General features: G+C 45.5%; 2 protein-coding genes across 14 annotated transcripts in view; one reads left to right on the forward strand and one right to left on the reverse strand.

Moving 5' to 3' along the window:
• The first annotated feature begins 6,598 nt into the window (after positions 1-6,598).
• SCAMP1 (secretory carrier membrane protein 1) lies at positions 6,599-78,823 on the forward strand. Of its 2 annotated transcripts, none has more exons than XM_068249095.1 (9): positions 6,599-6,793; positions 49,222-49,299; positions 54,138-54,239; positions 54,318-54,429; positions 56,062-56,190; positions 57,742-57,901; positions 63,501-63,602; positions 70,195-70,312; positions 75,678-78,823. In XM_068249095.1, exons 1-9 carry the CDS (start codon positions 6,737-6,739, stop codon positions 75,840-75,842), a joined length of 1,023 nt encoding a protein of 340 aa, XP_068105196.1. In that variant the 5' UTR covers positions 6,599-6,736; the 3' UTR covers positions 75,843-78,823. The 2 variants fall into 2 exon arrangements, with proteins under 2 accessions (XP_068105196.1, XP_068105205.1); XM_068249104.1 differs by lacking the exon at positions 6,599-6,793 and adding an exon at positions 41,901-42,014.
• A 39,792-nt stretch (positions 78,824-118,615) lies between these two features.
• Positions 118,616-144,179, reverse strand: part of LHFPL2 (LHFPL tetraspan subfamily member 2) — a 436,769-nt gene continuing 411,205 nt past the window's right edge. For all 12 annotated transcript variants that reach the window (XM_068249204.1, XM_068249195.1, XM_068249117.1 and 9 more), the window contains one exon: positions 118,616-123,050. In XM_068249204.1, the coding sequence (XP_068105305.1) occupies positions 122,794-123,050 (257 nt within the window). In that variant the 3' untranslated portion in view covers positions 118,616-122,793. The remainder of the gene's footprint in view (positions 123,051-144,179) is intronic.

A 144,179-nucleotide genomic window follows, 5' to 3' on the forward strand; every position in this document is an offset into this window, starting at 1 on the left:
CGCTAAGGGGCCCAACTTCCTATTCACAGGTCATTTTGAGGCATTTGTTTTCTAGACTACTCCTCACGGTTTAGGGCCCCTAAAATGCCAGGGCAGTATAGGAACCCCACAAGTGACCCCATTTTAGAAAGAAGACACCCCAAGGTATTCCGTTAGGGGTATGGTGAGTTCATAAAAGATTTAATTTTTTGTCACAGGTTAGTGAAAAATGACACTTTGTGAAAAAAAAATAAAAATCCAATTTCCGCTAACTTTTGACAAAAAATAAAATCTTCTATGAACTCATCATACACCTAACAGAATATTTTGGGGTGTCTTCTTTCTAAAATGGGGTCACTTGTGGGGTTCCTATACTGCCCTGGCATTTTACGGGCCCAAAACCGTGAGTAGTCTGGAAACCAAATTTCTCAAAATGACTGTTCAGGGGTATAAGCATCTGCAAATTTTGATGACAGGTGGTCTATGAGGGGGCAAATTTTGTAGAACCGGTCATAAGCAGGGTGGCCTCTTAGATGACAGGATGTATTGGGCCTGATCTGATGGATAGGAGTGCTAGGGGGGTGACAGGAGGTGATTGATGGGTGTCTCAGGGGGCGGTTAGAGGGGAAAATAGATGCAATCAATGCACTGGGGAGGTGATCGGAAGGGGGTCTGAGGGGGATCTGAGGGTTTGGCCGAGTGATCAGAAGCCCACACGGGGCAAATTAGGGCCTGATCTGATGGGTAGGTGTGCTAGGGGGTGACAGGAGGTGATTGATGGGTGTCTCAAGGTGTGATTAGAGGGGGGAAATAGATGCAAGCAATGCACTAGCGAGGTGATCAGGGCTGGGGTCTGAGAGCGTTCTGAGGTGTGGGCGGGTGATTGGGTGCCCGCAAGGGGCAGATTAGGGTCTAATCTGATGGGTAACAGTGACAGGTGGTGATAGGGGGTGATTGATGGGTAATTAGTGGGTGTTTAGAGGAGAGAAGAGATGTAAACACTGCACTTGGGAGGTGATCTGATGTCGGATCTGCGGGCGATCTATTGGTGTGGGTGGGTGATCAGATTGCCCGCAAGGGGCAGGTTAGGGGCTGATTGATGGGTGGCAGTGACAGGGGGTGATTGACAGGTGATCAGGGGGGATAGATGCATACAGTACACGGGGGGGGGGTGATCAGGAGGGAGTAGGGGGCAGATTAGGGACTAAAAAAAAAAAATAGCGTTGACAGATAGTGACAGGGAGTGATTAAAGGGTGATTAGGGGGGTGACTGGGTGCAAACAGTGGTCTGGGGGGTGGGCAGGGGGGGGGTCTGAGGGGTGCTGTGGGTGATCAGGGGGCAGGAAATCAGTGTGCTTGGGTACAGACTAGGGTGGCTGCAGCCTGCCCTGGTGGTCCCTCGGACACTGGGACCACCAGGGCAGGAGGCAGCCAGTATAATAGGCTTTGTATACATTACAAAGCCTATTATACCAAGTTCATGCGGCGATCTGGGTGCTAGTAACCCGCCGGCGCTTCCGAACGGCCGGCGGGTTACAGCGAACGGGAGGCGGAGCCAGTCCCCAGCGGCTGATCGCGTCACAAATGACGCGATCGCCGCATAGCAACACCCGCAGCCGCCCCCGCCGATGGGCGTATTGCGGTCGTTTGGGCCCGGACTTTGCCGCCGCCCATCGGCTGGGGGCGGTCGGGAAGTGGTTAAAGGACAACTACTGTATCATGAAAAAAAGTAGGCAGTTAAAAGCTGACAGAACAGACAGGTTTTGGGCCAGTCCATCTGCTCATGGGGGATTCTCAGGGTTTTCTTTGTTTTCAAAAGCATTTCCTGAACAGCAGTTTAAAGAGAACCCGAGGCGGGGTTCTTACATCGCGATCCCCATACAGAGGCTGGGTCTGCCTATAGAGCCCAGCCTCTGTTGCTATATAGCTTCCTCCACAGCCCCCCCTGCGTGCTGCGAGACCCCATTAATCACAGCCGTGGTGTCGACACGCAGCGTCTCAGCGCGCTGTGTTTACCTCACTAATGCCAGTCTCGCCGCTCCCCCGCCTCCTGAATCGCTCGGGTCCCCGCCCACGTCCCTTCCCTCGCCGCTGATTGGAGGGAAGGGACGTGGGTGGGACCGGAGCAATTCAGGAGGCGGGGGAGCAGCCGAGACTGACATTAATGAGGTAAACACAGCCGCATAGCGCGGCTGTGTTTTATGGGGTCTCGCAGCACGCAGAAAGGGCTTTGGGGGAAGCTATATAGCAACAGAGGCTGGGCTCTATAGGCAGACCCAGCCTCTGTATGGGGATATCGGTTTTAAGAACCCCGCCTCGGGTTCTCTTTAAAGAGAATCTGTATTGTTAAAATCGCACAAAAGTAAACATACCAGTGCGTTAGGGGACATCTCTTATTACCCTCTGTCACAATTTCGCCGCTCCTCGCCGCATTAAAAGTGGTTAAAAACAGTTTTAAAAAGTTTGTTTATAAACAAACAAAATGGCCACCAAAACAGGAAGTAGGTTGATGTACAGTATGTCCACACATAGAAAATACATCCATACACAAGCAGGCTGTATACACCCTTCCTTTTGAATCTCAAGAGATCATTTGTGTGTTTCTTTCCCCCTGCATCTCTCATGCACTGAAGTTTCACTGAAGTTTCAGGCTGCTTGTTTTTCTCCTGCAAACAGCTTTGCCCTTGTCTGTAATTCTTCAGTATGTGAAAGCCCAGCCAGCTCAGAGGACGATTTATCCAGCTTGTAAAAGATAAGAGAGAAGAGAGAAGCTGCTCTAATCTAAATAATACACAGGCAGTGTGCAGAGAGGGGCCAGGAAGAGGGAGTTCATAGCAGAACCACAACACTGAAGAACTTGGCAGCCTTCCAGACACAGGCCGACAAGTCTGACAGGGGAAAGATACATTGATTTATTACAGAGACTGTTATAGTAGAAAGTGCTGCAGTGAGCCAGAACACATTAGAATAGCTTTTGGAACTTGTAGGATGATAAAAAACAGGATGCAATTTTTGTTACGGAGTCTCTTTAAAGAGGATCTGTATTGTTAAAATCGCTCAAAAGAAAACATACCAGTGTGTTAGGGGACATCTCCTATTACCCTCTGTCACAATTTTGCCGCTCCTCGCCGCATTAAAAGTGGTTAAAAACAGTTTTAAAGTTTGTAAACAAACAAAATGGCCACCAAAACAGGAAGTAGGTTGATGTACAGTATGTCCACACATAGAAAAATACATCCATACACAAGCAGGCTGTATACAGCATTCCTTTTAAATCTCAAGAGATAATTTGTGTGTTTCTTTCCCCCATGCACTGAAGTTTCAGGCTGCTCTTTTCTTCCTGCAAACAGCTGTGCCCCTGTCTGTAATTCCTCAGTATGTGAAAGCCCAGCCAGCTCAGAGGACGATTTATCCAGCTTGTAAAAGATAAGAGAGAAGCTGCTCTAATCTAAATAACACACAGGCAGTGTGCAGAGAGGGGCCTGGAATTGTGAGTTCATAGCAGAACCACAACACTGAAGAACTTGGCAGCCTTCCAGACACAGGCTGACAAGTCTGACAGGGGAAAGATACATTGATTTATTACAGAGACAGTGATAGTATAAAGTGCTGCAGTTAGCCAGAACACATTAGAATAGCTTTTGGAACTTGTAGGATGATAAAAAACAGGATGCAATTTTTGTTACGGAGTCTCTTTAAGGCCTCCTTTCCACAGACTGTTGAGCTGTGTGCTCAGCAAGCAGTTACCAGGCAGAAGGAAGCAGTTGAGAGAGTTTGAGAGGCATTTCACTGCCTATCAGCAGTTCGTGGAAAGGAGGCCTAATGCTAGGTACACACCATACAATTTTGTGTTAGATTTTCTCTTAGATTTACCTGCCAGATAGCTTTTTTTCATGTTGTAGGTAAATCTAACAGAAAAATCTAACAGAAAATTGTATGGTGTGTACCTTGCATTACTGTCAAAATCGTAAGATACCTGCAGGCCTCCCTAATCACCTGCACACAATTTTGTCAGTTAGACTTTGCAATTGCTGTTCAGGAAATGCTGATGAAAACAAAGAAAACCCTGAGAATCCCCCATGAGGAGATGGACTAGCCCAAAACCTGTTGGCTCTGTTAGATTTTAACTACCTACTTTTTTGCGATTGTTGTCCTTTAACATATAAAAATGAGAATGATATAAATTTAAAGGATAGGAATGAAGTTTAGAGTCCATTAACATAGATCCCAACTGTCCTTCTTTTAGAGGGACAGTCCCTCTTTGGGAGCCGTCCCTGTTTCCTACTCATTTGTTCCTCTTTCAGGACTTTGTTCCTCTTTCTATGTAAATATATATATTTCTCTACTAAAAACGTGTTTGATTGACTCTAAATTTATTCCCATCCTTTAAAAAGAACCCGAGACAGGGTTCTGACAATGCAATCCACGTACAGAGGCTGGGGCTGCCTATACTGCCCAGCCTCTGTAGCTATTTCAATCCCCCCCCCCCCCCCCCCAAGTTCCCCCTGCGCTCTGCAATCCCCCATAAATCACAGCCACGCTGTGTACATCTGTACTGTCACTCTGCGTGCTCCCCCGCCTCCTGCATAGCTCCGGTCCCGCCCTCGTCCCTTCCCTCCAATCAGCAGGGAGGGAAGGGACGCGGGCGGGGACCGGAGCTATGCAGGAGGAGCGGCAGACTGACAGTACAGAGATAAACACAGCCCACTGTGACACACTGCGCGTCGGCAGCGCGGCTGTGATTTATTGGGGATAGCAGAGCACAGGGGGGCTTAAAATAGCAACAGGGGCTGGGCAGTATAGGCAGACCCAGCCTCTGTATGTGGATTGCATTGTCAGAACCCCACCTCAGGTTCTCTTTAAATTGATATATTACTAATTTTAAAATGTTACTATGAAGGAAATTAACCAGGATAGAAAGGACCAGTGTGGTTTGAATTATAAAACTACATATTTTTCTTTATACTATGCGTGACTAGGGGTGTGATCAGGGGTGTGGCTTAAGTGTCCCTTTTTCTCATCTCAAAAAGTTGGGAGTTATGCATTAAACACATTTTTCAGTAGAAAAATACATCTATTTGCATAGATCTGTACATCAGTCCTGAAAGAGGGGCACATGAGGAAGAGGGACAGTTGGGTGTGGTGAAATTTTTTGCAACTTTATCAGATTTTGCAACCGGTTGCACTTATTTATAGTTATAGCTATCAGAAAATGCAACCTAACCATTGACTTTAACCTATCTGTATCAGAAAATGCAACCCAACCAAACCCTATTCTCACACAGAACCCTCCCCTCTTGCTCAACTAATAACCCCCCCTGGAGGGAGCAATCCCCCCCTCTTGCTCAACTAATAACCCCCCTAGGGAAAAATCCCCCCTCTTCCTCAACTAACAACCCCCCCCCCAGGGAACAATCCCCCCTCTTCCTCAGCTAATAACCCCCCCCCTCCCCCGAGGGAACAATCCCCCCTCTTGCTCAACTAATAACCCCCCCTGGAGGGAACAATCCCACTTCTAGCTCAATGGGATCTAGTGTTGTCCGGATCATGAACGATTCGGATCTTTGATCCGAATCTATTTTGTGAGTCGAACATCCGAATCATCAAAATGAGTGATTCGGATCGCAAAAGGGGGCGGGGCCAGGAGCGACACGCCCCCTCTCAGCGGGCAGCAGGGTCCTGGAAGCAGAGCAGAGATGGATCGCTCTGTTGGAGGGGACTCAGGGGAGCCAGCCTTGCAGGGACAGGTAGAGGGGACATGGGTGCCACTGCCAGATATGTGTAGAGCACACATACTGGCTGAAATGTGCTGCTCATTATAGGCTGCCTGTTCCGTAGTTGTGCACAGTGATCACATTGGAAAGTTTTGGCTCAGCACAGCTCAGTAACTTTGCAGGCACTGTGATTGCAGGGCAATATGATCCTCCTGGCTCCTGCACTCGCTCTGAACAGCTGCACTTATCTTTGGGGAATGCTTTCTTTCACTGTGACGTTTCCATTCAAAGTATACAGATGAACATGTATGTAGGTGAAATATATGTAAAGCTGAGCATATGATTGCAGCATGTGGGTATTGTGTGCAAACAAACATTTCTGCTCTCTGCTCGTCCCTCCTCCCTTCTCTGTCCACTCCCTGCCCTCTGTCCATCTTCTCCCCTTCTCTGCGTGTCCACCCCCCTCTCCTTCTCCTGTCCTGCTAGTCATTTCACCCCCGAATGCTTCCATTGTAAAATGATCCGAGATTCGGATCAAAGATTCGGATCTTTTCAATGATCCGATTCGAATCATCCGGATCATTGAAAAGATCCGAACTTCCCATCTCTAATGGGATCTGTGGTTGCAAAAAATTACAGGCGTGTTAACAGAGAGGAGCCACGCCTACGCAGTCATACACTGTCCTCTATGGCAAGTTGCAAAATATGATGGGTAGCAAAATTTTTGGGAGCTATGCGGTTCTCCTACAGAAGACAGTCATGTGCGGTGTCCTATGAAGTGTTCTGCAGCTTCTACTAATGACCCCTCAGCATCTGCTGATACAACATCCCCCCTTCCAGCTCCTTGCACGCATCTCTCTCTCTCGGCCGCAGCACTACAGTGACGCCGCCGCCTGGCGGAACTTCTCACGGTGTCCACCTTGCTGGTTACGTTTGCAGCCAGGTTCGGCTAGTGACGTCACATCCGGAGCGGCCATTTGCTGCTAGGGCTAACGGTTCGTGCGGGTTGGTGCCCGGCGAGCTGCCCGTGATCTGTCGCCACCATGTCCGACTTCGACAGCAACCCGTTCGCGGACCCTGACCTGAACAACCCGTTTAAGGTGAGCTGCAAGAGTGGGGCGTGGCCGTGTGTTCTGTGGCTGAGCCCTGCCTCCTCCTCACCGGATCTCCTCCTGCCCAGCTGTCTGCAGTCCGTGCGGAACGTCATGCATGTGTGACTGCAGCCCTGGGATGTGGGGGAACAGTGCACCTTATATGCTGTCTGTGTACTTCCGCTGCCCTGCAGTGCAGGAGTGATGCTGCCAGCAGCAGGGAATACTCCCATAGCCAGGCAGTGCATTGTGTATGCAGCCCATACTGGGGAATACTTCCATAGCCAGGCAGTGCATTGTGTATAAGGAATACTCCCATAGCCAGGCTGTGCATTGTGTATAGGGAATTCTCCCATAGCCAGGCAGTGCATTGTGTATAGGGAATACTCTCATAGCCAGGCAGTGCATTGTATATGCAGCCCATACTGGGGAATACTTCCATAGCCAGGCAGTGCATTGTGTATAAGGAATACTCCCATAGCCAGGCAGTGCATTGTGTTTAGGGAATTCTCTCATAGCCAGGCAGTGCATTGTGTATAGGGAATACTCTCATAGCCAGGCAGTGCATTGTATATGCAGCCCATACTGGGGAATACTCCCATGTCCAGGCAGTGTATTTCATTTGCAGCTTGAAGTAAGGGATGGTTCTGTAGACATGCAGTCCAGGCTGAGCTCTGTACATTGATGTGTGCTTGTTCCAGCTGTCACTGTGTAGGAGGATTCCCTGTCTTCATCATCACAATATTGCTTTGCTCAGCCACCTTTCAATGCTCTTGGGAATTACATTGATTAGATTGGGATAAAGCCTCTCCCACACTGCTTGCACTAACAATGATATTCAAACTCAAGCTTCATATACACGCTAGATAAAAGTCACAGGAAATAAACAATCTACTTCCAGACGTTAAGGCTCGATTTCCAGTTGTGTAGAAAACATACCCGTTCCGTAAATTTTGTAAACCTCAATGCAGGAAGCAGATTTTAGGGTTAAAAACAGGATCCTCTTCCACTTGTTAAAAAAACCAAAAACAAACAAAGGATCAGTTTGCCACGCTGCAGCAAACGGAACTGAGAGTCCCAAGCTAGAGCATTTTTCCAGATGAGCGGATGAGTTGCCCATAGCCAACTATTTTGCATTGTGTTGTTCCCAATGGCTGCAATGATAAAACACAACTGACAGTGAACTGGTTCGCTCTGTGCCAAATTGACTTGCTGCAAATGGACACTGATCCTAAAGGCCGGTAACCACTACACGATTTTTCCGACGACCTGCGTTATTTGTTTTTGAGCATCAAGCGATCTTGTGACATGGGTACCGGTGCACGTCTTGGTGGATCCGATCTTTAAGACTCCAGACGACTCCTGCACAAAGTACTGTGATCACTTGAAGTCTCGTTCGCTACCGTCGTTTTACTTCACTTATGTCTACCAGCAGGAGGGTAGGTTGGGAGCGCTCGTTGTCATGAGATGTCGCTGGGATCCATCTTCCTGCCTCGTGAGGTGAGTATTCAGCATAAAGATAATATCCAGGCATGAAAAAAAAAGGCATTTACTTTCCCGGGGCTTCCTCCAGTCCTTTGCAGCCATCCTGTGCCCTTGCCGCAACTCCGCTTTTTCATGCCTGGATAGTCCTTTAAGGGCCAGTGCACACCAAAAAGCGATAGCGTAAAAGCGAATGCTTGCCGCTTTTTGAAGTGATTTTTTTTTTTAGGGCGATTCTAGGCATGTGCCTAGGGATTTTCTAAGCATGCCTAGCGATTTTTGGGGTAACATTTTTTATTATTTTGTTACAGTAGAGCTATAAACAGCTTCTGTAACAAACGCTTGGAAAATCGCTCTGATCTAGCACTTTTCAGAGTGAATTTCCACTTTCCTATACGCAACATTGAGGCTGAATTGCCTCAGAAATCAGCAAAAATGTTGCAGGACCCACGTTTGCATTTGGGAAAAAAGTACATTGCTCTGGTGTGCTCCATCCCATTTAAATACATTAGGCAAGCGCTATTTGTAACGCAAGCGGTTTAAAAAGGGCTCAGAAGCACTCTTGGTGTGCACCAGTCCTAATACTGGTAATACACCATACGTTTTTTTCAGCAGATAGATGATTCGATAGATGATTTCCAACATGTCCGATCGTTTTTTCGGATCGATTTCTCATAGAAGTGAATGGAAATTGATAAGAAAATCGATCGGAAATAAGATCGGACAGTAAATCGACTGAGAAATCTAATCGTGTATTCCCAGCATAAGACAGTCTTTCATTGAAGTATGGCCCAATGACGGGAAAGGATGGTGAACAAAGGTGCTTCTCAGGCACAACAAATGATTATCCTGCCAGATTTACTTGGGCAACTATCCTTCATGTGAGACCATGAGGCCAAATATTGTTCCATCACTGACCGCTGTTGCCACATGGCATGGCTTCTCCACATAAGCCATGTGTACTGCTTCCGCTACCAATGCTTTGTTTATTAGGATAATTTCACACTGTTGGACAGAAGTCCTGTCCAACAGAGTTTACTTGTAGCGCTGTTTCACACAGAAAAATCGCATTCCGATCACTATTTCATAGTCAAGCGATTTTGCTTTCCTGTACTTTTAACGCAGTTTTGCGATCTTAAAAAATAATGCTGGTGACCCAGAAAGCATTTATAAGCGCTTTCTGTGTAAAACAATCCTTAAAGCAATCCTGAAGTAAATTTAAAACCAAAATGTTGCTACTTCTATTGGTAGCGGGAAGCCTCTAGATCGTTCAGAGGCTCCCATGGTCTTTCTACATGCCACCGTTCCAACGCTGGGTGCCCCTTAATCTTCTGGCAGCGCGAATTGCCATTGATGAGCACAACTGCTCTGGGCATGTGCGAGTACGGTCTACACTCCCGGTCAGAAGAAACCAATTCATTCCTTATGTTTGGTAATTAGTATTGCAGGGCTGAAATCATACATCTAAATAGAATTTTGTTATGCACATAATTAATACTGTAGCCCCTCCTACCCATTATATCCATTACAGAATATTATGGCCGCTTAAAGAGAACCCGAGGTGGGTTTGAAGAATATTATCTGCATACAGAGGCTGGATCTGCCTATACAGCCCAGCCTCTGTTGCTATCCCAAACCCCCCTAAGGTCCCCCTGCACTCTGCAATCCCTCATAAATCGCAGCCACGCTGCTGACAAACAGCTTGTCAGAGCTGGCTGTGTTTATCTGTATAGTGTCACTCTGCTGCTCTCCCCGCCTCCTGCAGAACTCCAGTCCCCGTCTGCATCCCTTCCCTCCCTGCTGATTGGAGGGAAGGGACGGGGGCAGGGACCGTAACTATGCAGGAGGCAGGGGAGCAGCTGAGACTGACACTACAGATGTAAACACAGCCTCACAGCATGGCTGTGAGTTATGAGGGATTGCAGAGTGCAGGGGGACCTTAGTGGGGTTTGGGATAGCAACAGAGGCTGGGCTGTATAGGCAGATCCAGCCTCTGTATGCAGATAACATTCTTTAAACACACCTCGGGTTCTCTTTAAAGGGAACCATTTGCCATCATTCCTGTGCCATTCCCAGTCTAAGGTATTCGACCTGGTAGGTGCTGCTGATGAGCGTATCCATAATGTGTAAGTACAAGTCCGAGGTCGTGTATTTGCAGTACGGATGCGTTCCTCTTTGGGACTACTTGGAGTCGCAAGTAGTTCCAAAGACTGTCCAAGGAGTACCTAAGATCTAGCAGGTCTAATAACACCCGGGCGAGAAAAGGGAAAGCTCTATGCATCCTTCTCTTTACTTAGGTCAGTATTAATTAAATGTCAGTTTGTGTCTATTTAGTATACACAAAAGCAAGTGCAAGAATAGTTTATACAGGCCTATTTTTATTAGATGCGAATTGCGGCCATTTTCCACACGTAGTTTCGGATGTGGAAACGCAGCCTATTAAAATCAATAGGCTGCATCTGAATCGCATGCAGAGGAAAAATAAGATGCATGGTGCTGATTTCCGCAGCACACATCCGAATCCCCATAGCCACGCATGGCACAGCTATAGCGATACAGATGCGAATTCCCATCAGCTTGAATGCGGCACCCCAGTGGTAATGCAGCCTTGTATAACGTTTGACAAACCATACATATAATTATAGTTTGTAAGTATGTTATCTATATTTAACCATTGTATATGACAACAGCTTATTCAGTGAAGTGTCTCCCCTGTACAGCTGGGCTCTCCATAGTTTATGCTTGCCGTTAGCAGTGATGTCTCTGGTTACACTCAGGCTTGTCTTCTTCACACATTATTAATGGGGATGGGAGGAGGAGGTTCTGTCGTTAGCACTGCACAAGTGTTGGAAAGTGCTTTTTATCTCTTTTGTTTTACCCTCAGAATCCTGCTATCAGTGGTTGTCATTGTGTGCATGGTATTTTTGTGCTGAACAGAAGGGTTGTAGTGTGAGGCTCGGGTATGTGATGCCATGACTTCTGTTATCATATCCTGGATAGCCATAGCAGTCTCAATCAGCCTTTATATCTAGTTTGTTAGTTGTATGTTCTCTGCACCTCCATTCACATATCCAGACACCTGCTTAAGTCCATTACAAGGTTGTCATTTCTAGCCAGTGGATTCATTTATTTTTCATTATAGGGTACACAGGGAGGAGTACTGAATTTCCTGCTGCTTATTAAAGTGCCACTGTATTTAAAGTGGACCTAAACTCTTGCACAGGACAGAAGGAAAGCATAGAGAAATGCACTCTGCGTGTATTTAGAGAGTTTAGCCCTGAGCGTCTAATTACCCCTCATCTGTGACTAATCACAAGTTGTAATTTGATCTCAGCTGAGCCAGCTGGCTGCCATGGCAGAACAACTAATTGGTAAACACACAATGTTAAAGGGAATCTAAACTGAGAAGGATATGGATTTTTCCTATTAATATAATATCAGTTGCCTGACTCTCCTGCTTATCCTGTATCTCTAATGCTTTCAGCCACAGCCCCTGAACAAGCATGCAGATCAGGTGCTCTGACTGAAATCAGACTGGATTAGATGCATGCTTGTTTCAGGTGTGTGATTCAGCCACTACTGCAGCCAAAGATATCAGCAGGACTGCCAGGCAACTGGTATTGTTTAAAAGGAAACATCCACATCTCTCTGTTAAGGTTCCCTTTAAGAATCTGTCTGCTTCCATGAAACAGGAAGTAGACACTATGCAGATTTAGTGCAGGATTTGTATCAGCTGTAACAAAAAATGTTTTTCTTTAAAGGTTATAACGTTGTTGCTTATCTTTTAGAGCAGAGAGGAAGTACCGAGTTCAGGTCTGCTTTACAAACAACCTAATCAGTAATGCAGATATGCTGAATTAGACTTTGACCTTTCCTCACCAGCCCCCTTTAGGTCTTGCAAGGGGACTGCTGTTTTTTTGTGAAAAAAAACAAAACAAAAATTAACCAGTAGTGGCCGTATCCAGATGTGGCTTACTGCATCTGTGCGGGAACTTTCCATAGCCAGTGGTCCTGAAACAGCAGCAACACCATCACTCAACTTCCTAGCAATCCTGTGTTGACCTCTCTGCCTTTGGGCAGGTCACTGGGAAGAACTGTAGACTTGACTTAGTATTCTGTACATTGCACTAATCTCTGAATTCTGTTACAAATGCTTTGGGCTAGGTTCATAGCAGGGCTGTGGAGTTGGTACAAAAATCCACCGACACCGACTCCTCTAATTTGCATATTACAATCTTGTTGATTGAAAGTATGTAACATGAAATTCGTCTCTTAACTGCCAACGCTTAGGAATTTTAAAAGACAACTGAAGTGAGAGGGATATATGGGCTTCCATATTTATTCCCTTTTAAACATTACCAGTTACCTGGATATCTGGCGGATCTTCTGCCTTTAATACTTTGTCAGAGACTAAAACTAGTCCTTGTTAAGAGTACTTGTAGAAGATACACACAGGAACAAAGAACATCTATCAGGCCCTAGGCAATGTAACTGTGGGTACATGTAAGAGTGATGTGCAGGTACTCTGCAGGAGAATGAGGGGATCCTTTCTGCATTACACATTCTTCATGCACAATCTGAACCAGATTTATGGGCGATACACAACACCTCCGTGTTCAATGTGCACAACATTCTCAGTGGATTCCCTGCAGCTCTGTGGGGAGTGCATATGTAGAGTATAGTACTACTGTGTAACAAAGTAAACCTGAGACAGATAAAATTAAAGTTTTATACATACCTGGGGCTTCCTCCAGCCCCCTTCAGGCTTACCAGTCCCTCGCTGTCCTCCTCTACCACCTGGATCTTCTGCTATGAGTCCAGGTACTTGAGCCAGTCGGGCGTAGTGCACATGCACACACTCCGCCGCCGGGAGCGTACTACACCTGCGCAGCACTATTGCGCAGGTGCAGAGCGCTCCTGGCTGTAGGAGTGGCACGTGGCCGGACTGCGCTGACTGGCTGAATTACCGGGACTCATAGCAGCAGATCCTGGTGGTGGAGGTCGACAGCGAGGGACTGATTAGCCTGAAGAGGGCTGGAAGAAGCCCCAGGTATGTATAAAACTTTTTCTTTTCATCCATCTCAGGTACCCTTTAATTCGTAGTCACCAAACCAAATTTTAACAACATATCAAATTATTTGATTTTATGAGCAAAGGGAGTGCATAAATTTGCATAAATCAGCATCAACACAGAATTATTTCCATCTCATTGACCATCTCTATTAGTGACACAGCTACACATCTTTATTCTTACAGCATAGATGTTATCTAGTGTATATATGAGATTCCTGTGTACACATCATATATACTGTACAGTCACAATCCGATATGTATGGGGACTGTTTTATTGAAGCTGCACAAGTAACAATTTTTTTGATTGATTTATTTCATTTTTGTGGACTAAGAAGAGCTATTACTGTATATATAAATTATTTATTATGACTATTATCTGAGAAATAGAACATTTTATAATATTTTCTATTTTAATCACAGTTTAAATTCATTAGAAGTTTTTCCCTGACTCCAGGTACCCAAAAAATTGCTCCAACTCCGACTCCACAGCCCTGGTTCATGATGGTCAGTTGAAATACATGCATTATAATGATAGTGCACTGCATTGGAGACTGGCCATAGGCTTTAATACAAATACAAAGCCTGCATGCAGTGAGTTGGAATAATGCGATCAGTATTATAATTATTATTATTATTTATTTATTTATAAAGCGCCAACATATTCCGTGGCGTACAATGTAAGAAAACAAACAAGGGATACATAATGATACAGACAATGATATACATGAAATATGAACACTGATACAAAATACAGCACTGCTGATTACAACTTGATTTAACATGATGACTAAAATGTATAAATTTCTAACAGTGTGCAAGCAATTGAATTAATAACATTCCATGACACAAAAGGGTGAGAGCCCTGCCCTTGCGAGCTTACAATCTAACACAAAGATGTGAACCGCCTCATAGAATTGTATGGGCAGTGAGTTAGCATTAAAAATTACTTTGCAATGCAGCTGAGCACTGTAACTTAGCCCTTAAAGAGACTCCGTAACAAAAATTGCATCCTGTTTTTTATCATCCTACAAGTTCCAAAAGCTATTCTAATGTGTTCTGGCTTACTGCAGCACGTTCTACTATCACCATCTCTGTAATAAATTAACTTATCTCTCTCCTGTCAGACTTGTCAGGCCTGTGTCTGGAAGGCTGCCAAGTTCTTCAGTGTTGTGGTTCTGCTATGAACTCCCCCATCCAGGCCCCTCTCTGCACACTGCCTGTGTGATATTTAGATTAGTGCAGCTTCTCTCTGTTCTATTATCTTTTACAAGCTGGATAAATCCTCCTCTGAGCTGGCTGGGCTTTCACATACTGAGGAATTACATACAGGCACAGCTGTCTGCACTCTGCAGGAAGAAATAGCCTGACACTTCAGTGGAAGATAGCTGCAGGGGGAAAGAAACACACAAATGATCTCTTGAGAGTCAAAAGGAAGGGTGTATACAGGCTGCTTGTGTATGGATGTATTTTGTATGTGTGGACACATCAATCTACTTCCTGTTTTGGTGGCCATTTTGTTTGTTTATAAACAAACTTTTTAAAACAGTTTTTAACCACTTTTAATGCGGCGAGGAGCGGCGAAATTGTGACAGAGGGTAATAGGAGATGTCCCCTAACGCACTGGTATGTTTACTTTTGTGCGATTTTAACAATACAGATTCTCTTTAAAGCAAACCTGAACTGAAAATTAAAAGTCAAAATAAAAATACACAAGTCATACTTGCCTCCCGCAGAGTCTACTCATCAATCTCTTTTTACTCCTTCACATCTTGTTTGTCTACTGCGATCAATGGAATTCTCCATCCTTCATTTTAAAAATGGCCATTACCCCTTAAAGGGAACCTGAAGCGAGGAAAATTATTTAAAATAAACACATGATGTAGCTACAAATTAATATTACATACTAACCTCACCGCCAGTTCCTCTCAGAAGCTCACCATTTTCTTCTTACAGTGATCCCTTCAAGTTCTGACAATATTTTGTCAGAACTGAAATATACCAGTTGCTGTCAGTTATATATCAGCAGCTGTCAGTTACAACTGAATGTGCAAGGTAATGTCCATGTTTCCCTATGGATCAAGCGGGTAATATTACAGTTTAACAGTGTGCTGACCAGGAAGCTGTTAGGGGGTAATGGCCATTTTTAAAATGGAGGACGGAGAAATCCATTGATCACAGTGGCAAATGGGACACAGGAGAGGAAAAAGAGATTGAGTAGTAGATTACATAGGAGGTAAGTATGACCTGTGTATGGTTATTTTGACCCTTTATTTTCAGTTCAGGTTCTCTTTAACAGCTTCTGAGTCAGCACACTGTAATATTGCCCACTTGAGCCATAGGGAAACATGAAAATTACCTTGCTAATGAGTTGTCCTTTCAGTTATAACTGACAGCAATTGATATATAACTGACATTTTAGTTCTGACAAAATCTTGACAGAACTGGAAGGAATCATTATAAGAAGAAAATGCAGTAGAAAGGGAAGGTCCGCAACAATGTCTCTTCAAAGTGCTCGATATTTATTCAGGACATATTCTCAAATCAGTAAAAGTACAAAGCTGACATGTTTCAGGCCAGAATGCTATGATTAAGGGCAGTCTGGCCCGAAACATGTCAGGACTAGGCAACCAAGGGTCCAGCACTGTCTCCCATGGTTGGCAGTGTAGCGGTGAATTCTCCATCTTTACTGTGAAGAAGAAAATGGTGAGTTTCTGAGAGGAACTGACAGCAAGGTACATCATGTGTTTATTTTAAATACCATAAGTTTACTTACTGGCCAGTTTAACATATCTTGAGGGCTGGAAGAATCCCCAGGTAAGTTAAACTGAATCAGAATAAGTTTATTCGCCGAGTACAACAAACGCTGTTCCTGGAATTGGTTGCGGTTCACATGGCATTGGCAGTGATTACAAGGACAGACATTGCATTGACAGACATAGCATTGACATTTGACTGGACATTGCACAGATTAAAGCAAAGACATACAGACACAGGGTGTGGAGCAGTTTGAAATGACCGGTAGGTGTTCACAGTGGACAGCGAGGAGACTTGCTGTCCAGCGGATGGCGTTGCGCTGGCGCAGTACTGCTTGAGGAAAGGAGGTGCTTCTGTGTCTGTTGGTTCTGGAGGGGATGGTTCTATAGCGTCTGCCCGATAGGAGGAGTTCGAGGAAGTGCCTGCCCTGGTGTTGGAGGTCACGCGTGATCTTGGAAGCCCTTGGCGTTGTTCTCGCAGAGTGGAGCAGGTCCAGGGATGGCAGGGGCGATCCAATGATCTTTTTCTGCCTAACTGATTACTCTATGCAGCTTGTATTGTGCCTTGCAGTTGTCCGGCGTACAAAACAATGACAGAAAAGCAGAGGATAAATTCTATGGCAGAAAACCTAGCAGTTTCAGTTAAAGTGAACCTCCGGACTAAAAATCTACTCAGCAGAACTGAAAAGGCTTGGTGTTTCTTTAACAGTTTTACAGCATCAGAACTTTGTTTTTCTTACCAAAGCATCATTTTTAGCTGCATCTTTAGCTAAGCTCCACCCATCAAAGAAAAAAAGCCCGGGCTTTTTTTCCCTGATGCTGTGCAGAGCATGATGGGATTTCCTATGTTGTTGTTCACGTTGCCTAGAAACTGGGAGAGGTGCTCAGGACAGTTGGAACTGAGTCTCATGCTCCCTGTCACCTCCTTTCAACCAAAAAGATGGCTGCCATCATGAAACCAAACATTTGCCTGTTCTTTTAAAACAGTGTGGGTAAGAGATTATATTACCTATCTATTTTAATTAACATAACTAATGTAAATTAATGAAAGTATGTTTGTTTAGGCTGGAGTTCCTCTTTAACCACTTGCCGACCGCCCACAGCCCATGGGCGGCGGCAAAGTGGACGCCTAAAGGACCGCAATACGCCTTCAGGCGGCGCGTCCTTTAGGCATGCCGGGGGAGCGATCGCGTCATTGATGACGCGCGCTTCCCCCGGCAACTGGCTCCGCCCACCCGCCGTAACATCCCGCCGGCCATACGGAAGCGCCGGCGGGATGTTAACCCCGCGATCGCCGCTACAAAGTGTATAATACACTTTGTAATGTATACAAAGTGTATTATACAGGCTGCCTCCTGCCCTGGTGGTCCCAGTGTCCGAGGGACCACCAGGGCAGGCTGCAGCCACCCTAGTCTGCACCCAAACACACTGATCTGCCCGCCCACTGATCGCCCACAGCACCCCTCAGACCCCCCCCCCCCTGCCCACCCCCCAGACCCCTGTTTGCACCCAATCACCCCCCTAATAACCCATCAATCACTCCCTGTCACTATCTGTCAACGCTATTTTTTTTTTTATCCCCCCCCCTGCCCCCTCCTGATCACCCCCCCACCCCTCAGATTCTCCCCAGACCCCCCCCCCCCCCCCCCCAGACCCCCCCCCCCCTGTGTACTGTATGCATCTATCTTCCCTGATAACCTGTCAATCACCTGTCAATCACCCATCAATCACCCATCAATCACCCATCAATCACCCCCTGTCACTGCCACCCAACAATCAGCCCCTAACCTGCCCCTTGCGGGCAATTTGATCACCCACCCACACCAATAGATCGCCCGCAGATCCGACATCAGATCACCTCCCAAATCCATTGTTTACATCTATTCTCTCCTCTAAACACCCACTAATTACCCATCAATCACCCATCAATCACCCCCTATCACCACCTGTCACTTTTACCTATCAGATCAGACCCTAATCTGCCCCTTGCGGGCACCCAATCACCCGCCAACACGCTCAGATTGCCCTCTGACCCCCCCTTATCAATTCGCCAGTGCATTAATTACATCTGTTCTTCCCTGTAATAACCCACTGATCACCTGTCAATCACCTGCCAATCACCTATCACCCATCAATCACCCCCTGTCACTGCCACCCATCAATCAGCCCCTAACCTGCCCCTTGCGGGCAATCTGATCACCCACCCACACCATTAGATCGCCCGCAAACCCGCCGTCAGATTACCTCCCAAATGTATTGTTTACATCTGTTATCTTCTCTAAACACCCACTAATTACCCATCAATCACCCATCAATCACCCCCTATCACCACCTGTCACTGTTACCTATCAGATCAGACCCTAAGCTGCCCCTTGCGGGCACCCAATCACCCGCCAACACGCTCAGATTGCCCTCTGACCCCCCCTTATCAATTCGCCAGTGCATTAATTACATCTGTTCTTCCCTGTAATAACCCACTGATCACCTGTCAATCACCTGCCAATCACCTATCACCCATCAATCACCCCCTGTCACTGCCACCCATCAATCAGCCCCTAACCTGCCCCTTGCAGGCAATCTGATCACCCACCCACACCATTAGATCGCCCGCAGATCCGACATCAGATCACCACCCAAGCGCAGTGTTTCCATCTATTCTCTCCTCTAAACACTCACTAATTACCCATCAATCACCCCCTATCACCACCTGTCACTGTTACCCATCAGATCAGACCCTAATCTGCCCCTTGCGGGCACCCAATCACCCGCCTACACGCTCAGATTGCCCTCAGACCCCATCTTATCAATTCGCCAGGGCATTATTTACATCTGTCCTTCCCTGTAATAACCCACTGATCACCTGTCAATCACCTGTCAATCACCCATCAATCACCCCCTGTCACTGCCACCCATCAATCACCCCTGTCACTGCCACCCATCAATCAGCCCCTAACCTGCCCCTTGCGGGCAAACTGATCACCCACCCACACCAATAGATCGCCCGCAGATCCGACATCAGATCACCACCCAAGCGCAGTGTTTCCATCTATTCTCTCCTCTAAACACCCACTAATTACCCATCAATCACCCCCTATCACCACCTGTCACTGTTACCCATCAGATCAGACCCTAATCTGCCCCTTGCGGGCACCCAATCACCCGCCTACACGCTCAGATTGCCCTCAGACCCCCCCTTATCAATTCGCCAGGGCATTATTTACATCTGTCCTTCCCTGTAATAACCCACTGATCACCTGTCAATCACCTATCAATCACCCATCAATCACCCCCTGTCACTGCCACCCATCAATCACCCGCTGTCACTGCCACCCATCAATCAGCCCCTAACCTGCCCCTTGCGGGCAATCTGATCACCCACCCACACCAATAGATCGCCCGCAGATCCGACGTCCGATCACCTCCCAAGTGCAGTGTTCACATCTGTTCTCTACCCTAAACACCCACTAATTACCCATCAATCACCCCCTGTCACTGCTACCTATCAGATTAGACCCCTATCTGCCCCTAGGGCACTCAATCACCCGCCCACACCCTCAGAATGCCCTCAGACCCCAGCCCTGATCACCTCGCCAGTGCATTGCTTGCATCTATTCCCCCCTCTAATCACACCTTGAGACACCCATCAATCACCTCCTGTCACCCCCTAGCACACCTACCCATCAGATCAGGCCCTAATTTGCCCCGTGTGGGCTCCTGATCACTCGGCCAAACCCTCAGATCCCCCTCAGACCCCCTTCCGATCACCTCCCCAGTGCATTGATTGCATCTATTTTCCCCTCTAACCACCCCCTGAGACACCCATCAATCACCTCCTGTCACCCCCCTAGCACTCCTATCCATCAGATCAGGCCCAATACAACCTGTCATCTAAAAGGCCACCCTGCTTATGACCGGTTCCACAAAATTTGCCCCCTCATAGACCACCTGTCATCAAAATTTGCAGATGCTTATACCCCTGAACAGTCATTTTGAGACATTTGGTTTCCAGACTACTCACGGTTTTGGGCCCGTAAAATGCCAGGGCGGTATAGGAACCCCACAAGTGACCCCATTTTAGAAAAAAAGACACCCCAAGGTATTCTGTTAGGTGTATGACGAGTTCATAGAAGATTTTATTTTTTGTCAAAAGTTAGCGGAAATTGATTTTTATTGGGTTTTTTTCACAAAGTGTCATTTTTCACTAACTTGTGACAAAAAATAAAATCTTCTATGAACTCGCCATACACCTAACGGAATACCTTGGGGTGTCTTCTTTCTAAAATGGGGTCACTTGTGGGGTTCCTATCCTGCCCTGGCATTTTAGGGGCCCTAAACCGCGAGGAGTAGTCTAGAAAACAAATGCCTCAAAATGACCCGTGAATAGGACGTTGGGCCCCTTAGCGCACCTAGGCTGCAAAAAAGTGTCACACATGTGGTACCGCCGTACTCAGGAAAAGTAGTATAATGTGTTTTGGGGTGTATTTTTACACATACCCATGCTGGGTGGGAGAAATTTCTATGTAAATGGTCAATTGTGTGTAAAACAAATCAAACAATTGTCATTTACAGAGATATTTCTCCCACTTAGCATGGGTATGTGTAAAAATACACCCCAAAACACATTATACTACTTCTCCTGAGTACGGCGGTACCACATGTGTGGCACTTTTTTACACCCTAAGTACGCTAAGGGGCCCAAAGTCCAATGAGTACCTTTAGGATTTCACAGGTCATTTTGCGACATTTGGTTTCAAGACTACTCCTCACGGTTTAGGGCCCCTAAAATGCCAGGGCAGTATAGTAACCTCACAAATGACCCCATTCTAGAAAGAAGACACCCAAAGGTATTCCGTTAGGAGTATGGTGAGTTCATAGAAGATTTTATTTTTTGTCAAAAGTTAGCGGAAAATTGATTTTTATTGTTTTTTTCACAAAGTGTCATTTTCCACTAACTTGTGACAAAAAATAAAATCTTCTATGAACTCACCATACTCCTAACGGAATACCTTGGGGTGTCTTCTTTCTAAAATGGGGTCATTTGTGGGGTTCCTATACTGAACTGGCATTTTAGGGGCCCTAAACCGTGAGGAGTAGTCTGGAAATCAAATTTCGCAAAATGACCTGTGAAATCCTAAAGGTACTCATTGGACTTTGGGCCCTTTAGCGCAGTTAGGGTGCAAAAAAGTGCCACACATGTGGTATTGCTATACTCGGGAGAAGTAGTACAATGTGTTTTGGGGTGTATTTTTACACATACCCATGCTGGGTGGGAGAAATACCTCTGTAAATGACAATCTTTTGATTTTTTTACACACAATTGTCCATTTACAGAGTTATTTCTCCCACCCAGCATGGGTATGTGTAAAAATACACCCCAAAACACATTGTACTACTTCTCCCGAGTACGGCGATACCACATGTGTGGCACTTTTTTGCACCCTAACTGCGCTAAAGGGCCCAAAGTCCAATGAGTACCTTTAGGATTTCACAGGTCATTTTGCGGAATTTGATTTCCAGACTACTCCTCACGGTTTAGGGCCCCTAAAATGCCAGTTCAGTATAGGAACCCCACAAATGACCCCATTTTAGAAAGAAGACACCTCAAGGTATTCCGTTAGGAGTATGGTGAGTTCATAGAAGATTTTATTTTTTGTCACAAGTTAGTGGAAAATGACACTTTGTGAAAAAAACAATAAAAATCAATTTTCCGCTAACTTTTGACAAAAAATAAAATCTTCTATGAACTCACCATACTCCTAACGGAATACCTTGGGATGTCTTCTTTCTAAAATGGGGTCATTTGTGGGGTTCCTATACTGCCCTGGCATTTTAGGGGCCCTAAACCGTGAGGAGTAGTCTGGAAATCAAATTCCGCAAAATGACTTGTGAAATCCTAAAGGTACTCATTGGACTTTGGGCCCTTTAGCGCAGTTAGGGTGCAAAAAAGTGCCACACATGTGGTATCGCCGTACTCGGGAGAAGTAGTACAATGTGTTTTGGGGTGTATTTTTACACATACCCATGCTGGGTGGGAGAAATAACTCTGTAAATGGACAATTGTGTGTAAAAAAAAATGAAAAAATTGTCATTTACAGAGATATTTCTCCCACCCAGCATGGGTATGTGTAAAAATACACCCCAAAACACATTCTACTACTTCTCTTGAGTACGGCAATACCACATGTGTGGCACTTTTTTGCAGCCTAACTGCGCTAAGGGGCCCAAAGTCCAATGAGCACCTTTAGGCTTTACAGGGGTGCTTACAAATTAGCACCCCCCAAAATGCGAAGACAGTAAACACACCCCACAAATGACCCCATTTTGGAAAGTAGACACTTAAAGGTATTCAGAGAGGGGCATGGTGAGTCCGTGGCAGATTTCATTTTTTTTTGTCGCAAGTTAGAAGAAATGGATTCTTTTTGTTTTTCTTTTTTTTTGTCACAAAGTGTCATTTTCCGCTTACTTGTGACAAAAAATAATATCTTCTATGAACTCCCTATGCCTCTCAGTGAATACTTTGGGATGTCTTCTTTCCAAAATGGGGTCATTTGGGGGGTATTTATACTATCCTGGAATTCTAGCCCCTCATGAAACATGACAGGGGGTCAGAAAAGTCATAGATGCTCGAAAATGGCAAAATTCACTTTTTGCACCATAGTTTGTAAACGCTATAACTTTTACCCAAACCAATAAATATACACTGAATGGTTTTTTTTTTATCAAAAACATGTTTGTCCACATTTTTCGCGCTGCATGTATACAGAAATTTTACTTTATTTGAAAATTGTCAGCACAGAAAGTTAAAAAAATCATTTTTTTGCCAAAATTCATGTCTTTTTTGATGAATATAATAAAAAGTAAAAATCGCAGGAGCAATCAAATAGCACCAAAAGAAAGCTTTATTAGTGACAAGAAAAGGAGCCAAAATTCATTTAGGTGGTAGGTTGTATGAGCGAGCAATAAACCGTGAAAGCTGCAGTGGTCTGAATGGAAAAAAAGTGGCCGGTCCTTAAGGGGTAGAAAGACTGTGGTCCTCAAGTGGTTAAGGTATCCTTCAAATGTTACATGGTATATGGGTACTTTATATCAGGTGGCTTAGGAAGTGTTGATTTATTTTTTTTCCATTTTCTTTTTTTTGTAGTTAAAAAGCATAGCTCCTAAGAGTAGAAATGTTTTCAGTGTTTCCAAATCTGAAGTTCTTTTGATGTGATTAGTTCCACTGCAAATTGCCTTACAGATGTTGCGGTACAGGGCCGGCTGGCACAATCATGCTCACAAGTTTTCCTTGCATCCCAATCATGGCAAAATTAGAAAAGGGTATTGAAATTTATCGCATTAGAAAGACTGTGCCCCTTGGGAGTTTTTCTAAACTGAGATAGTTCAAACATTTCTAATGAAAAACATAAGCTGCTTTGAAGTATGGAATAGAAGGAAACCACTGCTTTTCCATTGTAAAAAATCAGAATAATTGCAGCATGTACTTAAAATGTGCTTAGTCATATACTTAAAGAGAACCCGAGGTGGGTTTGAAGAATATTATCTGCATACAGAGGCTGGATCTGCCTATAGAGCCCAGCCTCTGTTGCTATCCCAAACCCCCCTAAGGTCCCCCTGCACTCTGCAATCCCTCACAAATTACAGCCACGCTGCTGACAAACAGCTTGTCAGAGCTGGCTGTGTTTATCTCTATAGTGTCAGTCTGCTGCTCTCCCCGCCTCCTGCAGAACTCCAGTCCCCGCCTGCATCCCTTCCCTCCCTGCTGATTGGAGGGAAGGGATGGGGACAGGGACCGGAGCTATGCAGGAGGCGGGGGAGAAGCTGAGACTGACACTACAGATGTAAACACAGCCTCACAGCACCGCTGTGATTTATGAGGGATTGCAGAGTGCAGGGGGACATTAGTGGGGTTTGGGATAGCAACAGAGGCTGGGCTGTATAGGCAGATCCAGCCTCTACATGCAGATAACATTCTTTAAACACACCTCGGGTTCTCTTTAAAGGGAAAATGTCTCCTGGTTTCTAATAGCTACAGGAGCTGCAATGTCCCCCCTCCCCTTCTAGCTGCCCTTATTTACAGAAGTCACAGATGATATTTTTACACATTCCCTCTGGATAAGCTCTTTGAAGAAGTTGTCCTAACTACCCACTTCCCTCTGTTGATGAAAAGGTATTGTTTACTTCTTGCTAATGAGTGCAATAAAACAATTACATTAGCCCTTACCTGCCTGAAACCCCTGAGGTCCGGCAGGCCAGCTGAAGTAGGCTAATGAAACCTCTGCTAACTTTTAAATGTAAAAATGAGCCACATTTTTGGCATGCAATTTATGTGCTATTGACATGCCCTGGGTGATACAAATGGTACGCGGTTCAATTTATATTTTAAGTGAGATGTGATCCCCAAAGACGTACTGCAGTTGCACAGGCTAAGTTTACAGTGGGAGTTACACTGCGTTTCCTGTAAAAACAGAAACACAATGCAGGGGAAAGTTGCATTGCACATTATGTGCGCGTTTCGTTGCATACAGTGAAGCATGCGGTAAAAAGTATACTTCACTGTTACCGTGCGCATTGTGTACACTGTGTTGGGATACCGAAGTCTGTTGGATTGCATTGCACCAGATGCACTCTGAATGCTGCATAGACTGAATCGTATAGCCGTAAAATGCAATTGCAATGCACCAGAACTTAGCCTTAGTGTTTTTAAAAAGAGTTGATCCAATACATATAATTATTGTAAGATTTGAGTGAAAACTTGGTTTGAAGTACTAAATATACCACGAGAGCTGACAAGTGTAGTGCTCCCATCAGCTCCAGTTGTCACACATTTACGTCCTATATTAGATGTCGGTGTGTTAAAGGATTTATTTTACTATGTTTATATTTCTTTGATGACCAACTAGCTAACATGTAAGCATATCCCTTTAAAAGTAATGGATTCTAGCTAACATGTAAGCATATCCCTTTAAAAGTAATGGATTCTAGCTAACATGTAAGCATAACCCTTTAAAAGTAATGGATTCTGTGTGGGTGAGCAGGGGTTTCTCCCAGGGCTGTGGAGTCGGTACAAAAATCCTCCGACTCCTCAGTTTATTGAAACCTCCGACTCCAGGTACCCAAAATTACTCCAACTCCTCTACTCCAACTCCACAGCCCTGGTTTCTCCCTCTCACCTAATTAGACTCCATGGCCCATATGCAATTAACTTTTTCACCTGAGTTGTCTCCTAGGTGATAATTTTCATCTCTTTAAAATAACTTTTAAGAATTTTACAATTGAAAAAAAGTACCCAAAAGTTGGTTACAAAGTACCATCAAAACTTTTTTGATTCTTTTCTTGCTTGCTGGTGATTTAAAAAGCATTTTATAACAAGGTGTGAAAATATCACTCAGGAGAAAAAGTGAATTGCATATGGGCCCATGTGTGCTCAGTTTCTTTACAACTGCGACTAAGGGTAGACTGTGAGCCCGATACGCAGCAGTTTTGTGTATTTACCTTGTCTGTCTTTGTCCGTTTACCAATAAAGATGGTGGTTTTAGTGCACACATAAGCCTGAGGATCATCTTTCTTCCTCTAGTACCTGTGAGTGGCCTGCCAGATCCAGCACCAGTGAGCACTTATCCAAGGGTGGAGCATTTGGGTTTTTTGCTTTCATATCTGAATTCATTGGATGGTACTTGTCCAATTTATTGAGATCTGGGATGACAGCATTTTTCCCTCTTTAAAAGTACTACTGTACTCTTGGCATTCCTAATGCCCCTTTACAAGCAGACCCCTCTGTGACGTTACCGGACTAGGAAAACACAGGTGCCTGGAACTGGGCATTAAACACAAATTTTGCAGCATGATCATTCTTTCTGCTTCAACATTTTTGCTTTTAAATTTAGCTGCAAAAGCTGTGTATGGATTTGAATGTTTCTGGTTTTAGTAACGTTATGGGTCTATTGCATAGCTGCTTCGATCCGACGTTGTCTGTGCATTGTCAGAGTATTCATAAGGATGAGTCACTACCAAATGGGAACATTCCTCAAAGCGCTCTGACAGCTACTGTAGTGGCATTACGGTGACATCCTGCCCAATGTGACAGATGCTCCTGAATAATTCACTACCAATTCATCCTAAATCAGTTCATTATCTGAATTTTGTTTAAAGTGGCATTCCATTTTTAATGATTAAATGCACAATTCCTTCTGTTCAGATCTATACATCACAAGGATTTTTGCAAACCTTTTAAATGTATTACCTTTGCTTTGTGTGCTAAAGCAGCCACATCCACACTACAGCCAAACTGACAGCACAGTGACTATTGGGTGAGGCAGTTTGCTTTTTAGTACTGGTGATTATATCAGTGCTGCATTGCTTCCTGCTTTGTGCAGCTAATTACTCATGTGATTTTATGGGAGTTACTGGGCTGGGTATACTTAAAGAGGAACTCCAGTGAAAATAATGCAATAAAAAGGTGCTTAATGTTTACAATAATTATGGATAAATGATTTAGTCAGTGTTTACCCATTGTAAAAGCTTTCCTCTCCCTGATTTACATTCTGACATTTATCACATGGTGACGTTTTTACTGCTGGCAGGTGATGTCACTGAAAGAAGCTGCTACTTGCATTTTTGGCAGTTATAAACAGCTGTTATTTCCCACAATGCAACAAGGATCCCACAGTGTGATGTCAGTACCTCAGTGCTGTGAGGCGCTGACATTTGTGGGAGGAGTTTCACCACAATATCAGCCATACAGAGCCCCATAATGATCCGTTTGTAAAAAGGAAAAGATTTCTCATGTAAAAGAGGGTATCAGCTACTGATTGGGATGAAGTTTAAATCTTGGTTACAACTTCAGTTTAAAGAAAACGCAAAAACAGTTGGACAAGTTGAACGTGTCCATGTTCACCCTGCTAATTTGTTTTTTTTGGAAGTGAGCAGGATGTTTGTCACTGAAGCACAAAAAACCTGGAGGGGAAACTTAATGCTTCCCTAATATTGATTTTTCGCTCATTTGAGGGTGCTGATGCTGCAGAGAGTGGCCGAAGTAAAGTACTGGGGTGGCTCCGCCCCTTCGCCTGCCGAGGTAGCACCCCTACCCCTTCCATCCCTGTGGAACTGCTAACAATTTGGCAGCCTTGTGATAATGGAGGCAATTTTAATGCAATTTGTGCTGTTTTTGATTAGCCCTGTTCCAAGCTGTGTACAATTTGCAAGCAGGCGAGTTATTGGAATCTCATTGACCATGACTACAGGTCTATTTAGAACTGTGCCTGGGTTAGTGTGCGTGAAGTGAGGAAACCAAGGTAAAATGTACATATCTCCATGTACAGTGTTGTTTGTATTTACTTCTCATTGCTAATCTGTTAACCTTGTTTGGGTAGTAGGTAAAAGTGAACCTATACCGAGTAAAAGTATTTCAAATAACCACATGATGTACCTAGCAAAGAAATGAACAGCGCTACTTAAAAACAGATGAGTGCTTACCTGCAAAAAAGTGCACACTGAAAATTGCAAATTTTTGGTGGAAACTAACATCCTCCAAGTGGTAGACAGGTCATGTGTATGCTCATTGTCTATTTGAATCCCATGAGTGGGGTGTGCACTTTTTTGCAGGTAAGCACTCATCTGTTTTTAAGTAGCGCTGTTCATTTCTTTGCTATGTTTGATTGATTTATTTCTGGTCAGCTGCTCCCACTTAATAGTTTTCCTTTGGTGTATATGCAGAGCCTCTGTTTGGGTTCAAGGTGCGTTTGCAGTTTCTGGGGGGGCTCAGCGCATCTCTGAGCTGAGGCCATTCAGAGGCGGCCTGGTGATGCGCTGATCCCACTTTTTTTTTTTTGCGCAATTCTCAATTTTACTGGTAGCGCGCCCAGGCTATGCATATGCATAGGTAGAATTTAGTTAGTGTTAGGTCCCCTCCCATGGAGGAAAGACTTCTTCGACAGTGGGAGGGACGAGTACCTAACAAATTGCAAATTGTTGGTGGAAACTAACATCCTCCAAGTGGTAGACAGGTCATGTGTATGCTCATTGTGTATTTGAATCCCATGAGTGGGGTGTGCACTTTTTTGCAGGTAAGCACTCATCTGTTTTTAAGTAGCGTTGTTCATTTCTTTGCTATGTTTGATTGATTTATTTCTGGTCAGCTGCTCCCACTTAATAGTTTTCCTTTGGTGTATATGCAGAGCCTCTGTTTGGGTTCAAGGTGCGTTTGCAGTTTCTGGGGGGGCTCAGCGCATCTCTGAGCTGAGGCCATTCAGAGGCGGCCTGGTGATGCGCTGATCCCACTTTTTTTTGCACATGATGTACCTGCAAATGAACATTACATAGTTACCTTGCCATCAGTTCCTCTCAGAAGCTCACCATTTTCTTCTTATAACGATACCTTTTCAGTTCTGACAACATTTTGTCAGAACTTAAATATATCTGTTGCTGTAAGTTTTATATATCAGTTGCTGTCAGTTATAACTGAAAGGACAACTAATGAGCAAGGTAATGTCCATGTTTCTCTATGGTTCAAGTGGGCAATATTGCAGTTAAGCAGTGCGCTAACCAGACAGCTGTTATGGGGTCATTGCTATTATCAAAACGAAGGAGGTAGAATTCCATTGATCACAGTAGACAAACAGGACGCAGGAGAAGAGAAAGCGATTGATGAGTAGACTACACGGGAGGTAAGTATGACGTGTGTAGGTTTTATGTTCACTTTTAATTTTTAGTTCAGGTTTGCTTTAAACCTCACCTTGAGGCCATTTGGACTGTCAGATCAGTGGCAGAGCTTAACCCACATTCAGTGCCAGCCACGCCCCTCTCCTACCACAGTGCAGTGCCGTTTCCTGCCTCCATCACTTTGCTGCTTCATTCAAGTGGTAGCTGGTTGAGGTTTGACACCACACTGTGTATAGCTGGCCAGATCCTAGATATTACCTCCAACATCTTTATGCAAAGGGAATATCCCTTATAAGGTGAAGAAATGGTGACGTAGTAAAGCAGATGGTATTTGTTTTGGTGGAGTGTATTGACATTACTGAGAAGTGTCATTATTTGTTTTATACTTTCTTGGCAAAACGCCTTAAGACTAATATTTGTGCTTTTGGCTTGTGAAATGAGCTCTGCTTTGTGCTGTGTTGATAAATCTTTGAGTAGATATGACTATTTATCTAGCTGAAAAGGGTAAATGTTAAATTACACAATTTATGTGGTGTTTGCCCAAAGAGAGGCTCTATCCTTCTATTCCTCCGCTGTGTCATTTTCCCATAGAGAGGCTCTATCCTTCCTCCGTGTTGGTTTCCCATAGAGAGTCTCTATCCTTCCTCCGTGTTGGTTTCCCATAGAGAGGCTCTATCCTTCCTCCGTGTTGGTTTCCCATAGAGAGGCTCTGTCCTTCCTCCATGTTGGTTTCCCATAGAGAGGCTCTATCCTTCCTCCATGTTGGTTTCCCATAGAGAGGCTCTGTCCTTCCTCCATGTTGGTTTCCCATAGAGAGGCTCTCTCCTTCCTCCATGTTGGTTCCCATAGAGAGGCTCTCTCCTTCCTCCATGTTGGTTTCCCATAGAGAGGCTCTGTCCTTCCTCCGTGTTGGTTTCCCATAGAGAGGCTCTATCCTTCCTCCGTGTTGGTTTCCCATAGATAGGCTCTGTCCTTCCTCCATGTTGGTTCCCATAGAGAGGCTCTATCCTTCCTCCGTGTTGGTTTCCCATAGAGAGGCTCTATCCTTCCTCCGTGTTGGTTTCCCATAGAGAGGCTCTATCCTTCCTCCGTGTTGGTTTCCCATAGAGAGTCTCTATCCTTCCTCCGTGTTGGTTTCCCATAGAGAGTCTCTATCCTTCCTCCGTGTTGGTTTCCCATAGAGAGGCTCTATCCTTCCTCCGTGTTGGTTTCCCATAGAGAGGCTCTGTCCTTCCTCCATGTTGGTTTCCCATAGAGAGGCTCTATCCTTCCTCCATGTTGGTTTCCCATAGAGAGGCTCTGTCCTTCCTCCATGTTGGTTTCCCATAGAGAGGCTCTGTCCTTCCTCCATGTTGGTTTCCCATAGAGAGGCTCTGTCCTTCCTCCATGTTGGTTTCCCATAGAGAGGCTCTATCCTTCCTCCATGTTGGTTTCCCATAGAGAGGCTCTATCCTTCCTCCATGTTGGTTTCCCATAGAGAGGCTCTCTCCTTCCTCCATGTTGGTTTCCCATAGAGAGGCTCTCTCCTTCCTCCGTGTAGGTTTCCCATAGAGAGGCTCTCTCCTTCCTCCATGTTGGTTTCCCATAGAGAGGCTCTATCCTTCCTCCGTGTAGGTTTCCCATAGAGAGGCTCTCTCCTTCCTCCGTGTAGGTTTCCCATAGAGAGGCTCTCTCCTTCCTCCATGTTGGTTTCCCATAGAGAGGCTCTATCCTTCCTCCATGCTAGTTTCCCATAGAGAGGCTCTCTCCTTCCTCCATGTTGGTTTCCCATAGAGAGGCTCTATCCTTCCTCCATGTTGATTACCCATAGAGAGGCTCTGTCCTTCCTCCATGTTGGTTTCCCATAGAGAGTCTTTGTCCTTCCTCCATGTTGGTTTCCCATAGAGAGGCTCTGTCCTTCCTCCATGTTGCTTTCCCATAGAGTGGCTCTGTCCTTCCTTCATGTTGGTTTTCCATAGAGAGGCTCTGTCCTTCCTTCATGTTGCTTTCCCATAGAGAGGCTCTCTCTTTCTATCCCTTCGCTGTATCGTTTTCCCATAGAGAGGCTCTCTCTTTCTATCCCTTCGCTGTGTCGTTTTCCCATAGAGAGGCTCTCTGTCAGGCTTGTCTGGCTGCTTGCTATAAGTCAGATTGTATGCCCATATGACTGACCTATAACCCAGCCCTAACACCTGCATAAACTCCTGCCCAATATCAATACTACAAAACCCTGCAGGTAGATGTAGCATACAACCTGGCAAATAGCAGTCACCAAAACACAGCAAGGCAATGCAAACACAATATACTTGAATAGTCACCTGAGGCCTATGGGCTAAGGCAATCCAGACGAAAGTGTAATCACAATACAGATGCATGGTCAATTAGGCCAGAGTCAGTCCAGGCAGCCTTCATGCGATCCTTTAACAAGCAGAGGTTGGAAACGGGAAATCCAATAGAGATGCGAGATCAGGTTCAAGCCGGGTTGGTAACAGGTGATCAGTAGAGAAACGTGGTCAGGTACAAACCGGGTCGATAACAGGTAATCCAGTCTGCAAGAAGCTTGGTCAAGAGACAGACAGAAGTCCGCAGCAAGACAAACACTTTGTGTGAGCACAATCTCAGCAACAAGCCCAGCATAGGCTATCACGGGCAATAACTGAAGGTGCTCACCTTTCTTTTATACGAGGGCTAACCAATCAGAAAGTAAAGGAATCCAAAAGAACCAATCCACGAACAGCGTGTCAGCCGTCAACCTTCCTCTGTGTTGGTTTCCCATAGAGTGGCTCTATCCTTCCTCCGTGTTGAAAAAATGTAAAGGATGGAAACCGAGAGCCCAATATGGTGTAGTAAGTCTTGGTAAATTGGACAAGACAAAACAACAAATAGGAAATATACTCACAAGTCTTGGTTACCGCTAAGGCAACCACTGATGGTGCAGGTGGGGAGAATTATAACCTGACCCCACTCAGGTCTAAGAAGTCGCTCTCTGTAGACAGGAAAATGCGGGAAAGCACCCCTCCACCGAGGGTGGACTAGATCAACAAGGGATGAGGAGTAACAGAGGCGCCAGATTAGTGTAAAAGGTTTAAAAACCGCTTAAAAGGAGGGGGGTTGGTGGTTACCGCCCTCAAGTAAAAAGTGACCAGCCAATGAGTCGTATATAAATAACCAATATAATTTATTTAGTTTATTTAAAATCTCCAGGCAAGCTGGAGATTTTAAATAAATTATATTGGTTATTTATATATGACTCATTGGCTGGTCACTTTTTACTTGAGGGCGGTAACCACCAACCCCCCTCCTTTTAAGCGGGTTTTTAAACCTTTTACACTAATCTGGCGCCTCTGTTACTCCTCATCCCTTCCTCCGTGTTGGTTTCTCATAGAGAGGCTCTATACTTCCTCCGTGTTGGTTTCCCATAGAGAGGCTCTATCCTTCCTCCGTGTTGGTTTCCCATAGAGAGGCTCTGTCCTTCCTCCATGTTGGTTTCCCATAAAGAGGCTCTATCCTTCCTCCGTGTTGGTTTCCCATAGAGAGGCTCTATCCTTCCTCCATGTAGGTTTCCCATAGAGAGGCTCTATCCTTCCTCCGTGTTGGTTTCCCATAGAGTGGCTCTATCCTTCCTCCGTGTTGGTTTCCCATAGAGAGTCTCTATCCTTCCTCCATGTTGGTTTCCCATAGAGAGGCTCTATCCTTCCTCCGTGTTGGTTTCCCATAGAGAGGCTCTATCCTTCCTCCATGTTGGTTTCCCATAGAGAGTCTCTATCCTTCCTCCATGTTGGTTTCCCATAGAGAGTCTCTATCCTTCCTCCATGTTGGTTTCCCATAAAGAGGCTCTATCCTTCCTCCGTGTTGGTTTCCCATAGAGAGGCTCTGTCCTTCCTCCATGTTGGTTTCCCATAGATAGGCTCTGTCCTTCCTCCATGTTGGTTTCCCATAGAGAGGCTCTATCCTTCCTCCATGTAGGTTTCCCATAGAAAGGCTCTATCCTTACTCCGTGTTGGTTTCCCATAGAGAGGCTCTATCCTTCCTCCATGTAGGTTTCCCATAGAGAGGCTCTATCCTTCCTCCGTGTTGGTTTCCCATAGAGAGGCTCTGTCCTTCCTCCGTGTTGGTTTCCCATAGAGAGGCTCTGTCCTTCCTCCATGCTGGTTTCCCATAGAGAGGCTCTATCCTTCCTCCGTGTTGGTTTCCCATAGAGAGGCTCTATCCTTCCTCCGTGTTGGTTTCCCATAGATAGGCTCTGTCCTTCCTCCATGTTGGTTTCCCATAGAGAGGCTCTAACCTTCCTCCATGTAGGTTTCCCATAGAGAGGCTCTATCCTTCCTCCGTGTTGGTTTCCCATAGAGAGGCTCTATCCTTCCTCCGTGTTGGTTTCCCATAGAGAGGCTCTATCCTTACTCCGTGTTGGCTTCCCATAGAGAGGCTCTATTTTTCTATCTTTGCTCTCTGGGTTAGACCAATCATTATGGAATTCAGTCTCTCCATTTCAGTAGCCATCAGGAAACTTTTAGGAGCCATTGATTCTTCTGCAGTGTGATTGAATACTATGTAAGCACTATGTTTGAAGACTAAAAGGAAGGGGGGTCAACGAATGGTTAATTTTATGCGGATTTGAGGGGGCGTGACCTTATTAGGCTAGGGGATTTATGGATGTACTCTGCTTGATAATGTTTGGAGATGGGAGAGGTAAATTGTGGATTTAAAGGGTGTCTTTGCTTAATTATATTAGGTGGGGCTGCCTTATAAGTTCGAGGGAGGGGACTAATTAAGTTTTAGGGATACTCTGCCTGTTTGCATGAAATACTGCTGCCTAATTCATGTTTATTTTATTGGGGGGGGGGGGGGGGGAGAGGGAGATCGGGCAGGATTCTTATTGGGAAATACTAATGGCTTGTTTACACCTAGGACGATTTCGCCTTTTTTAAAGCGCCGGCGATTTTCAAGATTGCCCTAAAAGCGCTTGTGCAATGATTCCCTCTGAGCGGTTCGATTCCGATCCACTCACCAGAGCGCTGCCTGTACCATTTTTGAGGCAATTTTCCTCAATGGGAGGAATAGGGAAAGCGCAAAGTGCTTGAAAAAACGCTTTGTATAGCAATTTCCCCAGCGCTTTCATGAATAAATAAATTGTATTTATTTATTATCGGGCATTCCAGCGGTTCTGGAGGTGTGTTTAGCTTCTAAGGGTTACAATGGATAATTTGCATATATTCAGCAGTGATGCACTGGGAGACATCTCAAGCTCACTCCAACCTGAATTATCGCAAATTCTTTCTGTTTTAGAAAAGCAAACTTTTGTGTTTCATTTCTGACGTCAGGAAGTGAAAAACCGAATCACTCTGCAAATGTGCTTAGAAAAGCGCTTTATACAAAATGTGAGTGCGCAGGTAAGCGCAAAAAAAATTGCACAAAAATCGCTGGCGTCAGCGATTTCAATGTTAGATGTGAACAAAGCCTAATAGTGTGTAGTCACATTAGCATGCAGGGGAGATGAGTTGTTCTGTCAGCTGAAGCCATGCCCCCTGCTTACAGTAAAGGCCCATACACACGTCGGATTTTTGCGAACGACGCGTCGTTTGAACGTTCCGTCGTTCAGTCGTTCGCACGTCAAATCCGACGTGTGTACAGACTATCGTTCGGGTGATAAGACTGGTTTCCAGCGATCCGCCAACCAGTCTTATCACGCGAACGATAGTCCGTACACACGTCTGATTCCGTGTGTGAACGACTGGACGTTCAAACGACCCGTCGTTCAGAATAATCCGACGTGTGTATGGGCCTTTATCCTTTCATAATTGTAAGTGTCCAATAGGCTGACTTGTCTGTGAATGACTGGGGTTGGGTCAGTGAGCAGCCATTTGTGCCGGTGACACCAAAGGTCTATGAATTAGAACAGCAGGTACTTCATGTATTAACCTGTGCCTGAGCTTGAGATTTAAAGGGGAACTGTAGTAAAATCACATCATTAATAAAATTACTTCTTTTTTTAAAATTGACACTTTATAAGTCAGTGTTCTCACTTTGTAAAATCTTACCTCTCCCTTATTTATAATCTGAAATATATCACAGGTGGCAACACCTTTAGTCCTGTGAGGGGATCTCTGTGGAAAGTTGGTTTCAAAGAATTTCAAAGCCTCCCAGAATGCTCTGGGGGTGAGAATTCCCCATATCTACCGTAGTCAGGAAAAGTGCAATAGAAGTGGATATCGTGAATAATTAACTGCATTCTACTATGTCGTTCCGGTTAGGGATGATCACAGATGTGCAAATTCTTCTGAGTTGATGCAAGTTTATGCAAATGTTTATGAAAATGTATGCAGCTTGAAAATGGACCAATCCATTTTAACCTGGGTTAAAATTGATTGGTCCATTTTCAAACTGCATACAATTCATTGCATAAAAAATTGCATAATCTCGGAAGAATTTGCATCTCATTGATCATCCCTAGTACTGGTGCCTCTAAAAGCTCATACACACGTCCAACAAAAGCGCACAACCAACTCGACAACCTTACCGATTGCATGACTTGTATTTTCCAATCACGAACCAACTGAACAACCAACTCATTGCATACTACGAGCACAAGCAGAAAGACAGACCTACCATATGGCCGCATTCAAAGCGCACATGGCCAACTGCACGATATCAGCCCAACAGTTGTGCTAGTCGGTCCGCTGGTTGGATCGGGCAAACCGCCTGTTATCAGTCGCTTGTCTAGTCATTTGTCACACATTCACACGCCCAATTATCGTCCAACAGACTAAGTTTGGATGATAGTTGAGCGGAAATCTTGCATGTGTGTATGAGCCTTTTAACAGCTTCAGATGCAATAAGTATCTGCAATGACAACCAATAGGCTCGGTGCTGCCTTGGAGAAGCTACATGAGACCAGTACATATCTTGTGTAAGGCTACGTTTCCACTGTAGCGTGACATTTTCGCCTGCAAAAAATCGTATAAGATTTTTCTGTTTGGTGAAAATTTGCATGTAAATTTGTATGCGTTATTATGCGAATTTCCGTGCGCGAAAATACACATTCGTAAAATATAACATAATCTGCTTAGTAACAGCTTAGTCATGACTGTTGACAACTTTCAGTAACCATGGATCTAATGCGAATTTTCAGGCAAATAACGTGAAAATTTGCATTGCATATACAAAGCATTGTATGCAAATCGAACGCGTACGAAAATTCGCATTGAATGGAAACAGCCCCATTCACTACCATTAGTTGCAATATCAATGCGAATTTTCTGAGAGAAAAATCTGACGCAAAACACACAAGTGGAAACCAGGCCTTAACAAACACCTTTGGAAAATCAAAGCCTTCAATGCTGCAGTAATTTTACCAGCAGAAATGCTATTTTTAGCATCTTTTAGCAGCTTATGAGGAAGAGAAAACTGGTATTTAAAGAATACGGTAATTGCTATAACTGATCTAGCGAGGGCTGTACTTTTATCGAACACATGGCAGGCTCTCCCAGCTGCTATGAAGGCATATGCAGTGGCTGGATGGTGTAATGGTTAAGGGCTCTGCCTGTTCAGTAAGCCAGCACCTATTCAGTAGAAGACCTTAAGCAAGTCGCCCTAACACTGCTACTGCCTACTGAGTGTACCCTAGTGGCTGCAGCTCTGGCGCTTTGAGTCCGCCAGGAGAAAAGCGCGATATAAATGTTATTTGTCTTTGTCATTTGCAGCATTCTAGCAGGAGGGCAGAGTGAAGAATGACCTCCAGCTACATATACAAGCTGCACTTTTCATTCTTTAAAGGAATACTGTAGGGGGGTCGGGGGAAAATGAGTTGAACTTAGCCGTGGCTTGTAATGGTCCCCCGCAGACATCCTGTGCCCGCGCAGCCACTCACCGATGCTCCGGCCCCGCCTCTGGTTCACTTCTGGAATTTCCGACTTTAAAGTCAGAAAACCCCTGCGCCTGCGTTGCCATGTCTTCGTTCCCGCTGATGTCACCAGGAGTGTATAGCACCAGCCCAGTATGGTCTGTGCCTGCGCAGTACGCTCCTGGTGACATCAGGGGAAGCGAGGACACGGCAACGCAGGCGCAGGGGTTTTCTGACTTTAAAGTCAGAAATTACAGAAGTGAACCGGAGGCGGGGCCGGAGCATCAATGAGCGGCTGCGTGGGCACAGGATGCCTGTGGGGGATCATTAGAAGCCCCGGGTAAGTTCAACTCATTTTCCCCCGACCCCCCTACAGTATCCCTTTAAGGCAACGCATTGTTTGTGGTTGTCTCAAGATATCCCACAACATTGCTCATGAGTTTGTTTGTGATCTGTCATTTTGGATCCCATTTACTTGACTCTAATGTTCTACTGTTGCATTAGAAAAGGGGAGGCTGCAGCGCATCATCAGAACCAGGGCTGTGGAGTTGAGGAGTCGGGGCAATTTTGGGCACCCGGAGTTGGAGTCGTGATTTCATAAACTGAGGAGTCGGAGTCGGGTGATTTTTGTACAAAATCCACAGCCCTGTTAAATATTAGACTAAGAAGTCGAGGAGTTGGAGTCGGGCCATTTTGGTTACCCGGAGTCAGAGTCATGGTTTCATAAACTGAGGAGTCGGAGTTGGAAGATTTTTGTAGCGACTCCACAGCCCTGATCTGAACAGTGGAAAGGATAATTGGCTGTAGCTTACCTTCCCTGCAGGATCTTTACGCTAGCAGGTGAAAGAAGTTGTTACTACTATAGCCAGACTACGGCCTAGTCAGGTTTTAGATGTTTCTGGCGCCAGGACATAAAAGGGTTAACAACACACACACACAAACGCACACAGTGCGCAATATATTGCAGAAAGAGAGCAACCAAAATTGCCTCTGACCCCTCTCACCCAGCTCACTCCATCTTCCAGCGCATGCCTTCAGGAGTTAGATTCCGATCAATCGCAACTAAAACCTCTAGACACAGGAACAGGTAGCCATACTTAAAGAGAAACTCCGACCAAGAATTTAACTTTATCCCAATCAGTAGCTGATACCCCCTTTTACATGACAAATCTATTGCATTTCACAAAGAGACCATCAGGGGGCGCTATATGACTGATATTGAGGTGAAACCCCTCCCACAAGAAGCTCTGGGTACTGCGGTACTCTGGGCAAACTGCCACAATGTAACAATGTTCACAGACAGGAAATGGCTGTTTACAGCTGTCTGTAACAGCCAGAACAGCTAGAAACAACTACATATAGTGGAGGAAATAATTATTTGACCCCTCACTGATTTTGTAAGTTTGTCCAATGACAAAGAAATGAGAAGTCTCAGAACAGTATCATTTCAATGGTAGGTTTATTCTAACAGTGGCAGATAGCACATCAAAAGGAAAATCGAAAAAATAACCTTAAATAAAAGATAGCAACTGATTTGCATTTCATTGAGTGAAATAAGTTTTTGAACCCTCTAACAATAAAAGACTTAATACTTAGTGGAAAAACCCTTGTTTGCAAGCACAGAGGTCAAACGTTTCTTGTAATTGATGACCAAGTTTGCACACATTTTAGGAGGAATGTTGGTCCACTCCTCTTTGCAGATCATCTCTAAATCCCTAAGGTTTCGAGGCTGTCTCTGTGCAACTCTGAGCTTGAGCTCCCTCCATAGGTTTTCTATTGGATTAAGGTCCGGAGACTGACTAGGCCACTCCATGACCTTAATGTGCTTCTTCTTGAGCCACTCCTTTGTTGCCTTTGCTGTATGTTTTGGGTCATTGTCGTGCTGGAACACCCATCCACGATCCATTTTCAGTTTCCTGGCAGAGGGAAGGAGGTTGTCGTTCAGGATTTCACAATACATGGCTCCGTCCATTTTCCTGTTAGGGCCCTTTTCCACCAGCGCGTTTGCGCTGGCTGAATCGCAAAACCGCAAACCGCTAGCGATTTTACAATCGCTACGGTTTGCTTTTTAACATAGGAATCGCGGTAGGTCATTTCCACTACCGCGATTCGCTTTTGTCGGGAACGCGAACGCGCGGCGGAGCGATAATTGCCGCGATTTTGCTATGCAGTGCATAGCATAGCAAAATCGCGGCCGCAAACGTCGGGGGAATAGCCGGTTTTGCGATTCAGCAATCGCTAGCGTTCAGCATGAACGCTAGCGATTGCAGGTGGAAAAGGGCCCTTAATGCGATTAAGTTGTCCTGTGCCCTTAGCAGAAAAAACACCCCCAAAGCAAAATGTTTCCACCCCCATGCTTGACGTTGGGGCTGGTGTTTTGGGGGTCATAGGCAGCATTTTTCTTCCTCCAAACACAGCGAGTTGAGTTAATGCCAAAGAGCTCTATTTTGGTCTCATCAGACCACAGCACCTTCTCCCAGTCACTCACAGAATCATTCAGGTGTTCATTGGCAAACTTCAGACGGGCCTGCACATGTGCCTTCTTGAGCAGGGGGACCTTGCGAGCCCTGCAGGATTTTAATCCATTGCGGTGTAATGTGTTTCCAATGGTTTTCTTGGTGACTATGGTCCCTGCTAATTTGAGGCCATTCACTAACTCCTCCCGTGTAGTTCTAGGATGCTTTTTCACCTTTCTCAGAAGCATTGACACCCCACGAGGTGAGATCTTACGTGGAGCCCCAGAGCGAGGTCGATTGATGGTCATTTTGTGCTCCTTCCATTTTCGAACAATCGCACCAACAGTTGTCACCTCTACCAGCTTCTTGCTAATGGTTTTGTAGCCCATTCCAGCCTTGTGTAGGTCTACAATTTTGTCTCTGACATCCTTGGACAGCTCGTTGGTCTTTCCCATGTTGGAGAGTTTGGAGTCTGCTTGATTGATTGATTCTGTGGACAGGTGTCTTTTATACAGGTGACTAGTTAAGACAGGTGTCCTTAATGAGGGTGACTAGTTGAGTAGAAGTGTCTAACCACTCTGTGGGAGCCAGAACTCTTAATGGTCGGTAGGGGTTCAAAAACTTATTTCACTCAATGAAATGCAAATCAGTTGCTATCTTTTATTTAAGGTTATTTATTCGATTTTCCTTTTGATGTGCTATCTGCCACTGTTAAAATAAACCTACCATTGAAATGATACTGTTCTGAGACTTTTCATTTCTTTGTCATTGGACAAACTTACAAAATCAGTGAGGGGTCAAATAATTATTTCCTCCACTGTAACCTGCCCACAGTAACAATGTCACCATGTAATACATGTCAGAATGTGAATCTGGGAGAGGAAAGATTTTACAATGAGCAAACACTGACTAAATCATTTATACATAATTATTGTAAAAAATGAAGCACTTTTTTTATTACATTATTTTCACTGGAGTTCCTCTTTAACCCATTCAGGTTCCGTGGTTTTCACGTGAGAAATGTTCACCTCCCATTCATTAGCCTATAACTTTATCACTACTTATCACAATGAACTGATCTATATCTTGTTTTTTTCCGCCACCAATTAGGCTTTCTTTGGGGGGGTACATTTTGCTAAGAGCCACTTTACTGTAAACGCATTTTAACAGGAAGAATAAGAAAAAAATGGAAAAATTCATTATTTCTCAGTTTTCAGTTATTATAGTTTTAAAATAATACATGCCTCCATAATTAAAACTCACGTTTTCTATTTGCCCATATGCCCCGGTTATTACACCGTTAAAATTATGACCCTATCACAATGTATGGCGACAATATTTTATTTGGAAATGTGCATTTTTTTCCATTTTGCATCTATCACTATTAACAAGTTTAAATTAAAAAAAATATAGAAATATTTCATCTTTACATTGATATTTAAAAAGTTTAGACCCTTAGGTAAATATTTACATGTTTTTTGTTTTTTTTTATTGTAATGGTTTTTTTTTTTATAGTAAACATTTTATTTGGGTAGTTTTGGGAGGGTGGGAGGTAAACAATATATTTATAATGTAAATGTGTGTTCATTTTAATTTATTTTTAATTTCAGTTGTAGTATTACTTTTTGGCCACAAGATGGCGGCCATGAGTTTGTTTACATGACGTCACTCTAAGCGTAACACACGCTTAGAGTGACGCATCGGGGAGGGAACGGCCAGAAAAGGCGCAGCTTCCGAGAGAAGCTGTCGCTTTTTCAGCGGTGGAGAGGAATCAGTGATCGTGCACCATAGCCCGATACATTGATTCCCTGGCTACCAAATCCGCGGCCGGGAGTGCGCATGCACGCGCGCGATCGACCGCGGGAGCGCGCGGTAGCGCTCATGGTTCCTGGACGTAGTTTCTACGTCCAGGAACCAAAATAGGTTAAAGAGAGTCTGAAGCCATAATTAAAATGGCTTTTTTCCTTATATATAGCAGGGGCATGTGTGCCCCTGCTAAAACGCCGCTATCCCGCAGCTGAACGAGGGTCCTTTCCCCTCCAAATCCCCCCTGTGCTGCCCGGGGAGCGCTTCCGTGTGAGGCAGGGCTATGAGCTGCAGCCCTGCCTCACACGCGTTATCAGCGGCGGATCTCCGCCTCTCCCCCGCACCTCTCAGTCTGCCTTCTCTGAGAAGCGTACAGGGGTAGCAAAATCTACGACCAAGTTGTTCGTGGATTTTGCAGGGGGGATTTGGAGGGAAAAGGACCCTCGTTCAGCCGCAGGATAGCTGCGTTTTAGCAGGGGCAAACATGCCCCTGCTATATACAAGGAAAAAAGCCATTTTTATTAAGGCTTCAGAGTCTCTTTAATGCTGAACCACGCTAGAGCTGCTAGGACTTGATAGTAATCGGCACAGAACTAAAAATGAACAATTCTCACCTTGCTTACAGCCACTATACTCACATACTTGACTTGTAATATACATACTATCTGTCCTTGTATTGTTTTTGTTTGTGTTTGCGTTTGTTAAGCAACTGCCAAGACAAATTCCTTGTAAGTGCAAACTTACTTGGTGAAATAAATTGATTCTGATTCATTCATAGTGCCCAGTGCAGAGCCCCTCCCACCTGTACTCTCCTCCCCTCTATATAGAACAGGACAGGCTGTTTACAGAAGTAATTACGCAATTTTAGTGGTGATTTATGTACTGTGTCGTAGTACTTCATCCCTTCCAGCACCCAGAGTCAGTCTAGCAGCTTGAGCAGTGTTTACACACTGTGCTGTGTGGCTCTCATTATCTAATAGCATGTGATGCTGGAGGATTACACAGTGTCATCTGGTATTCTTATCGGAGATCACAGCGGAAAGAGGTCAGCAAACGGACTCTGTGGGCAGATCAAGCAGAGCAGACACAGTGCTGCATCCACCATACAGGATATACTGGAGCCCTTGTCCATTCACATCCACAAAGATGAGGAAATGGCCAATCATGGAGCCCAGCCTACCTTGGTATGTTCAGTTTCTGTTCTTACTACCTCTTCAAATACAAGAATAGATTGTACCTAAACATTTGTGATCTGATTGTCAGAGAGGGCATATTTATGACATCAGAGATGTGGGTTCTTCAGAGCTGGCTGCACTCTTGGGTGTGAGTACTATGACCCGTGTAGGAAGTAGCAAACATTCGCAATCCAGCGCAGGAGACTTGGGCGCAGCCGGCGCCACCATAGACCGTAATAGGAATTAGGAAGATAGAGCTGAAGTTACTTTTAAAACACTGTAATTTGGCCGCCAGCAATAGCTGGAAGCCGAATTACATCATTCCCTACCATCCACATCGACCTAGAGGGGGAATAGTAATTAACGCTGCCAGGACTTGTGCAGCAGCAGCAGAGGATAAGCCGTACCGGCTGTATCCTGTGCCCAAGTCTCCTGGCGGCGAATCCTCTCGTACTCGTAAGTAGACCTAACTTTTCCCTGAGCTGTATTGACCATAAAATGTTGGGGTGATGGGAGGTGCTGCAAAGTCATGGTCTTCTCTTAAATTTGACTGTTAAATTTGGTGACAACCATGTGATGCCTGCAGACAGTTTTTCTCCTGACAAATGACTTTATAGAGGGAGAACTTTTCAGCCTGTTCAATTTTCATTGTAGTTCACATGTTAATTACTTAGCAGTAGTTTTGTAGATTACTACCTGTCTCCCACTTTGAAAACATTGGGTTAGATAATACGGTACTTAGAAGAGTAACGGTACTGAGGGGCTGCACCACAGAGTAATTGCTGTGCTGGGAAAGCATTGGCTGTGTGGTAAACGGCTCTCCTAGCAGAGTATGGGCTTTGTATTGAACTGTTTTTCCAACAGCATAAAGGTTATGTTCTAAATGACTGTGCCAGAGTAAAGGTTATATTCTTAATGGCAGTGCCAACAGATTAACGGTTATGTGCTGAACGACTGTTGCAGCAGAGTGAGGGCTATATGCTGAATATCTGTGCATATAGAGCATGGGTGCATATAGAGCATCGCTATGTTGGCAGAGTAAGGGTTATGTGCTGAATAGCTGTGCTGGCATAGTAAGGGCTATGAGTTGGGTGACTGAGGCAGAAGGATAATGGATCCATTCTGAATGGCTATATTGGCAGAGTAAGGTTGTGTGCAGAATGACTGTTGGCAGAGTAAGGGCTGTGTGCAGAATGGCGGTTGGTGGAGTAAGGGCTGTGCGCAGAATGGCTGTTGGCAGAGTAAGAGCTGTGTGCAGAATGGCTGTTAGCAGAGTAAGGGCTGTGTGCAGAATGGCTGTTAGCAGAGTAAGGGCTGTGTGCAGAATGGCTGTTGGCAGAGTAAGGGCTGTTGGCAGAGCAAGGGCTGTGTGCAGAATGGCTGTTGGCAGAGTAAAGGCTGTGTGCAGAATGGCTGTTTGCAGAGTAAGGGCTGTGTGCAGAATGGCTGTTGGCAGAGTAAAGGCTGTGTGCAGAATGGCTGTTGGCAGGGTAACGGCTGTGTGCAGAATAGCTGTTGGCAGGGTAAGGGCTGTGTGCGGAATGACTGTTGGCAGGGTAAGGGCTGTGTGCGGAATGACTGTTGGCAGGGTAAGGGCTGTGTGCGGAATGACTGTTGGCAGGGTAAGGGCTGTGTGCGGAATGACTGTTGGCAGGGTAAGGGCTGTGTGCGGAATGACTGTTGGCGGGGTAAGGGCTGTGTGCGGAATGACTGTTGGCAGGGTAAGGACTGTGTGCGGAATGACTGTTGGCAGGGTAAGAGCTGTGTGCAGAATGACAGTTGGCAGAGTAAAGACTGTGTGCGGAATGGCTGTTGGCAGGGTAAGGGCTGTGTGCGGAATGACTGTTGGCAGAGTAAGGGCTGTGTGCGGAATGACTGTTGGCAGGGTAAGAGCTGTGTGCAGAATGACTGTTGGCAGAGTAAAGGCTGTGTGCGGAATGGCTGTTGGCAGGGTAAGGGCTGTGTGCAGAATGACTGTTGGCAGGGTAAGGGCTGTGTGCGGAATGACTGTTGGCAGGGTAAGGGCTGTGTGTGGAATGACTGTTGGCAGGGTAAGAGCTGTGTGCAGAATGACTGTTGGCAGAGTAAAGGCTGTGTGCGGAATGGCTGTTGGCAGAGTAAGGGCTGTGTGCAGAATGTCTGTTGGCAGAGTAAAGGCTGTGTGCGGAATGGCTGTTGGCAGAGTAAGGGCTGTGTGCGGAATGACTGTTGACAGGGTAAGGGCTGTGTGCGGAATGACTGTTGGCAGAGTAAGGGCTGTGTGCAGAATGACTGTTGGCAGGGTAAGGGCTGTGTGCGGAATGGCGTTTGGCAGAGTAAGGGCTGTGTGCGGAATGACAATAGGATAGTGGTTACATGCAGAACAGCAGACTAATGGCTTCATGCTGAGTAATTGTGCCATCACAGTGGTTTTAACCACTTGATGACCCACCCTTTACCCCCCTTAAGGACCAGCGTGGTTATTAGTGATCTGTGCTGGGTGGGCTCTACAGCCCCCAGCACAGATCAGGGTGCAGGCAGAGCGACCAGATCGCCCCCCTTTTTTCCCCCCTATGGGGATGATGTGCAGGGGGGGGTCTGATCTCTTCTGCCTGCGTGTGGCTGGCGGGGGGGGGGGCACCTCAAAGCCCCCCTCCGCGGCGAAATTCCCCCCTCCCTCTCCTACCTGTCCCCTCCCCGGTGATCCGGGCTGCACAGGACGCTATCCGTCCTGTGCAGCCAGTGACAGGACGTCCCCTGTCACATGGCGGCGATCCCCGGCCGCTGATTGGCCGGGGATCGCCGATCTGCCTTACGGCGCTGCTGCGCAGCAGCGCCGTACAAATGGAAACAAAGCGGATTATTTCCGCTTGTGTTTACATTTAGCCTGCGAGCCGCCATCGGCGGCCCGCAGGCTATTCACGGAGCCCCCCGCCGTGATTTGACAGGAAGCAGCCGCTCGCGCGAGCGGCTGCTTCCTGATTAATCAGCCTGCAGCTGGCGACGCAGTACTGCGTCGCTGGTCCTGCAGCTGCCACTTTGCCGACGCACGGTATAAGCGTGCGGTCGGCAAGTGGTTAAAGGACAACTGTAGGGAGAGGTATGTGGAGGCTGCCATTTTAAATTCCTTTTAAACAATACCAGTTGCCTGGCAGCCCTGCTGATCTGTTTGGCTGCAGTATTGTCTGAATACAAACAAGCATGAAGCTAGTCTTGTAAGATCTGACAATAATGTCAGAAACGCCTGATCTGCTGCATGCTTGTTCAGGGTCTGTGGCTAAAAGTATTAGAGGCAGGATAGCCATGCAACCTGGTATTGTGCGATGCAGTGTGCAGGTGTGCATGGAGCCTGAAGGCACAATTGTACATTAGTTATCGGTAGTTATACTATGTCTTTTTATAATTTTTGTGCTTCTGCTGAGCACCTATACTGTGTTCAATAAAAATTTCCATTAGGTCACTGGCAGGTAATGAGTAACTTAATGCTAAGAAGCTTTACTCAGCTAGCTGGTGACTGTTGGTTGTTCCTCCAATTAGTAACTTGATGAGAAAAGGTACCACATATGTTTCCACATTGAGAAGTACAGTATTTGCATCATTTATGTGCCCCCCCTCCTCAACACACATCAGTCAGAGGAGCACATTTATTAATAGTGTCTGAGTTAAAATCACAGGAGGTTTCTAGAAATTATGCAGAACTGTCTCAGACAAGAAGAAGCTGTAATTTCCTTCTAAAACAGGAGGAGAGTGGTAGGGTTCTCAGAATCTGTGTAACCTGTGAGAGAATCCTAGTATAGGTGGCCACACACCATACAATTTTTTAAATATCTGTTCAATTCAAGAATTGCAATCAATTTTTCTGACTGATTGTAACATTTCAAAAATATGACCAATGTACCACACACCTATGTTAAATTTTTCCCCAATTATGATAAAAACGATTAATAAATTGACAATCTACCGGTAACACGCACCATACAATCCTTAGAAAAATTGAAGAAACATTTCCAGCATTCCAGATAGATAAAAATTTAAAAACCGTGAAATCCGATTGTATTTTTCAGTTGAGTGGGGGGAGATCCTATCATATTTATTGAATTGCTGTAAAATCTGATCATTTTTTGTATAGTGTGTGGCCTCCTTAAAGAGAAACTCCGACCAATGAATTGAACTTTATCCCAGTCAGTAGCTGATACCCCTTTTACATGAGAAATCTATTCCTTTTCACAAACAGACCATCAGGGGGGCGCTGTATGACTGATATTGTGGTGAAACTCCTCCCACAAGAAATTCTGAGTACATACTCTTGGCAGTTTCCTGTCTGTGAACCCTGTTGCATTGTGGGAAATAGCTGTTTACAGCTATTTTTCCAACTGCCAAAACAGCAAGCAGCAGCTACATCACTTGCCAGCATTAAAAATGTCACCATGTGATAAATGTCAGAATATAAATCAGGGATTTTAAAGATTTTACAATGGGCAAACACTCACTAAATCATTTAAACATAATTATTGTAAAAATGAAGCACTTTTTTATTACATTATTTTCACTGGAGTGGATTGGAGAAGCCTCTGGATCATCAAAAGGCTTCCCACTACTGAGATTGGTATCTAACGTTACTTCCCCACCCCCCACAGGTTTACTTCTTTAGGTAATGTGAGTACAGGTTTCTGGTAATATTGGTGACATTCTGTTAATCAATCCACAGAGTTGGGTTAAAGAGTAACTGTCGGGCATAAAATCAATAATCAATTCTATATTTTTATCTGGTAAACAAGTAATGAGGATGCTAATTAGGCAATCCACAAGTTAAAATCTTTTACTTTTCTTGTTTATAAATGATCATACCCCAGTTTACCTAATTCTTGCCGTACAAAGGAAGTTGCAGGGCATGCTGGGTTGTCCTTTTTTTGCTTCTGTGCATTAGTTAAGTCTGAGGGGAAATAAAGAAGAAAAAAAAGACAACCCAGCATGCCCTGCAACTTCTTTGTGCGGCACCCTACCAAATAAGAGTCAGGGAAACTGGGGAATGATCATTTATAAACAAGAAAAGTAAAAGAGATTTTAATTTTTGGATTGCCTAGTTAGCATCTGTATTACTTGTTTACCAGATAAAAATAAAGAATTGATTTTTGATTTTATGCCCGACAGTTACACTTTCAGTCACTATTGTAGTTCCCACACTAGGCGGTGTCATGCACATTTACCTCACTCCCCTCTCCATACAACAGACCTGGCTGCTCTGTAGACCGGCAGCACTTCTGTATAACAATTAGTAAAATGTTGCCTGAAGTGAGCACAAATATTTTATTAGGTAGACACGCATGGCTCTTGAAAGTAAGGCAAATAACTTGCTGCACTGTGCGGAATGCAGATGAAGCACTTTAGACATACTTGAGATCTGGGCAACATTTTGCCAAATAAGTGAACAGGCCAGTGTCTTAATGGAAAATAGCACAGCACTAGTATAAGGCTTTAGCCTTTCAGCTGAGTCAGATGATTAGGCCTAACCCCAGAAATGAAGTGGTTGGTCAAGTGCATAGAATCCTATTTTCCTGTGATAGGTTTGGCTTCGCACAGTAACTGCTGGGAGGCAGGAGTCTCTGCTGTTCCATGCTCAGTGCCAGCCAGCAGCTGGGAGGCAGGAGTCTCTGCTGTTCCATGCTCAGTGCCAGCCAGCAGCTGGGAGGCAGGAGTCTCTGCTGTTCCATGCTCAGTGCCAGCCAGCAGTGGGGAGGCAAGAGTCTCTGCTGTTCCATGCTCAGTGCCAGCCAACAGTGGGGAGGCAGGAGTCTCAGCTGTTCCATGCTCAGTGCCAGCCAGCAGCTGGGAGGCAGGGGTCTCAGCTGTTCCATGCTCAGTGCCAGCCAGCAGCTGGGAGGCAGGGGTCTCAGCTGTTCCATGCTCAGTGCCAGCCAGCAGCTGGGAGGGAGGCAGGGGTCTTTTAGATAAACTACAGGTCATCTGAAGCACTTCCTGAAGGGTACTTGTGAGTAAAAAAAAATCACTGTTTTATACCTAGCTGTAGGGCAGGGGTGCCCACACTTTTTTGGCTCGCGAGCTACTTTTAAAACCGCTGCGGCCACGAGATCTACCACCCCCCCAGCATGCATAGACAGTCACAGTATTCTAGACCCCCCCCCCATATCAAGCCTGGTGAATACATTACAAAAACCTTCTCCTCTTCACAGTAGTGGAGAAATGTATATATTTACATAGAAAGAGGGACAAAGTCCTGAAAGTGGGACAAATGAGGAGGAAAGAGGGACAGGGTTACCAAAGAGGGACTGTCCCTCCAAAACAGAGGGGAACTATGGTAATGAACAAGGATTGGTCAGAAGGCTCAGCAAAAAAGTGTATCAATGAATGTAAGGGGAATCAAAGATAAATGAGAGAAAGAGGGAAGGATTGTCCCAGGGAAGGGAAAACAAAAGGTCTATGTTTAAAAAAAAAAAAAAAAACAGAGAGAGAGAGAAAGAGAGAGGAGCAGGATAAGACCCCCCCAAGAGTTCAGGACAATACAGAAGAAAGAAGTTAAGTACTGATAAGAGTAATGAGCCATAAAGTACCCAGTGAGAGGAAGGATCAGCGGGGACAGCGAGTGAGCGAGCTGCATAGAACTCCCAGCCAGCGTCATATGGCTAGAGAGTGATAGCAGCTGACTGAGCAGGGAAGTTACCGAAAGAAGAGGAGCCACCGATCACTGCAGGGTAAAGGGGACGCACATGTCAGCAGCACAGCCTGGTCTGCAGAAATAGTACACATGTGCACAGAGTGAGCAGAATAATGCAGTTCGGGGGGGCTATGCAGTTTCCTCCTGATGGGGTGCCAGCCAAATCCCGGGATTCTGCCTGCAGTGGACTATGTTACACTACCTCACGTCATGCAGCCAGGGGGGAGAAGACGCTGTGCACGCAGGCAGCCTGGAGGGGAAGAGACGCATGGCTCACAAGCAGCCTGGAGGGGAGGAGACCTGGCTCCTCATTGGCTCCTCTACCCTCTAGCCGCACCTCCCCTCTAGCCGCGCCTCTCCCCTCTTCTCCCTGATGCGAGTGGCAGCAAAATCTGACAGCCGTGGCCGTGCGGCTTCAGATTTTGACAGGACGCGGCCAAGAGGCCGCGATCTACTCATCAGGCGGTCGCGATCTACCTGTAGATCGCGATCGACCTATTGGGCACCCCTGGTGTAGGGTGATGGAAAAGTCAAATTCTAAATCTGTTTTTATGTGCTCTACAGGATCCCTCCGTTACACAGGTGACCAGAAATGCTCCCCCCGGGCTAGAAGAATATAATCCTTTCTCAGATTCCAAAACGGTAAGTTTACTTTCTGTATTTTAAGTTCACAGTGAAGCATTGCAGTGTAGCATAATGACAGCAATTTCACCTTCACAATGTGGCTGGTGCTTTGCGGTTTAACGCCGTGCAGCATCGTAGTGCTCTGCATGCAGTATGTTACCATATAACACATGCTTTAACTGTGACAGGGAAGCATACTTTTTTGACTGCATGCTTTACTTCTGTGCTACTTTCTGGACTCCTTGCATTGCATTCCTGCTGTTACAGGGAACTCACCACAACTCCCACTGTGCACCTAGTCTTAATCAAGAAAGAACTTTTAGGCTAGGATCACAGTGGTCAGTTCAGTTGTATAACGCATGCGTTCTAATGACTGTGTACTGCAGGCTTTCTCAACCAGAGTTCCCTGGAACCCCAGGGTTTCTTGAGGACTCTGCAGGGGTTCCTTGGCATTTTCCCCCATCGTGGGGGAAGTATAATAGAGCACACTATAATAGGTAGTACTGTAACAAGAAGCACTAAATTGGGGCATCAGGAGATGGTATAATGAGTGGCAGTGTAATGGGGGTAGTGAAAAAACAGCCACACATACTTTTAAAGACCATGCCTCCTGCAAAATAAATGCAGGGGTTCCCCGAGATCAAAAATAGTTTGCAGGGGTTCCTTGAGATCCTAAAGTTATTTGCAGGGTTCCTCCAGGGTAGAAAGGTTGAGAAAGGCTGGTACTGCAATGGAGACAGGACATAGTTTTAATACAAAACCTGCATGCAGCGAGTTAGAATAATGTGATCATTTACAAAGCAGTACTGGGAACAGCCCCTTAGAATTGTATGGGTAGTGAGTTGACATGCAGAATTATTCTGCAACGCAACTGAACACTGTGAACCTGATTTAGCGTTTTACTGTTGTCTGTGTCGCCATTTGGAAGCTTCCCTCTACTTTCTGGGCCGAGTCAGGAAAAAACTGAGCTGGAAATTTAAGTGCACCAGGCATCGCAACAGGCCGTAATACACAGGTGTCAAACTCCAGGCCTGGAGGGCCAGATCCATGCCAGTGTTTAGGATGGACTCTGAAAGAGAGGAATGTGTTCTACCTGACAGACCACACCTTTCCTGATTCAGACCCATCAGTTAATTTGAGCTGTGTCAAAAAATGTGTGAGACCCTCACAGGACTGGTTTGACATCCCTGCCGTAATGGAAATTAAGGCTATAGCGGCGCTCAGTCGTTTTGGCTTCGTCAAGAGACTGTGCCCAAATTACAATAACAGCGTAAATGCCAGCAATAGATGTCAGACGAATTACGTCTTGCCCCACAGTCCACAGCGGCCTGGAGGGGGATGAGAAATTAATGCCATTAGGACTTTTGCAGGAGCAGGGTGACCCATTTTTCCGTTTCCCCCTGCACCCAACCCATTAGCCCAATCCCGGCGTCTTCATCCATTAGCAGCTTCAAACTGATTTTTTTCGTTTGAAAGCTGCTGTGCATCCTAAACCTCTGCCAGCAATATTGTTACCTGTTCTGGACAGCTTATTCTTTTCCTCTACCGGCTGCTCTGACCTTCCGACAGGTCTTCTGGGGCCCGATCACATGATATGACGTGATCGAGATCCAGTAGCCTGTGCTAGTGTTACAGCGCCACCTGGTGGTGGAAAGGGGGTGATAAAAGAGCCTCTATCACACTTCCACCTCCGGGTGGCGCTGCAACGCTGACAAGGTCGCCCGGATCCTGATCACGTTATATCGTGATCAGAACCGAGAAGACATCTGGGGAATACATCACCGCCGCTGTGGAAGAAGAAGCCAATCCAGTCGTCTCAACAGGTAGCTAGAAAAGCTCCCAGCTGCCCACTCTGCATACCCTGCCGAGCCTGCCAGGCTGCAGAAGTCACAGATGCTATCTTCACACCTTCCTCCTTAATAAAAAAGGGCAGCTAGAAGGGGAGGGGGGATCCTATTAGAAACCAGGAGAAACTGCAGGGAAAGAAAGGTGCTTAGTTCTCTTTAATGAATCCTCTTTTGCTGCAGACTATAGAGTGCCTGTTTTCAGCACTATGCTCAACTAAGAGACTAGACATCCTCTCCTTGGGCCTACAGCTCTGTTGTAGAGTAGAAGCATCCCTAGAGAGCAGAAATCTGGATTATTACTAATTATGTCCTAGGAATCCTAGCAGGCAGTGGCTGTTACAGCTTTAGGTACTCCCTTGATACTGGGGATGTGAGGGAGGGATAATGGGAAAGAACTCCCAAGATCTCTGAAGCAGAAAGGTCATTCAAAGTTCAACAGTGAGCTCTCAGAATTCTTCTTAAAGTGTATTATTAGTGTACTTATACCTAAAGCTGTAGTTCAGCCTGTTTACCTGAAAAGAGACATTGTTGCTTTAGAAATGACAGCACTATTCATACTGCCATATTTGTTATTGAACTTATTTTATTTACAAACTGTAAAATAAAACAAAGTATTCCACTATTTATGCAAGGCTTAACATAGCAAATATACGGTCAAATAAACCATAAGTCAGGCCCAGGGCTGGATTTAAGCCAAGGCCACATAGGCCAAGACCTAGGGCTCCACAGAATCAAAAGCGGGTGGGCAGCAGGCTATACAGGAGGGGCGGGGGGAGGGTCACCTGGCTACCTATACTGGAGGGAGGAGGGTCAACTTAGCGAATGGCGATTTGCTCTGTCCAACTGCCAAAAAAAGTGTGCAGTGAGCACGGAGGCTGGCCAGCATCATTGTATAAATCCTTTTCAGGGAATGTCTCTATAAAAAATAAAATCATAAAATCCTTGCTGCGAATCCCCCATGAAGAGATTGACTAGTCCAACACCTGTCAGTTCTGTCAGACTTTTACTTCGTACTGCAAGTCTCCGCAATATAGGAGAAAAGTAATTTATGGCTCATTTTACTCTGGAAGAAATGTAATTCTTATTTGTATATGTATACATGAATTTTAACTTTTACAATGTTTGTGTTAGTGGTCCTTTTTAATGGTGGGAAAACCATAAAAGGTTATTTTTGTTTGTTTGGTCCACTTGGTCTTTTTTTTTTTTTTCTTATCAACCAAAGGTTTATTGAAATAATAGTAGAGTACAAATATGTAAAGTGCACGGCACAGTTACATACGTGTGCATAATTCAATATCGAAAGTAAAGGTTCAATGAGGTACTCAAAGATAGTTAAGGATTTAAAATTATCAGCAATTAACCTAAAGGTTGAGGAATTAAAGAGAAACACCGACCAAGAATTGAACTTTACCTCAATCAGTAGCTGATACCCCCTTTTACATGAGAAATCTATTCCTTTTCACAAACAGACCATCAGGGGGCTCTGTATGGCTGATATTGTGGTGAAACCCCTCCCACAAGAAACTCTTGAGTACGTACTCCTGGCAGTTTCCTGTCTGGGAGCCTTGCTGCATTGTGGGAAATAGCTGTTTACAGCTGTTTCCAACTGCCAAAAAAAACATGCAGCAGCTACATCACTTGCCTACTGTAAAAATGTCACCATGTAATAAATATCACAATGTAAAATCAGGGATTTAAAAGATTTTACAATGGGCAAACACTGACTAAGGCTAGGGCCACACTAGCTCCGGGTGCGGGACGCATCCGCGGTCCGGGCTCCGATTTTCAAAACCCGGAACGCAAACGGATACGTTTTTAACTTGAGTGTGTACTGTTCCTATTTTTAACATTGGTATCCGTGGCTACGTTTTTCGTCCGGGACAAAAAACGTAGCTACGGATACGTTTTTAAATCAAGTGTGAACTAGCCCTTAATCATTTATATATAATTATTGTAAAAATTAAGCAATATTTTATTACATTATTTTCACTGGAGTTCCTCTTTAAAGAGAATCTGTACTGAGTAAAAATATTTAAAATAAACACATGAGGTAACTTCAAATGAACATTACATAGTTACCTTGCCATCAGTTCCTCTCAGAAGCTCACCTTTTTCTTCTGACAATAATCCCTTCCAGTTCTGACAATATTTTGACAGATCTGAAATATATCAGTTGCTGTCAGTAAAATATCAGTTGCTGTCAGTTATAGCTGAGAGGAAAACTGATGTACCAGGTAATGTACGTGTTTCCCTATGGCTCAAGTGGGCGATGTTACAGTTTAACTGTGTGCTGACCAGAAAGCTGTTATGGGTAACGGCCATTTTCAAAATGGAGGACTGAAAATTCCCTTGATCACAGTGAACAAACAGGACGCGGGACAGGAGAAAGATAATGAGGAGTAGACTACATGGAAGGTAAGTATGACTTGTGTATGCTTATTTTGACTTTTAATTTTCAGTTCAGGTTTTCTTTAAGTCAGAATAACTGAAACTAACTAACTAAAAACATTAGAAGCACCCTGTGACGCAAGTGTCATAGCTTAGATATCCAGCGTTCCCAGACTTTGAGGTATCTACCTGGACATTTTCTATGTTGGTAGACAAGTTTTTTATATGGCAGGGAGCGATTCATTTTATTTTTCCTGTCTTCAATTGTGGGGCAAATCTGTGACAACCACCGAAAGCAATTCGTTGATTGGTTGCAAACAAGGTTTCGGTGATGAGCACTTTATAGAACTTAGGGATGTCTTTATCCAAGATATTCAGAATGAAGGCTTTTATGTCAAGGGAGACAGTGGACCCCATAACATTATGTAGAAAAGCTATAACCTGTCTCCAAAAATCCTCAAGAGGGGGCCATTGCCATAGTAAATGAAGGAGTTTTATATTATTACATGTAGGGCATTGATTTGAAGACCACTTGGTCTTGTTTAGGCCTTTTACAGTTTTTGGTTAAATGTCTTGCACAATGGTTAATGTACATCTCTACTGTTTTCTTTTTATTTTAAGCCTCAACCTCCAAAAGTGAAAATGCCGACAGCTCCCCCCAGCACACAGCCGGCTATTATGAAGCCAACAGAAGAACCTCCAGCATATACTCAAATTGCAAAAGTTAGTACAGAGGTTTGTTGTGGACAGGAGAGCAGCTGTCTGCCTGTAACCTGCTGACACTGTGATATTCCTCATTAGGACCATGCGCTGGCCCAGGCTGAACTCCTGAAGCGGCAGGAAGAGTTAGAAAGGAAAGCAGCAGAATTGGACCGCCGGGAGCGGGAGATTCAGAGCCTAAATCAGGCTGGTGGTGAGCAAGTCTTTCATTTTCTTTACCGACTTTGCCATATTACATAGTTATTTGGGTTGAAAAAAGACACACGTCCGTCGAGTTCAACCAGAGTACAAAGTACAACACCAGCCTGCTCCCTCACATATCCCTGTTGATCCAGAGGAAGGTGAAAAACCCTTACAAGGCATGGTCCAATTAGCCCCAAAAGAGAAAAAATTCCTTCCCGACTCCAGATGGTAATCAGATAAAATCCCTGGATCAACATCACTGGGCATTACCTAGTAATTGTAGCCATGGATGTCAAGGATATTAAAGGTTGTTTTTTTTTCTGTAGATGTTCAAAATTTCATAGATTAAAGCATAACCTATATAAGTAATATTACGGTTATCATAAGTAAAGTTGGCCCTCAGTTTGGATGGTTTTTATGCAACTGATTTTTAAGTAGTAATAAAAACCCACGCAGTCCTCCCACGGTGTGCCGTTCAGCCGCGATCAGCCCTGGTAACAGACTCAGTCGGGTTCAGTCTGGGTCTTCTGCGCATGTGCGGACCTCCCGGGCATGCGCAGTAGACCCAGACTGGACCCGACTAAGCCAGTTACCGGGGACACAGACGGCTGGGGCCACAGACAGATTTATGCTGCTGGAGGAAGCCACGAGTATCAAATCATCTTCCTTTCAGATCTCTGGTTTACTTTAAATGTGTACATTTTGCCAAGTACGCCAAACAATTCATCCAAGTACCTCAGAACCCCATAAATATAGTCCTAGCATAAATTTAATTAAATAAATTGCTGCCATCACCAAACCACCCGCTCTGGTGTGTGCCAACTGAACTAATTTTACTTACGTGATGATACAGTGATAATGATAGTGGATGTTTTTGCACTATACAATTAAAGAATCACATGCAGTGCCGGCCACCACTGCTCTTTCCTATTTTTGTTTGGATTGATACGTCTGCATTACCTGGCCAGGGCACATTGCGTTCTTCGAGAGTGGTTGCTGCATAGGCTTGCCCACCACCATGATCAATACCCACCATAGCGCCAACTGTCTTTTTTACTATTACATTTACTATCACATCTGGTATGGAAATGGTTCCTGGTGACAGGGAAGGGAGGCTAGGCAGAGAATTGGGGTAGCAGTTTTATCAGGTGGAACTGAATGCTATGGAACACACAAAGTAAGGTTAAACTACATAGACAGTAACCACGTGAGTCAGGTTAGAAATGAATTGTGCCCATTTACTTCCATAGTGATTGATAGAAGACACAGGCTTAAGCAGCCCATACACTCAGCCGATTTTCTGGCCGACCGATCTATCCCGATCGAGCGATCGATCAATCGATTGCAAATCGGTTGGCCAATCGACCGATCGACGGCCGATTTCGATCGATTTCGATGGATTTCCATCGAACTTGTAGGGTGGAAAATTTAGGTCGATCTGATGAGATTGCTTATCAGTTTGCATTGGCCTTAATGGAAATCTGATGGCAAAAAAATGCCATCAGATCGAATTTCAATAGATTTCAAACTGAAAAACGCATCAGGTAGATCATCAGATGCATTTCTTATCTATCTGCTGCCAATCTGACGAGTGTATGGGCACCTTTATTCAGCAGGATGTCTGACCATGTTTATTTTCTAGGAAGAAAGAATAATTGGCCACCCCTTCCAGCAAACTTCCCAGTCGGTCCATGTTTTTATCAGGACTTTTCTGTGGATATTCCTGTAGAATTTCAGAAGACTGTAAAGATTATGTACTACCTGTGGATGTGTAAGTATGGCATATCGGACCTTTTCTTTAATTCCTATAAGCCACAGTGTACAGATTTAAAAAAACTTCTATCACTTGGGATTAGGAGCTTTAAAGTAGTGAAAGTTTATTGCAGGGCTGTGGAGTCGGTACAAAAATCTTCTGACTCCAACTCGACTCCGACTCCTTAGTCTAATATTTAACAGGGCTGTGGATTTTGTACAAAAATCATCCGACTCCTGACTCCGACTCCTCAGTTTATGAAACCACGACTCCGACTCCAACTCCGGGTGCCCAAAATTGCTCCAACTCCGACTCCACAGCCCTGGTTTATTGTCACTATTTATTTTGTTGTTTAACTACTTCGTGGCATGGTTTGAAGGGTTCAAATGCACATGCACTGTGCTCCCGCAGTAGATGTGCATTTTGGTGGGAAAGCGAGACGTTTATAAACGTCCAGTTTGCAGGAAGCAGTTAAGCAGGTGACTTACACAATGGCTTCAATTCACTAAGGATGACCTCATCCGGATATGCAGAAAATGGCTGATTTTACCAAATGTAGTCAAATGTCAGTTCACTAAGGCTGTAACCGCATGGAAAAGTGCAATTCTCTAGACTACTGAGGCAAATTACCGACTTGTGCGTTAAATACCTCAATGAAAGTGAATTCAGATTAGAGCATGCCGTAAAACCAAGTGAGATTTTAGTCATTTAAGACCAGCCTGGAGCTGTCATTAACTAACGATTAGATGTTCAGTAAAATGAACAGGCAAATGAGACTGGCAATGGAAGGAGCCACCCCATCCTACTACTCCAACCATTGGTGCCGATATACCCAGTGTTCTCTCCAGGCTCTTTTAGCCAGGTGCTCCACTCCTCTTAATCCTCCTCCTATGCAGAGTTGTGCTGATCCTGCACTCCCCCCGTGGAACCCCACCTGGCAACTTTTCCATGCCACCCGGCTGGAAAACAAAATTCTGGGGAGACCACTGTGTACCGCTAAGCGGGACATCAGAAAGTAAAAATAAACCAGGATGCAGAAGCAGGGCACAATTATTGTATTTCTTTAGAAGTGGATATTTATAGGCTGATACATTTATAGAAGCAGCAACTTGCATAGGAACTGCTCATGGCAGGCCACTTGTGGCAGAAGTGCGAGAACATCTCCGTAGCAGAACACAGCTTGCTGCCGAGACCTGCTCCACAGCTGCCGAGACTTCTGCTTATTACAAACGGGTCTTTGTGACTTGAAACCATGTTTTGGGGGGGGGGGGGGTGTTTGGTAAATTATCGAACTATTACCGCATATATAATAAATCTTAGTGAATTCTAAAATGCCGAATGCGGTATTTTACCAATCTTTTTTTTTTTAAACCGAACAGGTCTTAGTGAATTGGCGCATGTATGAAAATGTGATATGTACCATGTGCAGCCAGAGATGGATTTACGTAAACACGATTTGCAGCAGTTGAGTGTCTCTGCCTCACACATCAGATTTATTTATTGAGAACCTTCATTGAATTTGGTTGGAAATCATTCTGGAAGAATTGACCGTTTGTTTCTTTTCCGCAGTTCATACGGTCACACTTTTTGTAAATATATTCGGCTGCCTGGCCTGGTTCTGCGTAGACACAGCCCGAGGGGTTGACTTTGGACTGGCCATCCTGTGGTTTTTGCTGTTCACTCCATGCTCATTTGTTTGCTGGTACAGACCAATATATGGAGCCTTCAGGTAAGTCTGCGGTTGCTGTAGAGATATTGTACTTTATAAGCCAGTGCTTGCTTTTATTTTTACTTTAGTTAGCATGATTTGTTTTATATATCAAACATTGCTGAACATTTTTAAAGGAAACCTAAAGTAAAACAAAGGTAGCCAGTTGCCTTACCTGATGCTTCTTCCAGCCCCCTGTAGTGCTTCTGGTCCCCCGCAGTCGTACTGATCTCCTCCGTTCAGCAGCTGTCCCCTCCAAAGGCTGCATGTTTGGCCCTGGGCCGTGCGCCTTCTCAGCCTAGGCCACAGGTGTCGAACTCCGGGCCTGGAAGGCCAGATCCATGCCAGTGTTTAGGATGCACTGAGAAAGAGAGGAATGTGTTCTACCTGATGGACCCACACCTTTCCTGATTCAGAACCATCAATTCATTTGAGCTGTGCCAAAAATGTGTGAGGACCTTGGCCCTTGTAGGACCGGTTTGACATCCCTGGTCTAGGTTGTTAGACAATGGTTGTCTTTTAAAGAGGAGCTGTTAGATATAGGGTCTCAGAGAAAAAAAAACTCATATATCAGTAGCTAAGTATTGGCTGTACTTGCATTACATATGCATTTCACTGTCCACGTTTGGATTTCACAGAATTTTTATATAGTATTTGCAGAGAATGATGCTCCTGACAACTCATGGCAGGTTCCATGTTTGTCTGTCTCCTATGAAGCCAATTGTGATGTCATATCCTCCCTGCTTCCTGATGATTCCACTCACAAAAAAGATCCTAATGGACAACACTACTGTGCAGTGAATATTAATTAGCCACGTGGCTAGGAACAATAGCGGACTCATGCAGTATACTCTAACGCAGGGGTCTGAAACTCGCGGCCCGCGGGCCATTTGCGGCCCTCGATACAATATTTTGTGGCCCTCGCCGGCAAAAGCTTCTTTATAGTTCGCTTCAGTGCTCCCAAGTAATCTGCCGCATCCCCGCCGCTAAACGAGGGCTGCAGAGCCCCCAAATCGCCCGGGGGGCAATCCGCCGGCATTTCCTGGAAGGGGCAGAGTTTTCAGCTTCAGCTCTGCCCCTCCTGATGTCAATCGCCGCCTCTCCCCGCCCCTCTCTGTGAAGGAAGAGTGAGAGGGGCGGGCAGAGGCGGCCATGCACCGCGATTGTGAAATTCCTTATGCGGCCCAGCCGCATCCTGACTTTGCCTCCTGCGGCCCCCAGGTAAATTGAGTTTGAGACCCCTGCTCTAACGGAGCCCTGTGCATTTTCAGTGCTGTGAGTTTAGGCTGCTGTTACAAGCTGCTGTAACATGAGCCTGTAACTTCTCACTGTGAAAGCAGCCTTAGGGTGTGATAGGGAAATGAAGGGGAGGACCCAGGGTAGTGCACTGGGGAGAAGAAGCAGCCCCAGAATGCTTTGCAGTATCTGTTATGCTTCCTGCCAGCCTCCTTAGGAGCTTGGGAATAACAGCCTTGCTGTTCAGCACACATCAAAGTAAGAGATTTTTAACTTCAGTATTGCCTTTTTGGCTTCCTTCTAAACTGTTTAACACAGGAGAATAGAGGTTTAAATTAGCTTTTGCAGCCTGACAGTTACTATTTAAAAGCAGACCTGAACTCAGAACATCCTCTCTGCGCTAAAAGATACACAACAGCATAATAACCTTTTTTTAAAAAAATCTTTGTTACAGCTGATACAAATCCTGCAATAAATCTGCAGTGTGTCTACTTCCTGCTTTAATGGAAGCAGACATAGGGTTAACATCCTGTGTTTACAAATTAGCTGATCTGTCAAGGCAGCCAGCTGATTCAGCTGAGATATCAAATTACAGTTGTGATTAGTGACCGATGAGGGGGAATTAGACGGGCTAAACTCTCTAAATACATACAGGGTACATTTTTCTCTGTTTTCCTTCTGTGTGTGCAAGAGGTTCAGGTCCACTGTAACTTCTTATTTCATATGATGAAGTCCGCTCAGGTAGAACTTAACTGGATCGTTGCATCTCATTTTTTTCCTTCAATTTTTTTTTTTGCCCCATTGCTTGCAGACATCAGCTATATACTGTATCCCATATTACAGTGGTAGGAATTAGACTATGAGCACCTCTGAGGGCCAGTCAGTGACGTGACTGTGAAATACTGTAAATTACTTCAGAAGCTTTACATCAATCCTATATAATAGGCAACTGTCCCTGCATACAGCAGGGACAGTTATCTCAGTGTAGCTGGGTCTGTGCTTTTTGCTACTGCGCATGTGCGCAGCACGGACCCAGCCTCACACAGACAGGAGGACGGACGTGTGAGAGGGCCGCAGATGTGTGCGCGACGGGAGCACGCGTGCGCACTAACAGGCGGCGGTGAATCAAAGACCTAGAGCCAGTTTTTAAACAGGCTTATGTCTGTTAGTAGTAAATAATATTATAAGAGCCTATATTTTGTGGCCGCCCATTAAAGCATTATAGCAAAGTGGTATTTCTAATTTCTGTGCAAAAACATAAATAAATCACATTTCAAACGTGCTATGTGTTTAAAAGAAAAATTGGGATTATCTTGACTTTTTTTTTGTTATAAAGCAAATAATTGGAAAATTGTAATTGCACCATCAAAAGTGAAAAATCGCCCAGGAAATTTGGAACGGTCGCATTGCTGTGCAGTTGCAATATTCAGTGGAAAAAGGGCTTTAGCATTAATTCATAACTCCTGTGTTTGTAGAAAATGCAGTAAACATTACGATTTGAATCTCAGGGTTTGCTCTGACATGGTTAATAAAAATAAACCTTTGCAGCAGCAATGTGAGGACATATGGAAGCTATGAGCTGGAGAGGCTCTTTGTCCTCTTGCTCACTTCCATAAATGGGATGTTTTTTCTGCCTCACATACACAAGAGCTACAAACATCTCAGTATTGTGCTTGTTGTCTACAAATGATCAATAAATGGTAAAGGACACACCATGCTTGGACAGTATGCAGTGTAGAATGTGGCAGTGGTGGTGCAGGGAGCTAAAGCTACACACCCACAGGAGGATATGCAGCCAAGCTCTGTTGCCCAAGGGATCAGTTACCGATCCCTGCCGGGCAACAGAGCAGACGCGGCAGAGTACATACGTGTGCACAGCCTCTAGCTGATGTGGGTGGAGGGGGGGGGGGTCCGAGGGACGAAGAGTGTCATGTGACAAAGCAGCCTCCAGCGGATGGGGGAGCAGCAAGGACATTGCCATCGGGTGTCGGGCATGGCTAAAAAAAACAGCATGCTGGATATTTAGCGATTCTGATTGTGCCGCTGTACCCACGTGCAGACGGGCCTTAAAGGGAATCTGAAGTGAAAATAAACTTATATTACAAGGAATAGTATGTGTAGTACAGCTAAGAAATAGAACATTAGTAGCAAAGAAAGGAGTCTCATGTTGTATTCCAGTACAGGAAGAGTTAAGAAATTTCAGTTGTTACCTATGCAAAAGAGCTCCTCTGAGCTCTCCGACCCACTTGGGTCTGAGAGAGTCATATTTTCTGAAGTACTTATACCGCAAAGAAACAGTGAGAGACCACTTCAGATAAGGTTTTACTGCAGGGGAGTTTAAAGCGACATTAGCTCTGCTCTGTTTCATAGTTTAAAATGCAGAGTGTAAACTGCTAATATTAAAGAATAATGCAATGTTATTTAAAAAAAAAAAAAAAGCTATATAAATGAAAATAAAAATATGAGACTCTTTTCTTTGCTACTAATGTTCTATTCATTATCCGTACTACACATACAATTCTTTATATCATAAGTTGTTTTAAATTTTTTTTTTTTTTTGCTTCAGTGTCACTTTAAGGTGTCCAAGTCCTGTCCAGACGGAGTGGATAGTTGATCTGTTATGGTCAGGTGAAAGTTTTGAGCTTTGCTTTGGGTTAGGGGATGATCAACAGATAGGCCTGTGCTAGGGAATGTTTAAATGAAAGCTTTTATTGAATCATTGACTAAATATAAGTGCTATACATAGAATGAGATTCCGGAAGCGAATCGTCTAATCTAATGTTACTGTGACTGTGGAGCCTTTTTTTTTTTTTTTTTTTTCAATCAAATTTTTAGTAACCATATTTGCTTGGTTGTATTGCTGATGTCTTATCCTGTTGTGTGAGTCACACACCTGCAATAAGCGTGCAGGGAGTCAGTGACTCAGATGTGATGACCTGATGTGCATGCTTGTTCTTAGTCCATGATTGGTAAAGCAGCTCAATCCGTGTAGTCTCCAAGGGCAATCCTTAGAGGGACTCAGAGGTAAGTAAAAAGATTTATACCTACCTGGGGCTTCCTCCAGTCCCATCCGCTCGGATCCCTCCCACGCTGCTGTCCTCCGCAGCTTCAGGAACCAGGTCCCGTCACTTCCGTCAGTCGGAGCCAGTCCGACGTAAGTGAAGTGCACTGTTTGCGTATCAGCTGGCCGCAATGTCGGAAGTGCGGGGACTCGGTTCTTGAAGCTGCAGACAGTGGAAGAGGACGGCGGCATGGGAGGGATCCGAGTGGATGGGGCTGGAGGAAGCCCCAGGTATTGTACTTATCTCAGCTCTGGTACACTTTAATCTCTAGCACTGCGGTGGGATCAGCCAAGTTCTGCACAGTCCACAGCTTGGGTTCACGCATGCCTAGGTAATCCTATCTAAAATCCTGTATAAGGGCTGGTTCATACTTTAAGATGCAAAACAGGCATGGTATATTTTGCATCTGGTGTAGTTTCTGTGCCATCCGCCCATCCGCAATGGCTGAGATCACCATTGTGTTTTGCTGGCGCTCGGTCCCTCTGTACTCAGCCCAGAGGCCGGTAAGAGCATGGGGCTCTCCATAGTATGCAATAGACCAATTTTCCCTTGCAACAGGTAGAATTGTCATTGGTCCACAATGAGCCAATGAGAATTCTCCCTGTTGATGAGGATTCCCACTGAGGGACCAAGTGGCGGCAATCAGCGGTGAAACACGTATTACATCACGGCGATGGAAGCAGGCGTGGCAACTAGCCTAGTAAGAACAGGCACTGTCTGTTATCATAGGCCTTCATTCTGTACATTTTATTGGCCGGTCCGGTAAAATGTGCAAAGTTTGGACTCTGCACTCCGCTTACCGCAAGTGGAAGTGGATCCCATTTTTAACATTAGGATCTTTTTTTTTTTTTTTTAATAAAAGTATGAACCCGACCCTAAGGAAACTTTTATTTATTATAATTACTCTGCTATACTATTGGAGTGTAATGAGAGCCCCTGTGGGGGGAGGGGTTACACTCTCAGTGAATGTATTTTCTTGGGTACTCTTTCCTAATAAAATTCTTTGAGACTAAAATCTTTAAGGGCATACAGATACACAACAAGCTAAAACGCATCAGCCTGCTGTAGCTATGACTGACACCGCTCTACAGGCTAATTTGCTGCATCTTGTTAGTGTTTGCTCTTTAATAAAAAGGATTATTGGATGTTCCTGTCCAGACATTTATGTGGTGTTTCTGCAGAGCTGGAAATGTAGGGACAGAAGATCAGCACAGCACTGTCAGTCAGTATTGGCACCTTCTGTATTTCCTGTCTCTTCAGGCTGTTTTACAGTGTGACATGTGAGTGATCAGTAACATTTGTCATCTTTTCTCTGCTTGCAGGAGTGACAGCTCTTTCAGGTTCTTTGTATTCTTCTTTGTGTACATCTGTCAGTTTGGTGTACACGTTCTTCAGGCAGCCGGGTTTAAAGGCTGGGGAAACTGGTAAGTTACTCATCCATACACATGAAACCTGGAGCTTATAAATTCAGTGCCGGGTTAACTCTGAGGGTTCTGTTTATAAAGTGTGGTTTGAAATATGAACCGTCCATTTGCATTTTTAACTTAAAGGATTACTATTGCAAAAAAGTGTAAAATTTAAAATACATGTGAAAACATACCAATAAGAAGTATTTTTCTTACAGAGTAAAATAAGCATAAATTACTTTTCTCTTATGTTGCAGTCACTTACTGTAGGTAGCAGAAATCTGATAGAACCGACAGGTTTTGGACCAGCTCATCTCCTCATGGGGGACTCTCAGCATGGCCTTTTATTCTTTATAAAGACACCCCCCAAATAGAATTTATACAAAGATGCTGGCCAGCCTACCTACTCACTGCACACCTTTTTGGCAGTTGGCCGGAGCAACTGCCATTCACTAAGTGCTTTTGAAACTAAATAAAATGCTGAGATTTCTTTGAGGAGATGGGCTAGTCCAAAACCTGTCGGTTCTGTCAGTTTTCTTCAAACTACTGTAATGGCCCATACACACGGGCTACAACTGTCGCCGCAACCACGTGGCACGCGCGTGTTGCATGTGTATGACGCGCGCGCCCCGAACTGTCGCTACTCAGAGCTGTCGCCGGGCGATTGACTTGGTCAATCGCCTGCAACAGCTGTCGCTGCAACTGTCGCTAGTTCGCCATGTGTATGCGGACCAGCGACAGCAACTCCATACACAATGTATGGAGCCTCCGACGGGAGGGGGGGGGGGAACCTTCGGCGACAGCTTCCGCCGAATCTGTGTCCCTCTGTGCGCCGTGTGTACGGCTGTTGCACAGAGGGACCTGGCGACCACCTGTCGCTGCTTTTTTTTTTTTTTTTTTTTTATAATATGGCTCGAGCCACCGCTGTGGCTCATGAGTTATGAGCCTTAGGTGACAGAAACATAGGAGAAACGTGATTTATAGCACATTTTACTCTGGGAGAAATGTACTTCCTATTTGTATATGTGCATGTGTACTTTAAATTTTATGATTTTTTACGATAGTGGTCCTTTAAAAGGTGCTTGCATCCTATTTCTAAGCATGGTGAGGCACATAACTTGCACCACATCGCATCTCCCTCTAAAAGGTGGCACATTATTAAAGTCAATTGGGCCACAGAAGAGCCATCTGCAAGATCCTCCTACTCAGGAGCCTCCCACTTGGTCAACTTGGTGGACAGAATTCGCTGCAATTTCTTTTGATGGTAGGTGGGGATGTTCTGCTTTCTTATTAGTCAGTCAGGGTCACACTTATAACCACTTTATGAATAAGTCCCTTAGTCTCTGCACTTTAAGCCGGCAATGCGCATTGCCACTATTGGACCTTTTTGAGCTTGCACTCCTTGCCTGATGAAGCGGGTTATACCTGCGAAACGCGTTGCGGAGTGCCAAAATAAATTGTTATTTGCGATTTGAACAATCTTGATTGTCCATCATTTCAGGAGGTAAGTCCACCTGTACTCCTCCTTTTTAGTTGTTTTTAGATCATTTTAACCTGCCTGGCGCCTCTGTCCAAATTTGCACAGTATGTAGTCCACCTTGGGTGGAGGGGACTGTCCCCTTCTTTCTATCTACAGAGAGCGACTTCTTAAACCTGAGTGGGGTCAGGTTCTAATACTCCCCACCTGCAGTTCAAGTGGTTGCCTATGTGGTAACCCGTGTTTGTGAGTATATCCACATCTGTTAATTATTTCGCCAACAATTGTTAGACTTACTGCACTATATTGGGCTCTCGGTTTTTCTTTTTGTTTCAAGTGCATTAAAGGGGCATCTGTTCTTGGTGACACGGTGCATGTTATTGGGTACTGACATGCAATGGGACAGGTGAGTTGCTATGCTGACAAAGTTTTACAGGGGCCCCTGGGGAGCACAAGTCAGAGGGAGACCGGGGGGAGGGGGGCTGGCAGCGCTCAGGGGCCTTGGGGAAATTGTCCACTTTACTTTTATGGTAGCACCGGCCCTGAGTGTGAAAGCTGCCATCTTGCTTAATAATCTAGTATCTGGTTCAATCTGTACCACACCACACTGCTATTTGCCTTATCTCAGTCTGTACACAGAAATAATCTCAATACCTTTCTCCATTTTCCTTATCTTACTAATGTTGGAAGTTAATGTTTTCAGACATTATTAGGTCTAGATGGTTATTTGTGCTTTAGCTTTCCTTCCCAATTGAAATAAGACACAAATTCAATGCTTTGCCTAAGCAAGCGTTACATTAATTCTTATAATGCACAGCTGTTTGTTCCATGGTGGCTGATTATTACACAGCACTAAAAACAATGCTTATGCTGAACTTTTTTTCAGGGCTGTGGAGTCGGTCCAAAAATCCACCGACTCCGACTCCTCAGTTTAGGATTCCACCGACTCCGACTCCACGACTCCGACTCCTCTAATTTGCATATTACAATTTTGTTGATTAAAAGTATGTAACATGAAATTCGTCTCTTAACTGCCAACGCTTAGGAATTTTACAAGACAACTGAAGTGAGAAGGATATGTAGACTACTATATTTATTCCCTTTAGACTAAAACTAGTCCTTGGTAAGAGTACTTGTAAAAGGTACAAACCGGAACAAAGAACATCTATCAGGCCCTAGGCAATGTAAGTGTGGGTACATGTAAGAATGATGTGCAGGTACTCTGCAGGGGAATGAGGAGATTGTAAACAGACAACACCTCTGTGTTCAATGTGCACAGCATTCTCAGTGGATTCCCTGCAGCTCTGTGGGGAGTGCATATGTAGAGTATAGTACTACTGTGTAACAAAGTAAACCTGAGACAGATGAAATTAAAGTTTTATACATACCTGGGGCTTCCTCCAGCCGCCTTCAGGATAATCAGTCCCTCGTTGTCCTCCTCCACCACCTGGATCTTCTGCTAGGAGTCCAGGTACTTGAGCCAGTCAGGCGTAGTGCGCATGCACACACTCCGCCGCCAGGAGCATACTACACCTGTGCAGCACTATTGCGCAGGTGCAGAATCTTCCTGGCTGTGGGAGCGGCATGCGGCTGGACAGCGCTGACTGGCTAAATTTCCAGGACTCATAGCAGAAGATTCGGGTGGTGGAGGACAGTGAGGGACTGATTAGCCTGAAGGGGGCTGGAGGAAGCCCCAGGTATGTATAAAACTTTACTTTTCATCCGTCTCAGTTACCCTTTAATTTGTAGTCACCAAACCAAATTTTAATAACATATCAAATTATTTGATTTCATCAGCAAAGGGAGTGCATACATTTGCATAAATCAGCATCAATGCAGAATTATTTCCATCTCATTGACCATCTCTATTAGTGACATGGCTACACATCAGGCTTTATTCTTACAGCATAGATGTTATTTAGTATATATAAGAGATTCCTGTGTACACATCATATATACAGTCACAATCAAATATGTATATCTGACCTTAAAAATACGGGGACTGCTTTATTGAAGTAGCACAAGTAACTAATTTTGATTGGTTTATTTCATTTTTGTGGACTAAGCACAGCTATTACTGTATATATACTGTATATATACATTATTTTTAATGACTATTATCTGAGAAATAGAACATTTTATCATATTTTCTATTTTAATTACAGTTACAAATTCATTAGGAGTCGGAGTCAATGCATTTTTTTCCGACTCCGACTCCAGGCACCCAAAATTGCCCGACTCCACGACTCCGACTCCACGACTCCGTCTCCGACTCCACAGCCCTGCTTTTTTTCCCTGAGTAGGAAAAGAGAAGCACACAGGAGATTACGCTTGATGCCAGCTGTTACTGCTTCAGTTGCATCCTACATTGCTTTGTAGCTGTGTAATGCAGTGCCTTGGTGCAATATGGGACCCAGAGCCTGTATGGATGGTTGTCAGTGAGGATCTCTGTTACTCATGACCTTCTGATGGGCTCCAGCACTAGCAGGCAGGGAGCCGTCGTAATCATTACTGTAAAACGCGTTGTAGCACATCCAGAGGTGACTTCCACAGCAGCATATACTTAAGTCTGACTTTACTGCCCATCTATAAAACAGATTCCAGCTTGCGTTTTCTCAGCAGTTGAAAAGGTTAAAGAAAGTCATCGATAGGCGCTGAACATTTGTACAGGCTGGAGACCAGCTTGCTGTGCATACTGAAAATCATGGCTCTGCCCTGTATTTAATATTCCTTTGTAAAATGCATTTCCCCCCAAATACCTTGTGCACATGATGTAAAGTGGACCTGTTCACTGTACTGGCTGCAGCCAGGCGCTGCCATCTGTACTGCTGCTGTATGCTTCATATGGTGGTGACTGAAAGCAAACCTGAACTGAAAGTAAACTCAAAGATAATTGTATGTCTAGTAGAAATAGGATATAGAACTGTCCTGGTGTCTTATATTATTCTCAGTATAAGGGGTTACATTTTTACTGTGACATGCTAAACAGCCATATCAGTGCAACATGAAACCTGGTTCATTCAGCTCCCAACAAGCAGAAATACAGTGCTGCCTATAATTATTCATACCACTGGCAAATTATTTTTTTATTCAACCAGCAAGTATTTTTTTGACGGGAAATTACATAGTTGTCTCCCAAAAGACAATGTACAAGAGGCATTACTGTAGAAAAAATATTTATCAGCCTTTATTTACATTTGATCAAAAAGTGTCCAGTCCAAAATTCTTCTCAATAATCAAAAGAGAAACCTTTATTGGCTATTACAGCAATCAAATGCTTCCTATAATTGCAGACCAGATTTTTGCATGTCTCCACAGGTATTTTTGCCCATTCATCTTTAAGGGATACAGTAGGGTGGTCGGGGGAAAATGAGTTGAACTTACCCCTGGCTTCTAATGGTCCCCCGCAGACATCCTGTACCCGTGCAGCCACTCACCGATTCTCCGGCCCCGCCTCCAGGTCACCGCTGGAATTCCAGACTTTAAAGTCGGAAAACCACTGTGCCTGCGTTGCCGTGCCTTCGCTCCCGCTGATGTCACCAGGAACGTACTGCGCAGGCACAGACCATACTGGGCCTGTGCAGTACGCTCCTGGTGACATCAGTGGGAGCGAGGACACGACAACGCAGGCGCAGTGGTTTTCAGACTTTAAAGTCTGAAATTACAGAAGTGAACTGGAGGCGGGGCCGGAGCATCGGTGAGTGGCTGCGCAGGCACAGGATGTCTGCGGGGGACCATTAGAAGCCCCAGGTAAGTGCAACTAATTTTGTTTGTTTTGTGACAGTTTGTGAAGGGTGTGAATAATTTTGGACTGGACACTTTTTGGTCAGATGTAAATAAAAGCTGAGAAATGTTTTTTTCTCCACAATAATGCCTCTTGTACATCGTCTTATTAACTTTTGGGAGACACCTATGTCATTTCCTGTCAAAAAATTACTTGCTAGTTGAATAAAAGTAACTAAGTCCAATATTGCCAGGGGTATAAATAATTATGGCAGCACTGTAGGTGTTACCGTTCCTATACTGGTGGGGGACACCTCTGGCTACCTATACTGGGAGGTACACCTATTAGTAGTGTTGGTGTTTGAATATGGGTTTCCTAATTAGGAAACCCAGATTCTACCGCACTTCAGTTCTAAAGCTCGTAGAGAGGGTCATAGGGAGGTCATGCACATACGGTTTGCACCACGCTTCACAAGACCAGCTTGGAAGCATAGAAGTGCGGTGTGGACCGCAGTCCCATGACCCTCTCCACTAGGTGAGGTACCGAAATGTGGTGTGCAGCATAATTCATTTTTTTTTGTTGGGGGGTGAGAGGGGGTGTAGACTCTGCACGATAGTCATTATGTCTGGGAGGGGGGATTGGGAGACAGTGATCCTGCTTAATTATGGGGGGGGGGGCTACTTTTTTATGCCTTTTTTTTCATAGAAAAAAAATTCTGGGGAAAACGGTGTGTTCATATCTACAAGAACAGATGTCACTGGCCTCCATGGGGGTGCACTATCCCAGCAAATGGCTCCCTAATCAGAATGGTTGGACAGCACAGGAAGAATTTATTTTTCACCTTTCAAAATAATTCTTAGGGACGGATCACACTTGGGTCCACGGAAAATGGATGTGGTTTGACAATTTTTGTTTTAAGTAACTGACTGTTGGCAATGGCAATCGCATGCAGTGTGCAAAGTGGTAGTGAATGCTCCAGAGCTTTTCTTCCTGCACCTGGAAGTGCACTAATGTGAGCCAGCCCATTGATGGACATGTGCTGTCACATCTGGAGCATTTCTGCATGCGGAAACCCACGTGCCATCCCCCTAAGTGTGATGCCTTCCTAAATAAAACCGACTAGTTGCCATTATATTTTCCCTTTGGACTCCTCTATGCTGCTCATTTCTTTATTGTCTGCCTGAAAGGAAGAACAGAATGATACTTTTTCCTGGGTAAGAAGTCAGCACTTGATGTGACTGTACCGCATCCATATGACATGCCTGGCTTTCTGACATGTTTGTCCATAAAGGTTGATAAACGAGTTTGTATTTGAATTTTATTGGACTTTTAAAAGTTTGCCGTAAGCTATGATCTGACAATGAAGAGGCTTTTGTGAATTTGTATAGTAACTACTCTGTTGTTTGCAGCGGGTGGATTTCTGCACTGACTGCACTGAACATGAATATTCCAGTGGGGATTATGATGATTATAATTGCTGCCCTATTTACAGCTTCTGCAGTAATATCTCTAGTCATGTTTAAAAAGGTAAGTGGTGGCATTTCTGCTTTTATGCTTATGTGTTGCGTACAAGTCACTGTTTACACTTTCACTTAACCACTTGAGGACCCAGTCTTTACCCCCCCCCTTAAGGACCAGCGCCGATTACAGAGATCTGTACTGGGTGGGCTCTAAAGCCCCCAGCACAGATCAAACATTAGGCAGAGCGGCCAGATCGCCCCCCTTTTTTCCCCACTAGGGGGATGATGTGCTGGGGGGGTCTGATCGCTCCTGCCTGCTTGTGGCTGGCGGGGGGGGGGCACCTCAAAGCCCCCTCCACCGCAGGACTCCCCCTCTCCTCCCTCCCTTCCCCGGAGATCGGAGGCTGCACAGGAACGGATCTGTCCTGTGCAGCTTCTAACAGGCTCCTGCCTGTCATGACAGCGATCCCCGGCCGCTGATTGGCCGGGGATCGCTGATCTGGTACAACGCTGCTACTGTTAGCAGCGTTGTATAAATGTAAAAAAAAGCGGATTATTTCCGCTTGTGTTTACATTTAGCCTGCGAGCCGCGATCGGCAGCCCGCAGGCTATTCACGGAGCCCCCCGCCGTGAATTGACAGGAAGCAGCCGCTCGCGCGAGCGGTTGTTTCCTGATTAATTAGCCTGCAGCCGGCGACGCAGATCTGCGTCGCTGGTCCTGCAGCTACCACTTTGCCGACGTGCGTTATGAGTGCGCGGTCGGCAAGTGGTTAAATAATAAAGACAGCAATATCTACAGTATTGGTGTAAAGGTGGCCACACACGGTACTATAAAATGATCCAGTTTTTTGACAATTTAAACAAAAGGATCAGCTGTACAGAAAAATTAAAAGCCTATTTTTCTGTTTTTTTTCAATATCAGTTGATCAGGAGTGTTGGATTTTTCTTATCAATTTTTATGAAAATCGAATGGTTTGATTTTATGAAAATCGAACTGTAGTGTCAGTTTCTTGATGTATAGACCCAAGCAATTTTTTTTCAGAATTTAATCTCAATGTCGTAGCTGAAGAAATTGAACGTGTGTGTGCGTGTGTGTGTCAGTAAAATAGGTTGTAATCCTTGAATTGAAGATACATTTTACAAAAATATATGGTGTGTGGCCACCTTAAAGGAAACATCAGGCGCAAACCCCCCCCCCCCCCCCCCTTGCTCTACTTACCCGGGGATTCCTCCAGCCCCTTGCAGCCAACATGTCCCACGCCGCATCTTCGCTCGTAGCCGCCAACGCGGGGTCGTCCTCACTGTGCCTGCGCGAGCGCCGCTGTCAAACAAGCCCACGTCCGCAATGTACTACACAGGTGCAAAACTACTGTGCCTTTGCAGTACACTGCAGACAACGCGGGCTTCATTGACAGCCTCGGTCTCTGCATCGTAGCTGCAAGCGGAGATGCGACATGGGTTATGTCGGCTAAAAGTGGCTGGAGGAAGCCAGGGGTAAGTAGAGCGGGGTAGGGTTTTTTGCTGAGTATTCCTTTAAGAAAGATCTGTCAGATAGGAAGTTTATATCCGGATTTAAAAAGATATTTACTTAAAGTGTGCCTCTAACACTCTCTGGTAATATTGCCAGGATCAGCGTGTCAACGACAATAACTTACCAGCTCACCCATAAATCATCTGAAACTCTCTCCCCATAATCGGTAAAACCACAGTGGTGTTCTGTCTTAAAGGAACACTATCAATGCCCAAGTATTTTTAAAATGACTATGTAAAAATAATGTCTCAGTAGCTGTGTAAACATTTTCCTACTTTTCCTGTTAAATTTCAGAGGCTAAAGCTGTAATTTATTGTGTGTAGGATTGGAATTAAACATTCGTAAAAGGGGTGTCTGCTTCAACAGCCAGTACTGTTTTTTAAATATCAGACTACAGAGTATTTTTCTCTGAAAGTAAAAAAAAGTATGAAAAGCTGTGGTGTCAGGTTTCACACACAATTACAAATGTTTATAACAAGATACATTTCCTCTGCTCTCCATGCAGACATAAACAGCTGCAGTTCAGCTATTGAGAGCTTTCTAACACAGGGTTAACCGATGTAGTGCAAGAGAATCCCCCTTCCCTCATGGTTCACTGGCCTGTCTGACTTGCCGTCAGTGAAGATTGAAAGGAATTTGATACAGTAAACAGAGATAAGCAAGTTAAATGTATACATCATTATTTACCAGCACTTCAGGAACTCTCTCAATCCCAGGTTAAAAAAAAATGTTAATCAATAGTGTTAAGTCTTCTGAAGCTGTGGCCAAACCCCTTCTATGTCACCTCAGCCTGCCCCCTGCTCAACAGCTGCTGCCAAGATGGGGGCAGGCGTGGCAACGCAGGTGAAGGTGGCCAAAACTTTGGGAGACTTGGGGGGGGCGGGGGGAGTGGCCAATGGAGAATCTGAGTTTCAGACCTCTAAACATTTAGGGTTGAATGTGTGAGTTACTGGCACTGGCAGCTCTAACACAGCTTTACAATCTGAGCTCTTTCTCCCTTTAATATTTATAATCTTGCTTCTGTTTAAAAGTTGGTTAAAACATGCAAACGATGCTGAGATTGCAAAGAAGATCAGTAGTTTATCAGATCCTTCTCATATTCTGTTTATGGCAGTAGAACAGAGAATGGACATGGGAGTGCCAGGCGTACTGCCAATCACTCAGTGCAGATGTAGAAAATGACTTACATGGGCTCCTGTTCTAAGCAGCGAATTACTCATTCAAAAAGAGTGATACAGTATTTCTAGGCAGTGCAAGTTCCAGAGTGAATGCAGATTCAATGGCCAGCTGTGAAATTAAAATGAAAGCTAATTTTAACATTTACATTTTAATAAAGACTTGTGAAGCACTGATGGATAAACCAACCAGATTGTTTCTAGCTGGCTATTTACCTGAAGGCTCCCCGCCTGTGTCCCTACCCATCCCTCCGTAAACCGATTGGAGGAAGCTTATGGAGGCGGGGAGGGAAGAGACACAGGTGAGGAGGCGGGGGAGCGGCCGTGAGGTAAATACCCATCTAGCAACAATTTGTGTGTCGCTAGCCTGGCGTTTTTTTATGGGGGACAGCAGAGCCGGGGGGGGGGGGGGGGGGAGAGACTGTGTGTAAGGACACAGAGGCTGCTCATTGTATACAGCACTTGCCTCTGTCCTAATAGGATTTTTCAAACCCACCTCGGGTTCTCTTTAAGAACAGTGGGGTGTTATATGAAGCTGCAGTTGGCCATGTTCAGTTCAATTGCACACTTGTTGGTTTGGGCATCTACAGTCACTCTATCCTACACATTACATGCTAGACATTTCAGGATAGTGACTATAGAACATTTCTTTAGATTCCCACCTTTATTTTAGTTCTTGTGCAGTTGAAGCAAGTATATGTAAATAGGGAGGTGATTGGTGGAGCTGCTGTCGCATATTGTGTGGGAATAAGGAGTCTGGCGTCTCCGCACATGTCTGTGCAAGGCAGGGTGAATAGAAGGTCATGATATTATGTGACGATGACTGCAGTGTGGCTGCTTCCTTACCAGTATATGTGATATGCCTTGGAAATGCAATTTAACAGACCCATTTTCCATGCATGAGAAGCAGATGGTTCAAGGTCATCAGTGGCTATTATTTAGTTATGTGTGGCCATCTCCAGACACAGATCTACAAATTCCATCTAATAGTTCAGTGATCAGGGTGCTCAAACGTTACCAGTTTTATATGACATGAGGCTTCTGCAGCTAAAAAAATCACTCAGAAGAAATACTGAAAGGACAACTGTAACTAAAGATATATGGAAGCTGCCATATTTATTTCCTTTTAAGTAATACCAGTTGCCTGGCTGTCCTACTTATCCTCTGTCTCTAACACTTTTAGCCATAGCCACTGAACAAGCATGCAGCAGATCACGAGTTTCTGACATTATTGTCAGATCCGACAAGATTATCTGCATGCTTGTTTCTGGTGTGATTCAGCCACTGCTTCAGCCAAATAGAGCAGCAGCCCTCTCTTAGCTGTGTCAGCTGGCTGCCTCGGCATAGCAACTAATTTGTAAACACATGATGCTGCTTACAGAACTCCTGCAATAAACCTGCAGTGTCTACTTCCTGGATTCATGGGAGCACAAAAAGGGTTAACCACCAGTGTTTACATATTAGCACATAATTCGGCACATCTGCGGCACAGTTCAGACAGAGCTGACAGCTCAAATTACACTTGTGATTACTCGCATTTGAGGGAAAATTAGACAGGCTGTTTTCCCTAAATACACACTGTTTTCCTGCGCAAGATTTTAGATTCACGTTAACGTTTTTGCCATATAATTTTGAATGCTTTAGATGCGGACTAGCAGGCCATTTCTCTTACCACTTACAATGGAGTGGAAAGTTCAATATGCCTCCGTCCAACATAGGCGAGGCAGCCATTCAGTCTCTCCCAGACTCTTCGGTGCAGTAAACAGCTGATCATAGAATCTCTGGCGTCTGCATTCTCAGCGTGGATCTCCCGTGGTACTTCCAGCTACTCCATTGGAGAGGTGGGCCGGCCATTATCACTGCTTACCTTCAAAAATTTAAGCATCTTAAACACAGATTTAAAAATGAAGCTGAACTAGGGTTTTAAAATACCAGGCCTGCAAAATCTGTCAATGCAAAATGGCCACCCCTCAGAAACACATATTGTAACAAATAAACCAAAAAATAGGAGGATTTAAAGGGACACTGAACAGTAATCTATAATGTCCACATGAACTTACCTAGGGTTTCCTCAAGCCCCTGATAGTCCATGAGGTCCTCCGGGGCACCTCTGTTCTTCCCACGGCTGCTCCGTCAGAGCGGCGACTTCAGCTTAAGTCGGGTGCAGTTGCGCATATGTGGCCCCTCCGTGCGCCACTCTAACGGTGCCGCCATGGGAAGAATGTAGTGAGCCCGGAGGATTGCGGGGAGACCTCACAGTCTACAAGGGGCTGGAGGAAGCCCCAGGTAATTTCATTTGGCCATTTTAGATCACTGCTCAGGGTCCATTTAAAAGCCACAAGTAAATCTAGTATAAAACACAACTTTTAATCAAGTATACAGTAAATGACATGGACAGTCCTTATTCCTTTAAAATAATGCAATCATGGTAAGATATCAAGATAATATCCAGAAGTCTGACGCACATTTCCTGGCCTTCAAAAGGGACGCTTCCTCAGAGGCAGCAAAGGTTGTTTTTTTTTCATGACAATAAGTTAAAAAATCTTGTATCTCTTCTATGTATAGACTCACCTCAGAGTTTGCCTATCTCTGTCCAACATACTTGTGAAGATTACTAATTGATTAGACATTGCCTAAGTGACATTTTATATATGCAGTTTACGTTTCTTCAACCACATGCTGTTCCTATTATAACGCTTTGTGGGCCATGTTTTCGTTCCTTGCAGGTTCACGGACTATACCGGACAACCGATGCCAGCTTTGAGAAGGCCCAGCAAGAATTTGCTACAGGGGTGATGTCAAACAAAACAGTGCAGACGGCTGCAGCCAATGCCGCTTCTACAGCTGCAAGCAGCGCTGCCCAGAATGCTTTCAAGGGCGGCCAGATCTAAGGGAACCAGCTGCAAGCATCACCACCATTTCCTTTCTCCAGCCACGCCCTTTTACTCCAGCCATGTTTGCAGCACCCACGAAAGACTATAAATTGCACTTGCCATGTGTATTTGCGACATTCAGGCCCATTCAGTGCCACTGGGAAGTGGAATGTCATGTTTTAATGCAAGCTCCTTAGGCACTCCATGGGCTTATTGGTTGTGCATGGTCTAAACCAATAATACTGTTACTGGATCTCCTGTTCACCTTTCCCCACCTTCCTTTTCTCGAGCTTGCAATGCTCCGACCCAGATATTGTCTCGCTAATCCTGGTGGATCACTGTAGTGTGAATATGGCGTTCATAGATGGGAATTGTCCCGAGGTCCTTAATGCAGAAAGTATTTGACTTTTACTGCTGAAAGTGCACATTTTTTTCTTTTTTTATAGTATTCTTTTTGTTGGTATGTAATCTATTTTTAGTATAGAACACTACCTTTATTCGGGGCTTGCCCTGCTGTTAGACGAGCCAGTGATGTCTGTATCAATGCAGAGGTGTCACATGTGGCGGCCATGTCTGCTTGCAGCTGTATTTTTAGGGTCAGAAGCACAAATGGGCATTGTAGATGACAAATGTCTAAGAAGAGGACAAGTAGCCACAGTATTGTTTAATCTGTTTTCCAGAATCATAGCAAACAGGGCAAACTAGATGCAAGAATATCTTGTTTCTAGGTTCAATACTGCTTGTCTGAGCTTTGTTTTGATCTGTGCTCGTCCCACATGGTTACGCCACCTGTTGACAGAGTGTGGCCACTACAACATGCAGTGCTGTCAGTGGCAAGTCAGAAAGGGAAACATACTCAGTACTTGTTGATTTCTCTACAGCAGAGATGAGCAGCCTATGGCCCCAGCGCTATTTTGGAGCTGCAGGTCTCAGCAGAGTAGGCTGAGACTTGCGGTTACACCACCAGCGTGGACCAGTAGGTCACTTTAGACTTTTTTTGCGTGTTTTTATTTTTGTGTGTGTGTTTGTGATGTCTCTTTAAACCCTTCTGTTTGGCAGGTTTATTTAATGCAGTGCATTGTTCTTTTGCTTGTCTTCTTTAAGGTAACTTCTAGTAGAAGTACATTTTCTTGTTGTATGCATTAAAGTGGTCTCTAAGAGTGGCCGTATCTCGGCTAGGCCTTTAACATGCATCCCTGATGAGAGGTCCTTCATTGAGAGGTCATTGGTTTATTTTAGGTTTTTGTTTCTTTTTGAGATCACTGTCCATTCTCCCGAAGGGCCCATTCAAACTGGGGTGATTAACTTCCGTTTACCGCGAATCGCCAGCGACCGCAAAAGCGCTAGTGTAATGTTAAGTATATAGCAGTGATCTCACTGCCGCGATCGCCAGCAGTTCGCAGTAAACGCAAACACGGTGCATGCAGCGCTTTTTCACTATATTTTGGGGGAGCGATTGCAATGTAGCCTTTTGCGATCGCTCAAAAATCACAGAAATGAATAGCAAAATTATGCGCAAATCGCAAAAAAAACCACTAGCGCTGATTGCTGGCGTTTTGCAATCCCCTCTGTGATTGGGCCCTAAATGGTGGTGACACAACATCCTTTTACTGGCCCTCTGCAGCATTTTATAATTCTATGTTTCACAGGTGCTTCCAATGGAGGCTTAATAAGCTTCACGCAGCTATCCTTATGTTACCTACCAGATTAGGTAAGAATTTTAGAAACTAGTAATACATATTTATTTTGTAATTCATTATATCTAAAATCCTGTGAATGTATGCTGACCATTACCATTCGCTGTGACTGCCATAATACAGGGGTCTCTTACACTACATCATCACACAGATACTGAGTATTCTGGCTGTTGATTTTACAGTTGCTGCTGTTCAATTAAGAAAAATAGTGGGAACGGAATGGTCAGTGGAGCTGGGCTTATTTCCATGATCTGTGCAGTGAATTGTGTCCAGTGGCTGTCTGTAAAGTCAGCTGAAGTTTGGGAAGCATCCCAGCCCTGCACTGTTCTGTCAGCAGCCCCTGAGTGCATTATAGCTGCATTGTGATGAGCAGAAGGGCAGGGAACAAGACAGTGTGGGGTTTTAATCTGTGAAATTTTCTGTGTAATTTTGGGAGGGATTACAAGAATTTAGGCAAAATGCTTATCCCTTTTATTTCTGTCTTGGGTATAATTCTTCAATCTCAGCTTGTAGAAATTAGTTTCCTTAATGCATACTAATGGAATCCATAGAAGGCAGGAAAATTCTGTGTAATATTTCTAAGGAATACAGGCAAGGGAGGATTGGGATATCTTGGCAGTTAGAGTGGTGTTAGTGGCTGAAGGGCACGCTGCAAGGCTTAAAGGGATACTTAAGCCCTGCAAAAAAAAATTCAGTTTTACTCACTTGGGGCTTCTACCAGCCCCCTCTAGCCGTCCGGTGCCCTCGCAGTCACTCGCAGATCGTCCTGTCACCCGCCACCAGCTACTCTTGTTTTTGGCCGACAGGCTCACTGCGCAGGCCTGGCCACGCGGTTGCTTCTTCGCGTTCCTGTCCGCAATAGCCGTTTTTGAGGACGGGTACACGAAGAAGAAGACGCGTGACCGGGCCTGTTGGTGAAACTAGCTGGCGGCGGGGGACCAGAGGATACATGAGTGACTGCGAGGGCACTGGATAGCTGCAGGGCTCAAGTATCCCTTTAAGCGGACCCTGTGGCTGGGGCTGTTTTTCAGTAGCACACAATGGAGTTGATTCATCAAACTGCACGCCCTACGTTATTAAAAAAAATAACTTGCTCGGCCGTGCTGCGTAGCATGTGCTCTTTAGTTATGCACATTGTTTACTAGATTACGCGTGCTCCTTTAACTGTCGCACATTAATTAACGTAGTAGCGGCTGCACTAGTGAAGTACGTAGTAGCGGCTGCACTAGTGAAGTACGTAGTAGAGGCTGCACTAGTGAAGTACGTAGTGGCGGCTGCACTAGTGAAGTACGTAGTGGCGGCTGCACTAGTGAAGTACGTAGTGGCGGCTGCACTAGTGAAGTACGTAGTGGCGGCTGCACTAGTGAAGTACGTAGTGGCGGCTGCACTAGTGAAGTACGTAGTGGCGGCTGCACTAGTGAAGTACGTAGTGGCGGCTGCACTAGTGAAGTACGTAGTGGCGGCTGCACTAGTGAAGTACGTAGTGGCGGCTGCACTAGTGAAGTACGTAGTGGCGGCTGCACTAGTGAAGTACGTAGTGGCGGCTGCACTAGTGAAGTACGTAGAGGCGGCTGCACTAGTGAAGTACGTAGTGGCGGCTGCACTAGTGAAGTACGTAGTGGCGGCTGCACTAGTGAAGTACGTAGTGGCGGCTGCACTAGTGAAGTACGTAGTGGCGGCTGCACTAGTGAAGTACGTAGTGGCGGCTGCACTAGTGAAGTACGTAGTGGCGGCTGCACTAGTGAAGTACGTAGTGGCGGCTGCACTAGTGAAGTACGTAGTGGCGGCTGCACTAGTGAAGTACGTAGTGGCGGCTGCACTAGTGAAGTACGTAGTGGCGGCTGCACTAGTGAAGTACGTAGTGGCGGCTGCACTAGTGAAGTACGTAGTGGCGGCTGCACTAGTGAAGTACGTAGTGGCGGCTGCACTAGTGAAGTACGTAGTGGCGGCTGCACTAGTGAAGTACGTAGTAGCGGCTGCACTAGTGAAGTACGTAGTAGCGGTTGCAATACTTCACAGCACGCTGCAGTTAAAGGAGCGCGCGTAACTAAGGACCGCACGCTATGCAGCAGGACCACGCATACCGTGTGCAAGTTGTTTTTTAAAGGGACACTTAAGTCAAACAAAAAAAATTAGTTTTACTCACCTGGGGCTTCCAATAGCCCCCTGCAGCTGTCCGGTGCCCTCGCCGTCTCCCTCCGATCCTCCTGGCCCCGCCGGCAGCCACTTCCTGTTTCGGTGACAGGAGCTGACAGGCTGGGGACGCGATTGATTCTTCGCGTTCCTGGCCACAATAGCGCCATCTATGCTGCTATAGCATATATCATATACCATATAGCAGCATAGAGGGTGCTAATGTGTCTGGGAACGCGAAGAATCATTCGCGTCCCCAGCCTGTCAGCTCCTGTCACCGAAACAGGAAGTAACTGCCGGCAGGGCCAGGAGGATCGGAGGGAGACGGCGGGGGTACCAGAGAGCTGCATTGGGCTATTGGAAGCCCTAGGTGAGTAAAACTAATTTTTTTTGTTTGACTTAAGTGTCCCTTTAACTTGCGCTGCTAGACCAGTGCAGTTTGATGAATCAACCCCATATGTGCTTTTTTACACTTAAAGTGTACCCGAGGTGACATGTGACATGATGAGATAATCATGTGTATGTAGAGTGCAAAACCTATTCATAACCAGGTTATTTTACTTGTTTTCTTTTGCTGCCTGAAAGAGTTAATTTTCAGGTATTCAAGTGACCACTTCTGTCTTGTGTTACCTTGTCGGGAATATAGTAGACATCACTGATAAGCAAATTACAACCATAAAAGTTTTCCTTGCAGAATACAACTTCATAGGGCATTGGAGAGAGAGAAAAAGTTCAATAGCTCATGTATTTTAACTCTGGGATGCTTAATAGACTGCCATTGAGCAGAGACAATAAAACATTCAATCTATTATGTTTAAATATAAAACCATGGGATATCTTAAAAAAAAAAAGTCATTTTTAGGAGTATAAATGCATATTTTTATCTCATCAGTTTGTCACCTCGGGGTCACTTTAAGCCTTGTACACACACACACTAGGTAAGTGTCGTTTGAAGCATCAGACAAACTGCTAGGTATTAAAAATGTAGACAAACGCTGATACATGACCAGTACGGCATATTGTGGCCGATCCAACTGGCGTATCAATTCAGATGACTTTTGGGCTGATATTGTGCAGTGATCTTATGTCATCCAGGGCATGCGTCATGTGACATGTCACTTGCGCGCACAGTACTGATTGTGATTGTAAAGGACAAAGGATTAACCTGGTAACCAAATCAAAGTGTTACACATTGTAACGTGTCTTATTTCAATTGCTGACCGACCTGAAAGTGGAGTGCATGATATCTTCATTATTATTTCTTCAGCTTCCCAGATGCTGCCACCCCCCATCATTTTCTTTCCTGCATCACTATAAAATTGTAAAACTACTATGCAAACTACTCACTCACCATGTAGAATGAACTGTGCACCATGTAAATGCGGTGCAGATGCATGCTGGGAATTGTTGGCATGGTGCTCTCAATAAGCACTGGGCAGTGAGGTGCCCGCATAGTGATAAGGCTCTTATAACTTGCACAGGTCTGCCATAGTGAATGCTTGTGTTTCAGCAGCTCCTGTGAAGCGAGCACTAAGCCATTCCATGAGATATGTATGGAAGAGATGTTCATAAATTACATATAGCTATGTAAATCCCGGTCACAGATGACCGCATCCTGTCATAAAGCTCCTCAGTTAGGGTGGGGGACAATGCAGGGAGCCAAGTAGAGGTAATACTTGAGGAATGGAACATCAGATCCCTGTAGTGTTGGTTATAGCGGCTCTGTGCTGCTGCAAAAGATAGACTTACCTCAGTAGGGGGAGGCCTCTGGATGCTCCCGGTCTCCCAACAAAGTCCCCGGCCCCTCCCACACGCTGTGCCAGGAGCCACACAACTATCTTCAACTATGAAATCGAATATTGCTCGCAGCCGCACTCCCCTCTGTGTTTTGTGCAGGCGCAAAGTATGGCCTGCGCAGTAGCATGGCTTAGTGCTATGGCACAGGCGTGAACCCACTGGCACCTGCACAGTGCAGTTGCGTTCATACATAGAGGGGAGTGTGTGTTTCCTTTCTCCATTCATGAAAGCTTGGCTACTAATATAATATATAATATATAAGGTTCCCTTCAGCATCATGAGACACTTATCTAGGTTTTTACATTTTTTATAGGTTATGCTGTTCTTTAACATTCACAGCCATGACTTGCTGAGACCTGACTTTACCTATTACTCTTTTGCAGGTCAGGTCTAGCTGCCTACTGGCTTAATCCTTTAGTGTGCAGAACATGTGCCGCATAGATACTGCAAAAACAGAGAAGCATCCTACTGTAACCGGCCTGTTGGCATTATCTGGCACAGTTTGGCTGAAGGCGTGGCAATGGAGTGGTCAGTGGAATGTCTCAGTGTACCGCTGGATGACATTACCATAGAGCCGACACAGTAACCAAGAAGCTCCGAGTGACCCAAAACCACAAGGAGAGTTAGAACCATGATTCTGACCCCAATTCTCACCTGAAAGAAACTGGATTGGGTTTTCCGGCAGAGGTTATTTTGGTTGGCCAAGATATCAGGTCTAGAAGGGTACTTTAAGACTTAGTTCACACCGCAATCACTAATGCTTAGTGATTGAAATTTTGTAAAGTGTTTTTCAGAGCAATTTTTGAATAAATGTGCATTTCTGCTCATTCATTCAATCTGAATCACTCTAAAACAAAAAGAATAAAAAAAATTTTTTTTTAACCAAATTGCAACACTGCTGTAGGAACACCCTCATAGGGCGACACTGAATTAGCACTTTGCCCATCGCCAGCAACCACATCGCAGTCACCTCCAATGTGAACCAGCCCTAAGGCCCGGTTCACATTAGCGTTCCCTGTCCAACATGCGCTATTTTTCTGTCCGGATTATCCGCCCCGGAGCCTGACTGCACCATCCGGAAAAAGAAACCAATGGGAAACGGAAGCACAGAACACACTGGCTACATACACCTGACGTTCTACCCCTCTTCCTATGCGTATTCTAGCGGCGATTTTGGATGGGGACACATGGGCAAGCATTTTGGAGTGGAGCAGCAGTGACTTTAACGTGCTGGAGCTGTTTGGCAGTATGTCGGAGGTGGAGGTGAGGCCTAAACAGCGGAGGACCTGATTCCACAGGTGCACCTTCTGCTGACCTCCCAGACCCCAACATTTTTATTTATTTGTACTCTCTTTTGCCAAACGGAACTGGATCGCAGCCTGATGTACACCTGATGCAACCTGACCGGATCCGGATCGGAACCGATCCGGTCAGGTCATCTGGTCCGTTTGGCAGAGAAACGCAAGTGTGAACGGGGCCTTAGTGTTGACTGAAGCAGAACATGGAATCAGGCAGACTATAATTTTAGGATGGTAGATGCCTGTACAAACTTGCAAAGTAGTTTTCTGAGGCAGTTGTTCAAGTCTGACCACTGCCAAATGTCTACAGGTGTCTCCAGTAGCTCATTTGAGATTGGACATGCTGGGTAACTTTGTACTACTGCTGCAGGAGCTCTCTTCGGCCCACCATAGAGCAGAGCACACTGGTCAGCAGGGGTACAGACAAACAGAGTTTGTACTTTGATAGGCTTTCCAAACCGATTATCAACAATTGTGGTGGATGACCATTATTGCAAGCTTGCACGGGGTTTAGTATTACACGGTTAGATGTGTTGTATCTTGTGGTGACAGTACACTTTTTTTTTTTTTTTTTTTTTTTTTACACGTAGCCTGGATTTTCCTGACTGTTGACTAATGCTGGGAATACACCATTCATTTTGTAGCTGATTAGATGGTTCGATAGATCATTTCCGACATGTCCGATCTCCCTTTCGATTCTTTTGCCGCTCGATTTCTGATAGAAGTGAATGGTGTGACCAGCTTATTATTATTACGTTAATACAAACCGAACGTCAGCTGGGCCTGACATTAGTGCAAAGGATGTGCAGCACAGTCATTCCATTCTTATGACGTTGGGACAAAATATTACCCTGGATTGACTTAGTGCAGTCTTAACACCTGTCATAAGTGAATTACATAGGCCACTCCCTTCTTTCCTCTGTTAAATAATGGCTACTCTCCTGAGTATAATTCCATTAAATCTGATCCTGAGTCTCATACATTCCTTGTTTTTTGCCTGCACCAAGTACATAGATCAGATGTTCTGACTGTTTCACATGAGTGTTCCAATGTAACAGCCAGAAGGTCTACAAAGCAGACAGGGAACTGGCGTCACCAGAAGGAGATCAGCAGTGGTCATGCCTTCATGTTTTTGTGACAGGGTTACTTTAAATGACCACTATCCCTTCAGACATTCATAGAAGCAGCATTTGTGAAAAAGGAAATGACCACCCTGAGCATCTTTTTACAGGAAAGTATAGGGAGTATTTAATGCTGGTTCTATGGCATGACTGCATACACAGGTATTAGAATGCCGCCAATATTGGAAATAGTGATTCTTTAATCGGCAGCTGCTGCTTTTCAAGCACCACTAGTGGTGATCAGAAACATGACTAATGTGCCCATAAGCCCCACCCTACCATAAAGTTACCTGGTAGCTTTGTTGAATGTTAATAATAGCACTGACCCAGCTGTTGCTAATATAATGCTGGGAATACATGGTTCGTTTTTGAGCCATTTAGATGGCCCAATAATTTCTGACATGTCCGATCTCCCGCTTGATCGTTTCACCGCTAGATTTGTGATAGCAGTGAATGGAAAAAGATAAGAAAAACAAGCGGAAGATGAGAGAATCAACTGCAGAATCGAGCAGCAAAAACTCAATGTATGCCCAGCATTACACACATTACAATTAAGCTCTGTGCAGATTAATTTTGTTTTGTCTGCGATTCCTCATTTGGTTTTGCAAATGAAAAGTACATTTCACTGGTACTGTTCTCATTGCATGCAGGCGCAATTTCGTGTTATGGCCACGCTCACAGTGGACCGTTACGTTGGGTTCGTGTAGAACAGGATTGCAACGAAATTAAAAAGTCGTACTGCATATTATGGCCGCATTGCCTCGCATACAGTGAAGCATACAGTCGATGAAAATATGCTTCACGGTACCTGCTACGGGTTGCGGTGCGTTCCCATAATGCAACCTGTTTTACCGCAAAGGTACCACCGCACTGTGAATGTCGCATAGGTGGTGCATTGCAGTACGGTATGTCACATTGCAAAGTGGCCAATACACCACACCACTGTGAATGTGGCCTAATTGTAAGCAGATGCAAAGACTAACCTAAAACCGGACATGACTGTAAACTCCATGCACAAACTCTTAAAGGGTATCTGAAGTGACGAGAAAAATAAGATAAACTTGTATTTACAGTCCCGAGCCTACACAGAACTGATCCTTTTTTCTTTTTTTTTTTATCTAACTGTAAAGGTTAAGAATCTAGGGGTGGAAATGAGTTTCCAATAAACTGACTGGTCCTTTCTATTTAATAGACACTTAGTAACTTACCATACTTTTATTCCTGAAGTTATGTAACGTGGAGCTTGACTGTACAGGGTGAGATGGTAGAGCCTGCAATTTTGCTGGTAGGATGGAATTAGTCTGTTCAGTACACGTTGCTTGGAAAGTCTTTCTTTTAGCTGCATCTTCAGTAATGCATGGAACCCAAGGTGGCAGAGAAGCTACAATATAAGATTCACCTTCTAATGGGTGGGAGATTTCTGACAAATGTGATCATTGTGGTCATATCTGCCTACAGTTGCCCTCACTGCCACACTGTCAATCATTAGACTTTAGATCAATAGAGCAAGAGCACTGGCAAGTCTTTGATTGGTTGGCAACTGGTTAATAATTCTCATAAGTAGAAGAGTGTTGTGGTTGTATTTCTGTTTGTGTTGGCATATAATCTATAGGTGGTAGAAGTGAGTTTTTAGTATGAGGTGTGAAACTGATTGGCTAGATGTTTTGCTGCACGATTGCTCATCACTCTGCACCTTTGTGTCTAGAGAGAGTTGAACTGTCTGTATTGCGTATGGGGCCAGTCTAATGTCTGTTTCTGTGAAGCTTAATGAAAGGGAGCCTCTGGTTGCTATGGGCAGAGGCAAGAGAGGCTCCAGCCTCAGGGCGCGGTGTGGGAAGGGGCGCACAACTCACTCGGCTATCATTCCCTTATTGTGTTTGAAGCAGAGAGAAATAATAAAAAGGGGGGTACATGGCTGTGACTACAAGCCAGATAACTAGATATTAAATGAGGGGGAGGGGGCCCTGGGGCACCTCTTAGTCGAATGGCAAGCAGTGTGTGACGGCTGGGGTGGTGGGGCGCACTTTGGTGTCTCAGCCTTGTGTGCTGGAGGACCTTGTCCCGGCTCTGGCTATGGGCGATGTAGAAGCTCTCACTTTTCTGTGTCTGAGGAAATTGCTTAGTGGCCCATGATATCTGGATGTCCCCTTTATACTGCACTGGCTAAAATTAAATTGAGAAGTCAACTGCTAAATATGAGCAACCCAACTTGTAATTTGATCATTTAGGCTCGCATATCCTATGTTTTCAGATGAGACTCTGAACCTGATTTACGAAGACTTGGAGACTGTTGGTGACACTGCAAACCTGTCCTGAACCACTGTCTGTAGCTGACAAGAATTAGTAATCTGCCCAACTGCAACCTCCCACCGTGACATCAGGAAGGGGCTTTAGGTGGGATTAAGTGGAGTGTCAGGAACAGGATTTACGTTTGCGGGAGGGGGTTGGTTAGGATTACTCTGCTTATAGGCAGTACCCAATCAAATTGTGTCGTGTATATAAACATATCCACAGTACACACTATAGTGGGAGCTGCTGAATGATTTGTGAATTAGTGGTTCTCACATGCACTTGTGTGAAAACATTAATATACCCAGTTTCTCTTACGAAAAAGAAGCCTTTGATGCAAATGTGTAACCATGACCTCAATAAGCTGTTAATTCATCAACCTTCCAGTAGTGATGGCCATGTCTAGGAGAACTCATGGAGGAGCATGTGATCTGTTTGTTCAGGCAATACATATGCAAGTCTCTGATTTGTTAGTCATGATCATGTGATGTGATTGCAGCAAGTCAGAGCTTTGCAAATCTATTCAAATCACAGGCTTCTCCATGAGTTCTAGACGTGACCATCTCCCTGGTTCTGGTCCAAATCCCACCACACCATTGTCGTCTTATCCAGCCCACATTTGCTGAATCTTGTGTCCCAGCCTGGAAATCTTTGTTAAATTAGGCTATCTTTATTAGTAAATAATGTACCATTAATCCCATCCCCAACCAGCATTGCAGCTTTACCCTTCTTGTCTCTCATACAAGCTGACCTAATTCTAGTGCACCCGCTGCTGCCGCCGTTGGGAGGAAGAGGTAACCACGTCCATTTCCCCCAAGGACATGAATTCTATACACTGGAATGGCCGCACTCTACAATCTCTCTGTATCTTATAGCTTGGATTTTATTTATCTCAAGGATGTTTGTATATTTTGTAAATGACTAATAATGCTCTCCCATCACAATGAAGAGAAGGCAGTCATTGTCCTGTACAAATGTACTCTTTCCCACTCTGTGTTGCATGTCTGAGTAGTTCAGATGTTTTGTATATTTATTGTATTAACACAGAGTGTCATCAAATAAAATGAATATTTACGGATCTGTTGTGTCTATTTTTATCAATGGGTTCAGTTTTCCACGCATATTGAGTATTTTATCTCCAATAAAATAGTATTGATACAGCTGCAAACCCTTTAATGGTTTACAATTTTTTTATGAATGTGACCGAAAGCATGATGTGATTTTCAAGCAAGAAATCCCAAACATAGATTCATTGTTTTGATATTTGGTCTTGTCTTTATTGATAAAGTAGTAGAGTGTACCGTGATAGCCATCATTAAAAAAAACATGTTTTATATCAGGATGATACCATTTATTGACTGACTTAGAAGAAAAGGAGTAAGCTTTTAGCTATGAAGTCTTCCTCAGACTTGATTCCTGTATACTGACCTCATTTAGAACACACAGCTTATATACTCTGGAGCCTGGTCATTAAAACTAGATACATTGTTTTGCAAACATAAAAACAAATGCTTGACAAACGCACAGTTCAACCTCCTGTAAAAAAAAAAAAAAGGGTCCTTAACCTCTAGACTACCGCGTCATGCCGTTGGGCGTAACCGCAGCGCCAGCCCCAGGACCACCTAATGCCAATCAGCGTAAAGTCCGGGGGCATGTTTTGCCGGAGATCGTGTGCATAGGTGGACATCAGTCTCCCAGCGGCAATTGCCGCTAGAAGGCGGTTAGACGGCGAAACCACCATCTATTTACTGTGTACAGCGCTGCAATCTATGGCAGCACTGTACTGGGGACAGTCGTGTCACTCAGCTGTCTCCTGGGGAGGCAAGACAGTGATCCGCTGACATAAGCTGAAGCCTATGACAGCCGATCGTGTTGATTGGCTGGCGGGGGGGAGGGAGGCAGAGTTACACACACAAAAAAGCTAAATTTATGTAAAAAATAAATATTTGTATAAAAATAAACATGCTGGCAGGGATCATAGCCCACCAACAGAGAGTTCTGTTGGTGGGCAGAAAAGGCGGGGGAAATCACTTGTGTGCTGAGTTGTGCGGCCCTGCAGCGAGCCCTTAAAGCTGCAGTGGCCTAGTTTATAAAAAATGGCCTGGTCTTTAGGGGGGATTAAGCCTGTGGTCCTTAAGTTGTTAACCTCTTGAGGACCATGGTGGTAAACCCCCCTAGTGACCAGCCTCATTTTACATTAATTGGCCACTGCAGCTTTAAGGCCAAGCTGCATGGCCGTATACCTCTGCACACAAGTGATCTCCCCCCCCCCCCCCCCCCTTTTCTCCCCACCAACAGAGCTCTCTGTTGGTGAGGTCTGATCGCCCCCCCCTGTGTTTATTTTTTTTTTTTATAAATATTTGTTTGTTTGTTTGTTTTTTTAATATTTTTGGACATTTTTTTTTTTTTTTCTAAATCCCCTCCCTCCCCCCAGCCGGCCAATCACGGCGATCGGCTGTCATAGGCTTCTGCCTATGAGAGCCGATCGCTCTCTTGTCCCCCATGGGGACAGCCGTGTCACACCAGTGCAGCGCTGCTGCTGATCGCAGTGCTGCACATGTAAATACACGGCGGTTTCGCCGTGTAACAGTCTCCCGAGCGGCAATCGCCGCTCGGTGACTGAAGGCGGAGCTCAGCTCCGCCCACCAAGCGGGAGATGCGCGCGCACCGTGCGGGCGATCTCCCGTAAACTGCTGCGTTAGCTGGTCCTGGGGCTGCCGCCGCGGCCACGCCTACTGGCGTGACGCGGGCGGCAAGCGGTTAATGATGGGGCACACGATCATGCAGAATACACTAGAGAAGGGAGGACCCTGCCAAAGCCTTACAAGTGGAGGGGAGATGGATACACTAGGTAGGGCAGTATAATAAGTATTCAGTAGAGTTACTGTGCGGTAGGGGTGGGTAGGCCATCTTAAAGAGGTGGGTTTTGAGGCAGGAGATCAGCAGGATGCCAGGCAGTTTGTATTGTTTAAAAATAAATGTCAGCTTCCATACCACTATCACTGCAGGTATCCTTTCACCACTTGAGGACCCTAGGCTTACACCCCCCAACCCCCCTAGTGACCAGGCTATTTTCTACAATTTAGGCCAGAGCTGGTGGGCTCTGATCGTTCTCAGGATGTTTTTTTTTTTAATTATTCATTTGGTTTTTTTAAATAAATGTACGTATTTGTTATTTTTTTTTTTTTATTACAATCTCTCCCTCCCCCCGCCAGCCAATCACATCAATCAGCTGTCACAGGCATCAACCTATGACAGCCGATTGGCTCTGTGCCTCCCAGGGGGAGACCCCAGTACAGAGCTACCGTAGCTCACAGCGCTGTACGGTGTAAATAGCGGTTTCACTGTCTAACACTCTCCCAGCAGCGATCGCCACTGGGAGACAGATGACGGAGCTCAAGTGGAGATGCGCGTGCGATCTCCTGCAAAACTCCGCCCCAGGACTTCATGCCAATTGGCGTTTAATGGTGCTGGGGCTGCCGCCGTGTTCATGTTAAATCTGTATGCAAGCTGGAATTACTAGCACCTCATTGACCATCACAGATTAATGAAAGCTTGTATTATGATGCAATGTCCACTAGAGGCTGCTGGAGAGCAACTGTCCTCTGCCACATCCAGTGTGAATGAAATGTGACGGTATTTGTTTTCAAGGAATAATATTATAGGTAAGAGTTATTGTTTTCTGTGCACAGTAGTCCTAACATAGCCTACACAGTGTTTTTCTACAGTGTAAGTGTACTTTAACACTATCTTTTGCAACAAGCAATGTAATCGCAACACCATGCAATTCTATTGTTAATGGTATGGTCATACTGGGGTGTTGTGTTGCATACCCTGTTACAGTGTCACGGATAATACAATCACATCAGTGGCGGACATACGGCTGTGCAGACCGTGCCGCCGCACGAGGGCCCCTGAAGTTCCGCTGCTTCAGGGGCCCATTAAGTATTGCTGGTTTTTTTTTTTTAATTTTACCTTTTATTTTTTTTTTAACCTGGGGGGCCCCGACTCCTGTCCTCACCTCGGGAGAGTGGAGAGCGGAAAATACAGGAAGTCTCCGGCCGCCGCGCATACCGGGAGGGGGGCCCCGAGGTGAGGGAGGGAGGATAGGAGTCAGGCCCCCCACCCGGATAGCTACCCACCCATCCACCCGGCTACCTTACCCACCCACCCGGCTACCTTACCCACCCGGCTACCTACCCGGCTACCTAACCACCCTGCCGGCTACCTACCCACCCGGCTACCTACCCACCCACCCAGCTACCTACACACCCACCCGGCTACCTACCCGGCTACCTAACCACCCACCCGGCTACCCACCCACCCGGCTACCTACTCGGCTACTCACCCACCCGGCTACCTACCCACCCGGCTAGCTAACCACCCTGCCGGCTACCTACCCGGCTACCTACCCACCCGGGTACCTACCCGGCTACCTAACCACCCACCCGGCTACCCACCCGGCTACCTAACCACCCACCCGGCTACCTACCCACCCGGCTACCCACCCACCCTCCCGGCTACCCAACAACCCACCCGGCTACCTAACCACCCACCCGGCTACCTACCCACCCACCAGGCTACCTACCTACCTACCCACCCGGCTACCTACCAACCCACCAGGCTACCTACCTAAAGACCCACTAGGCTACTTACCCACCAGGCTGCCTACCCAGCCACCCACCAGGCTACCCACCCACCCGGCTACCCAGCCACCCACCAGGCTACCTACCCACCCAGCTAAGGGCTACCTATCTACCCACCCGGCTGCCTACCTACCCACTCACCCACCAGGCTACCTATCCACCCAACCACCCATGGGAGCTGCGCGCTGGATGGAGGCTGGGACAGGAGGTCTGCTGCTGCAGATGAGTAAATGGTTTTTTTATTATTTATTTTAGCAGGTGTATGTTCTGGGCAGGTCTGCCACATGATTGCATGTATGTTCTGGGCAAATTTGCTACATGATTGCATGTGTTTTCTGGGCAAATCTGCCGACATGATTGCACGTATTTTCTGGGCATATCTGCTGACATGATTGCACGTATTTTCTGGGCATATCTGCCTACATGATTACACGTATTTTCTGGGCATATCTGCCGACATCATTGCACGTATTTTCTGGGCATATCTGCCGACATCATTGCACGTATTTTCTGGGCATATCTGCCAACATCATTGCACGTATTTTCTGGGCATATCTGCCGACATGATTGAATGTATTTTCTGGGCATATCTGCCGACATCATTGCACGTATTTTCTGGGCATATCTGCCAACATCATTGCACGTATTTTCTGGGCATATCTGCCGACATGATTGAATGTATTTTCTGGGCAAATCTGCCGACATGATTGAATGTATTTTCTGGGCAAATCTGCTCACATTATGTGTATTTTCTTGAGAAAACCTGCACAATTATGTGAATTTTCTGGGGAAAGGGTCACCAAAACTTGGGCCCACTGTCTTTGCGTTGCACTTTTCAAGGGAACCTGAGGTGAGAATAATATTGAGGCTGCCATATGTCTCTCCTTTTAAGCAATACTAGTTGCCTGGTTGCCGTTCTGGTCCTCTGCCTCTTATTCTTTCAACCATAGACCCTGAACAAGCATGCAGCAGGTCAGGGGTTTCTGACAATATTGTCAGAACTGAGAAGATTAAGCTGCATGCTTGTTGCTGGTGTAATTCAGTTTATTACTGCAGCCAAATAGATCAGCAGGGCCGCCAGGCAACTAGTATTGTTTAAAAGGAAATAAATATGGCAGCCTCCATATCACTCTCACCCCGGGATCACTTTAAATTACAGTTAGCTCCGCCCTTATCCGGTCATTGCCACGCCCATACGCGCCGGAGGTTCTATCCACACCCATTTTTTGCCGCGGCGCGCTTTGCGTGCTGCAGGTTATAGCCACGCCCATTTTTTGACGCGAGGTCAGGGGGGCCCACAATTGATATTTTGCACAGGGGCCCACTGCTGGCTGTGTCCGCCACTGAATCACATTGTGGTACAACTCTATTAGAATAACAAGGTCACACCTGTGCATCAGTGGTGTAATGCAGCAGATTCTGTCAGAATGATGATGTGCATTGACCAGACGATGTGCACGTTTACAGTCGCAGTGAAGCATACTGCTATGTACTGTATTACAATGCACAACAAGCTCTGACTTAGGGGCACTGGGCTTTTGAGGTTTCTTTTGTTGTTACTCTGTACCTCACAGCTACAGTAAACCTACCATTACAATTATAGACTGCTCATTTCTTGGTCAGAGGGCAAATGAGCGAAATCAGCCAGGGATTGAATACTTCTTCCCCTCACAGTGATCCGTATGCGGTCTGTAGAAATATCAGAAGTGCATAGACTGCACTGTCTGACATTCCCACTTAGACTAGTGCAGTGATCTGCAAACTTGGCTCTCCAGCTGTTAAGGAACTACAAGTCCCATAATGCATTGCAGGAGTCGAAAAGCCACAGTCATGATCAGGGCCGATTCATAGGCCGGAGAGGCTCCAGCCTCAGGGCGCAGTGTAGGAGGGGGCGCAGAATTCATTCAGCTGTTATTCCTAATTGTGTATGAAGCAGAAAGAAATAAGAAAAGGGGATACAAGGCAGTGACTGCAAGCCAGATAACTAGATATTAAGGTGTTGGGGAGGTTGTGGGCCCTGTGGCCCTCTTAGTCTAATAGCAATCAGTGTGTGACAGCTGGGGTGGGAGGGATGGAGGGGCGCACTTTGGTGTCTCAGCCTTGGGTGCTGGAGCACCTTGTCCCAGCTCTGGTCATGATTCATAAAGGCAAATGCATTGTGGGACTTGTAGTACCTTAACATGTGGAGAGCCAAGTTTGCAGATCACTGGAATAGTACATTCGGAAAGTATTCACAGCGCATCACTTTTTCCACATTTTCTTATGTTATAACCTTATTATAAAATGAATTAAATTGATTTTTTCCCCTCAGACTACTACACACAACACCCCATAGGGACACTGTGAAAAAGGTTTACTGAGGTTTTGGCAAATGTATTAAAAATCTGAGAAATCACATGTACATAAGTATTCACAGCCTTTGCTCAATACTTTGTCAGTGCACCTTTGGCAGCAATTACAGCCCCCAGTCTTTTTAAATATGATGCCAAATGCTTGGCACACCGATCCTTGGCCAGTTTGGTCCATTCCTGTTTAGAGATGGCCAGAACGGTTCGCGAACATCCGGTGGTTTGCGATCGTGGAGAGCGCACGCAGTGTCACTGTGTGTGTGTGCGGTGTGCGTGTGTCAGGTGCACATTGTAATACTCATCACTGCATATTAAAAGGAAGAGCACGTAGGGTGGCACTAGATGCCCTGGTAGGCAGCCCCAAGGGGGTAGCAGGGGTTGAAGGCCGTGCCTCCGGATCAACCAGATTCAATTGTAGCAAAGGAAGAGCAAACAGAAATCCGGGCACCAGCCAGCACAAATGCTGCATACAACTCCTTTATTTCTTCCCCAAGATCCCTGACAGAAAATTGCAAGGCCTAACAGCCGTTTCACAGACGAATCTGCTTCTGAAGAAGCAGATTCGTCTGTGAAACGGCTGTTAGGCCTTGAAATAAAGGAGTTGTATGCAGCATTTGTGCTGGCTGGTGCCCGGATTTCTGTTTGCTCTTCCTTTGCTACCATCACTGCATATACCTACCTGTTGTGTTCAGTGCACCCACCTCATCACTGCATATACCTACCTGTTGTGTTCAGTGCACCCACCTCATCACTGCATATACCTACCAGTTGTGTTCAGTGCACCCACCTACCTACGTGAGTGCACGCAGTGTGATATACCACTCCATGCATACCTGTTAACTGCACCTGTGTGACTGCACATTGCATTAGTCAAGTCAGTGCATACCTTTCACTTCACCCCCCCCCCCCCCCCCCCGATATAGACACAACGGACAAAACATGCAGAGGTAGAGGCAGACCCAGAGGAGGACCACCTGGCAGATCTGTGCGAGGTCGTGTTGATGTGATTTTGTCCGGTCCTCGACCAAAGTACAATGCTCAGAAGAAGGCACGTCCCATCAACTCCCAAGATTGTCAGGACGTGGTTGACTATTTAACCTCTTGAGGACTGCTGTGTTAAAGACCAGGCACATTTTCATTAAATTGGCCACTGCAGCTTTAAAGAGATCCAAGCAGCTCTTGGCTTCAAATAGCTGCAAGGGCTGCCATTGTTCAGAAGCTCACTCCCCTGCTATTTTACAACTGCTATTATCCAGGCTAGGTGTGAAATTCTTCAACTGTAACTGATGTTTTCTGTTTGAAGTACAATGGGGGTTTGTTTGTGGTCAATTAACTCTAAAGAGGTGATTTCTTATCTGTCTTCCACCATCTCCTGCTCAGGGACCACAGGTCCTTTGCGGACTGACAAAGTGGCTAATTTAACCCTTAGATGTAAAAAAATGAGGTAAAATTAAAGTTTTTTTTTAATAATAAACCACATTTTTAGAATGCATTTTTAATTTGCTATAGAGCTACCCTGGGTGTTAAAAATGATGCTCGGTTCACTTTAAGGCCAAGCTGCAGGACCGCAAAACACAGCACACAAGTGATTCCTCCCCCCTTTTCTCCCCACCAACAGAGCTCTCTGTTGGTGGGGTCTGATCGCCCAAGTGTTTGTTTATTTGTGTTTGTGGTTTTTTTTGTTTTTTTAAATAAAAACTGTGTTTCCCCCCCCCCCCCTGTTGTATACCCCCCATCCCTCCCTCCCCCCGCCGGCCAATCCCTGTGATCAGCTGTCATAGGCTTCAGCCTATGACAGCCGATCACCTCCGTGGCTCAGGAGGGGACTGTCCCCAGTACAGCGCTGCTGCTGATCGCAGCGCTGTACGGGTAATTAGACGGCGATTGCGCCGTCTAACAGTCTCCCGAGCGGCAATAGCCGCTCGGAGACTGAAGAGGGGGCGGAGCTTTGCCCTCCGAGAATGAGATGCGCGCGCAGCATGTGCGCGATCTCATTCAAAACAGAGCCCCAGGACTTTACGCCAATTGGCGATAGGCGGTCCTGGGGCTGCTGCCGAGGCCATGCCCATCGGCGTGACGCAGTCGGCAAAAGGTTAACACAGAACACCTCATCTTCCGCAGCCAACAGTGCTACTACAAGCACCACTTCCGTTGCATTTGACACTTTGCAGGAGTTAATTGGTGAGGAATTAACTGATTCACAGCCATTATTGTTACAGCCAGATGAAGGCGCTAAGCAAGTTACACCACCTCATATGTCTGAGTTAGGCGGCGACACTATGGATGTAACGTGTGAAGAAGATGAAGTACCTGCTGTTGGTGCAGTTTTTGAGGTGTCTGAGGCAAGCGAAGCTGAGCAGGATGATTATGATGACGGTGATATGGATCCCACGTATGTTCCCAATAGAGGAGATGAACAGGGGGACAGGTCAGAGAGGAGTAGGAGGAGACGAGTTGCTGAAAGAAGCAGGGGGAGCTCGTAATCAGAAACAGCTGGTGGCAGGGTCCGGCGCCATGTATCGCCACCTATGGACAGCCAGCCAACATGCCCTTCAACGTCAGCTGCTGATACCACCATAGTGCCATCACCCCAGGAGGGCTCAGCGGTTTGGAAAATTTTTAATGTGTCTGCCTCAGATCGAGCAATGCCATCTGTTGTCTCTGCCTCCAAAAATTGAGCCGTGGAAAGGCCAACACTCATGTAGGAACAAGTGCCTTACGAAGGCACATGGAGAAAAGGCACAAACTGCAATGGGAAGAGCACCTGAGCAAAAGCAGCACACAAAAGAAAAGCCACCCTCCTTTTCCTCTTCCTCCTTCAGGTTCAGCATCTTCAGCCTCTTTCTCCCTTGCACCTTCACAGCCACCCTCCTCCACTCCGCCTCTGCCCTTGAGCGGTTCCTGCTCCTCTGCCCACAGCAGCCAGGTGTCCGTGAAGGAAATCTTTGAGCGGAAGAAGCCAATTTCTGCCAGTCACCCCCTTGCCCAATGTCTGACAGCTGGTGTGGTGGAACTGTTAGCTCGCCAGCTGCTACCATACCAGCTGGTGGACTCTGAAGCCTTCCGTAAATTTGTGGCCATTGGGACACCGCAGTGGAAGATGCCAGGCCGCAATTATTTCTCTAAAAAGGTGATACCCAAACTGTACCGTGAAGTGGAGAGGCAAGTGGTGTCATCTCTGGCACCCAGCGTTGGGTCAAGGATCCACCTGACCACGGATGCCTGGTCTGCCAAGCATGGTCAGGGCAGGTACATAACTTACACAGCCCATTGGGTCAACCTGGTGACCGATGGCAAGCAAGGAGTACGTGGCTGTGCAGTGGACCAACTTGTGACACCTCCACGGCTTGCAGGCAGGCCTCCTGCAACCTCTTCTCCTCCTGCTACATCCTCTTCGCTGTCGTCGTCCTCCTCCTCCTTGGCTGAGTGGCAGTTTAACTCTACTGGTGCTGCCATCTCCTCTCCAGCTACACAGCCAGTCACATGGAGAGCAGGTAAAGATGCTGTGTGTGGGGACTGACAGTCTTCGGGCGGGCAGTAGCCCTCCGGGATCCATGCCTCATTCATTTTGATAAAGGTGAGGTACTGAACACTTTTGTGATTTAGGTGACCTCTTCTCAGTGACAATGCCTCCAGCTGCGCTGAAGATCCTTTCTGACAGGATGCTTGAGCCTCCTTACATGCTACATACCCCAAATTTACAGGGTATGTGCACCTTGAGAATGGGTACAAGAGGAAAATTTTTAGCAAAAAGAGCTTATAGTTTTTGAGAAAATCGATTTTAAAGTTTCAAAGGGAAAACTGTCTTTTAAATGCGGGAAATGTCTGTTTTCTTTGCACAAGTAACATGCTTTTTGTCGGCATGCAGTCATAAATGTAATACAGATAAGAGGTTCCAGGAAAAGGGACCGGTAACGCTAACCCCTACAATGCTAGAAAATTTTGTACTGCTGAGCCATTGCCCTTTGAAAAGATGTGAGATTTTGGAAAGTGAAATAGGGAGGCAATGAAAGCCTATGGGGGATTTGACCAATTTTGCACCCCTGTAACTCTGGTTTGCAGAGATGTAGGGACCCCATCTTTGGAATCCAAGTCTAACAATATGTCTTCTACCTGCATGAGACATTTCGTGAAATTCAGACGTTGCTAACGACCATGGCTGAGATTTATGTACGTCAGCATAACTACCATTGAAATTGCCCAAATAAACAGGTTTTTGTGACCCTAGGCTATGACCTCTTTGGCCTAGGGGCCCGAAACTCACCAGTCATGTTCCCCCTAAGGGTCCCTACAATGCTAGAAAATTTGCCACTGCTGAGCAATTGCCCTTTGAAAAGATGTGAGATTTTGGAAAGTGAAATAGGGAGGCAATGGAAGCCTATGGGGGATTTTACCAATTTTGGACCCCTGTAAATCTGGTTTGCAGAGATGTAGGGACCCCATCTTTGGAATCCAAGTCTAACAATATGTCTTCTACCTGCATGAGACATTTCGTGAAATTCAGACGTTGCTAACGGCCATGGCTGAGATTTATGTACGTCAGCATAACTACCATTGAAATTGCCCAAATAAACAGGTTTTTGTGACCCTAGGCTATGACCTCTTTGGCCTAGGGGCCCGAAACTCGCCAGTCATGTTCCCCCTAAGGGTCCCTACAATGCTAGAAAATTTGCCACTGCTGAGCAATTGCCCTTTGAAAAGATGTGAGATTTTGGAAAGTGAAATAGGGAGGCAATGGAAGCCTATGGGGGATTTTACCAATTTTGGACCCCTGTATCTCTGGTTTGCAGAGATGTAGGGACCCCATCTTTGGAATCCAAGTCTAACAATATGTCTTCTACCTGCATGAGACATTTCGTGAAATTCAGACGTTGCTAACGGCCATGGCTGAGATTTATGTACGTCAGCATAACTACCATTGAAATTGCCCAAATAAACAGGTTTTTGTGACCCTAGGCTATGACCTCTTCGGCCTAGGACTGCATTGAACGCGACCCACGCATTGTGCGCATTCTGGACAACACCAATTACTGTTTATTGTTTATTGAACCTCTCATCTGTATTACATTTATGACTGCATGGCGACAAAATGCAAATTGCTATCCGCACGCTTCTTGTCCTCATGCAAAGCCTGGGTTGTTGTGTCTCAAAGCGTGGCCTTCTCCTCCTGCGCCGCCCTCCTCCTGTTCCATCATGTGTGCTGCTGCTGGGTTAGCGTTACCCTAACGCGTTCCTTTTCCGTGTGCTGCTGCTGGGTTAGCGTTACCCTAACGCGTCCCTTTTCCTGGAACCTCTTATCTGTATTACATTTATGACTGCATGCCGACAAAAAGCATGTTACCTGTGCAAAGAAAACAGACATTTCCCGCATTTAAAAGACAGTTTTCCCTTTAAAACTTTAAAATCGATTTTCTCAAAAACTATAAGCTCTTTTTGCTAAAAAATTTTTTCCTCTTGTACCCACTCCCAAGTTGCACATACCCTGTTAATTTGGGGTATGTAGCATGTAAGGAGGCTTTACAAAGCACGAAAGTTCGGGTCCCCATTGACTTCCATTATGTTCGGAGTTCGGCCATGTTCGGCCCGAACCAGAACATCTAGATGTTCGCCCAACACTACACGTGACCCGTTCGGCCAATCACAGCGCTAGCCGAACGTTCGGGGAACGTTCGGCCATGCGCTCTTAGTTCGGCCATATGGCCGAACAGTTTGGCCGAACACCATCAGATGTTCGGCCGAACCCGAACATCACCCGAACAGGGTGATGTTCTGCAGAACCCGAACAGTGGCGAACACTGTTCGCCCAACACTACTTGGGAGTTTGGCGCATGCCTCTTTTGCCACTCACTTGTGCGCTTGTTGTGGCCGATGTTCCCTGACTCCTTTGTGGCATAACGCAAACTCTTGATGCAGTAGGTTCTTCAGCTGACTCATCTGTACTGCTATCCCGACGGCCACGTGCTGCGGGTGGCTAATCCGGGTCTGTGTGATCATCGTCCAAAACCTCCTCTTCCATCTCCGAGTCGTCCTCATATGTGTGTGGTGGAGTAGAGCTCATCAGTAGGGATGGTCGGAAATGCCAATTTCCGATTCCGCGGTAAATCCGCATTCCGCCATTGCCAAATACCGATTCCGCTTTCCGCTACCAATTTCCGCATTCCAATGCGGAATTTCCGCCGGAAATCGCGGAAATTCTGCCCGACTTTACCATCGATTTTCTCAAAAACTATAAGGTCTTTTTGAAAACTTTTTTTTTCATCTTGTTCAGGAGTTTGTGTTTAATAAACCCTGAAAATGTGGTGTTTCTAGGACTTACGGGGGCTTTGCTATTAACCGCTAAAGTCGGCGGATTTTTACTGTAATGTAAATGCAGAAAATAGGCAGATGCAGCCTTTCTGCATTTTACATTACAGTAAAAATCCGCTGACTTGAGCGGTTAATAGCAAAGCCCCCATAAGTCCTAGAAACACCAAATTTTCAGTGTTTATTAAACTGAATCTTGTGAACAAGATGCAAAAAAAGTTTTCAAAAAGACCTTATAGTTTTTGAGAAAATCAATGTTAAATCGGGCGGAATTTCCACGATTTCCGACGGAAATTTACGTGATTTCCGGTGGAAATCCGCCTAACGCACTTGCATTACCGATTTCCGCATTCCGATGCGGAAATGCAATTTCCGATCGCAATTTCGGAAATTGCATTTCCGCGGAATCCGAATGAGCATCCCTACTCATCAGAACAACCTCTGCGCACCTCAATCCCATCTGTTCTTCATGTTCTGTGCAGCCCTCCTGCCATTCCAATTGCTGCGCACATTGCTCTGGGATTTGGGTGTCTTCGTCCTCGCTTTGCCTTTCAGTGATTGGTGCATTTTCATCATCCACTGCCTGTGAATCCGGACACAAGATTTGTGGCTGTTCCATTGACCTTTCACAGATGGCAGTTTGTGCGGGTGCGAATAGCTCCTCCGAATAGCCCACTGTGTCGTACAAGAATTGTTCAGACTCTGTATTTGGTTGTTGTGTGCATGTTGTAGCTGCTGTTGTGTCACCTTTGTGCCCACTGGCTCCATATAACTGGCAGAGGACCTCGTGCCTGACAAGGATGGGCTGGTGCTTAACCCGCTGCTGGACGCTTGAGAGGTCAACCAATCCATTAAATCTTCCCGTTCTTGTGGATTAGTGAGGTTTGTTTTTTGACTGGGGCAGATGGGCGGCATTGAGGGGGTTTTCTTAGGTGTGCCACCACGGCCTGTACGTGAACAGTCAGGGGAAACACCTCTTCCCCTGCTCCTCCCTCTTTCACGGGATTTCTTCATAGTAGTCGTTACTTGTCACAAAGATGAAATATTTTTTTAATAAACAATACTCAGCAAAAGTCACAGAATATACGTGTGGATCGGTGGTATGCAAGTGATCCCACTTGGCGGCACTGACAGTGTTTTTTTAATAAACCATACTCAGCAAACGTCCCAGAATATACATGTGGATCGGTGGTACGCAAGTGATCCCACTTGGCGGCACTAAAAGTGTTTTTTTAATAAATAATACTTAGCAAAAGTCACAGAATATATTTGTGGATCGGTGGTACGCAAGTGATCCCACTTGGCGGCACTGACAGTGTTTTTTAATAAACAATACTCAGCAAACGTCACAGAATATACATGTGGATCGGTGGTACGCAAGTGATCCCACTTGGCGGCACTAAAAGTGTTTTTTAATAAACAATACTCAGCAAAAGTCACAGAATATATTTGTGGATTGGTGGTACGCAAGTGTATATGCCCTGGTGTGCTCTTGCCAGTGTATTTACGTAGGCGAGACCACAAATATGCTAAAGGACCGCTACAAGGCCCATTGCAGGTCCGTCCATAGTGGGGAAGGCTGCCCTCGTGTAATCGAACACATGCGGAGTGCCCATGGGGGAGATGTCACCAGCCTTGGGTTCCTTGGATTAGAGGTAGTTAAAAAAGATACTAGAGGGGGTGATTGGCATAGAAAATTACTGCAACGGGAGAGCTACTGGATTTCCTATTTTGAGGCCACTGGCCCATTGGGTCTAAATGAAAGAAATAATCTTTCAGTTTTCCTGTAATAGAGTTTCATCCTGGTACAGAAACAAACAGAATTCCCATATTTCTAATTAGTTTTTACGACATGCTTTATATCTATCTTTTATTTTGATTTTAATATTATGTATCTTTTGTATATCCGTCTTGTACAGATTTGGATTGTATCCCGGGATGTACTGGGTCCTAGTCTATGTTATGGGGTGGTGAGTAATGTACAATTATTTAATGAATCTTGTGTCCACCCATTAGGACCCATTGCACCTACGGTAAGGTATCCTTCAATGTTGCCTAGTGGTGGGCGGCGATTCAAACTTTAACTAATTCTTATTGCTAATTTTCCCCTATGTTTGATGCCTAATGTGCAGTTAGTCATATGGCCACAAGATGGCATAAGTCCTTACGGCAATTAATGGACACGTATATTGTGTCGCTTCCATGATGTAATATATGCGACGTCTGCGTTCCACGACGCGACGTCAGCCTCTGTGCACTTTGGCTATAGCCCGGATATGACGGCAGTCGTAATCCGGAAGTAGCTAATGGGGGAACTTGGTGCATATTACCTATGTGGCGTGCGTTACAGACAGCGGAAGCTGTACAGCCGCGGCCATCACCCGCCCACCATAACAGGTAAGATGGAGGATATATAAAGGGGTATGTTGTATGGGGCCAATTGTCCTGATGATGCGCCACGCTACATAGGCGCGAAACGGCTGTTGACCTGCTCTCTGCCTGTACCTCTCTCCATTTGTGTATTGCCTTGAAACAGTTTTTACCAAGTTTGGAATAAATGCTACGTTTTAGCCGGATGTGCACTACCGCTGTTTTCTCTTGGTATTGTATACCAAAGATACACAAATCGCTGGAACATCCTCCAGGTCGCCCAATAGTCTCGGCTATTGGGTCAGTGACTGAACCACTTGCTCAATTTTTAGACTTTCAATTGAGACCACTTTTGCGCTCCCTTCCTTCCTATGTTGGAGACACTTTAGAAGTACTTAATATTTTGAATAATTTTGAATGGCAACCTGACTTTCATCTTGCTTCTATTGATGTTGTCTCACTGTATAGTAGAATATGCCATCAAGATGGCCTGCAGGCAGTAGGTGAATTTCTACCTGAGCTCCAGTTGGGAGATGAGATGAATTGGTTGATTCAGGCGGGTCTGGAGTTTGTCCTCACCAGGAACTCATTCCTCTTTGACCGCCAGTGGTACCGTCAGGAGGTCGGCACGGCGATGGGGAGCCCTGTGGCCCCCACTTATGCCGGCCTCTTCATGGGCCACTGGGAGGCTAATACCATCTATTCATCGAGGAATGGGTTCCTGGAGCGGATTAAAGTCTGGATCCGCTATATAGACGACATTTTGGTAATTTGGCAAGGGACAAAAGAGGAATTTGTGGCATTCATGGAGTATGTAAACTCAAATGATGTGAATATGTCGTTTACCCATCACTGGGGAGATCAGCAACTAGAATTTTTGGACTTGGACATTGCCGTGAGGGGTGGTGGCTTATTGACAAAAACCTTTAGAAAGAAAACGTCGGCCAATACAATGTTACAGGCCACGAGCTACCACCCCCCGACGACAACAAAAAGTCTGCCATACAGTCAGTTTCTTCGTTTGAGAAGGAATGCAAGTACTTGGGAGGATTTTCTGCTACAATCAGAGGAACTCAAACAGAGATTAAACCTGAGAGGGTATGAAGATCATTTAATAAAATTGGCGTTTAATAAAGCAGCAGGTAAAGATAGAGCATCATTATTGACCCCCAAGGTTAGACATAGAGAACAAGATCGTTTTTACATGCATTTCTCCTATTCACCAATGTATGAAACCATCAAAAAAACAATTGAGGACAACTGGTGGATTATCCAGCAAGATAAACTTTTTGGCTGTAAAAGCTTTGTGCCCTCCTGTGTTTCCTACAGGAGAGTCCCTAACTTAAAGGACAGATTAACACACAGCGAATTTATAAGTCCCCAAACCAGGTCCTGGCTTGGTGCCTCTCGACCATTGGGAAATTTTAGATGCCAGCGGTGTTCGTGTTGCAACTTCATTGTTGGGGGTGGGAGCTTTGTCCACTGTGGTCGGGCCTGCAAAATTAAGCAATTCATTAATTGCAGAACCAGGGGACTTGTATATGCCCTGGTGTGCTCTTGCCAGTGTATTTACGTAGGCGAGACCACAAATATGCTAAAGGACCGCTACCAGGCCCATTGCAGGTCCGTCCATAGTGGGGAAGGCTGCCCTCGTGTAATCGAACACATGCGGAGTGCCCATGGGGGAGATGTCACCAGCCTTAGGTTCCTTGGATTAGAGGTAGTTAAAAAAGATACTAGCGGGGGTGATTGGCATAGAAAATTACTGCAACGGGAGAGCTACTGGATTTCCTATTTTGAGGCCACTGGCCCATTGGGTCTAAATGAAAGAAATAATCTTTCAGTTTTCCTGTAATAGAGTTTCATCCTGGTACAGAAACAAACAGAATTCCCATATTTCTAATTAGTTTTTACGACATGCTTTATATCTATCTTTTATTTTGATTTTAATATTATGTATCTTTTGTATATCCTTCTTGTACAGATTTGGATTGTATCCCGGGATGTACTGGGTCCTAGTCTATGTTATGGGGTGGTGAGTAATGTACAATTATTTAATGAATCTTGTGTCCACCCATTAGGACCCATTGCACCTACGGTAAGGTATCCTTCAATGTTGCCTAGTGGTGGGCGGCGATTCAAACTTTAACTAATTCTTATTGCTAATTTTCCCCTATGTTTGATGCCTAATGTGCAGTTAGTCATATGGCCACAAGATGGCATAAGTCCTTACGGCAATTAATGGACACGTATATTGTGTTGCTTCCATGATGTAATATATGCGACGTCTGCGTTCCACGACGCGACGTCAGCCTCTGTGCACTTTGGCTATAGCCCGGATATGACGGCAGTCGTAATCCGGAAGTAGCTAATGGGGGAACTTGGTGCATATTACCTATGTGGCGTGCGTTACAGACAGCGGAAGCTGTACAGCCGCGGCCATCACCCGCCCACCATAACAGGTAAGATGGAGGATATATAAAGGGGTATGTTGTATGGGGCCAATTGTCCTGATGATGCGCCACGCTACATAGGCGCGAAACGGCTGTTGACCTGCTCTCTGCCTGTACCTCTCTCCATTTGTGTATTGCCTTGAAACAGTTTTTACCAAGTTTGGAATAAATGCTACGTTTTAGCCGGATGTGCACTACCGCTGTTTTCTCTTCAAGCCATGTTTACTGAATGTATTTGGAAAGCTGCACTCAGGCTGTGATAGCTGTGGTCCTGTGCACAATCTCTTCTGTTACAGTTTGATTGGACTCTTGATTTTTCATTAATTGTGAACGGACTGCTTGGCTCACTGGAGAAATCCATTATGGCATTTTCTGCTTTAAAAGAAGGCCGTAAAAATATGGATGCCTACTTAGAGGAAAACCTGGATATACAGGAAGTCCATTTACCTCAAGAACTCAAAGGCCTGGAAAGCAGATTGCTTAACCTGATGGAGAGAGAGGTTAGAAAATACTGGACAGTTGCTACCTTAAAAAAGTACAAGGCAGTACAGAGAGCCCCAAGGGGGATTCGTTTTTATAAACATCTTATCCAGGCAAAAAATCGTCCCTCAGCCAAAGTTAAATGTGATGCACTGTTTGAGAAATGTGTATTACTATACTTCGACTTGGTGATTGAGGAAGATGAAATAGACTACCAGGAAATTATAGATGAAATAGTAAAAACTAAACAACTCATCATGGCTGTGAGTGATGAGGATCATCTTAAGTTATGTGTGGCCAGATTTGAACAAAAATTGATCCCTATCCAGGAACAAATCAAAAAGGATAAAAATGCAAAATTTACCAGAGACCGGTTGGACTATGAACAACGTAAAGTCTTCACATGGAGACAGGATAATTACTATCGGAGTCCTAATAGAAAAAATAAAAACAAAAGGAGGAGAAGACGAAACACCTCTGGCAATAGCTCAGGAGTTAGCTCTCCCCAGACGTCACCAGGAAGTGCGCATGTTACAACTGATAATCAGAATCAGAATCAACTTTATTCGCCAAGTGCGGCCGAAGCCGCACCCGGAATTTTTTGTGAACACACGGCAGTTGGCATAAAAAGCATCAAAACAATTGGCATAAAAAGCAACATCAACATGGTACATATATGGCTATATAGACATAACCACAGTTTGACAGACAGTGACAGCAATAACACACATGGTACAGATTCTTAGCTACAGAGACACCCAGACGTCAGTTTAACAGACAGCAGCAGTTCAAAGATCAGGTTGGCAGGACTATCTTATGCAAAGTGGACATACAAAGTACAAAGTGGACATACTGTACGGTGACATGTGGTACTGCGTGGCTCCTCCACTGAAGAAGATGTCCCTTTAGGAACAGGAAAAGGAAAAACAGGAGGGGCAAGAGGAGGCCAAAGGGGAATATTGAAGCAAGTAGCTTGGAACAAATCTCAGCCCAGACGATCAGAGAGGAACAAACAGAGATAAAAGTATTCAATTTATCAGGTGTAACACTGAGTCAATCTGTGCATTCTTTGTTGGCAAAGGGATTGAATTTCTGCCCTACGGCTGATTTTGACCCTATAAAGTTTGAACAAGAACTTTTTTTGAATGTAAGAAAACTTTCGCTACACAGGTTTTTTTCAACAAAATCTCCACAACCAACGAATCAGGAAATTAACAATAGACATACGATTCCTCTACTGGTGGGATCCTCCGATAACTATTGGGATCGACAAACCCTTCGGGACCTCTGTGAACTTTCAGAAACCAATGTTCCCAATATAGTTGAAACCCAACGCCCACTACCCCACAACATAGGTAATAATTCCCGCTTTAACCCTCCTTCAGTTCCAGGAGGATCAGTGGAACTTTTTTACCAAAAAGTCTTGAATGATTGCAAATCTTTAATCTATCCTAAGGTTCCCTCCAATTTAACTAGGTCAGAACAAGAGGCCTTGAGATGGCTTCAAAATAATGCTGATTTAACTATTAGGGAGGCTGATAAAGGAGGTGGGGTGGTGATACTTCGCACAGAGGATTATCATGCAGAATGCTTACGACAGTTGGAAGATCGTTCTACTTACTCTAGGTTACCCTTGAATCCAACCTCCATGTATTTAGAGGAACTTAAAAAATTGCTGCATAAGGCTATGATGGATGGAGCTCTTGATAGGGCCACAGCGAACAAACTGCTTCCAGAATATCCACGTAGCCCGGTGTGGTATTGTATACCAAAGATACACAAATCGCTGGAACATCCTCCAGGTCGCCCAATAGTCTCGGCTATTGGGTCAGTGACTGAACCACTTGCTCAATTTTTAGACTTTCAATTGAGACCACTTTTGCGCTCCCTTCCTTCCTATGTTGGAGACACTTTAGAAGTACTTAATATTTTGAATAATTTTGAATGGCAACCTGACTTTCATCTTGCTTCTATTGATGTTGTCTCACTGTATAGTAGAATATGCCATCAAGATGGCCTGCAGGCAGTAGGTGAATTTCTACCTGAGCTCCAGTTGGGAGATGAGATGAATTGGTTGATTCAGGCGGGTCTGGAGTTTGTCCTCACCAGGAACTCATTCCTCTTTGACCGCCAGTGGTACCGTCAGGAGGTCGGCACGGCGATGGGGAGCCCTGTGGCCCCCACTTATGCCGGCCTCTTCATGGGCCACTGGGAGGCTAATACCATCTATTCATCGAGGAATGGGTTCCTGGAGCGGATTAAACTCTGGATCCGCTATATAGACGACATTTTGGTAATTTGGCAAGGGACAAAAGAGGAATTTGTGGCATTCATGGAGTATGTAAACTCAAATGATGTGAATATGTCGTTTACCCATCACTGGGGAGATCAGCAACTAGAATTTTTGGACTTGGACATTGCCGTGAGGGGTGGTGGCTTATTGACAAAAACCTTTAGAAAGAAAACGTCGGCCAATACAATGTTACAGGCCACGAGCTACCACCCCCCGACGACAACAAAAAGTCTGCCATACAGTCAGTTTCTTCGTTTGAGAAGGAATGCAAGTACTTGGGAGGATTTTCTGCTACAATCAGAGGAACTCAAACAGAGATTAAACCTGAGAGGGTATGAAGATCATTTAATAAAATTGGCGTTTAATAAAGCAGCAGGTAAAGATAGAGCATCATTATTGACCCCCAAGGTTAGACATAGAGAACAAGATCGTTTTTACATGCATTTCTCCTATTCACCAATGTATGAAACCATCAAAAAAACAATTGAGGACAACTGGTGGATTATCCAGCAAGATAAACTTTTTGGTTGTAAAAGCTTTGTGCCCCCCTGTGTTTCCTACAGGAGAGTCCCTAACTTAAAGGACAGATTAACACACAGCAAATTGATAAGTCCCCAAACCAGGTCCTGGCTTGGTGCCTCTCGACCATTGGGAAATTTTAGATGCCAGCGGTGTTCGTGTTGCAACTTCATTGTTGGGGGTGGGAGCTTTGTCCACTGTGGTCGGGCCTGCAAAATTAAGCAATTCATTAATTGCAGAACCAGGGGACTTGTATATGCCCTGGTGTGCTCTTGCCAGTGTATTTACGTAGGCGAGACCACAAATATGCTAAAGGACCGCTACCAGGCCCATTGCAGGTCCGTCCATAGTGGGGAAGGCTGCCCTTGTGTAATCGAACACATGCGGAGTGCCCATGGGGGAGATGTCACCAGCCTTAGGTTCCTTGGATTAGAGGTAGTTAAAAAAGATACTAGCGGGGGTGATTGGCATAGAAAATTACTGCAACGGGAGAGCTACTGGATTTCCTATTTTGAGGCCACTGGCCCATTGGGTCTAAATGAAAGAAATAATCTTTCAGTTTTCCTGTAATAGAGTTTCATCCTGGTACAGAAACAAACAGAATTCCCATATTTCTAATTAGTTTTTACGACATGCTTTATATCTATCTTTTATTTTGATTTTAATATTATGTATCTTTTGTATATCCTTCTTGTACAGATTTGGATTGTATCCCGGGATGTACTGGGTCCTAGTCTATGTTATGGGGTGGTGAGTAATGTACAATTATTTAATGAATCTTGTGTCCACCCATTAGGACCCATTGCACCTACGGTAAGGTATCCTTCAATGTTGCCTAGTGGTGGGCGGCGATTCAAACTTTAACTAATTCTTATTGCTAATTTTCCCCTATGTTTGATGCCTAATGTGCAGTTAGTCATATGGCCACAAGATGGCATAAGTCCTTACGGCAATTAATGGACACGTATATTGTGTCGCTTCCATGATGTAATATATGCGACGTCTGCGTTCCACGACGCGACGTCAGCCTCTGTGCACTTTGGCTATAGCCCGGATATGACGGCAGTCGTAATCCGGAAGTAGCTAATGGGGGAACTTGGTGCATATTACCTATGTGGCGTGCGTTACAGACAGCGGAAGCTGTACAGCCACGGCCATCACCCGCCCACCATAACAGGTAAGATGGAGGATATATAAAGGGGTATGTTGTATGGGGCCAATTGTCCTGATGATGCGCCACGCTACATAGGCGCGAAACGGCTGTTGACCTGCTCTCTGCCTGTACCTCTCTCCATTTGTGTATTGCCTTGAAACAGTTTTTACCAAGTTTGGAATAAATGCTACGTTTTAGCCGGATGTGCACTACCGCTGTTTTCTCTTCAAGCCATATACATGTGGATCGGTGGTACGCAAGTGATCCCACTTGGCAGCACTGAAAGTGTTTTTTTAATAAACAATACTCAGCAAACGTCACAGAATATACATGTGGATCGGTGGTACGCAAGTGATCCCACTTGGCGGCACTGACGGTGTTTTTTAATAAACAATACTCAGCAAACGTCACAGAATATATTTGTGGATTGGTGGTACGCAAGTGATCCCACTTGGCGGCACTGAAAGTGTTTTTTTAATAAACAATATGCTACAAAAGTCACTGAAAATACGTGTGGATTTTTAACAGCCCTATGGGTGCTGCAGCTGCTGTCAGCAGTGAGGCTGGGGCCCTGTGGCTGGCCTGGCTGGCAGTGAGGCCTTGTGGCTGCTGCTGTCAGCGGTGAGGCTGGGGCCCTGTGGCTGGCCTGGCTAGCAGTGAGGCCCTGTGGCTGCTGCTGTCAGCGGTGAGGCTGGGGCCCTGTGGCTGGCCTGGCTAGCAGTGAGGCCCTGTGGCTGCTGCTGTCAGCGGTGAGGCTGGGGCCCTGTGGCTGGCCTGGCTAGCAGTGAGGCCCTGTGGCTGCTGCTGTCAGCGGTGAGGCTGGGGCCCTATGGCTGGCCTGGCTAGCAGTGAGGCCCTGTGGCTGCTGCTGTCAGCGGTGAGGCTGGGGCCCTATGGCTGGCCTGGCTAGCAGTGAGGCTCTGTGGGTGCTGCTGTCAGCGTGAGGCTGGGGCCCTGTGGCTGGCCTGGCTAGCAGTGAGGCCCTGTGGCTGCTGCTGTCAGCGGTGAGGCTGGGGCCCTGTGGCTGGCCTGGCTAGCAGTAAGGCTCTGTGGGTGCTGCTGTCAGCGGTGAGGCTGGAGGCTGGGGCCCTGTGGCTGGCACTGGCAGACAGTACGCTACGCTACGCTAAACTCCCTACCTACCCAAAGCTAAACCCCAAAGCAAATGGCGCCGATCACGTGCGTTCGGGTATTTATGCACCCGAACACGTGACCTGCTAGACCAATCACAGCGCGAGACGCGCGTTCGACCGAACGTATGGCCACGTTCGGCCAAGGACAAGTTCGAGCCACGTGGCCGAGCATCCATCACGGACACTGAGGTGTTCGGATGGTGTTCGCCGCGAACTCGGACACAACAAAATTTGCCGAATCCCGAACAGTGGCAAACACTGTTCGATCAACACTAGTGGTGGTAGCCATTTCTTAGGCTCCCACTCCGGACCAGAATCGAACCAGGATTCCCCGGCTATTACCCGGGGTCAGTCGCAACGGCAGACTCCATAAAAGATTCTCGTTGCAGGTACTGAACAGCAAGCAGAACAAGTATTTAAAAAATAGATGTAAGCTTTAACAATGGTAGAGAAAGAACCATCGAAAGTTGATAAGGCAGTTAGACATTACCTGATATCACTGAGGAAGAGCAATCTCGCCATGGTGCGCACCAGTCCAGCATGGCCATTACTACACAAACAGCTGTTTGCGGTGCGTTACACAGTGATTTTGGTGTGTCAGTGTAAAGCAGTACTCCAATTACACTACCTGATTGATGTATACACATGCAAGATGTTTTAAAGCACTTTAGGCCTGCAATTTAGCATTCAATGTGATTTCTGCCCTTAAAACGCTGCTTTGCGTCCAATCCAGATTTTTCCCCGGGACTATTGGCGTGTATCCCACTCCGCCATGCCCCCCTCCAGGTGTTAGACCCCTTGAAACATCATTTACATCACTTTTGTGGCCAGCATAAATGTTTCTAGTTTTCAAAGTTCGCCTCCCCATTAAAGTCTATTGTGGTTTGCGAAAGTTTGCGCAAACCGAACTTTCGAGGGAGTTTCGCGAACCGAAAATCGGAGGTTTGGGCCATCTCTATTCCTGTTTGCAGCAACTCAAGCTCCATCAGGCCGGATGAGAAGAGCTGGTGCACAGCCATTTCAAGATCTCTCCAGAGATGTTTAATAGGAATCAAGTCTGGGCTCTGGCTGGGCCACTAAAGGACATTCACAGAGTTGTCCTGAAGCCACTCCTTTCATATCTTAGCTATGTGTGGGTTGTTGTCCTGTTGAAAGATGAACCGTTACCCCAGTCTGAGTTCAAAAATGCTCTGGAGCAAGTTTTTACCCAGGATGTCTCTGTACATTGCTTTCCCTTTATCCTGACTAGTCTCCCAGTTCCTGCCGCTGAAAAACATCCCCACAGCATGATGCTGCCACCACCAAGTTTCACTGTAGGGATATTTGCCTGGTGATGAGCGGTGCCTGGTTTCCACCAAACGTCACGCTTGGCAATCACACCAAAGAGTTCAATCTTTGTCTCATCAAAGCAGAGAATTTTTTTTCTCATGGTCTTACAGTACTTCAGGTGCCTTTTTGCTTACTCTAGGCAGGCTGCCAGTAGAGATATAGGAGAACCATTACCAGCAAACAGTTATGGTCAGCTTGGCTCTGTACTACTTCCAGGTCACTAGGTCTCTCAGTGGTACGCAGGCGCTGGCCAGGCAGTGCGTGTCCTTGATTGCGCACCTGTGGCCAGACACGCTCTGCGCATATGTGCCCCGCCACAGGCACATGATCAAGGACGCGCACTGCCGGGCCAGCGATTGCGTACGGAAGTAGTACAGAGCCAGGCTGCCCATAACGGTTCGCATACATCTCTAGCTGCCATGTGCCTTTTACTAAGGAGTGGCTTCCGTCTGTCCACTCTACCATACAGGCCTGATGGGTGAGTCACTGCAGAGATGATTGTCCTTCTGGAAGGTTCTCTCTCCACTGAGGACCTCTGGAGCTTTAACAGAGTGACCTTCGGGTTCTTGGTCGCCTCCAATTGCTCAGTTTAGATGGCCGGCCAGCTCTAGGAAGAGTCCTGTTTGTTTTGAACTTCTTACACTTACGAATGATGGATGCCACTGTGCGCATTGGAACCATCAAAGCAGCAATGTTTTTGTAACCTTCCCCAGATCTGTGCCACGAGGCAATCCTGTCTTGGAGGTCTACAGACAATTCCTTTGACGTTATGCTTGGTTTGTGCTCTGACATGAAATGGCAACTGTGAGTCCTTATATAGACAGGTGTGTGCCTCTCCACATCATGTCCAATTAACTGAATCCACCACAGGTGGACTCCAATTATGCTGCAGAAACACCTCAAGGATGATCAGGGAAAACACCTGATGCACTTGAGCTCAATTTTGAGCTTCATGGCAAAGGCCGTAAATACTTATACATGTGCTTTCTCAATTATTCTATTTTTAATACATTTGCAAAAATCTCAGGTAATTTTTTTTCACATTAGGTGTTGTAAAATTCTGAGTTATTTGTAGAATTCTGAGGAAAAAAATGTATTTAATCCATTTAGGAATAAGGCTGTAACATAAAATGTGGAAAAAGTCATGAGCTGTGAATACTTCCGGATGTACTGAATAGTGCTGCGCCAGTCAGGGTCAGTGAATGGGATCAGTGCCGCGGCTGATAGCTTGTTATGGGGAGATCAGATGGCAGCGCAGGTGCTGTGCTTTTCATAGTGTAAACACACTCCTTTCTTCTAAGATATGTAGTGCTTTATCACAGCCTTAGGATCCCATTCCACCCTGTGGAATCCGGTGCCACTTGCTGTAAAGAGCGCAGAGGGGCAGTTGTGAAAATATTGCTGTAGACACAACACGTCAGCCGCTGTGCCATCTGATCTTCCCATAACATAACAAGCTATCCATTTCCTGGTAAACCGCAGATTACATCAGCCGTCTGACAGGCCCTGCTGTTCCCTCTACATGTATGAAGGACACGACAAATGCTGGAACATGGCACACTTATTAGTTTCCTGAAGGCTAAAAGGGATACATCTGACAATTTCCACATTCCAGGCCGGGGATCCCCATTCTTTTCAGAGGGGCATTAAGCGGTTACCATTTTTGTTCTCCAAGTTTGAATGGCTTGTTCAGAGGAGCCCCACAGGAAGCAGAAATGTGAGCCCTTTCCTCTAAGCTGATCACTGTGTGGAGACTGGGAGTGAGGTTTAATATCTGACAGCTACTGGGGAGCTGGGATGACCATCTGCTATAAATCACTGCCACATTGTGTGGGGAGGAAAGAGAGTCTCTTTACACCAAGCAAATCCCTCACACTGCGCTGTGCAAGTAGACCGTTCCTAGGAATGAGTTAACTTTACAAACTGGGCTGAGCCGTGTCCACCGCAGAGCTCTGCGTTCTTTCTTTAGCTTTATGTGGTCATTTTGCAGCTTTTAAAGCCCATTTTCAAACTTGCTCCCTCCCTGACAGAATGACGTGTGTCTCTTATACAGGCCACCTAGCTCCATTGCACAGCACTTACCCTTCACACTGTTCATACCCCACCCATTGCTACCAAATGTCCATTTTTCATAGGGACCTTCCCTCTTTGGGAATCAAATCCCTCTTTTAAGAGTGGTGTACAGATGTATGTAAATAGATGTATTTTTCTACGGAAAAATACATTTAATGGGTTGAAAATGTATTTTTATCCTTAACCACTTCCCTATCACAGGTTATTTCCCCTTAAAACCAGAGCAATTTTCTCATTGCATTTTTAGGCCTTTTTCCCACCAGGACGTTGCGTTTTAGGGGACTTTATAGGTCGCATAACGTGCCCCTAACGCAACGCTTGGTGGTGTTGGAGGGGGACGCTACATAGAGCTGCGTTATGCAGCTCTTGGTGTGCCTTTTTTGTGCTATGCGATGCGGAGACCACGTGATCCGCATCACGTGGTCCCGCCAGCAAATCGCTGCACAGAGAGGCCGCTCCAGGAAGTAAACACTGCACGTCACACAGTGCAGTGAATATTAATTAGCCATGTAGCTGGCCGAGGAGGAGGAGGGGAGACCTCCTCCAACATCACTGAGCATGTGCAAACAGTCTAACACGGCTTAGCTGCATATAACGTACTGCATGCAGTACTTTAACTTGACGTGCAGCGTTACAATGTAACGCAACGTGGGCACTGTGAACAGCCCATTTAGTTTTCATTGCTGTGAGTTAGGCGCCTGTAACGTCTTACTGTGAATGCAGCCTAAAAGGAAATTTTAAAGCGAAAAGAAGAAAAAAAAAGTCATTATTTCTCCATTTTCAGTCATTCTAATAAGAGTCTGAAAATACAAAGTGCTACTGTAGATAGGACCCATACATTATATTGGTCCTGGTTATTACATTTACATTATGTCACTAGTACAATGTATGGGGCAACAGTTTATTTGGAAATAAATTTGCATTTTTTCCATTTTGTGTTTCTGTACACTATCAATTACAAGCCCTTATTTGCAAAAATAATAATATACCCTCATGACATACAAATTAAAAAGCTGGAAAAAAAATATATATAATTTTTTTTACATGCTGTCACTTTATTTTTTGGGGTATTTACATTAACGTGTACCTGAAGGGAAAGAAGATAAATTACGGTATATTTCTTTCACACTGAATCTATTGCAATACAATTATATTTCCATGGTGCTGTGCAGCATGTCCCATCAGGGTAACACATGGTATGCTGTGCATTTTCCAAGAACAACGTGGGTGTTTACAAAGGCAGTGAAGCAGTCATTCATTGTACTGCATGCTTCACTGTTTGGTTAGACATGCGGCATGACTTTCTACAACGTTGTGATCTTACCCGTTGCGATTCAACGTGCCCAGTGTAAATGACCCTTAGGAGTATAACTAAAATATAGGAGCGACTTCCAACTAAAGAGTAGCAATAACTGAAACCAGAGAAAAAAAAACCTCTGGCGTATAAATTGCTTGTGTGTTAATTGCCAACTATCTTCTAGACATATGAATAGAATTCATCACACTTTCCACTTTCCCCTCTCGAGCTGTAAAAAGAATTTCTCTGGTTTATAAGCCGCAGCTGGAGAGCGCCGTGAGGAGACAGGGAAGGAATTCGAGGTGAACGCTGGAACCGCAGGCTCTCTGCAGATCGGGGAAATATTGTTTATTTTCTCTCTCCACAGGGCAAGACATCGTGCTAGTGGGGATGGGAGACACCAACAATGAGTGATCCCCCAGCATGGCCATAGGAATAACAATCTCACTTCTATTTTCAAGTCTCCCTGTGTGTTTGAATAAGTTGAGTCTAATGCTTCAGCTGATGCAAAAATACGAGGAAAGAATCGTCAGGCTAAGGCTACTTTCACACTATACACGCTGCATTACGATCGCAGCACAGCGGTGACAAAAAGTCACATCAGGTGTTAGGAGTGTGATGCAAGCATACAGAGGGGCATTCAGTACAATGAAAGTATTCTTCACTGCCGAATATCGACAAAGTGGGGTTCCGCACAATAGTCCACAAAAAATGTAAGCGTTTGTTAAACTAGTAAAACATGGCACAGCGGGTTTTCTAGTCATAGCTAACATGCTGTGTCATTTTTTACTGGTTTATTAAAGGCTTACATTTTTTGTGGACCTTTGAGCAGAACCCCACTGTGTCGATATTCACTGTTTGGGGTTGGTGTTACCCGGTTCCTGCACAGATCCCATTTTGGAAGGTTGAAGGGACATCACCTTCTACGTTATTCTTCACTGCCACTGTAAATCAGCAGCGTGCTATGCGTTATTCCGATGGAACCCTCCGCACCACTGATGTGCCAGTGTAAATGTACCATTTATAATATTATTTAGTATTTATATAGCGCTGAAATCTTCCACAGCAGTGTACAGAGTATATAGTCTTGTAACTGACTGTTCCTCAGAGGGGCTCACAATCTAACCCCTACCATAGCCATATGTCTATGTAGGTATAGTGTAGTGTATGCATCATAGTCTAGAGCATGTATGTCAAACCGTTCCTACGAGGGCTGAGATCCTCACACATTTTTGATACAGCTCAAATTTATTGATGGTTCTGAATCAGGAAAGGTGTGGTCCATCAGGTAGAACACATTCCTTTCTTTCTCAGTCCATCCTAAACACTGGCATGGATCTGGCCCTCCAGGCCTGGAGTTAGACATGTGATCTAGAGCTTAATTTTTAGGGGGGAGCAAAATAACTTATCTGTAGGTTTTTGGGATATGGGAGGAAACTAGAGTGCCCGGAGGAAGCCCACACAGACACGGGGAGAACATACAAACTCCGCGTAGATTTGAACCGCGGACTCAGCGCTGCAAAGTGAGAGTGCTAACCACTACGCCATCATGCTCCCATAAAATGTGATTGCATTGTGATTATATTGTCCGTTGCAACAAGAATGCAACGTATGCAGTGTGAAAAGAGCCTAAGGCTAGGTTCACAGTTCTCCGTTGTGTTGCAGAACATTTCTGTATGTCAACTTACTGCCCTTACCATTCTATGAGCCTGTTCACAGTAACTGAGCGCGCTATTCTAACTCGCTGCATGCAGGTTTTGTATTAAAAGTCTATGTCCAGTCTCCACTGCAGTTCACACACATTTTAAAGCATGCAAACCAAACTATTTGGACCATACAGATAAAAAATAAATTGTATAATGTTTTTCTCCTGTTTGACTCAAAGCATGTGAGAGTTGCAGCCATTAAGGAGGCCACCCTGCAGTGTTAGGAAGTCTTACCCAAGGCCTCCTTACTGAATGGGTGCAGGTTTAATAAACAGAAAGAGCTGAGATTCAAACAATGGTCTCTCCTGTGTAAGACGTGGTACCTTTAACCAGTACACTATCCAGCCAGGGATTAGGTAGACACTGGTGTGCCTTACCACTGTACAGCTATAGCAGAAACAAGTGTCCTGTTCAATGGAGAGAGGAGGAGGGACAAGGGTGTGCGCCAATGAGCAGCTTCCAGCAGGCAGAGTAAGCGATAATATAATTCACCTGCGTCATTTACCTGGCTAAACTACATTGTGAGACAGTTGTACACTTGCTGCATCAAGTCTTGTATGCATGCTAGAAAGTTTCTCAGCCAAGGTGTCCTGGGAATTTAGCGTGGCAGCCCCAGATCACTCTCCCAAAGCATTATAATAAAACTCCAACACAGCAGTTAACTCAAAAAACACTTTATTAATAGGAGCTTCTGGTTGTCCTTCTTCCCAAAGGACTCTGAACTCACAGTATCAAAGCTTGACATTTTGTTTCATAAAACTGAACAGACTATGTACAATAGAGGTGTCTTCCCTAGTTTGAGAATGTTAAGCTGTACCCATAGCCGTGGTACACTGGAAACATCTTATGGCACAGATCTAATGGAGAAGTGTCACTGATGCATGAGGCGCACCACATCTCATTCCCTAGCAACCTCACAAGCCACCTCCTCTTTGAGTCACTGATGCATGAGGCAAACCACACCTCGTACCCTAGCAACATCACAAGCAGCCTCCCCCATGTATGCACCACATTCCCCAGCACGCTACCTCTTAATACTTGCTTTCCATCAGCATTGCACTTCATTTTATGTACATCAAGGCTTTTTTTAATGGAGTTTTGCTTCATACACTGAGCTGAATTACAAGAACAATTTATGGCACACAAGACAATACCAGAGTCACACACATTATACAATCTCTGCAGAAGAACACCAGGTTGTGGGAGACTTACATGTACTAGTTGAGAGAGTATGATCATTAACTGATTTTGCTATATTATTATTTGCTTAAAGGAGAACTGTAGTGAAAGGTATATAGAGGCTGCCATATTGATTTCCTTTTAAGCAATACCAGTTACCTGGCATCCCTGCTGAACTATCTGCGAGCAGAATCACACCAGAAACAAGCATGCAGATAATCTTGTCAGATCTGACAAAAACAAATGTCAGAAACGCCTGATCTGCTGCATGCTTGTCCAGGGTCTAGAGCAAAAAGTATTAGAGGCAGAGGATCAGCAAGGTAGCCAGGCAAGTGGTATTGCTTAAAAGGAAACCAATATGGCAGCCTCCGTATACCTCTCACTACAGTTCTCCTTTAAAGGACATCCAAGGCGATTAATAAAATCTAGCTTTACTTACCTTGGCCTTCTTCGAGCCCCTAGAAGTCACGTGTGTCCCTCACCGTAGTTGCAGTCTTCTCCTGGGTCCTACTGGCAGCCTCTGAAGGATCGTTGACCCCTGTGAGCGCGCCCACGTCGCTGGGCAGGTGCGGTACACTCCCAGGAATGTTGGAGTGCATGCGCAGAAGACACCGACCCATCGGGGGTTGGCGATGCTTCAGAGCCTGGCAGCGAGAGCCGAGAGAAGACCAGAGCTGCGGCGAGGGACACACATGACTTCTAGAGGCTGGAAGAAGGCCCAGGTAAGTAAAGCTATTTAATCGCCTCGCATATCCTTTAAAGGGACACTTAAGTCCAACAAAAAAAATGAGTTTTACTCACCTGGGGCTTCTAATAGCCCCCTGCAGCTGTACGGTGCCCTCGCCGTCTCCCTCCGATCCTCCTGGCCCCGCCGGCAGCCACTTCCTGTTTCGGTGACAGGAGCTGACAGGCTGGGGACGCGAGTGATTCTTCGCGTTCCTGGCCACAATAGCGCCATCTATGCTACTATAGCATATATCATATACCATATAGTAGCATAGAGGGTGCTAATGTGTCTGGGAATGCGAAGAATCACTTGCGTCCCCAGACTGTCAGCTACTGTCACCGAAACAGGAAATGGCTGCCGGCGGGGCCAGGAGGATCAGAGGGAGACAGCGAGGGCACCGGACAGCTGCAGGGGGCTATTGGAAGCCCTAGGTGAGTAAAACTCGTTTTTTTTGTTTGACTTAAGTGTCCCTTTAAGATACCGTTTAAGCTGCAGGGTTGTAAGTTTTTCTTTTTAACCCGGATGTGAAAATTGCATTTAAGTGTGAACAATCTCATTGACTTACATTGGTTGTAAATTCTAATGCGAATTCACATGTGGAAAAAATACGACAAGTGTGAACCTGGCCTCAAACCTCAAACTCCCTGAGAACACGATGTTACCAGATCACTGCTCTCCAGACCTGCTGGAAAGACTCATTTTCCAGTAGAGGCTCAACTGTCACAATGAGGGCCCATTAACACTTGAAAGGGCAAACCGCTGGCACTTACCGTGCGTGAGTGAATTTAGCGGAATAATCACTAAACACTGCGGCGATTTTTCCGCGATCATGTTTAGAGCTTTTATAGCACTGAAACGTGATCGCCGGGAAATCGCCTGAAAATGGTGCAGGCGATGCGTTTCGCGATTTTGGGCGATTTGCGTTGATTAGCGCAAATCGCCCAAGTAAGAACGGGCCCATAGGGTTTAATTACACCAGCGCTTTCAAAGGCGCTAGCGTTTGAGCGTTTTGCCGAAATCGCCAGCAAAACGCTCAAGTGTGAATGGGCCCTAAAGCTTGTTCCTAGCCAGGTGTGGACATCTAGCAGAACACCGGTCACCTGCGACGCGCATGAAAGGACATCACTGCTGGAAAGGACACTCCATCAGTACACTCAAGTATTTGTTTTGCCTCTTAATTCATGTTTGTTTTCAAACAAACAGCATAAATGAGAGGAAGTGGGGCACTTGTCATAAAGTGAATTAGTCTCATGTCATCACTGACATGACACAGAGGAAGACAGGAATGTGATTGGTATGACCCACAATCCCAGTAATCGTGAGCCAGGCCCATAATAGCTTAAATCCTCTCCACACTAAATGTTTTACCACACACACTACATTTTTTATATTTATTTTCAATTTGAGAATTTCAATCAATTTTTCAGATTGATTGTAACATGTAAAAAAGTCTGGCTAGTTTACCGTGCACACACGGTAGGGGGGGGATATTTAAAACTGAAAAATCAAGAAATGGACAATCTATCCTACAACTTTTTCCAATCATTTTTAGCAATCCGCTGTAAAATGGAATCTTTATTGTGTCATGTGTGGCCACCTTAGGGGCAGCACAAACACCCTGGCATTATCGTCTAGGCTGCAGGATGCTGTAACCAGTCTCTTCATGCATGGAATAGTTACTAGTTTGTCTTAAAAACTGCAGACAACCATCAGTTGGTAGAGTGATAAAAAGTAGCAGCCTAACCAACCAATATTATGAAAAAAAACTCTAAAATATGGAATTCATATGTATACATAATATATACATTTGTACCACAGTAAAATGTACCATAAATGACATTTCTCCTATGTACTGTAGCTGTACCTAGTATCTGACAGCTCCATTCTTCTGAAAAGCACTCTGAAGACATTCTGCCATTATTTTGCAAGCTGCACTGTGCCATGCTAAAAACAGTGGGTAAGAGGTTCAGATATGTCAAATTAATAATAATACCAACAGTGATGGGTACCTAGGAAACAAGCCATTTACAGTTCATTTTACAAAGTGTACATCTGTACATATTCAAATTTACCGTTTTTGTAACAGGTAACTAATGCAAGGTTACTGCTAGTGACAAGTCGTAGGGAGTAGGTCATGTACTACAGGTTACCAATTGCCATGGTGCATTACACTTCTGCAATTATCACCAACACTTTAGCTTTGTCGTATACACACATGCAGTTACATTCATTTGTGTCTAAATAGGCTGTGATTACATTACCACAGGGCTCACTCACACAGGCATAAGTGCAGTTGTCTCCACAGCTCAAAAATGTATCTGTACATATTTGGTACACAGCGTCACAATGCGCCACAGGTTATGTGACTAGCACTGTGCCACAGGCAGTGCAGAGCAGGGTGAACTAAGAATATGTGATGTGCACCAGAAACAGGCAAAACCACCTCAGCATAATATGGTGCCACCTACTGTCTGTATAAGAATACACATGAAGGGATTCTCTTATATGCAGGCAAGGTAGCGTAGAAATTTCTTTGAAGTCTAAAATTAGGTTCACATGTTTAAAAAGACGGTTCATGATCATACCAGGTGACCTTTAATTATACAAAGTTTTCACTCAAGATCACCACAAACAATTGTCTTGGGTGAGGAAAGATCTGTACATGGCCTAATGCTACTTAACTTCCAGTGAGGCCCTGCAGGAATCACGTAGCCTCCTCGGCCAAGAAACAGTTTCCAGTAGGCCCCAAATTTACCCTTGAGAACTGTTGTGCGATACTTTCAAATGCTGATTACTCCTTCCATGGTTTTTCAGTAAGCATGTCAGACAACCCTATTAGCATTATACCATCTGACTGCAGCCATGACAGCCTTAAACACACCCAAAGAGCAATGAGGAGAGCAAATTCTCATCCAACACAGGAGAAGTCAGTGGTAAGCTGGAATAGTGCTGAGGTCACATTGTGCAGTCCTTTGCAAACATGAGGACATTCTCAGAGGAACTTTTAGCAGTGGTCTTTCACTCTGGTCATAGGCCATTGTCAAATAATACAGAGGGTAAAAAAAAAGGGGTGCTTTATTAATTTTGACAACTGTGTACCAATAATCTTGTGCAGACCAGAGAGAAGATGATGTGCAAATGATATGGAAGGAAGGGAAGTGACTGCTGCTGTGTTGTCATAGTTGCACCAGTGCACTGCTGGATCTTGTTGGCTCTTCAGAAGATAGACAACCACAGAAGTCAGCAGATATGGAGAGAGAGGACCTCTGAGAATGAATACTAGAAAATCCTAAAGCAGCAAAGCAGTGGTCTCTATGACTTCAGCTCCAGATTACTTCACACAACAGGCGCACACTGCAACAGAAATGCAGCGGATGCGGAAACAATGTGGTAAGCACATCCGCTCACAATGCCCTGGCATCGTTCACATTACCTGCTGCGATGCCACCAATCTGCCATACCTTCTATGCCGTCTCAAACCAATCTGAGACCAGAAGAAGCATGGGGCTAGCTGATGGATCGTAAAAAATCTATGTGAATCCTACCTAGCAACAGGGAGGTTTCTCATTAGTCCACCATGAAGCAATGAGAATTTTCCCTGTTGCAGCAGGATTCTCACTGGTCTTTGGCAAACCAATAAGGTACCCCATGCTTCTGGTCTCTGATCCCCTGCAGTGGGCCAAACTGCAGCGGAACAGATCCATGGGACTCAGGACTGTGGTTTAAGAAAGTTCCACCATTTATCTACAGGGCCAGGCATACCAGGGAAAGATGCAAAATAAGACCTTAAGCCCATTTAAGCAACTTGTATGACAGGTCTGTCTAATGATCACTCCATCAAATAAATTCACAAGTATACAATTTCGGTAAAAAGGCAACAACAGGCACAGCTTTGAAAAAGCAATGGCTCTTTGGTTATTTACGTCAAGAGGTGAGTGTTGTGAAATGGCTTCCTACACATTTCATAGTGGTCTGAATGTTCTCTGGCTGAAAAACCAAGAACTCCCCATTAGGCTTTTTCCAGAATGACTTGTGGACATTTTACTCCTTCCAGAATGACTGCAGTGGTTCTTTCCAAACCTAAAATTATTATTACTATAAGTTTCTATAAGTATCTAGACATTCGTTTGCACCACATCAGAGAACACTAGTGCGGAATTTCCAGTTAGCAGAGTTCAGTCTAGAGTAGTGGTACTGCGGATTCCCAGCAAGTAGTGGCTACGCCAGAACAAAAAGCAAACACACATGTAGACAACTACATACATCACACACTCTGGAAAAATTAAAAAAAATATGTTAAAAGAGGACAAAAAAAGACAGAAATAAGTTGTTGGCATTACGCTACAAGAGGGGAGAGAACAGTTTTAAAGTGACTTTTCAGAAGCTGTAGAACCAGGAAGTCTTAGACTGGGCAAGAACTGTACATAAGTCAATAGCCATGCACTTCAGTCTATGGTGCAGTGCATTACCAATGTTTAGGTCCCACTTGCACTTTTCTCACACAGGAAAACAGGAAGGCAGCACGGAGCAGTGCGAATGTTCCTCCACTAGTGTGCGCTGTGGGTCATGTAAACAAGTTGATCCCTTTTTAGAGTCTTTATAAGAGGGAAGTCCAAGTTTTCTTGTTAGAGTAAACAGATCAGGTTCTTCCCCTCTTCGATTTCTTCTTGGACTTTGTCACTGGAGGTGGCGATTTCAGCTTGTGCCGAGAAGACGGCGCAGATGAAGGTGAGGACAGTTCCTCCTATAGCCGTGTAAAAAGCCCAGCCTAAGGAGCACTCCCCAAGCTTGTAGGCTGAGGCATAATGTCCACAATAACCAATCACCTTCTGGGATCCCCAACCAGCAGGGTAAAGAATTAAGCCAAGTATGAGAAAGAGACCTGGAGAAAAGAAGAAAAACATTTCATTAAAACGGTATTACATGTTTGACAGATGCAGATACAGACAATTCTTTTCAGCTCTGTTCAATGAGGAGGTGGAGTGGTGGAATGCTGGCTCCTATCAGAGCAGGGGGTGTGATCACACTTTTCAAGCACCTATGATCAGCAGTATAAAGCAGTGAGCTGCTACAGGGAAACACACATAAGGTTACTCTATGGACCGCACGCCAAAAAAATCCTCTATGTGAGTTTTTCATTGAGTTTTTAGGTGCAGGAAAAAAAATGCTCAGCATGTTCATTCTTTCCATCTCCTAAACAAAAGCTTCGTACACACGTCAGGTGATTTTGAGCCAGTTGGGAGCCACCTCTGCCAAGAATCCAGCACCCATACCAAGAGTGCCCACATGACTCTCTCCACCCATACCAAGAGTGCCCACCATGACTCTCTCCACCCATACCAAGAGTGCCCACCATGACTCTCTCCACCCATACCAAGAGTGCCCACCATGACTCTCTCCACCCATACCAAGAGTGCCCACCATGACTCTCTCTCCACTCATACCAAGAGTGCCCACATGACTCTCTCCACCCATACCAAGAGTGCCCACCATGACTCTCTCCACCCATACCAAGAGTGCCCACCATGACTCTCTCCACCCATACCAAGAATGCCCACCATGACTCTCTCCACCCATACCAAGAATGCCCACCATGACTCTCTCTCCACCCATACCAAGAGTGCCCACCATGACTCTCTCTCCACCCATACCAAGAGTGCCCACCATGACTCTCTCCACCCATACCAAGAGTGCCCACCATGACTCTCTCCACCCATACCAAGAGTGCCCACCATGACTCTCTCCACCCATACCAAGAGTGCCCACCATGACTCTCTCCACCCATGCCAAGAGTGCCCACCATGACTCTCTCCACCCATACCAAGAGTGCCCACCATGACTCTCTCCACCCATACCAAGAGTGCCCACCATGACTCTCTCCACCCATACCAAGAGTGCCCACCATGACTCTCTCCACCCATACCAAGAGTGCCCACCATGACTCTCTCCACCCATACCAAGAGTGCCCACCATAACTCTCTCCACCCATACCAAGAGGATCCACCATGACTCTCTCCACCCATACCAAGAGGATCCACCATGACTCTCTCCACACATACCAAGAGGACCCACCATGACTCTCTCCACCCATACCAAGAGTGCCCACCATGACTCCCCTCCATGTATACCAAGAAGATCCACCATGACTCCCCTCTACCCATAACAAGAGGACCTACCATGACTTCCTCCACCAATACCAAGAGTTGCCATCATGATTCTCTCCACCCATACCAAGAGGAGCCACCATGACTCCCTCCACCCATACTAAGAGTGCCCACCCCGACTGCCTCCACCCATACCAAGACTGGTCACAACAACACTTGCTCAGAAAGGTTGGCTCCTATATCAGAAGGAGATAATTTAAGAAACTGCGACCCCCCACATTGCCAGGGAATGCTCCCACTATAGTTCTGCCGCTGATAAAGCTCTCTAGGCTTAAGTTGAACCCAGAGATTAGATATTCTATAGAAGTTGTACAGGCTATAACCATCACAGGAAAGCAATAATCAATGAGATGCGCCTCCAAGTATGTTGCAAATAGCATGCATCTAATGTGAGCAAATCACATTCAGCTGCTGCCGATAGAGACAGGCTCGGTTTCAGGAGGCCTGAAAGATGTAACATCTCGGAGGGCGTTAAGTAGAGGATTTCTTATTAAGCCTTTTCTCAATGGTGATGAAAGAGAGTTTAAGTTTTAGAGTGTTATATTTACCAATGTCACCAACTTCCAGCTTTAAATATCCTTAAGTTATTTTCAGGCCTGAACCTGACCTTTTATAATACTCCTCTAGACAAAGAACATACTATATTGTACCATTTCCTGAGCCCTTCATTTCCCTGACACTGTCAGCTGGAGGGAACGGGAGACAAAACACTGAAGCGTCAGACTGGTGAAGGCCTGGCCCCCATCCAGCTCTATGTATGCCTGCTTACAATGACTCCTCTCATTCTGGAATCGCAGCATATACATGTGAGCACAGGCATCGGGATGCTGGCTGTGTGGACTGGAAGCACGTCTGTCACATTACACAGCAAGGAGAAATATGATGTCTGAGCACTGCGCATAGAGAGATAAACAATGATATACATCGGAATACAGGTCTGCAGAGAGGGGAAAGAGGTGGCCAGTGACCTAGCGCCTGTACCGAGGTGGCCAGTGACCTTGCGCCTGTACCGAGGTGGCCAGTGACCTTGCGCCTGTACCGAGGTGGCCAGTGACCTAGCGCCTGTACCGAGGTGGCCAGTGACCTAGCGCCTGTACCGAGGTGGCCAGTGACCTAGCGCCTGCACCGAGGTGGCCAGTGACCTAGCGCCTGTACCGAGGTGCCCAGTGACCTAGCGCCTGCACCGAGGTGCCCAGTGACCTAGCGCCTGCACCGAGGTGCCCAGTGACCTAGCGCCTGCACCGGGGTGCCCAGTGACCTAGCGCCTGCACCGGGGTGCCCAGTGACCTAGCGCCTGCACCGGGGTGCCCAGTGACCTAGCGCCTGCACCGGGGTGCCCAGTGACCTAGCGCCTGCACCGGGGTGCCCAGTGACCTAGCGCCTGCACCGAGGTGCCCAGTGACCTAGCGCCTGCACCGAGGTGCCCAGTGACCTAGCGCCTGCACCGAGGTGCCCAGTGACCTAGCGCCTGCACCGAGGTGCCCAGTGACCTAGCGCCTGCACCGAGGTGCCCAGTGACCTAGCGCCTGCACCGAGGTGCCCAGTGACCTAGCGCCTGCACCGAGGTGCCCAGTGACCTAGCGCCTGCACCGAGGTGCCCAGTGACCTAGCGCCGGCACCGAGGTGCCCAGTGACCTAGCGCCGGCACCGAGGTGCCCAGTGACCTAGCGCCTGCACCGAGGTGCCCAGTGACCTAGCGCCGGCACCGAGGTGGCCAGTGACAAAGAACCGCCTTCTATGCACAGAGGAAGCTGCCTGCTTGGCAGTTGGAAAAAGCAGTTATTCCCCACAATGCAAGGAGGTTCACACAAAGCAAACAATCAGGACCATGGTCCTGACATCACCCTGTGGGAGGGGTTTCACCACAATATCAGCCACACAGACATCACTGATGATCTTCTATATAAGAAAAAGGAATAGATTTCTCATGTGAAGGGGGTGTCAGCTATTGATTGGAATGAAGTTCAGTCCTGGGTTATAGTTCTTCTTGGTGTAGTGTAAGCTTCTGCTCCACCCCCCAGGTCAGATCCAGGTCACAGTGTCAGAGTAAATCAATGAGCAGCAGCATCACAGCCATCATTAAATATATAGAGTAATGACTGTGTAACTCAGGCTGCAGACAAGTGGGCACGTGTAGAAGGGTGGTCTGCATTCATCTACAGCCATGCCTTCAATTAGCTGAGCTAGGCTTTCATCATTAATTATGTGCTGCCCTGAAAGCTTGACCCGTTCAATGCCCTCCCGACTAATGCTGGACCACCCTGTGCCACACTCATCCAATTACCATAATAAATGTGACTGCAGCATGGAAGAGCCTACAGGGGAACAGACCCTTCCCCACACACACAATGCAGATATGGCAACCGCACAAGCAGGGCACACAATATCTACACGGTCTCATGCAGGTTAGAATATGTATGCATTTATAGCACACCTGAAATTATAGGACTATGAGGAATATGGAGTAATATGGATCATATTTATTCCCGTTTAAACAATGCCGGTTGCCTGTGTCTTGCTGATCCTCTGCCTCTAGTACCTTTAGCCATAGACCCTGAACAAGCATGCAAATCAGGTGCTCTGACTGAATTACACACATGCTTGATTCAGATACTACTGCAGCCAGAAAGAGCAGTAGGTCTGCCAGGCAACTGGTATTGTTGAAATAAATGTAAAAAAAATGTCAGCTTCCATTTCCCTCTTCCTTTAGGTGTCTCTTAAAGTGTAACTGTCGGGCAAAAAATCAATTCTTTATTTTTATCTGGTAAACAAGTAAGAAGGATGCTATCCAGGCAATGCAAAAGTTAAACTCACTATTTACTTTTGTTGATAAATGATCATTCCCCAGTTTACCCGACTCTTATTTGGTACACACAAGATTTGGTATACAAAAAGTTGCAGAGCATGCTGGGTTGTCCTTTTTTGCTTCTCTACTTTTCCTCAGACTTAACTAATGCAGCCTGATTGGATGAAGCCTCTTTCTCTCCTGTTTCCCCTACCACACCTCTGTTCCTCTCTGATTGGCCAATATTTCTCATGCTGAGACAATGCACTTTTTATAGTGAAGGGCGGGCAAATCAGGCAGAGGAGAGTAAGGGAGGAAATGACATCAGGATTGGCTTGAAAATAGCCACACTTAAAATGGGAAATGCTAAGAAGGATTTTCTCTTTTTTTACGTTAGAAGAATCACTAAATTCCAAATGTGGACAGTGCAATTATTATTATTTATTAGATTTACCGTATATAGCGCCAACATATCACGCAGCACTGTACAATACAGGCGCTCTACCTGGTTTATGACCTGATTTTGCACCCTCCAAAAATCGTTTGCCTGAAGAAGCGGGACTGTTACCCGTGAAACGCGTTGCACTTTTGGAGTTACTAATAAATGTTACTTTAGACTAAGTAACCTGTCCATTGTCCGGCCTTTTTTTCAGAAAGGAGGCGAGTCCACCCTCTTCCCCCTTTTTAACAATTTTAACTAATTTTATTCGGCTTGGCGCCTCGGTTATCGTATTTCAATATTACCTATGTTATGTAAGTAGAGCAAGCATTTATCTACTTATATATATGTGGTTTTTGTTTCCTGAGATAGTATGGCTGACAGCTCCTCTTTAAAGGCCAACAGGTACAAATGCTCCCAGTTTTGTGTAGTGGAAGAGCGTGTGCTTTACTGTGTCAAGAAAACCAAGAGAAATCATTCAGCAGCCAAGCCTTGGAGGCTCTACTAATGCCCAGCATAACCTGACAGCTACTGGAACTCACATTATATAGAGGATATAGCTCAATGCAAAGAGGGCCAATGCTAGAACTTGCTACCAAAATAACCAAAGTGACATCTCCGTGCTATAGTTCAGGTGTCCTTTATTATTATGACACATTTTATGAGGGGGATAAGGAGGCTGTCATATTTATTTCCTTTTAAACCATACCAGTTACCTGGCAGCCCTGCTGATGTCTTTGGCTGCAGTGATGTCTGAATCACACACCTGAAGCAAACGTGGCTAATCCAGCGCTGGGCAAATTATGGCATGGGCTGTATCCGTCCTGCATGCGCTGTGGGCCGGATTCCTCTCTTTCCCCCTCCCTCCCTGCATAGTTGTGAGCATGCAATTAGCGGGGGTTAAAACTCAACTACTCATTGCTTCCTGCGTCACATCTCCACGGTAACAGGGCGTCACATGACACGCCGTCGGTATGTGGCAGATTACACGTGTGATATGCTGGCATGTCATGTGATGCATTTCACGCAACGCCCTGTTGCCATGGAGATGTGATGCAGGAAACAGCGAGTAGGTGCATTTTAAGCTCCGCTGATCGCCCACTCGCAACTCTGCAAAGAGGGAGGGGGAGGAGGCGGGGAATGCGGCCAGTGCTGTACAAAGTTTCCCTAGGCCTGGGCTAAGCCAATCAGACTTCAGTGAGAAACCTCTAATCTGCATGCTTGTTCCGGGCCTATGGCTAAAAGGATTAGAGGCAAAGGATCAGCAGGACAGCCAGGTAATATGTATAGTTTAAAAATGAAATATGTCAGCCTCCATAAGTCTCACCACACATTCCCTAAAAAGGAAGCAATCAATGAAGCCTTTTTCTCAGAGTGAAATTTCCAGCAGGTCCGCACACTCTTAAGTACCAAATCCAGTTTTATTCAAATACGTGACACAACCATTCCAAAGAACCAACGAGTCGTTTCGGGGCCCCGAGGGGTCCCCTTTGTCAAGGCAATAGTACAGAATGGCAACAGAGTTTTTCTCAGAGTGGGAATAGTCCAGCGGAATCCATCAAGTTAGCATAGCTGTCCTTTATCTCCTGTCTCCAGGACCAACCAGAAAAACGCCACATTTTATCCTTTTTCTCTATTCTTGTGTTTTTTAAGTGGACCTGAATTCTTGCACAGGAAAACTAAGAAATGCACCCTGTACATATTTAGAATTTAGACTGCCTAATCCCCATCTCATCTGTAACTAATCACCACTGTAATTTGATTTCTCACCTGTGTTTGCTCAGGAACCACCTCTGCCACCACAGAGCAGCTAATTTGTGAACATAGGATGTTAATCCTATGTCTGCTTCCACAAAAGCAGGAAGTAGAAACACTGGAAATGTATTGCAGGATTTGGATCAGCTGTAACAGATTATTTTTTTTTTAAACTTTATTATGCGGTTTATCTTTTAGAGCAGAGAGGCAGTTCGGAGTTCAGGTCCACTTTAACGGTTTGCATGGGTGGTAGTTTTGTGCAATTGTACCCAGGTACTGCATATGCAGGGCAGTCTCTTGGCCCCCGGGGCACTGCATATGCAGGGCAGTCTCTTGGCCCCCGGGGCACTGCGCATGCAGGGCAGTCTCTTGGCCCCCGGGGCACTGCGCATGCAGGGCAGTCTCTTGGCCCCCGGGGCACTGCGCATGCAGGGCAGTCTCTTGGCCCCCGGGGCACTGCGCATGCAGGGCAGTCTCTTGGCCCCCGGGGCACTGCGCATGCAGGGCAGTCTCTTGGCCCCCGGGGAACTGCGCATGCAGGGCAGTCTCTTGGCCCCCGGGGCACTGCGCATGCAGGGCAGTCTCTTGGCCCCCGGGGCACTGCGCATGCAGGGCAGTCTCTTGGCCCCCGGGGCACTGCGCATGCAGGGCAGTCTCTTGGCCCCCGGGGCACTGCGCATGCAGGGCAGTCTCTTGGCCCCCGGGGCACTGCGCATGCAGGGCAGTCTCTTGGCCCCCGGGGCACTGCGCATGCAGGGCAGTCTCTTGGCCCCCGGGGCACTGCGCATGCAGGGCAGTCTCTTGGCCCCCGGGGCACTGCGCATGCAGGGCAGTCTCTTGGCCCCCGGGGCACTGCGCATGCAGGGCAGTCTCTTGGCCCCCGGGGCACTGCGTATGCAGGGCAGTCTCTTGGCCCCCGGGGCACTGCGTATGCAGGGCAATCTCTTGGCCCCCGGGGCACTGCGTATGCAGGGCAGTCTCTTGGCCCCCGGGCACTGCGTATGCAGGGCAGTCTCTTGGCCTCCGGGTTCTGCGTATGCAGGGCAGTCTCTTGGCCCCCGGGTCCTGCGTATGCAGGGCCGTCTCTTGGCCCTCGGGTTCTGCGTATGCAGTGCAGTCTCTTGGCCCCCGGTCCTGCGTATGCAGGGCAGTTTCTTGGCCCCCGGGTCCTGCGTATACAGGGCAGTCTCTTGGCCCCCGGGTCCTGCGTATGCAGGGCAGTCTCTTGGCCCCCGGGTCCTGCGTATGCAGTGCAGTCTCTTGGCCCCCGGTCCTGCGTATGCAGGGCAGTCTCTTGGCCCCCGGGTCCTGCGTATGCAGGGCAGTCTCTTGGCCCCCGGGTCCTGCGTATGCAGGGCAGTCTCTTGGTCCCCGGTACTGCGTATGCAGGGCAGTCTCTTGGCCCAGGTACTGCGTATGCAGGGCAGTCTCTTGGCCCCAGGTACTGCGTATGCAGGGCAGTCTCTTGGCCCCAGGTACTGCGTATGCAGGGCAGTCTCTTGGCCCCCGGTACTGCGTATGCAGGGCAGTCTCTTGGCCCCCGGTACTGCGTATGCAGGGCAGTCTCTTGGCCCCCGGTACTGCGTATGCAGGGCAGTCTCTTGGCCCCCGGTACTGCGTATGCAGGGCAGTCTCTTGGCCCCCGGTACTGCGTATGCAGGGCAGTCTCTTGGCCCCCGGTACTGCGTATGCAGGGCAGTCTCTTGGCCCCCGGTACTGCGTATGCAGGGCAGTCTCTTGGCCCCCGGTACTGCGTATGCAGGGCAGTCTCTTGGCCCCAGGTACTGCGTATGCAGGGCAGTCTCTTGGCCCCAGGTACTGCGTATGCAGGGCAGTCTCTTGGCCCCCTCACTTGGAGACATTATTAAGCTGTACACTGAGGGAGAGAAGCACAAAGTCACAGTGGAGAGCAGCATTAGTTCCAGGATTAGAGAGTTTTATTAGTCACAGAAACAAGTAATTCTCTCCAGAAGGCCAGATGGGATTGGGATGGCTTCCAGTGTGAAAATCTCTCCTTCTCAAATATGACCTTTCAGAGAATCGTGAATAACCAGGAGTCTCCGGTTACCTTGCTGTGTTACCGTCGGCAGCAACTTCTACAAGCAGGGCAAGTAAACAGTAAATCCTCAGACTGCTTCCATATGGACTGTGAAAAGTTTGTGTACCTGGAGTCATGTCTGCACCATCCAGTAGCAATGTAGTGCAACAGAGGGGCGACATTCTGTGACCATGCGTGTGGCAGTGGCTGAAACATGGCAAGGTTACTTCATAGCAGAAAACTGCCTCATGTAACATCTTGCAGATGGCTGCTGCCAGCAGTAAAGGCCCTAACATCTGATAAATTCAAGAATGTAAATCAGGGTGAGGTAAGATTTTATAATAGGCAGTTTGTTATGGGACAACAGTACTCAAATCATCAGCACAATTGCCTCTCCAGCAGTCGATGAGAGTAAACGCACTATCCCCTTTTCAATTAGCGACTAATCGTGGGCCGGTCTACGCATGTGGGTTATTGCCACCCCCAGTCTCACTGGAGGAGGAGCGCAGATGGTTGCCAGTGAGGCTGGGGGTGGCCAATGCTCCACATAAGTTATAACTAACCATCGTTTTATCAGCCATTTGCACATAGCAGCATAGTGACAGAGACTGGTGTATTTCCTCAGCATCTTAACTGAACTGAACCCAAGCTAACAATCAGGCAAAATATTGCCAATTAATTTTATTGCTAACCACTTCAAGACCACGGTAACAGAAACCTACATCCGTTATCCCTGCCAGGGATTAGATTTCAATTACCGTGCTGCAAAGACCCGCCGCTCTCCAGTATCTATGACAGCAGAGCTCTGTGAGCCAGTCAGAAGCCAATGAAATCAGCTCCTGACCAGATCACAGAGTTCTGCTGTCATAGCGACGGCAGAGCGAGTGAGCTTCAGCAGTGCTGCTCATCCAATAGTCCAAAATTCAATTCGGGTTTTGAAAATGGGTATCCGAACAGCACTGAGCTTCAGCGACAGGAGAGCAGTGTCAGCAGTAGCGGCGGCGGGTCTGTGCGGTGAATCATTGGTAAGCTCAGTTTTTTTGGTACCAGCAGTCTCTGCTCCTTTAGGGGCCAAGTGGTTAACACATTTCTAACCGCATACATTGAATCATTTCCCATTGATTGCTTACTGTGAGCGCTGAGACTATTGGCTTATATAATAGGCAAATTGTATAATAGGCAAACATAGGCTGGCTAACTCATTTACACTATACAATAGAATTTTTTTTTTTTTAAAGCTGAGCCTGATCAGGTGCTACTGCGCGAACCATTGACAAGCCCTCGTGGAGGACGGGGGAAGCCTCAGGAGGACCCAGAAGCTTTCTTCTCACAAGGAGAACACCCTTTTGGGGCACTTTTACACTTTTATTTCCCTTTAAAGTGTAACTGTCGGGTAAAAAAGTAATAAGGATGCTAATCAGGCAATCCAAACGTTAAAACCAGTATCACTTTTCTTTTTGCTAAATGATCATTCCCCAGTTTACCTGATTCTTATTTGGTACACAAGGGAAGTTGCAGGCATGCTGGGTTGTCCTTTTTTGCATCTCTACATCCGCTCAGACTTAACTAATGCAGCCTGATTGGCTGAAGCCTCTTTCCCTCCTGTTTTCCCCTCCCACACCTCTGTTCCTCTCTGATTGGCCAATATTTCTCATGCTGAGACAATGCACTCTTTAGTGGAGGGCAGGCAATGCATAAACAATCAGGCAGAGGAGAGTAAAGGTGCGTACACACGCACTACGGCCGCCAACGACGGGTCCGTCAGACCCTCCCGCTGGGCGGACTTTCAGGCGACAGTAGCGTGTGTGTACGCATTGTCAGTAGACGGATAAGGCTGTTTCTGACAGATCCGCTGATCGGATCGCTCAGAAACAGCCTTATCAGTCCGCCGACAGCGCGTATACACGCGCTACTGTCGCCTGAAAGTCCACCCAGTGGGAGGGTCTGACAGACCCGTTGTTGGCTGCCGTAGTGCGTGTATGCACCTTAAGGAAGGAAATTACATCAGGATTGGCTTCAAAATAGCCATACTTCAAATAGGAAATGCTAAGAAGGAATTTCTCTTTGTTTACTGTAGAAAAGCCCTAAAAATCAAATCAAGTACAATACATATGTTATGTAAGTGGAGCAAGTATTTATCTACTTCTATATGTGATTTTTCCCCTGAGCTAGTATGGCTGACAGCTCCTCTTTAAGGTTGCTTTAAGTTATGTACTTCTGCTACATAAGTAGTAAAATAAATAAATAACACACTATTTGGTTGTTGCAGAGTACAGTGCCTGGTTTGTTGCATACAGCAGTTTAATAAACTCCAGCCTCAAACAGTCCTTTAGTGATTACATTAGAATCCATGCAGGATAGTGATAAAGCCAGCTGTGCTGTAAATGTCTCTAGTGAAGACCCAGCTTACTGGGGGTATATTTATTTAGCCCCCCCAGCAGTGAACACGGTGACACTGTGCAGCGTTAACATTCAACAAAACAAATAAAAAGATTAACAGAAGTAAAAGCCTAATCTCATAGCTAGGGAAAACTGATTGCAGTGGTGGGTGGTCACGCTTTCTGTCATCCAACACCATAAAAATACACCTAGACAAACAAAAGGTAGCAGCATTTCTCATGTGGCGCTAATAAACTTGCCTAGTGAAGCAGGGCCATGCTGCGCTGTGTAAACCAATCACACACAAAGGAAAAGGTACACAATGTCTGCTGTGTGTGTTCAACAGGCTTCCTATAGAAGGTTTCATCATGTAACTGCAATACTAGCCTGGACTGAGCCAGCAGCCAAGGTGTAACACACACACACACACACTCTCCACAGACAGGTAGGTGCACCTACTGTATGTGACTGTAAGCATGCCCAATGGCCAAATACATTACATAGGGTTTGGTATGCTGAGATAGGGACTTTTGTAGTGGAAGATTACAGGAAACCTGAATTGAGAAGTATATGGAGGCTGCCATATTTATTTCCTTTTAACCACTTGAGGACCCCCCCCTTTACCCCCCCTTAAGGAGCAGCGCTGTTTTAGCTGATCTGTGCTGGGTGGGCTCTACAGCCCCCAGCACAGATCAGGGTGCAGGCAGAGCGACCGGATCGCCCCCCTTTTTTCCCCACTAGGGGGATGATGTGCTGGGGGGGTCTGATCGCTCCTGCCTGCCTGGGTGTTGCAGGGGGGGGGGCACCTCAAAGCCCCCCTCCGCGGCGACATTCACCCCCTCCCTCTCCTACCTCCCTTCCACGGAGATCAGAGGCTGCACAGGAACGGATCTGTCCTGTGCAGCCTCTAACAGGCTCCTGCCTGTCATGTGACAGCGATCCCCGGCCGCTGATTGGCCGGGGATAGCTGATCTGGTACAACGCTGCTACTGTTAGCAGCGTTGTACGGATGTAAACAAAGCGGATTATTTCCGCTTTTGTTTACATTTACGGAGCCCCCCGCCGTGAATTGACAGGAAGCAGCCGCTCGCGCGAGTGGCTGCTTCCTGATTAATTAGCTTGCAGCCAGCGACGCAGAACTGAGTCGCTGGTCCTGCAGCTGCCACTTTGCCGACGCGCGGTATGAGTGCGCGGTCGGCAAGTGGTTAAACAATACCAGCTCCTGGCAGTCCTGCTGGTCTATGTGGCTGAAGAAGTGTCTGAATAACACCAGAAACGAGCATGCAGCTAATCTTGTCATATCGGACAATGTCAGAAACACCTGATATGCTGTATGCTTGTTCAGGCACTATGGCTAAACGTATTATAGTTAGAGGATCAGCAGGATAGCCAGGCAATTAGTATTGATTTAAAAAAAAAAAAAATTATGGCAGCCTCCATATTTATTTATTGTATTTATAAAGCGCCAACATATTACGCAGAACTGGACACTAGTTTAAGTTAGACAATATTTAGGGGTGACATGCAGCAATACGACAATACAGGAATACAAGAAAACCAGATCACGCAGCACAGTATGATGATGCTGGATACACACGGTGCGTTCGCGCACTCGATTTTCCCGTCTGTTCCCGATTCGTTTATATCCAACATGTCCAATTTGGATTTCGATGGATCGTTAGGTCGATTCGCATGTAAAGTATGCCGAATCGACCTAACGATCCATCGAAATCCAAATCGGACATGTTGGAAATAAACGAATCGACGGGAATCGACGGGAAAATCGAGTACGCGAACGCACCGTGTGTATCCAGCATGAGTACAAGGTAATGCTTAGTCAGTCACTGGATGGGAGCATGGAGATTAGGAAAGTCCAGTTCACTCAGATGCATAGCATGGGTGTACAGTAATGGAGGTGCATGATCAGGTAGGACACAAAAGGAGGGGGACCCTGCCCGAGACTTATCCCTCTTCCCTTTACAGTATTCATGTAGTGAAAGGGATATGGAGGCTGACATATTTCATTTTATAACTCTGCCAATTGCCAGGATGTCCTGCTAAGCCACATCCAATCATGTAGCACGAGGGCCAACAGATTTTTAATACTATGAACAAATTGTGCAGCTTACTGCACTGCAATGCTAATCCTATGGGACATTCACAGTGTGATGTTAGTGTCGCATTGTAACATGTAGCGTTATGGTAACTCACTGCTGCAGTGCGTTACCTCTTAACGCACATTACCAGGTACAGGTAAGAATACTTTTCATTGCCTGTATGCTTTACTGTGCCTACTGTATGCGAAGGTAACGCAACATTAATGTGCGTTACCACTTTTTATTTGCGTTGCGTTGTAATGCTGCATTGTAACTTTAAAGTTGCAATACAACACAATGCCCGCAATGAATTAGCCCTGATACTTCCAGCCACAGACCCAGGTATGTGTATGATCATCAGGTGCTCTTTCTGACCATATGAGCTGCATGCTTGTTTCACTACGCTACGCTCACAGTGCTGCGCTGCTGTCCAGCGTAACGGCCCACCAGCTTGACGCACTGCAAGCAAGGCACCACTTGTGCAATGTTCAGTGTGGTGGGTGCATTGCAGCAGAGCAACTCACTGCATGTACCGGGTTACCACAAAACACACGTGTTAACAGTGAAGCAAACTTTTCATTGAAAGTATACTTCATTGTATACAACCAGGGCTGTGGAGTCGGAGTCGAGGAGTCTGAGCAATTTTTGGGTACCTGGAGTCAGTAGTCAGAGGAGTTGGCTGATTTTTGTACCAACTCCACAGCCCTGTATGCAATGCAACACATGGATAACGTGCAGCACCGCTCTCCCATTGCATAGAGTGTCTGCTGTTATAGGGAACAAGGCAACACCCACTGTGAACGGACAAATTACATTATAGTCACACAAGCAGCAATTATAAGATAGCAAAATGTGAAATATGGTCACACTTTTCCTTTACTTCATGGGATCCGGTCGCAAGTTTCCTTTAAAACTATGGCCTGGACTTGGGCTTTCAGTTAGGCTTCTAAATGCTTCAATCCAAACAGAGAGACTTCATCTATGACTGACTGCAGAAAAATAAGTCCATAAACTGCTATCCTATGACCGCTGTCTTCCAATACTACAGACACACTCAGAGCTATAGCAGGGATCCCGTGTCAGTACAGAGCACAATTCCCACATGAAAAGGAACGTTACACTTCAGGCTCTTGTAACACAGCTTATGCAGCAAAAACACGGAAACCACAAGGACTGGGGAAGCACTTGGTTATAAGCAGGCCTTGTATAAACAATTTTTTATAGTACACTCATCTGCATGAATAATACATTCCACATCATTACCGCCTCACAGAATGGCTCTGTAACGCTTTACCTTTATTGGGCTTATTCTTAGACAGAGTTACGTTCTGACACTGTAAAGGGGACCATACATCTCTCTGGATTTGGCGGCCAATCGACCATCCAATTGGAGTATTATTGAATGAAAGTCTGTGACAGTAAGAGCATGCCTGATATTGGATGTGACCAATTTTGGCGAATGTATAGATTGCACATGCTGCTAGATGTCAGGCGTTGTGGTCTATCGGGTGCGAGCCGATAAACGGAGAGTGATATCAGGGCAAGCGACTAATGCAACAAAACCCCAGAAGCTGTTCCCCCTAGTGTATAAATGTGCCCCCCGTCTGTACATTTATACATTACCTGTTACCATGTTACACACGTGCCACACACTAAATGACGGCAGCATGTATAGCGCTAATGGAGCAGCAGGACGACGAAGACGGATGGGCCCCGCATAGTTCAGGTAAGTTATACATACACTGTACATATTAGGCGCATTTACATACTAGGAGGGCAGCGGCAAGGCTGTGGACTCGGCCAATTTTCAAGACATTTCATGCTGAAATCGATTGGCAATTCGGCCTGCGGTGTATGAGGTGGGGGGAGGGGGGGGGGGGTTCAGGGCCAGAAGTGGAGTGATGTGGGGTCTTTGGGACAGCTTTACAGGACAAGGCTCCTCAGGTAAACAGAGGGTTTTTTCTTCTTTAGGCCTGAAACCCCACTTTTCTGAGTGCTTTGTGATTAGAAAAGCTCTAGCTAGGGGTGTGATCCCACCTGAGAGATGTGATTTTATAAAAATCCCCCATGGCATTGCATTAGCAAGAGCGATTCAGTGCTATTAATGCTTAGAAAAAGCTTCTAGTGCGTTTGAGCCTTCACTCTGGAAGTCCGCTTAAGCAAACCCGAGGTGACGTGACATGATGAGATGGACATAGGTATGTACAGTGCCTAGCACACAAATAACTAGGCTGTGTTCCTTTTTTTCTTTCTCTGCCTGAAAGTTAAATATCAGGTATGTAAGTGGCTGACTCAAGGTCGCCACTAATGATCCAATTTCTAGCGAAAAATAATTCGAGCGATCAGAAATTCTGATCGGAAGTGAAATATAATACATCGTTCACTACACCATCAACGAACCAATCTTTGCTTCCTATCCATCACAACCAACAAGAAAATCCAAATTTTGGTTCGGCGAAAATTCATTCGGATGACATTTTTTCCACTCGTTCATAATCGATTGTGCCCATCAACGGAGGTTATTTACAACCAATCCGATCAGAATTTCTGATCGCTCTAACGATTTTTTGCTAGAAATTGGACAGTTAGTGGCCACCTTCTGTCCTGACAGGAAGGGACTACAGTGTGGTCCTCACCGATAAGAAATTCCAACTATAAAAACACTTTCTTAGCAGAAAATGGTTTCTGGGAGCATGAAAGAGATAAAAAAAGGGTCAATAGTTCATAGATTTTAGCTTTGCCATAATTCAATGAGTAAAAACAAAAAAACTTAAAGTAGCATTATGGAGAAAAATGGTAAACTATAAAATATGTGTAAACCTATACAAATAAGAGGTTTTTTTCCAGAGTAAAATGATCCATAAATTACTTTTTTCCTATGTTGCTGCCACTTACAGTAGGTAGTAGAAATCTGACAGAACCGACAGGTTTTGGACGAGCCCATCTCCTCATGGGGGATTCTCTGGGTTTTGTTTATTTTCAAAAGCACTTAGTGAATGGCAGCCACTCTTTCCAACTGCCAAAAAACTGTAGCGAGTAGGGAAGCTGGCCAGCAACATTATTTTAATCCTTTTTAGGATATATATCTTCATACAGAATAAAAGCCTTGCTAAGAATCCCCCATGAATAGATGGACTAGTCCAAAATCTGTCGGTTCTGTCAGATTTCTACCACCTACTGTACTTGACAGCAAAAAATGGGAGAAAAGTAATTTATGGCTCATTTTACTCAGGAATAAACATACTTCTTTGTATAGGTTTTCACATATTTTAAATTGTATAATTTTTTTCGCCATAGTGCCCCTTTAAAAAGTAGGTTTAACCACTTTACCCCCGGCGGTACGAATTTCTCCGTCCCTTTTTTCCCTCCTAAAAAACCAGGGACGGAGAAATCCGTACCTTCCGCGCTCCCGCCGCTGTCCGCGCTACTGCCGCTCGTGCGCGCGCACCCGCCGCTCGTGCACGCCGCCGCTCGCTTGCCCGGAGATCAATGAACGGGAAAATCCATTCCCGTTCGTTGATCTAAGCCCCCGCAATGATCTGCTGCTTCTTTCAGAAACAGCGCGATCATTGTGAGTCTCCCAGCCTCCTCCTGCTTCCTGTAAGCGTCCTTCCGGTCGCTTACAGGTCGCATGTAAACAAACACTCTGTGGCCATCTTGTGGCCAAATAGTAAACTACACCCTAATGCATTTTACACATACAAATAAATTGTTTTACATAATAAATTAACTCATTACCTCCCACACTCCCCAATTATTTATTTTTGTGTAATTTTAAAAAAAAAAAAATATTTACAATAAAAAAAAAAAAAAATAGTTACCTTAGGGACTGAACTTTTTAAATATTTATGTCAAGAGGGTATAACACTGTTACTTTATAAACTACGGGCTTGTAATTAGGGATGGGCGCAAAACTGAAAAAAATGCACCTTTATTTCCAAATAAAATATTGGGGCCAAACATTGTGATAGGGACATAATTTAAACGGTTTTATAATCGGGAATAATGGGCAAATACATTTCATGGGTTTTAATTACAGTAGCATGCATTATTTAAAAACTATAATGGCCGAAAACTGAAAATTATAATTTTTTCCCACATTTTTTCCTATTTTCCCCATTAAAACACATTTAGAATAAAATAATTCTTGGCATAATGTCCCACCTAAAGAAAGCCTAATTGGTGGCGGAAAAAACAAAATATAGTTCATTTCATTGCGAGAAGTAATAATAAAGTTATAGACGAATGAATGGACGGAGCGCTGAAAGGTGAAAATTGCTCTGGTGGTCAGGGGGTAAAACCACTCAGTGGTGAAGTGGTTAAATATAAAATAAACTGGAATATCTTAAAAAGTCATTTTTATGAGATGGAAGATAGATACAATTGTTTATTTCATTAGTTTATTTTTGCCTCGGGTGTCCTTTAAGGACCAGAGACTGCTGGTACAAAAACATACACTATATGTGGTTCTATGTTACCATGACCACCTAACATGTATGGAACATAAGGGGGCATCATTGCTTAATTTACTAAAAAGTGTGCCTAGGGCCGGCATCTAATGAATATTTGGCTATGGACCGCAAAGACTTCCCGCTTTTGATGAAACAAACTTTCTACCCCACACTAGGCAACCGGTGTTGACCTGACAGCAGATCACCTTAACTAGCCTCCCCCACCAGAGAAGGGCAGCAGTAATCCTGCTCTCACAAACATCAGGACTCCCTGCTGGGGCGTCTCCTGTGTGGTCCTGCATTCTGACACTTTGCATTTACACTAAAATCACTGCCTGTTTTTGTCTATTTTCTGCAATCCAAAAGCTGCTCAAATGTCCAGCAAACACGCCACCACCTGCTGCTCAGTGTCCAGTGTCAACGGCCAGCGGGGATAGGTAGACATGTTATAAGACAATGATGTACATTAACCCATGGCAACCAGATCTATCTCTGCAGAGCATAACCGTATGTGTGACAATTAAACATAGAGCTATTCAACCAGATAATATTCTAGATTATTTATGGGTCATGAGTATCAATGCCTGTAGGCAACAGAAACTATGAGCAAGAAAAACATAGAAAAAAAGGCAGGCTCTAGATGGTGATAGGAGGCTGACTGGCCACACACTGGATTGTGTACCAGCAATTCCGTGCTCTCATAACGAAGGTCATGCAATGAAGAAAACTGTTGAGGCACTGTGAATTGCGAATAGGTACCTTTTAATCAACAGTGTACAGACATTAGGGTATGCAGTGGGGGTGATGAAGGCCTGACAGCCGTTTCGCTTGACAACAAGTTTCCTCAGAGGCCAATAGTGTGTCTATTGGCCTCTAAAGAAGCTTGTTGTCAAGCGAAACGGCTGTCAGGCCTCCATCACCCCCACTGCATACCCCGATGTCTGTACACTTGATTAAAAGGTACCTATTCACAATTCACAGTGCCTCACCTTTCTTCTTCTTCATGGCAACAGAAACAATTTGTGTGATTTTGCTGGTCGTGTGTAGGACACACGCACAATTGTGACCAACCAGACAACATGATTGACTGCACGACCAATAGATTCAATGACTTGTGAGGTATTTATGGCAAATAGATGAGACCCTTTGTTTTATCCATTTATCGCCTACATAGACTCAGGCTGACATGGAGAGCTTTTTTTTTTACAGACCCTATCCTGTTCAGTGTATGCCTCTGGAGCCTGTAAACAGTTAACTGTATGTTACTGATTGGGGGATAGTGGTGCTGGGCTCTCAGAGGGGCAGTGATTCCCGGGGTGACCAGTGCCCCAGTGTAGCACCACCACTGTCCATCAGACCAAGTTCGGATGATAGTTGGGCAGAAAAGTTGCACATGTGTACAAGCCTTAACAGCTGCAGACCTGAGGAAACAAATTCTGGAGTGCTCCAGCATGTGAGCTGGGAGCTCTCAATCCCTGCCAGGGTTGTGTTTCATGGAGAATTCATCCAAATCAGATCTGTCAGAAAACTAAAGAATATTTCACACCATTGCTCTTTGATTTATGTTTTAAAGCTACGTAAATTCCAAACAATACAGCCTTTGAGGACCATCGTGTCATTTCAGAAACCTATAAATTGGGTTTGATTTATGCATTTTTGATATGACACGATTTTCTAATAGGCTTAGTTGCTTGATTTAGGTTTTACTTTTGGAAGACAAGACACAGAACATATATTGCGCTTTTCTCCTGGTAGACTCTAAGTGCCAGAGCTGCAGCCAGTAGGGTGCGCTCAGTGGGCAGATGCAGCGTTAGGGAGTCTTGCCCGAGGTTTCCTTACTGGGCGCTGGCTTACTAAACTGAAAGAGACAAGATTCTAAACGAGGTATCCTAGGTCGTAGGCAGAGCCCTTAAAGAGACACTGAAGCGGAAAAAAATAGGATATAACGAAATTGGTTGTGTAGTACGGATAATTACTATAACATTAGTAGTAAAGAAAATATACTCATTTTTATTCTCAGTTACATAGTTGTTGTTTTTTAATAACGTTGCATCATTCTCTAATATTTGCAGTTTATACACAACTCAGCATTCTAAATGATTTTACAGAGCAGGCAAGTGAACTTTTGAACTGTTCTCTGCAGAGACAAAGAAAATACAGTGTCTGACAGTTGAGATAAGCTTCAAAAGAGAGCTCTCTGCAACTTTGAGAGTCAAGGAGCTCAATGACTGTTTTGCATAGATAACTTGAGTTTCTTAACCCTTCCTGTACTAGAAACGATATTAGACTTATGTCTCTGCTCCTAATGTTTTATTTCTTAGCTGTACTACACATACTAATTATATCACAATACAATTCCGCTTCAGTCTCTCTTCAACCAGTACACTATCCAGCCACTCTGTAAATAACCTCTTGTATAAAGTGGACCTGAACTCTTGCACAGGACAAAAGGAAAACTGAGAAATGCACCCTGTATGTATTTAGGGAGTTTATGCAGTCTAATTCCCCCCCAGTTGTGTCTAATCACAAGTTGGAATTTGATCTCTTCTGTGTCAGCCGACTGCCACGGCAGAGAGTTAATTGGTAAACACCGAATGTTAACAATAGGTCTGCTTCCATGAAAGCAGGAAGTAGAAACAGTGCAGATTTAGTGCAGGATTTGTATCCGCTGTAAAACAGAGTAACCACAGATGTTCACTTAAAGCTGAATTATCACAAACAACTGTTTTAAGAAGGCAAACCACACTATCAGCTGTTACAAAAATGTTTTTTCTGTAAAGGTTATTATGCTGTTGCGTATCTTCTAGAGCAGAGAGGAAGTTCTGAGTTCATGTCCACTTTAACTTTCAATGCCGATAGTAATCTTTCTCCTGCATGTTTGCCACCAGGGCCGGATTTAGGCCAAGGCCACCTAGGCCATGGTCCAGGGCACCACAGGAGGAAGGGCACCAAAGCAGCAGGCTAAACTGGTGCAGCATTTGCAAGCTTGCAAATGCTGCAATGCAAGGAGATCAGGCGAGCACCTGACCGTCATACTCTGCTGCTAGCTGCCTGTGCAGCAGCCACCTTGCCGTTTGTGCACGTTTGTATTGTGGCCGGTGGCTATGGACTTTAGCAACATTGGAGACGGAAAGGAAGAGGAAGCTTCTGCACTGGAGAGGAGCGGAGAAATTAGTGACACTGATTGCTGTGAAGGCAAGCTGGCTACCTATACTGAAAGGTGGGGGGGGGGGGGGGGGAGGATTAAGGGAGTCATCTGGTTACCTATACTGGAGAGAAAGGGGGCGGAGTTATCTGGCTACATATACTAGAGGGAAGGGGAGGGGTCATCTGGCTATCAATACTGGATGGAAAGGGGAGGAGTCATCTGGCTACCTATACTAGAGGGACGGGGTCATCTCGCTACCTATACTGAAGGGAGCTGCTGGTGACAGTGGCCTAGGATGGCAAAGTGTACAAATCCGGCCCTGTTTGCCACCTTGTAGCTAGTAGTCATTCAGACCATTCTGCTAATCCAGGAAAATATCTGTAATCTTGCTAAGAGTAGCAGTAGCATTTATACTGACATTAAAAGTTCAGCAGCCAAGTATGTGTATTAAATATTGGAATCATGGACCTCCCATCTTATAAATGCAATTTATTCTGGCCAATTTTTATACCTTATTTCTTAACCCCCCTGTTCATAAATCCATTTTCTGTCATCTGCGTTCCAATACCTGGAGCTGATCACATGATATTTGGCCGGGATACAGAGAGAATGACAAGTTGATTGTGTCTCTGGCAGCCACTTCCTTCAATAGACCACATGAGCTCGGTCTGACAGGAATGTTGGCTCTCTCACAATTATGCAGTTTATTCAGCAGCTACGTCACTGATACATCTGTGAAAGCTCGGTGAGAAGGAG

The sequence above is a fragment of the Hyperolius riggenbachi genome, chromosome 1 (genome assembly GCF_040937935.1).
Source record: "Hyperolius riggenbachi isolate aHypRig1 chromosome 1, aHypRig1.pri, whole genome shotgun sequence".
In the NCBI taxonomy this organism is placed as follows: domain Eukaryota; kingdom Metazoa; phylum Chordata; class Amphibia; order Anura; family Hyperoliidae; genus Hyperolius; species Hyperolius riggenbachi.

Excerpts from the sequence above, each read along its gene's own strand:
- SCAMP1 (XM_068249095.1), top strand. The coding sequence starts at position 6,737 with ATGTCCGACTTCGACAGCAACCCGTTCGCGGACCCTGACCTGAACAAC. Across the intron at positions 6,794-49,221 it reads ACCTGAACAACCCGTTTAAG|GATCCCTCCGTTACACAGGT; the intron begins GTGAGCTGCAAG and ends TGTGCTCTACAG. Across the intron at positions 54,240-54,317 it reads CATATACTCAAATTGCAAAA|GACCATGCGCTGGCCCAGGC; the intron begins GTTAGTACAGAG and ends ATTCCTCATTAG.